Source organism: Phoxinus phoxinus, assembly GCF_949152265.1.
Source record: "Phoxinus phoxinus genome assembly, chromosome: 8".
NCBI classification, from domain to species: domain Eukaryota; kingdom Metazoa; phylum Chordata; class Actinopteri; order Cypriniformes; family Leuciscidae; genus Phoxinus; species Phoxinus phoxinus.
The window spans coordinates 27,539,693-27,649,658 of record NC_136883.1 but is presented as its reverse complement, the minus strand read 5'-3'; the positions used below and the strand labels follow the sequence as shown (position 1 = coordinate 27,649,658).

The 109,966-nt window shown below is 37.0% G+C and overlaps 8 protein-coding genes across 11 annotated transcripts; 2 read left to right on the top strand and 6 right to left on the bottom strand.

Annotated features, from left to right (window-relative positions):
- Nucleotides 1–16,933: 16,933 nt before the first annotated feature.
- uri1 (URI1 prefoldin like chaperone) lies at nt 16,934–26,247 on the bottom strand. The gene is made up of 11 exons (XM_079621274.1): nt 25,466–26,247; nt 24,013–24,047; nt 23,618–23,696; nt 23,029–23,164; nt 22,853–22,944; nt 22,675–22,735; nt 22,398–22,584; nt 21,467–21,722; nt 20,493–20,644; nt 20,162–20,405; nt 16,934–17,738 (listed from the first exon to the last, which is right to left on the bottom strand). Exons 1-11 carry the CDS (start codon nt 25,547–25,549, stop codon nt 17,556–17,558), a joined length of 1,509 nt encoding a protein of 502 aa, XP_079477400.1. The 5' UTR covers nt 25,550–26,247; the 3' UTR covers nt 16,934–17,555.
- Nucleotides 26,248–26,433: 186 nt separating this feature from the next.
- On the top strand, nt 26,434–28,560 carry pdf (peptide deformylase, mitochondrial). Its single transcript, XM_079621273.1, has 3 exons — nt 26,434–26,683; nt 26,921–27,540; nt 27,696–28,560. Exons 2-3 carry the CDS (start codon nt 26,955–26,957, stop codon nt 27,851–27,853), a joined length of 744 nt encoding a protein of 247 aa, XP_079477399.1. The 5' UTR covers nt 26,434–26,683; nt 26,921–26,954; the 3' UTR covers nt 27,854–28,560.
- spata2l (spermatogenesis associated 2-like) lies at nt 27,402–31,891 on the bottom strand. 2 transcript variants are annotated; one of them, XM_079621272.1, is made up of 4 exons: nt 31,714–31,798; nt 30,094–30,433; nt 29,138–30,007; nt 27,402–27,554 (listed from the first exon to the last, which is right to left on the bottom strand). In XM_079621272.1, the coding sequence occupies exons 2-4, from the start codon at nt 30,430–30,432 to the stop codon at nt 27,537–27,539; spliced, it is 1,227 nt and encodes a 408-aa protein (XP_079477398.1). In that variant the 5' UTR covers nt 30,433; nt 31,714–31,798; the 3' UTR covers nt 27,402–27,536. The 2 variants fall into 2 exon arrangements, with proteins under 2 accessions (XP_079477398.1, XP_079477397.1); XM_079621271.1 differs by lacking the exon at nt 27,402–27,554 and having other exon boundaries at nt 28,128–30,007; nt 31,714–31,891.
- A 526-nt stretch (nt 31,892–32,417) lies between these two features.
- LOC307003426 (peroxisomal trans-2-enoyl-CoA reductase) lies at nt 32,418–36,221 on the top strand. The gene is made up of 6 exons (XM_079621789.1): nt 32,418–32,593; nt 33,252–33,359; nt 33,471–33,610; nt 33,800–33,896; nt 34,697–34,821; nt 34,988–36,221. The coding sequence occupies exons 1-6, from the start codon at nt 32,509–32,511 to the stop codon at nt 35,162–35,164; spliced, it is 732 nt and encodes a 243-aa protein (XP_079477915.1). The 5' UTR covers nt 32,418–32,508; the 3' UTR covers nt 35,165–36,221.
- Nucleotides 36,222–37,198: 977 nt separating this feature from the next.
- On the bottom strand, nt 37,199–57,430 carry vps9d1 (VPS9 domain containing 1). Of its 2 annotated transcripts, none has more exons than XM_079621270.1 (16): nt 57,278–57,430; nt 56,619–56,691; nt 55,792–55,980; nt 54,230–54,392; nt 52,452–52,563; nt 50,160–50,222; nt 49,403–49,455; nt 49,090–49,177; nt 48,600–48,685; nt 47,987–48,510; nt 47,593–47,722; nt 46,384–46,589; nt 45,362–45,446; nt 42,753–42,857; nt 41,248–41,360; nt 37,199–38,260 (listed from the first exon to the last, which is right to left on the bottom strand). In XM_079621270.1, exons 1-15 carry the CDS (start codon nt 57,401–57,403, stop codon nt 41,249–41,251), a joined length of 2,115 nt encoding a protein of 704 aa, XP_079477396.1. In that variant the 5' UTR covers nt 57,404–57,430; the 3' UTR covers nt 37,199–38,260; nt 41,248. The 2 variants fall into 2 exon arrangements, with proteins under 2 accessions (XP_079477396.1, XP_079477395.1); XM_079621269.1 differs by having other exon boundaries at nt 37,200–38,260; nt 41,244–41,360.
- Nucleotides 57,431–57,970: 540 nt separating this feature from the next.
- On the bottom strand, nt 57,971–70,082 carry utp4 (UTP4 small subunit processome component). The gene is made up of 17 exons (XM_079621138.1): nt 69,935–70,082; nt 69,432–69,597; nt 69,098–69,286; nt 67,686–67,770; nt 67,514–67,603; nt 67,197–67,402; nt 65,672–65,843; nt 65,474–65,565; nt 65,285–65,381; nt 64,262–64,326; nt 63,936–64,058; nt 63,623–63,776; nt 61,657–61,763; nt 59,683–59,778; nt 59,388–59,573; nt 58,958–59,068; nt 57,971–58,864 (listed from the first exon to the last, which is right to left on the bottom strand). Exons 2-17 carry the CDS (start codon nt 69,588–69,590, stop codon nt 58,748–58,750), a joined length of 2,049 nt encoding a protein of 682 aa, XP_079477264.1. The 5' UTR covers nt 69,591–69,597; nt 69,935–70,082; the 3' UTR covers nt 57,971–58,747.
- Nucleotides 70,083–71,231: 1,149 nt separating this feature from the next.
- Nucleotides 71,232–81,343, bottom strand: wfdc1 (WAP four-disulfide core domain 1). The gene is made up of 7 exons (XM_079620846.1): nt 80,858–81,343; nt 74,055–74,250; nt 73,769–73,852; nt 72,359–72,499; nt 72,121–72,171; nt 71,953–72,016; nt 71,232–71,849 (listed from the first exon to the last, which is right to left on the bottom strand). Exons 1-6 carry the CDS (start codon nt 80,975–80,977, stop codon nt 71,958–71,960), a joined length of 651 nt encoding a protein of 216 aa, XP_079476972.1. The 5' UTR covers nt 80,978–81,343; the 3' UTR covers nt 71,232–71,849; nt 71,953–71,957.
- A 5,159-nt stretch (nt 81,344–86,502) lies between these two features.
- LOC307003076 (monocarboxylate transporter 2) lies at nt 86,503–96,209 on the bottom strand. 2 transcript variants are annotated; one of them, XM_079621192.1, is made up of 6 exons: nt 96,061–96,209; nt 95,875–95,965; nt 92,566–92,822; nt 91,988–92,131; nt 90,268–91,113; nt 86,503–87,524 (listed from the first exon to the last, which is right to left on the bottom strand). In XM_079621192.1, exons 3-6 carry the CDS (start codon nt 92,813–92,815, stop codon nt 87,364–87,366), a joined length of 1,401 nt encoding a protein of 466 aa, XP_079477318.1. In that variant the 5' UTR covers nt 92,816–92,822; nt 95,875–95,965; nt 96,061–96,209; the 3' UTR covers nt 86,503–87,363. The 2 variants fall into 2 exon arrangements, with proteins under 2 accessions (XP_079477318.1, XP_079477317.1); XM_079621191.1 differs by lacking the exons at nt 95,875–95,965; nt 96,061–96,209 and having other exon boundaries at nt 92,566–92,905.
- Between the last annotated feature and the right edge of the window lie 13,757 nt (nt 96,210–109,966).

Here is a 109,966-nt window from a genome sequence, read left to right as displayed (position 1 = left end):
TCACATCAGCCTATGTCATCGCTCTAATGAATATCATCTAAATTGCTTTGTATATCTGAACAGTTTGGATGTCAATCTAATTTGAGCGCATGCACTGATGGGAAGGGGCCCAGACTAATGAGAAGAGAGCTACGTTTGACAGTGCAATAAGCTTCAACCTGATCAGACAAGTTTGAACAGGAATTCTGACACATGTGCCAATCGAGAAAAAAAAGTTGATGTGAAAACAGTATTTTGAATTTGATGTGAAATGCTGTACAGATTGTACTAGCGTCATGCTTATCTCTTGTCTGACATCTTGTTTGAAGTTAGCTGTTATAAAACTATAGCATGTGGGCCAGCACCGGAAAAAAAAGTGATAAATTATTTCAAACATAAATTTTCAAAACATGTTACTTCTATAGTGTGGATCTCTGTTCTGGTGTAATTAGCAAAACATTTCATTAACCTGAAATAAATTGATCACTGAGCTAGAACAATCTTCATCTTATCATGGCCTCTTGGAAATCCTGTTCACCCGCTTCTTGAGTGTCAGTTCATATTGTGACCAGACCTGAGTTGATGTGACAGTTTATGACAGCTCCAGAGCACTCATGGGACAGAATCGAGGCAGCTGCCCACAGAGTCCACACTGACTGAATTATTCTCAGCACAAGGGTACGGGTTAAGGTCATTTTCCTTTTCTTAAAGAATGGGAAAATTGAACTACTGAAGTACAGTCAGTTTAAATTAAGTTGGACATCATTTATGCAGAAGTGCTTTAAAATATGATTTGAATGTGTTATTGGTTCAGTCATGGAAGATCATGAGTTAAAAACTAAGCAGTATGAAGAACTATGGTGCATTACACCCTATTCAATCTGCCCAATAAACAAACTTAAGAAAGTTGTTGTACGTCCAAAATATTTAACAGCTGGACAGGGAATATTTTGAGCAGCTGAATTGCTATTCTCTAGCATTTCCCCAGACAGCTGTCAAGAGCATTTTGGCATGATATCTGACAGATTTGCAAAAGACACTCGTTTCAGGGCATTACACCATACATTGTTAATTTAATGCATGATGACACGACCAATTATAGTGAGCTACATGCTCAAATAGCATGTCAAAAGCTGTGTATCAATCCTTTTGATCCTGTTTTCCAACACCTTAAGTGATACCTTAAGCAACATTTCTGACTGCGAGTGAAGTGCTGACCAAGTAAAACGCTTGAGAGGAACACACTGGCTGATCTTGCTATATTTGCAAGAAAAGGAAGGTCTAAAACAAGATGTGTTGGTGTATAAATAAAAGCATATATTTCAGAGTGTACCAAACAACCCCCAAGAGAACTGTGATATCTCTCTGAGAACTATAGTTTTGGTTTTGCTCAATTTATTATTGTATTCCCTGCCTCTCTTGACAGAATTAAGAAACAAAAATCTTTTTTGAACATGTTGGCTCTACCGCCCTACAGAATCGTATAGTTATCACAGAAAGAAATCAAATAAATACATTTCAAATATTTACAAAGAAAGACTATTGGAACACCAGTGCAAACGCCTTATGTAGATTGCATATCTATAAGATGTGTTCTGCAACCAGTATTTCTGGTTAGATTTACTTTGTCCATTTATGTAGCGCTTATAATGGGGGCAAAAAATCTGAGAGCTGATCATTTGGGATTTAAAAAATATATATTGAACATTTTAAAATAAAGAAAAGAATGACAGAAAAAGAATATTCCAATTTCGTTGCGTGATTTTTAATTTCACAAGTTCATTGCCCATATAACCTTTTTGGCTTGCTGTCTGCAATGGAGGGGCTCGAGGAAGGAGCTTCAACTCGAGCTGAGATATACCCCCTACTGCTTGGAAGATGAGTATGGAAGCAAGATGCATAAATTATGTTGGTGTAGTTGGGGAGGAGGTGGGATACCGAAACGGCTGATGCCAGAGCATGGTAAGTATCTGTTTATGTGCTCCGGCAGTTAATTGAAAGATTAGATGGGTTCATTCCTCCCGAAATTACGCCTAGGAACTTCAAAAAACCACAAAAACATCTTACCTTAAACCTGGAAATAACAAAAAAATAAAAATAATTATATATATACCGTATATGTATATATATTGTTTTGAATTAGAAAATAATGCAAAATATAGTAATCATTAAATGTTTTTGCCTATCTTGTTTCATTTGAAATGACCTCATTTTGAGCAGAAAAATGTCACATGTCAAGATTTCAAAAAAGAAGCTGAACATTGTAGCATGCTAGCTCTCTACCATCTCCAGAGTTGTCTGACATGGTGGCAAGACTTCTGACATTGTGTATTCAGAATGATCTGACAAGGCATCCACTCATGTTCTGTCAAGCCTCATTCGAAATGTGGTAATGGTCTCATCCCTGTCCATCGTCCCTCTCCGCACGCCTCAGCCGTATGCATAGGTGGCGTTTAGATGCAACGTCCCAGAAATGCATGAGCTGAGCGCTTCACGCGACCTCCTGGGCCGCGCTAGCCGTCCGGAGATGGCAGGGGACGCGATTCAGTGTGACACTCCTGGTTGGAGCTGCCAAACTGCCACTTCCTGTCCCCTTTATTCACACATTGAGGGAGTTGAAATACAGTGTTTGGAAAATCACTGATAAGACATCTGTCTGCTTGTCTGGCCTTTCTGTTTGACTGTCATGATCATGTTTGGCCACCTCTCATTCAAAGTCAATGCCAGCTCTAATCTGCATTACAGAGGAGCAGATAGTGCTGCTATGGCATTTAATGGTCAGTTCAGTTATTTCTAACCTAATTAAGAAAGTTTTACAGATAAAAAGTTTAAAATAAATAAAATCTTAATACACTGTATAATGAAAAGATCCTGGAGGAACCTTTTGGATTTGCTAATTCATGCTAGCAATGTGCAAAAACATGCTAATTCATGCTAGCATTGAGCAAATCCATGTTAGCAATGTGTTTAAACATGCTAACAATGTGCTAATTTATGCGTACCAGTTAAAACATGGTAGCAATGTGCAAAAACGTGCATTCATGCTATCATTGTGATAATTCATGCAAGTAATGTGCAAAAACATGTAAATTCATGCTATCATTGTGCTTATCTATCCATCTATCTATCTATCTTCTGATAGACTGTAGGCTATTACTTCTAACTTTCTGGTCAGGCTTTCTCATGCCAACTTCAAAGTTTGTCTCGACAAACTAGATTTTTATCTAGTTTATTTATATTTCTTGTTGGTAGGCTACTATGGTTGCTATTAACTTCAATTATAATAAACAAACAAAAAAACTGAGCCAAAAACATAAGAATTTTTTATTGCATATTGTAGATAATTTTTTAAATGCATACACTTGCATGTACATGGAAAAAAGCTAGTAATAGACTAAATAACAATACATAGAAAAAAATATTATAATACATAAGCAAAATTCATACACAATAGAGAAGGCTATTCAAGGCATCTAAAAAAAATGCATGTAAATACAAATATATTGCATGTAATAAATGTAAAAATACATATTACATATTGACAACACTAATTAAAAGTGCAAAAAATATTTTTGCATACTTAACTTTAAAACATTTATATGTGTCTCAATCCGCTTGGTCAGACATCACTGTTTTCAGGTCCAAAAGCTCTATGTGATTCCAATAGCAAACAACGGCTAATATACACTCACAGTTTGTTGTAATACTACCCAAAAATCACGATCCTAACCCTTTTCTCATACCAAAATCTCAGATGGTCACATTTATTCAGCTTTTATGAATCGCTAAAATATTGAAGTCCAGGGCAGGATGCTGTGAGGTTGGAGAATGTCAACAGTGAATCAACAGTTTACTACTCATAAACGGCTGTTGAGTATTCTCACTAAAAACGAGTAGAGGCTTGGACCCGGAAACAGTATTCCTTACATCATGACTTAACATTTTTATCTCATAACAGAGTTAGTCATAACATTTTCTGGTGTTCTGTGAATGTTCCCAGGTGAATTCCAGTCATTTCAATAGGATTCCACACAATCAGGAATTTCTTGTGAAGTCAAAATGTTTTAGTATGGGTCCAAGTTGGTCACTCGAATTGGCCGCATTGATTGATAGACAGAAAGCGGCTTAAAAAAGATTTATGTGAGTTGTTCTTCATACATTATACATCGCTGCACCTTTGACATTGGACAATAGACCTTTTTGCCAACAAAATTTCACAGAAATTTAAACAATGTGCAGTAACTGCACCTTTACTCTGTTGCAACAAAAAATACTATCAACTAAATATTCAAAAGGGACGTTTGAGGTTATTAACGAGTCAGAAAAGTGAAAAGGTGCAGCAGCTTCGTTTTGCCTCTTTTCAGGGTGATGGTCCTGGCACTTGATTTTCCGGTCTACAAGAGGTTTTCATTCCTGTTCAAACGTGTACAGAATACTATGTCAAATATGGACAACCCCAAACGTTGGGTTAAAAAATGTATTTAAAAATGTAACCCAACGGCTGGGTTTGTCCATATTTTACCCAAAATTGGGTTGAAACAACCCAGCATTTTTTTAGAGTGTATATTAACGTGATAGTTATGAAAATAAAAATCATTTCCCTATCCTTGTGACATTTCAAACCTGTTTGACTTTCTGTTTGTAGAACAAAAGCATGTCTCAGACATAATGCAACCCCATCACAGTTCACTTTCATATCATGAAAATCCATTCTTACATGAACTCATCTCATTCAATGCAATGCAACAATTTATGTAAAAATGATGTGTTAAATTTTTTTTTTAATTATGTAAAAAAAACTTATAATTTTATTGAGCTACAAAAATGTTCAAGAAAAGGTCAAAAGTATCATGTGAATCCACAATTCATGTGTTATGAGTTGTAAGTCTTATGAAGACTCACCACATTACAGCACATTGTCTAACATTATCAGCGAATACCTCCCAAACTATCATTGCAATCATATTTACAGATAGGTAAAGAGGATAAATAAATTAATATCAACACATTAAAAACACAAGCACAGTCAAACAACAGCTACAATTCCACACAGAAAAGGTCATAGAAATATACTTACATGTGGTGCAGGTACTGAAATTCAATGTAGCCTGACATTTTTTAATTATTTCAGAAATGTGCTGGTTGTTCTGGGGAAACAAAAGAACAAAGCTGATACACAACATAAAAAATAGTTGAGGGAATGGGGACGCCTGTAAGTAACGTTAAATAAACAAATTATATTAACTTAACATCCTGTAGCCTAAGCCTTTAGGCATATAAAGAAATGGCAATGATGGCACTTGTCTGCTAAAATGTCGCCTAAATGAAAACCCAGTTGTACAATAGGCTGAATGAAAACACATAAAAAAACGAATAAATGGCATTAAGTTGATTTTGTAGCACAATGTTCAGATTCGTTAGCAGCGCGGCTAAATCATAGGCCTACCCGATACTGTGCAATAGCCTAAACGAGTGGTAAACACCAAAACATTTTATATATAATAATAAATTACGCATATGTATGTGTGAACATAATATTGAGTAGACTGTGTATTTATCTATTTGGCGCGTGCACAAACCTTAATGGAAAAAAACGCCTCCTTGATGAGAGGAGCCGTTACTTTCCAAAGATGAGCTGAGATTTTTTGCGTGCAAGCAGCGCGAGGATCCATAGCAGCAGTTTCGAGACAGCAAACATTTTCTTCTACTCTTTCTTTTTCTTAATGTTGTTTAGGATTTAAATGACTATAAATATACTGAATAATAATCAAACGTAAGTATAATAATACAGTTATTAACATTATTATTCATAGTAAATGTGCTCGAAGTTGACCGTTATTATCGGATAAATAGTTTTGAGGCACTTGAAACATCCCTTGAGTAGCTATATGCTATCACAGGATATGCTATTTGAAGCACCTACAGTGTGTCAATAACTGACACTGGATTCGATTGAATAGCCTATGCTTGTGTTTATGTATTTGTGTTAAATGTTGTGTTATGATTCTACACAGTGGCGGCTGTTGGTCTTTCAAAGAGGGGAGGCTCATTTTTTTTCTTTTTTTCTTTTTCTTTTTTTTTTTGTGGTTACTATCCCTTTACTACAGGATTAACTCTTTAATTATTATTAAACATGATTTTCTAGCTTCACTCTGCTTACACTGTTTAAAACTGTCCAAACAGGAAACATTGAAAAACAATAGCAAGGACGGCCACATCATCATTACTTCTTCCAATCAGTCATATTAAGCCGTTTCAGTTTTTCAGTAATTTAGTTGTAGCCTTGTAATATTGTTCAGACAGCACAAACATGAACACAAACACACCCACAGTCTCTCATGCTGCGTTCCCCATACCTTCAACATGTCAGTTCAGCACAGAAGAATGACAGAGACGTGATAACGTGTTGGAGAACACACGCACGTATAACTTCGCATACAGACATCAAAGAGGTGCAGAATCTTGTCAAAGCTGTGAACATCAGCCTGTGTGCTTGGCAGGGTGAGTCCTTCCCTCATGAAAAAATGCCCCAATAATAACATGAGCTGTGAGACAGAGGTGTCAACTCTGTCCATCAGCTTGGTGTAAGGATATTACATTTTGCTTAAAGAATTCACAAAAGAAACATCTGTTTTTTTTTAGAGAACAACTCATCATGCAGTTATAAATGGTTAGACTTAACATTTCAGATTAATAAAACAATATGCTATTGCTAACCTGAATAAAACTGTTTTTCCAGATAAAATATGCAACTCGAGCACATATAACTTAAATGTGGAAAATGCATGAAATTCTTAACTTTCTTAAAAATGTATATTTAAACTATTTGAAAAATAGGATAATTGGATAATTCCAACATTGGTCATCATTGTTCATTTCCCACATATTTCCAAGCCATCACGTAATTTAATGCATTCACTTACCTTAAGAATACTAACACAAAAACAAGAAGATATATGTAATCATTTAATGTTCTAAAAGTAAAAATTTTCTACTTATTAATGTAACTATTTATATAATTAATAATCATCATCCCATGTAAGCATCTATAAGCAGCTATATATAAAAGCTCAAAAAATGAAATGATGCATTGTATAAAAAGGATTACAATTGTAGAAAATACTGTAGTCGCATTTAGAGTAAAATACCATGTTGCAATGCATATATTGTATGATTTCTGTAATCAATGTATGATTACATTTTCTGTTTATTATAAAATATAGTTAATGAATCTGAAAATACATTTTATTTAATTCCCTGTTGCCAGTTACTAAACAAATGTATCCTGAAATAAACACAAACACAGGCACCGAGCGCAACATGCTTGACTCTGCCAATGTGATCTGACTTGACCCTGTGACAGGTGTACTTGTCAAGACGAGCCTGTCCCTTCCGATTCCACTTCATGTAAATGCACAAGAGACACGAGTTTTCGTGTTTTTTTTGCGTGGCAGGAATCAAATCTTATTTTTGTTTAAGTGAAACACTGTAAATACAAACTCTTTGAGTGATTAGACAACAATTCGACAGCAAATATCATAGATCATGATTAATAATCCACTGCAGAGGAAACATGAAATGCAGACATCATTAGCATTGACTCTAACTGTTGCAAAACCCATTCTGACACTCTTCTGATTAATGTGAGTTGGCAGACATCAGCGTCAGCTTTAATCTGAAGGCGATGATAGGCTTTGAAATATGGCCAGGATATTGTAAACTCTTTAAAACCGTGAATGCCTCATCCAGACAGATTTAATAGAACCTTCCTCCCCTGCACTGACCCAATCATGGGATTTCAAATGTGATATATAACAAAATGCAAGACACTCATTAAATTGCATATGTCAATTTTCTGAGCATACTTTAATAGGCTATTTGATTTAATCCTCATGTTCTGTTGAGATTAACTTTATTGTTGTCATATTTGGAGTCCAAGTGTAAAAACAATAATAGCAAAATCGAAATTAACGGCTTATTCTCCTGTCAGTATTTTTATAAGTTCCTCGATGCCCAGTAGGCATATATGTCTCTTTTAAACAAATGTACTTTAAAAAAATGTGATTGGCATCCAAGAAACATCGTTTCTTTTTGGGGCAAATTTGACTGACAAAAAAAAAGAAGAAATCTCTAAAGTCAGTCAAGCAGCAGTCCTACAACAAGGGTCCGGGACCCACCTGCCTCAGCAAACTTCCAAAGGGGCCTCAAGATGACTCAAAATAAGGCAAAACAAGCATTAAAATAAGTAGAAACTAAAAAGAAAGATTTATTTTTACATTTGAATTTATCACCTCAACAAGAGGCTAAAGAGATACAAATAACCACTTTAAGAAGGTACTTCAATAACTTCTGGATTATCAGAACACAGTGAATACATAAAAAAACCCTGCATTTCACTGGGTACGTGGGTAGTTCTAAATGAAGTAAAGTCCTATAAAAAGTACATTGTTAACAGACAGCTTTGAAGTTCTGAAGCCCGGAGAACATAAACCGTGCTTGGTCTGGAGTAGGGGGGTGACTGTTTATGCAAAGTTAGCCCCCAACCCACCACTGTCTCTCACATCATCATTCACAAGAAGTGTTGCTATGACAGCGGGATATTGACAGGTGTGACAGAACTTTGATTGCAGCGTCAGCCACCGAGCTGGGGCTTGTCATCTGTCAGGTGTGAGCAAAGCTCTGCTGGGCTGATGACACTTACAAATATGGACGGCAGAAAGAGGGAATGTTTTAAAACACTTAGATAATGATTTAACTGATGGTCCTGCTCCTCTATGGACATCATACCTTTACATCTCGGCAAACTGCACCAATGACACTTCTGACATTTCAGAAATGAACTTGACATAGAATTCATAAGCCAGTCTATAAAACTTCAATCACCCCATTGTGTTTTAAATTCTATTGTGCTCTTCATTCTAATTACGTACGTTATTGAATGCGGGATTGCGACTCGATGCCTGCTAAAAGGCCTCAGCAGGACCAGTCTCAATGGCCACTAGGTACAAATAAAACATTTGATTGGCCGGAGAATCTGTCATTTGGACAGATTGGCATCCACCCCCTTTTTATTTTTTTCTTTGGGATTTTTTAAAATTCTTTGTTAAAGCATTATAAGCCATGAAAGCCAACCAGCAATGAGGTGAATCACAACACAAACTTTGATTTGAAGCAAAAACTATTTGAAAATTGGACAAAAATACAAAGGTTTAAAACTGTGTACAAGAATACAAAGGTTCAAGTCAAGACTGTGTACACGAATACAAAGGTTCAAGTCAAGACTGTGTACAAGAACACAAAGGTTTAAGACTGCTGATCGCAATGCTTAATGGGATTGAAGTTATTTCCCTAACTAAAGCCATTAAGGCCTTAATTAGGGAAATAACTTCAATCCCATTAACCATTGCGAACAACATAATCAGATAAACAAATTTCTCATTTAAAATGTTTATATGTAACAACAATAGATTTTAAGTTTATTGCAAAATATGCATATACAAACGTATAAGTATTTTGAGAGTGAAAAGAGATTGACTCGATATTCATCATATGTTGTAGAATTAAAACACTTTATACCCAGATGTCAAAAAAATTACTTGAATCAACAGCATTAATCAAGCCCCAGTCTTACAGATCATCAACTACAAAAAGTTGTTTTAGGGTTTAGTTAGTTACCTTTTAATGGCACGTGAGACCAACTAAACAATTAAATTACACTTCAAATATCTTTTTCCCAAGATTGTTTCTGTCATTTACTGTACTTTTTATCACGCTGATGTAAGTTCAAGTGTTTGTACTCTTAGAAGAAAAGGTTCTATATAGAACCTTAAAAGGTTCTATAGGCGCTTCGTATTTGGAACCCCTAAAAGGTTCTACACTCTTAGAAAAAAAGGGTTCATTGGGGTTCTATATAGAACCATAGGGTTCTTTACTCAACTCCAAAGAACCTTTTATGCTAAAAAGGTTCTATAATGACAAGAAAGAACCCTTTCTTGGGTTCTGTATAGAACCTTTTAGGGGTTCCAAATACGAAGCGCCTATAGAACCTTAAAAGAACCTTTTCTTCTAAGAGTTTGTTTTTAGTTATTTGATGCGGTGGTGTGACGTCATGATTGTAATTGTGATTGACAGGTTCTCTGAGCGAAGTAGTCACTGAAGCACCAACATACTTTTTTTTCCGGGATCTTCGGAGGACTGAGGAGATTGGAGCTTTAAATTTAATATCAAAATTTCTATAATTAATTAAAAAAAGAGCAGGAGCGTGTGCTTGCGATTGATTCTGCGAGAGTGAGGGCGAGGCCTTGATTTCGCGGCTTTACTTCCTGCTCACCAGACTCAGGTCCCGAGATCGCTACTGCGCAGACTCAGGTCCCAAGATCTCTACTGCGAAGACTCAGGTCCCGAGATCTCTACTGCGCAGACTCAGGTCCCGAGATCTCTAATGCGCAGACTCAGGTCCCGAGATCGCTACTGCGCAGACTCAGGTCCCAAGATCTCTACTGCGAAGACTCAGGTCCCGAGATCTCTACTGCGCAGACTCAGGTCCCGAGATCTCTAATGCGCAGACTCAGGTCCCGAGATCGCTACTGCGCAGACTCAGGTCCTGAGATCGCTACTGCGCAGACTTAGGTCCCGAGATCGCTACTGCGCAGACTCAGGTCCCAAGATCTCTACTGCGCAGACTCAGGTCCCGAGATCTCTACTGCGCAGACTCAGGTCCCGAGATCGCTACTGCGCAGACTCAGGTCCCAAGATCTCTACTGCGCAGACTCAGGTCCCGAGATCTCTACTGCGCAGACTCAGGTCCCGAGATCGCTACTGCGCAGACTCAGGTCCCGAGATCGCTACTGCGCAGACTCAGGTCCCGAGATCTCTACTGCGCAGACTCAGGTCCCGAGATCTCTACTGCGCAGACTCAGGTCCCAAGATCTCTACTGCGCAGACTCAGGTCCCGAGATCGCTACTGCGCAGACTCAGGTCCCGAGATCGCTACTGCGCAGACTCAGGTCCCGAGATCTCTACTGCGCAGACTCAGGTCCCGAGATCGCTACTGCGCAGACTTAGGTCCCGAGATCGCTACTGCGCAGACTCAGGTCCCGGATCACTACTGCGCAGACTCAGGTCCCGAGATCACTACTGCGCAGACTCAGGTCCCGAGATCACTACTGCGCGGACTCAGGTCCCAAGATGTCAGCGCCATATCATCGGGACACTGGCGGCTTCACTTCTCACCAATGGAAAAGAGCGAAGGGGCGTCGTCCATCTTTTTCTACAGTCTATGTTTGACACATGTTGCTATTTTTGACTTTCTGATTGATGTCATTTTTGGTACAGCATCATGGGTAATGTAGTTTTTCAACTCGAATTCTGCTGTTAAATAGCCTATGATTATTTCAAAACTAAGTTGAAATAATGCAGAACAGAACAACAGAAGCAAATATCAATTAACAACCTCGTAGCTCACAGTAGCCATGTCTGTCTTTAAAGGTTTATAACTTATTAAAAATCAGTTTTTTCATCCAGAACCCGACTGGCGCACTTATTCTTCCGCTTCTGCAGCGCGGTCTAGAAGTGGTGGATTGGATGAACTTTGCGCTGTTAGTGATGCATCAGTTCTTTTAACCACAAGTATCCTCATTGACTATTCCAGTACTAAATTGCTCCCTAAATTATTTGTTTCTTGAATTATTCAACATGATGTCCAATGTATTTTATTAAGCACTCTGTAGTAACAGTTATATATATATATATATATACAAGGCTATATAAAATTAATACTGTTTCTGTTTACTTGGTATAGCCTAACTATTTATTTCAAGGGAGGACCTGATTTGTCACGAATTGTTCAATGTAAATCCGCTCGGATAGATTCAATGCAATTCGAGAACGAATCTTTCAGACTGTATTAGAACTGGTTTAACTTATTCACTGCCAGTAGAGAGTTTTCTGGACTTGAGATTGTCATTGTTTTAGTGAGAACAGTAAAGATACAGTCAATCCTATTTTATGACCATAAAATGTTCTATATATTTATGTCAAATAAATGAAAGCTTTAGCGTAAGTTCTGCTGGGAAGACTCAATTGTTGCGTCACTCATTATCTTCTCATCTATCCAATCACGGTTAATACTAGAAGTATAAAAGACCCGTACTTACACTTGTCTGAGTTCGCAGATGCTGACGCTTCACTCACCTCCATCCACCCCACCACCACCAAGATGATTTCTCCCCTCCATCAACGAGATGGGTTCCTCCGTCCATCCTCCCTATCACCATAGGATTTCCCCTTCAACCTCCCCACCACCACCAGGATGGTCCCTTCCAATACCGCATTGGGGGTCGGCTGCGCCCCCGCCATCTTCAGGCGGGAAATGCTGAATCCGTACCCTCGGATTGCGAGTTACGGACGGGGCCTACGCCAAAGAACTTATTGCATGTGGCTTGCTGGGCTGTTAATAAATGCATACTTATCGAGTATCTATTCTCCGAGTCTTTCTGGTAGAACTGATGTTACAGGAATATTTTGGAAACTTTGAGTCAACTATTAACTCATACAGCTCCATAACACTGCTGAAAAAGAGCATTCAAACACTGAGAAACAGATCGCAAAAAAAAGAAGAAGAATGTTCTCCATTAAATAACATTTCTCACTTTGCTAACAAAAAAAACGGTGTGCATGGCATATCAATGTGAATGTATATGTAAATCTAAAGGGACAGCTCAAATTTTTGTTTAAGAAGGCAAGAAAAGGCAATGTGAACGGAGGAAAAAGATGTTTCCCTGCCACCACAAGTGTTTGGAAGCTTTGACAGGCACATCTCACACAGGCTGACAGCTCTGTCAATAGCCCCAGGATGGCAGGTCTGATTGACAGCAAGCAGGTGGTGGCTGAATGGAGTTGTCAGGGCAACTGTCAATCAGCAGCATTGCCATGGAAACAAGGGAGGTAACACAGCTGCCCGTGGTGATCTATTGTTTTACCAGTCAAGCACACGCATAGTAGAACACTTTCACTGCAAATCTCCAAAATGAATGTAATTGCTTCACATGTTTTGTCTCTGAAAATTGCAATAGGCTATATAAAATCAGACCAAAAGATGCATAACATGCATAGTAAAATCAGGAACAAGAATCCATCTCAAGCATGCAATAAAAACACAGCTCTCTATCTCTTCAGCTTCATTCATACTGCTAATTGCACTCAAGCTAAATCCAGGGCAGGTTTGTCATTCAAGCATAAATTGATACTCCCCATCTGGCTCCATTAGATGTGTTAACTACACAACTAATTGGTGTGTAATTGCCTTTAATAACTGTTGCTTTGAGATGAGAATCAGATGTTTCAATTATGGGGTGAAATGGCCACTCTGAGGCACTATGGTTTGGTATAGGCTATAGCTGATATGTTGAGTCTAATGATGACTTATCCAGACTGAGCTCAGTCACCTCGGAGAGACTCTGACCCCTAAAATGGTGGATCAGCATGAGAGACCAGCTGGACGTTATAGAGCTCATTGGCCCAGAAGCGGTTATTAGTGCGATCCTTATCAGTGACAGTTTCAGTAACACAGATGCCCCCCCCCCCCCCCAAGCCCCTGAGACAGTGGCATAAAATAGAAGTCACCACAGTGGCTCTACATTCATTATTTACTGACACACCAAACAATCTGAAAACACTGACCTATGAGTGAGAATTAAAGTGATAAAAAATGAACATTTTGTCAGCATTTACTGTCACGTTGATTTAAACTTTTTCGTATTTATTCTGTGGAACACAAGAGAAGTTTAGCAGAAAGTTCATGCTGTTATTTTCAGTAAAATGGAAGTGAATGGTGACTAGAGGTTGTCAAAAATGACCAATGATAATTAGTATGTGTTCAATAAAAGAACTGAAAACATAGGCTTGGAACGTAATTGTAACGCTAATATCCACATAAGATGATGATGATAATAATAATCCAAGGTTTATTAAATAATAACTAATAAGAGAACACTAACAATTCTGGACAATGAACAGAACGAAGGGAGGAACTTAAATACACAGTGATGAATAACTAAAAGACAAACAGCTGTGATGATTAGTGTCCATGGTGAGTGACTGACGAGTGGCAAGAACTAGAACAAAGGAACACATGTGATGTATGAAAACAAACTAAAAGTCCATGAAAACAAACTAATTAAAAATAACTGTGACAGTCATGAGGGCGAGTAAATGGTGACAGATTTTTGTTTTTTTCAAACTAATTTTAGAAAGTTTTTATTTGAAACCTAGCTTTAAGTCCAGCTAAATTACATAAAAAAATCAACTCCAAGTCATTTTAAGCATGGCTTGAGATCATGCTTGAAAAAAATTTGATTCGAGTTGATCATTCAGTCTTTCTAGACAGAAATTAATTGAATGGACTATGCTTCATTCAGCCCAGCTGCTGACTCAGAATCTGTCCACATCCAAATGTCAATGTGCTGATGGATAAGTCTGCAGTCAAACACAAGTGACTGATACCGGTGCAAACAAAGGCATTGATGGAGGCAGTCCTACTCAGAAGTACTCAGTCCTTGCCTTTAAATGCCAAAAGTAATAATGGAGCACTCTCTGGACTATTCTGGATGTTTCCAAGAAGGCGAATGCTGTGCAAATCTTATAAATGACTCTGAAGATGTGCCTGTGATTTATTATGCCATATCACATCATTCAACACAAATACATAATCTAACATGACTAACAGGCCTACAAGCTTGAGTTGCCTCAATAAAGTTAGTGACAAAAAGCTGCCACACACATTGGCTGAATTTATATTTGCATTACTATGTATTTATATACATATATGTCATACAGTATATCATCACATGGCTAAAGTGGCGGTCGCTGGTCACACACATTTTGTTTACATTGACTTCCATTCATACGCATGCGAATGCGTCAGACTGTTATGGAAAGCCAATGGGGCCAAAACGTGTGAAACTGAAGTGTAAACGTATAATTACGCATTAATAACACTTTAGTTTCACACGTTTTGGCCCCATTGGCCTCCAATAGACTGCAAACGAATGTACACATGCAAAAAGTTTCTCATTTCGTTGCGTGAAGTCTGAGCTGCGAATTCGCATCACGTGCAAACGTGTTTAGAAGATCGATATGTCACATCGTGACCTCTTAGCTGAATTAGGAGAACGATATTTTTGCAGTAAAGTTGAGTAGGTTGTATATTTTTTACTATCTGTTATGCTATTAAAAAAAGACGCTGCAGAGTGTGACGTCATATCATGAGCATTGCAGTGTCCAAATACATTTTGCACGCACAAAGTCTAGTGTGACGGCGGCTTAATCAAGGGCTAGCTCACACTGGTCAGTGGTCACACTAAAAAACAAGGTTTCTTGTCATCTGTCGTCATCTTGTCATATAACACAAAGCAGACTAGGTGTACAAACTTCAAGACATTTGATAGAGGCAGTCCCGACCAACAGCAGGAAAAAAAAGTTTTGTTACATAAATTCACGCAAAAGATTATTTAATTTTTCTGCACTGTGATTGGTTGATTTAATTCTATGGAATGCCAGGTCTGCTAAAATAATAAACAAATACAATACATACATATACAAAGAAATGTAAAATAAATAAATACCTTATTTAAGAATTTGACATACATGATGATGCAAACAATTAGGCTAATAAGGTTAGAAAAAATGGAAATAAATGTAAGGGGCGAAATATTACAGCTTAATGTTACATTGTGTAGTACTAAGTACTTTCTTATATAATTACGTTGTACCAAGTTGGTAACACATATGTAACTGACCCGGCTTGTTACATGTAACAGTAGCTGCCTATTACATGTGTGTAATTACAATGTGTAAGTACAGGCTGTTCCATAACTTAATTACATGTTAAGTACATGTAGTTACATGTTATCACAACATCTACTACTAAGTACTTAATTATGTAATTACTCTGTATCACGGGCACCGTAAAATAAAGTGTTACCAAAATGTTTTTGGTAAAGTAAAATTAAAAATGCATTTGCCTTTAAAACTCTGAGGGAGATGTGTGTTTCACTGCATTTACATGAACACCTTTTGTTTGATTTAATCCTGAATAATTTCAATTCATGATTAAGACATGTAGCCTAATTATCAGCATCTAGAGCAGCATCTTTGAAATATGCTTTATATTTGAAGCACTTAAATCTGCACGTTGTATGCACAATTGAGAAACATGAATGTAAACTGAATTTGCAGTCACGTTGATCATTATCCTTGCATATACTTCCATGTAATGTTCTTCTATGCATTCTGAGCTGGTGCGTGAGTCTCATCAGCAATAAACGCAAGCTCTTATCAGCCCCATAAGGTGTTTGCGGCCTCAAAGCGTTGCACTTGCCACTCTGAGCTCGATTGCTATGTCTGAGGTAAAACATATTTATTATTTTGGCAGACGTGGCATTCCATACCTCGGAAATCAATCTGTGACAGCAAAATCCAGCCAGAAGTTGTGTAGTGTGAGCTTGCATCAAGTTGCATGTGTTTGCTCGACATTTATATATTCAAATAGATTTAATTTTAAGTTCTTAGTTATCTAGATTCTGTATAGCCTACTGTTTACTTAAACCTGGGAATAACATTAAAAAAATGCTTACTTAAAAATAAAAATAAATAAAAACACCAAATATGAGCATCATCAACAGTCTTCGCTGGGAACACGTAACCTTTGGAGAATTTCAGTTGCTAAATGTCAATAGTTTTTTCCCCATAAAATGCAGCAGCTTGTTTTAGCTTTGAGGTAGGATAAAAAAAATGCAACGCTTTGGCGCCCTCCAATGGATCTGACTGAGCAACACCACGATGACAAAGGAGTTGCTTCATCATTAGAATTAAGACATTTCATGTCCAGAAACGAATGGAAAAATGTATGCTCCGAAACAAGAATAAATCATGTTCTGACCAGTTAAAAAGCATGTATAGTCAAAATCATTTATTTTGTTCTTTTTCAGTTACATCATTTTTCTGGCAGTCACACTGATGTACATTAGGTCAGAAACAAAGCCAAAACTCTGTAAACAATACAAAAGAAGATAAAGGAGAGTCAGAGTTCAGAAGGGATAAAACATTACAGAAATTGACAGCTGATTCATTGCCAATATTGGTCAAAGTTGCACGTATATTTTATGAATTAACAGAAGTTTATTCTTTTGATAAAGCATTTCCCAAGAATCCACATCATAGACCACGTCACAACAATGACAGCAGTCCTGATGTCCCTAACATTTGAATATTTTTACTTCTTCGATTCTATTTTAATTATTAGTTAACTAATAAATGTAAAAAGATACCAAAATGTGCAGCTTGTCCATATTTAAACTATTAGGCCTTAAAAAAAGCAAACTGTTCAGAAAAATCATGTAACTTCTCTATTTCTCTTATAGAGCAAATAAAATGTCCAGCGTGCATGTCACGAAACGAAACATGAGACAGATGACAGTATAGAAGCAGTGTGGAGGACAGAGGCAGAGGACAACTGAGACATCAGTCTTGTAGCTATATAACCGAATTCAAACGCTGGGCCCTGATGAGATGAACTCTTATTTCTGATGCAACCGTGTAGCTTTGAATTTTGACATCCTTTTGGGTGGCTCCTGAGGTGCTTCTTGGCCCACCTCCTCCAGCTTTCTCTCCGGGATTGTGGGTAAGGCAGGAGGGGCGATGGTCAGGTGTGGGATAGAGCCAGGCAGGGGGTCCTTTTCAATCACTGTGCCTGTAAAAGCCTAAAAAACAAAAATATATTTAAATATTTACTGTGGTTATTTTTGCTTGAGCAAGACATAAAAAACAACAACTTTACATTTAATATAAATACTGGACTGAAAAGAAAATCAAACTTCTTCCATGATGCTAGGGCGGTTGTGACTGGAGTTGTGCATAATACGTCCTTTAGGATCATTATACAGTGCTTGCCATTGTAAAGACTTAGTCTATCTGTCACAGCCTCATTTTCATCTGCAAAAAATTTAATATGGCATCTAACCAGAGTTAAGTCTATGTTCTGGGTGGTTGCTTACTGGCCCAAATCAAGAGACTTTGTGGGACAACTTGCACGCATTACTTTAATAGACATGTACAGGCTTACACAAACCTTAAAGGTGCAGTAAGTGATTTTTGAAAGATGCTGTTGAAAGTGCATTGGACCGAGCATCACACCAAACTTGTAGCCAATCAGCATCAGGGGGCATATATACTCATGATGGGGGAGAGAGAGTGAGCAAGAGCGAGATTTGAAGAAAAGAGAGATGGCTGAGAGAGACATTACAAAAGAGAAAGTCTCAGAGGAATATTACTTGAAAAAGAATGGTTATGATCAGGCAATAGCTTTAGGACCCAGCGTTAATTTATGAAAAACTTTTCAGTGTGGAAGAAACCCAAGCGGGATGGACTGAAAATTAATGCATAGGTTGTCCATACATGCGCATACGCACATTAATCCATACATGAGTAACATGATTTTGATTGTGTGCTGCTGGCAACTAACAACGAACTCTTGCTTGTACTTATGTACTGTGTGTTTATTTTTTGTTCTTCCTTATCGTTCGTTCGTCATCTTCACTTTATTTTTTTACAAAGCATGATTTTGCTTTGCTTCTGTTATGATAAAAGAGACACTCTTGCATTAAATGTTCATGCATTTTGGGGGCGGAGCAATGAAGGGAGGGGTGTGATTGTTTGGTTGATTTTCAAATATCAACAATTTTGAAAAATCGCATACTGCACCTAATAAAACTGAAGTAGTGACAAATTGTTTTTTCCCCCCAGTATTGTGACATGCATCAGAATAAAACGGATAACTGAAGAAGAAAATAAAAAGTAGGGCAGAGGAGGGACTTGGTTCAGTCAGTCAGTTGTTGATTAGATGGAGGCAGATCTGTTTGCAAGGCTGCAAAGGGATTGTTTGATTTTGGTTCATTCACACTGACAGTAATTTTCCGGAATATGTGCGCGTTCACACACAACCCGTAAAGATCCCATAAACACACGTGATATCGATATGACATGTAATGTTTCCAGTGTCTTAAGTTTGCTTATGGACTGCGACATCTCTCTCGCTAGTGCATTTTTTTTCTGATTCGATCATAAACTAGCGCATTACGCACAGTTTCACTAGCTGGCGAACGATCCCAGCTTCAGCGTCATCACTACGACACACACCTTACAGCATTGATTACAGCTTTTGATCACACAGAGCACGTTCCGGGACTGATACCGGCAATGTTACTAGGTCCCCAACCCGGGATCGATCCCGGCATCAATCCCGGGACGTGTTTGCATTCACACAGAAGGCACTCTGGCAATTTCGCAGGATCAACACGCTGTGTGAAAGGGGCTTTAAAATGATTGGAGAAGTCTAGCATTTATCATCAGAGAGAATTCTGTCTATTTACTGTAAAATCAAGTCATGACTTTTTTTTAAAATGACGAGCTTTAACTAATTGTTCACATTAACATTAATAGCATGCAATTACAATAGAATACACATTTTATTTCTACAGCACATTTAAAACAACTGCAGCTGACCAAAGTCCTTTCCAGCAAAAACAAATACACTACACAAACAAATCCTGTTTAGTCTAATCAGATCTAAAAACCATACTAAAAAGATTTGTCTTCAAACTAGACTTAAAAGCATCCACAGATGGGGAATACATTGGAAGAGAGAGCAGCTACAGAAAAGGACCTACCACCCTTTGATTTTAATCAAATTTTAGGAACATAAGAGAACCATCTGGTTAGATCTCATATGCCGGGTGTTTAATAGAAAAAAACAAGAGGTCAGCAATATATTTCGGTGCAGCCTAGAACCAGCCTGGTTCTAGGCTGCCAGCCTCTATCTCGATAAGACCGGTGTCCAATCCTGCTCCTGGAGGGCCACTGTCCTGCAAAGCTTAGCTCCAACCCCAATTAAACACACCTGAATCAGCTAATCAAGGTCTTAATAGGCATACTAGAAACTTCCAGGCAGGTGTGTTGAGGCAAGTTGGAGTGAAATTCTTCAGGACAGTGGCCTTACAGGACCGAGTTTGGAAACCCTTGCGATAAGAGTTTCAGATCAGGTTAAGATTTTTACAGGATTGGGAGAGAGATGGGGTGAATTTTCATTCCATGCCAAATTTAACCAACAGCAGCAAACATTCTGTACCTCAAAACGTCCGTTAGTGCGGGGACTCGTCCCAGTAGGGCTCTCCTCCTCTGTAATGCCATCGCTGGCATCACTGTGCATGGCATCATCATGGCTCCATGAACGTCCAAAAGCCGCACGGCGCTCTTCAAAGTCAGCTGTGCTGCTCTCGCTGGTGTCACTGCACACGCTGTTCTCGCGGCTCCTAGACTTCAAAATGGACTTCCGTGGTATTGGCTCTCCATTCACCAAGTCCACAAACACCCTAAAAACATAGACTGTTTAAACTGAAGAGCTCAAAAAAAAAACACAAGCAGTGGAAGACGTGAATTAAAATAGATTAGGCTGTTACCTATAAATGTCTGCTGGACTTGTGATCTTGTAACTTTCGAGAGGAGAATGGCCGTTACTTTTGCCATTTTTCTTTTTTCGTTTGGCTTGCTCCTTTTGTTCTTTTCTTTCGCTGAACTTTAGAGTGGTGTTCTTTCCTGTATTTATCCTGACCTTCAAAGGGAAAAAGGGAAGATTGAAAGAAAGAATTATGCCAAATGTTTTATTTCCAAGACAGACAGGAGAAAGTCATTCAATGCAAAACATAAGATGTCAATATACACTACTGTTCAAAAGTTTGGGTTTGGTAAGATTTTTTTATGTTTTTGCAAGAAGCTCATGTACTCAAGTCTGCATTAATTTGATCAAAACAAATTAAGTAATATAATAAGTAAGTAATATTGTGCTAAATTTTCAGCAGCCATTACTCCAGGCTTCGGTGTCGTATGATCACATTACCTTTTCTTTCTAAAATTCTAGAGAAAGTTGTCTTAACTTTTGACTAGAAATTCTGTTCATTAAAATAACAATCCAGTTTTAAATCCTGTCACAGTACGGAGTATGATATCATGTCATCCACTGACTCTGGGCAGTCTATGGTTCTGTTAGACCTCAGTTTTGCCTTTGATTTAGTCAACCATGATACTTTTACATCACGTCTTGGTCTTCGTGGCACAGTATTACAGTGGTTTCGGTCATATCTCAGTGACAGGAGGCATTCCTCCTCTGAAATACACAAGTTCTGGTGTTCCCCAGGGTTCAATTCTTGGCCCGGTACGGTTTCCCTTTGGGTTCCTTTTATGCTTCCTCTATGGTCTATCTTTAACAAGTATGGTATCTCTTTTCATTTGTATGCAGATGAATTGGTTGCATTGGTTGCCGGTCAAATATAGAACTGATTTTGATTTTAAAATGTAAAAAGTTCTAAAGAACAGCATTTATTTGAAATATAAATATTTTGTAATATCTAAAAGAGTTGTGTAGCAATCGACTAACCTTTTTGAATTCCACAGTGTGAGAAAAGTAGATAGTTGGAAGCCCATTGTCGGTTTCCTCCTCACAATCTTCCTCCTCCTCCTCATCCGCAGGGTGCGAGCCATTAGTGCCGTTCATCTGACTTGTGAGAGATGATGATACCCAGCCATTTTCCTTCTGATGGCCATTAACCTGGACACCGCTGCCACCATCTGCTTCCTTCTCTTCCTCTGAGGAGGAAGTGGTGTCTTCTCCATTAGTGTCTGTGCTGTCCAATCTGGTATAATGGGGAAGAAAATAGACCAAATCTATGAGTATCCTCTTAAATGGTTGGTGTAACAGCAACTTTCTCTGTACTGTATGTGCATTGCATTTTCATACTACTTAAAAATATATGCATACATGGTATGAAAAGCAAGGTTTCTACACTTTTTGACCACTAAATCTCCATGACCTTTCTGTGAAGTTTATGATAACTGAATAAGGATTTATTTTCAAAAACCATTTAACTCCATTTGTATGCTCGGAACCAATACTTGATTGATTTAAAGAGAAAGACCATTTTGTGTCCCACAGGACACAATTACTAGCTAGTATCATTTGACCCCATTTAAACTACCATTCATAAGTGTTTTTTCTTTCTTAATACATGTTTTTAAATAAGTCTCTTATGCTCACCAAAGCTGCATTTATTTGATCTGAAATACAGTAAAAACAGTAATATTGTGAAATATTATTTCAATCTAAATTAACTATTTTATATTATCATATATTTTAAAATGTAATTTATTCCTGTGATGGCAAAGCTGAATTTTCAGCATCATTACTTCAGTCTTCAGTGTCACATGATCTTTTAATATGCTGGTTTGGTGCTCAATAAACATTTCATGTTATTATTAATGTTAAAAACAGTTGTGCTGCAAAATATTGAACAATATTGAATTTTTTTTACCGGTATCTCGCATCCTGCAGTTCCTCCTGATGCTCTAGATCATCAAGTCGAGCCCACAGCTCTTCCTCTGACAGCACTCCTGTCATTCGCTCTTCATCACCTTCTTCCTTTTCTTTGTCCTCTTTCAGGTCCAACAAATACTCCTGCTTAGGTTTAGAGTTGGGTTTGTGGGCCAAACGATGTTTTCCTGGGGAAGCACAATAGAGTGTAAACGTAATGAACAATAGAAGTAGAAACAGCCTGATAGCATGACAGATTGCCTGAAGACTAGATTTACCTTTGGTAACTTCGTCTTCATTTATTACCTCTTCTCTAATGTCTACAAAATCTCCAGTACGCTGTTGAGAAAGAGTGGACGTGATTTTAGTCGTGTGCTGAAGTTTCTTCCAGAAATGAAAACATCAGTATAAGGTTTCCAAATAATGTCTCATCGAGGTAATAGTTAGGACACTTACGCCAGTCAATTTTTCAAGATCATTTGTAAAATCAGCCCTGTTCTGAAAGTTCTTCATCACTTTTTGTAAGTCATCTAGAGCATTTTTGACATCTGGAAAAATATTACATAAATCAGGTCAAGCTGTACGCATTATTCAAAACTAGTCAATGAGAAATATTAGTAGAAATAACTCACGTTTCTTTCTGTGTTCCACAAGAGTGTCGGCTTGTTTGGCAGAACACTTTGCAAACCAGTTATCCCCGAGGAGCACCGTTAACTCATTAGTGTGAACTAGCTTTCCCGGCATGAAAGCCAAGGGACCAAATGGTACCTATCATGTAAAAAAAATAAAAAATGAGCAAAATCAGGGCTTCCAGTAAAAGTGTCACTTTCAAATCTGACAAAAGCTCCATTCACACCTAGATCAATAATGATAAAGATAACTATATTGGTATCCACACCAACACCGTTAACGTTATGTACTATGTCATCTTCTGCTTTAAATGCTCAAGCTCTGATAGGCTTGCAATGGTTTTATCCTTCATCAGCTGGAACAAATTGTTCTGAAAGGGATTCCAATGTTCCTCTATGGCACTACAGACCTTATTAAAACGTATTAAATATTAAAACTTTATTGTACTTGGTATAAATGCGTCTTAAAACCGACTAAAAGGAGTGAATAAACCTCTGATGATAATTAAACATTTTGTTGCTCAGGCATACAAAATATTTTGTGTGTGAAGATTAAGTTGGATGCATTGGTAATTGAAAAGTGATGCCATACCATAATATCATAAGACAACTTGTCAGGCAAGGTCCTGAGGCGGTCCTGAAGAGATTCATAGTCTTTTTCCACTTTTTCCCTGTCAATCACAGAGAAAAATGAATCACTTAGAAGGTTATTACTGGTTTGTTGACATACAAACTCTATTTTTGTCCTACCTACAGAATGTCTTTTTAAAATACTGAAAAGGAATATAACAAAAGCCTGTCAAATCTTTTGTTATAACCATCAAACATCTACATGGTGATTCACAGTATAAACAGCATTTCCATTCCAAATATAAACATGCAAAAAAACAAGACAAGCTAATGTGCAGCTAGTATGAACAGTTATTGACATTGATAAGAATGTTTTGCATGTCTGAGAGACCTGTTAAACTGCACGAGGACACTCACCAATGCTCAATTTGACTTCTGCAATCTTTCACCACCTGTTGTGGAAGACAATTGGTCATTTCACAACCACTGATATTCCCAAAATGCCACCGTGACAATCACTGCTAAACTGTCTGCAATATTCTGGTAATGTGAATTGACCATTATAGAGAGGGTGAATCATAGTCCTGAAAGTTTCTTGTTGTGAGAAGTTGAGACAAGGTACCATGTAAGGATGTTTTGGCAATGCATTGTTAAAAACAATAGCTATACATAACTAAAACGAGTCTGTAGACTCAAAATAGCTCAGTACTATTGCTCAAAGAAAATTAAGCCCATTAGAATTGTTTGCACTGTGACATTAATTTCATAATATGTACCCTTTATTTCACATACTGTAATGCTCACTTCTAGCACAGTTTTTCTATTACTGTATAATTCCATTTCATCTCACACTCTTACTATTGTAATTGAGTAATAAAAATGCCTCCTGACCGGACATAAAAAAAAGTGTTTTTATTAAAAAGTAAAGTGTATTCTCTAGATTGTTTGTTTTTTTCTATTAAAAAGTAATGAGAAAGAGATTTTAGCATAATGACACTGAAAATTTCAGTCTTATTTGTCATGGAAATGATGTCACGGTGCAAATCATCTTAATTTTCCTACTGCAAAATATCATTTTCACGGTAAAGTTGATTATTTTTATGTTGGAGAGAAATATAACCCAGGTATGTTCTTTTCTTTACAGGCTTTAGGAGATTCACCCACCAATAGAACAACATAAAGCATGTACTGTAGGCTAAGTGTTGCTGAGGCTAATGCAACAGAAGTTTCCAGATTTTTTAAAGAAAAATAATCGTCTTGCTGACGTTAAACGAAGCAGCCCAAATGTAGCTTTCAGATCCAGCCAGCTGAGGTTTATCCTCCAATGTCAACACATGGGTAAAATACAATTTTTGCCTTTCACCTACTCATGTTACTCAAAATACCATGCAAATATAAATAGGCCAGTTAAACCTTAACTTCACACGGAGTCATTTCACAGCATGTGTACTATCTACTGTAACAGTACTGTAAGCTTTTGCTTGCTGTATGCAGTTTGGCAACGTGGACAACTTTATGCGATTAAACTTGAGTTTACATTGTTTGCTAGCTACCATACATTACATGTACGATAATTTACTGTTAACATTATTGAGATAAATTGCATGTACATATAATATACTGTACATACATTTTATTGCGAAGTTTAAAAAAAAAACACACACACAACAAAGCAATCAGCTAACCAACACGTGATACTCTAAGGAACTTTCTAGAAAATGATACGCGTCTATGCGACTATACTGCAAAAACAACATAAATAGATAGCAAATAAATTGGTGGTGCTGATGATAAATCCCGTGCATGAACATTGAGTTTTAATATCTGCAGGAATGCATCGGTGGTATATGAAATAAACATTACTCCTGACCTTTCTGTGCTCCTCTTTCAACCTCTCAACACCTTGAGGCAAATCATTAACGTTACTCCGTTTGACTTTTCCAGTTGCAGCCATTTGGTCGTGAAGGATATCATCCACAATAAAACAAGGTTTGTTTTCAATATCCCAAACAATGAATGCTCAGGGGTTTGAAGTCCTATAGAAATGTTTATGAATGCAATTCGATGCGTTGCACTCAATCTGTCGCCTCGTAGTCATCAATGAAGCAGAACAAACGGTCCAGTATATCGAGATTGAGACCATTTCACACGTGCATGGTACGATGTCGATCTTATCCCAAAATTTCCTCTTGTTTACAGTCCACGAACGGCCTGTTTCCCCTGCGCCATGTTCATCTAATCACGGATGTAGTAACGTTACGTCCTCTAGATATCGCTCTCCCTACTACTACGGTGCAAACACGTGATCGCCTACTTCACTTAATTAATTTCACTTTCACTTTTAAATTACAAATAAAAATGTTACGATAAAGTAAATTTATTACGATGAAATAACTATACATGGACTGAAAATAATTATCTGCATGAAGCTACATAAATTCTACTATGGCCACAATGACATAAATAATTACTTAGAATTAAAGACGTGTATATTATTTTAATAATCATTAAATGTGGTACTATTAATGGTAAGATTTGTTTGATTGAAAGTGTTCATTCCTTGATTTGAAAGGGAGGACTGTCCTTTAACGTAACGTGTAAACAATCCTCACGCCGACTATATCACGTGATGTTTTGAAACAGGACGTTAGCTTTTTGAAAAGGATTTTACCAAAATAAAAGCCTTCAACTCGATGCATTTCCCTCTGTGGTGGTTAAGTTAAGACTGTTTTAATTTAATTTAATTTAATTTGAAAAAACATTTTTTAAATTACATTTTTTAATAATTTAATTTATTATTATTTTTTTTTTTTATCCAGACTTTTATTTTAAAGAAACGGTGTCATAGGTCTCAGTAATTCCGTTTTCCGGAATGGTCTCTCTGGCTGTCCTCCTCACATTGAAATGCTTTTAAGAGGATAAAACATTTTTGTTGGTTTTGGTTTGGTTTATTTTTAGACAGACAACTTAGTTTCAACACAGTTGAGCTGACAAACAACATCATATTTACAGCAGTCTGAAACAGGTGTAGGCTGAAGCTCATTTCTGATTTGAAATTCTTATTATTACAGGAATTATTACAGGACTGGTGAGTACTGACACTTGCTAAAAAAACTAAAAAAAAAACTGTATCCTACATTTATTTCACCCCTTCTATATAATTAATGTAGCTATTTTAAGTTATTACTGCTTACTTATGTAAATGTTGATTTAAATATGCATTCAGCTTTGAGCTAAAATAAAACAGACTGGTCCACATTCAAATTTATTGCATTAATAATTATTTTGTCTTTGTTGACATGGCATTTTTTCTTCCTTTCTCCAGTGGTCAAGAGAGAAGCTTTCCACTGCAGCCAGTCATGATCAGGCACTGGAGGACATTTTCACATTGTGTCTTAAGAAGTCAGACAAATTATGTACTTCCAAAACCAGTTAGAATACTTTTACCCTTGTCACCACTCACATGTACTGCACCCCCACGTACTCATTCTACCAACATCAAGATGCGCTCCTACTTACAGTACATGAAAAGAAAAGTCAAAGGTGCACCGGCTCCTCCATACAATCACGTGTGCCAGGTTGGAGATCCTGTGTTACGTTCACAGGCTGTGGCAGTGGAACCTGGAGCCATCCAGGGACCAGAAGTGCAGAAGGTCATAAAGAACCTGGTCAAGGTGATGAGAACGCTTGAGTGTGTCGGCCTGAGCGCACCCCAGATTGGTGTTCCTCTACGGATATTAGCCTTGGAGTTTCCCAAAAAAATGCTGGAGGAAAGCTCAATCACTTCCATTGAAGCTCGGGGTCTGGTGGCAGTGCCCCTGATGATTTTTGTAAACCCACAGTTGCGTGTACTAGATGGACACACCGTCATCTTCCAAGAGGCATGTGAGAGCATCTGTGGGTATTCAGCGTCCGTTCCACGCTATGTGTCTGTAGAAGTCTCAGGTAAAAGTATCATCCTGTAAAATGTCAAAAAAGAAAAAGACTCAACCTATATTAAGTGACCCATAGCTATGAGGCTAGACTTAAAATCATTGTGGCAACCATAAATATTTACTTCATGATGTTATCAAATAAAAACTGTTGTCTTCTTTCCAAAGGTCTCAATGAGAAAGCAGAGCCCGTCAGCTGGCGAGCGAGTGGGTGGCCGGCCAGAATACTGCAGCATGAAATGGATCACCTCAATGGAGTTTTATATATCGATCGCATGGACAGTAAAACCTTCATTAATGTAAAATGGGAAGAGTACAATGAATAAAGCTTTGGGAACTTTATTGCAACCTTACCTTTGGATTTCAGAGATGGACATTCAATTCAATCCTTTTATCTGAAACAAGCCTTTTTTTTTATCACATTTCACTCCCAGATATGACCTCAAGTTGAGCATTTACAATCAAGTTTCCACATTTCCTTTGCGGATACTACTATATGACGGATACATTGATATTACAACACCATCTTCAATAGTAGGACATTTTTTATAAAAAATTATGTTTAGGATTTTGATCTTTTAAATAAGAGTACAAGCAGAATTCTCTTGCATTCCCTTTATTTTTAGATTAATTCCATGAAATAATAAACATGTGCATTATATTGAATAATTATATGGTGGCATATCACATCACTCTAAACAACATAATAACTGGCTAGAAAGGTTGCTAAGACCCAAAACCATAATTTCCCCAAATATTGGACTGGCCATCGCACAATCTCAACCAATAATATACAGTTATGAGGTGAGCTGTGTTATTGTATGACATAAATTTGTAAGTGATAATTAACTCTACTGTGAATTTTGTAACTTTTTTTGTAATATATATGGCTCATCTCTAGATGTTGCTGATATCAAAAATCAAAAGTGTAACAGATTGTCATGTATTTAACCCCAACTATTACAGATCTACTGTGCAATTAGCAAAATAATATCAGGCTTAATGTGCAGATTAAAAACAGTCTTCAACCACACATGGTCAACACTGACGCATAGATGTTATACAGGAGAAGAGGAGATGAAAGACATTCCACACTTACATACCATGGTATTTTTAAAGCAACATCGTTTGCAATACAGGGCACCACAATACCTGCAGTAGGTGTTAAGTTCAGAACTTGTGCAAGTGATGCATTTAGTTCCGATATCTTGTATTTTGTGTTTCTGAGAGCAATGCCATCCATCAGGACACCCAGAGAAATGAAAGGCTTTACAAGTGAGGCATATCATTTCAGGCAAAGGCTGTTTACCTGTCAAACAAAGATAGTGAAATGGTATTGGTGCAGGAGGTGTTTCTGAAGCACCTGTTTCCTGGGGGTACTGAATACAATGTGCATGCTTAACACAATTTTGCCAATCTTGACATAATAAATCATGGGAGTTATTACAGTTGTGACAGATTACATATACTGGAGCTTCAGAAGAAAGACATGTGTGCCTCTTTTGAGCATTCACTCTTTCTCCTTGAGGGGGCTGTACTTTTCCTGTGGGCAGTACGTTGTGATTTAATTTGCACTTTTGAATATTATTACAGTTGTGCTCATGGATTACCTGGCAGGTGTAGCAAACCAAAAATGTATCAGAAGTAGAATTGGCCATGCAATTATGTGTCTTCAGGGAATCTTTTTCCTTGGCCAGTTGATCTGGTGCCAAATAAAGGTCTTCAGCTGTGTATGGGCACAGTGATAAAGTATGCTCCTTTAAAAAGCACTCTTTATAACGGCTACACGCTAGACTGTGAACATCTTTGCACTTCTCACACTGGTATATATATAATAAATCTGGTGTGATACAGCTGCACATCACATTTACTGCTGCTTGTCTCTGGGCACCACCTTTCGATTGATCTCCCCCAAAGCTTTCCATTGGACTTGGATTGTTGATTGATCTTCCCAGCCTTGCAACGTCATTATTCCTCATGTCTGAGTCTGACTGTAAGGGCTCTTTCTGTAAAGGCTTGCTTTGAACGATCTCTTTAGGTTGCTTATAAGAGGAGTGTGGAGGTGAGAGAGGAGTGGGTGTCACGTCTGTCTCCTCTGTGTACAGATCAAGCTCAGTGTCCATGCCGCTTGTCAGGATGCCGTCCGAAGCACTAGCAACCCCTGACTTTCTCTTGGTGTTCTCTAATGCTACCTGAAGACTGTGGCCTGCCTGTCTCTCTTTAACCAGCTGAAGAACCCACTCCACACCTCTGTGCGCTGAGCCCAAGGAGGAAAGTAGCAACTGGCACTCCATCCGGGCAGTGAAGAAACCACATGCTAGACCGAGTATGAAATCAGAAGGAGCTGGTTTGGAGTTCAGCGCCAACTCCTCGTCTTCATTAGGGATTGAAGGCTGGTACCCAAGCAATCCAAACAGCTCTTTAGCTTGCTGAAGGGTCAGTGCAGGTTTGATCAAATGGGTGAACATACCTGAAAACATCTGGTGAGATGGAAGAGAATATTTTTAAGGAGGTGACAAACAAAATGTCATTCAGACAATTGAAAAATCTAGAAAAAACCACATACCTTAACCAGTCTGTACTCTCTTCTCCAGGGGAAGACGTAGAGGTTTAACGCAGCGAGCTCCAACACTTCAAAGGCCTTGGAAAGTTTGTCAAGCCCCATTTGGCCAGTTTTAGAAGGAAACACATGGAGAGATTTTTCCATCACTGTCAGTGAATCTAATCCATGTAGATTATGTATCTTCTGGGCATTGTTTTTGCTAAGGAGCAACTCTACTTCCTTACACAGCCCCTCATCCCTGCATACTAAACTTTGATCCCCCTTCTCAATTCGTCTCTCCAAGTTAGTCTGGTACCTATTTATAAGACCATTCTCTGTCTTTTTATTAGCAAAAGAATTCATCCTGTAATGAAGACACAATAAAAGAAGTTTGTTATAGGCAAATAAAATTAGATCAATTCAATAAATATCTCAATAATCACTAACATATCAAAATTTTGTATAATACATGAAAAGATATAGGCTAGAGCATCAATAAGAAGTTTCTTTTCAGAGTTAATCTGATGACTGCATGAATACAGTGGATGACGTTTTATATACACTGCCATTAAAAAGTTTGAGATCTGTACGATTTTTAACGTTTTTAAAATAATTATTTTATGCTCACCAAGGCTGCATTTATTTGATTAAAAATGCAAAACAAAAAAACAGTAGTATTGTGAAATATTATTACAATTTAAAATAATAGTTTTCTATTTGAATATATTTTAAGATATAATTTCAATAATCAATTATTCAATAAAAGAAATCAATACTTTTATTCAGCAAGGATGCATTACATTGATCATTAGTTACAGTAAAGACATTTATAATGATAAAAAGTATGAAATATAACTTTCTATTCATCAAAGAATCCTGAATGTATTTACTTTTTTACACAGGTGTTTTCAACATTACTAACAATAATGAATGCTTTTTTGAGCATCAAATTAGCATATTAGAAGGATTTTTGTGACACTGAAGACTGGAGTAATGATGCTGAAAATTCAGCTTTGCATCACATGAATAAATTACATTTAAAAATATATTCAAATAGAATAGTTATTTTAAAATGTCATAATATTTAACAATATTAGTTGTTTTTTTGTATTTTTAACCAAATAAAGGCAGCCATTAGATACTTTTTTTTTAAAAACATAAAAAATCTTACCGATCCCAAACTGTTGAACAACAGTGTAGGCCTATATATAAATATATACAAACATGTTATTATCTAAAGATTAAAATATGCACTTCAAATTAAATCCAATCAGACCGCCGACTGCTGAAAACATGGGAACTAAACTATTAAAAACGTATTAACGTTATACCACTCCTAAATAAATACCACAGGCTAAAGTGAAAGTGAAGATGGAAAATAAAGTTCCGTCATCGTTCTACATAGTACTGTAGTCATTAAATTCAGATTTTTAAAAGTAGACTTAATGTATAGCGCATTGTTATTAGCATAAACAACGCTAAAACGGTTAAAGATTGTGTAATCTTGCTACCTTTCCATACCAAAACAGGTATGGAAACATACCTTTTTTCAACTAACTTCTGAAAACCAAATCATCAAAGCTCATGACACATTAACGCTGTTCACATTAGACAGTTACGAATGAAAAAAAATAGATTTGTTACCTGATCGACGCTCAGCACCCAGAACAAACCACTTTGAAAAGCGTCAGTGCTTCTCGGTGGAGAAACTTTTTTTTTCTTCTTCTTCTTCTTCTTTTTTTTTTTTTTTTTTTTTTACATCACTTCCGTATTCGGCTCACGTGAAAGTCGCAGTGTCTTCGGATTAAATAAAAGTAAATACAACTGTATAAACATTAAAACTGTAATTTAATAACAATTACAGTAATTTAAAATAATTTAAATAAAAACAGTGCACATTTTTTTTCATATATTAAAGTATTCAATTTTCATGGAATTCCATCCCTATTCCAAATTTAATAAACAGGCTCTTCTCATTTTTTTTTAATTAAATACCACACACACTTCACTTCACAAAAAAATCACACTTTGAATTTAGTTTAAAAAAAATATATATATATATATATATACCAGTGATTGTTCACAAGAGGGCGCTATAATCTAAGATGGAAACTGTTGGTAATATTAGTTCTGACTTTTTCACACTTTTAAAAGTTAACTATTGTAACCTTGCTGTCTACTGATATGATATCACTGTTATTGACCATAGTGTTTTTTTTTTTCAGTCGTAAAATGTATAATCTTCATAAAAAAAAACGTTACTTTGAAACTAATAAGATAAAGATAAAAGAATGCATAATTTTGTGGGAGTGTCATTCTTAAAGGGGCGTGTCATTCATGCTGCGGTTAGATTTAAAGATCTTGAGCAGCAGGAGACATGAACCCCATAAACCATAATCAATCTCAGACGTCTGCACTGCTGCAGAAGTTGTGTGCGCGATGTCAAACGAGGACAGGGTGGTTTTAGCGCTCGGTGGAGCAGGAACCGTCGGCTCCGGCATTGTGAAAGCTCTCCTGGACAGAGGTAAGAGCACATTAAACTTAACAAAGTAATAAGCATTATCTTTATAAGAAAAAGAGGAAAAAAATATGAAATATTACCGGTATTTATAATTATTTATAGCAAAAACAACAATCATTAGGCCTATAATATATTATATTATGCTATATTATATTATGCTTTATTATATTATATTATGCTATAGCCTATTATACTAATTATATTATATTAATTCTATACTATTTAATTATATTATATTACATTTATACATGACTGCCTGTAATATTGGAAGTGAATACGAATGATTTGTAGATCAGTTATTAATTTTAAAAGGCTTATAAAGGATCAGGTTTACTACAACATGACTTTATAAACATACACATACACGAGACAACGTGTAACTGTCATTTGACCACACTGCTTTCCTCTTTCTTAATTTATTCTCTTTTTTTATTTTTGTTTACAATTTTATTCAGTGCGGTTATGATTAGGAAAATACTTATACATCCAATACGCACAATCCTATGCGATTATTAGAGGTTAAAGCAAGGAATTATTTTCAATTCTGATTGTGTAATTTAAGTCTAAGCCGATTAAAATTTTTTCTTTCTTTTACTTTAAATTGTAAAAATACATTTCGTTGCACAAATAGAATTCTTCTTACATTGAATGTGTGGTTTAGGTTTCAAAGTTGCTGTGATCTCCAGAGACAACAGCAAGTTGGAGAAACTCAAAGGGTTTGTTTCACCCAACACGAAAAGTAACCTGACCACTTTAGTGGGGAATGTTGGTCAGTATCTTCTCCGTTTGTAGTTTTTTTTTTTTTATGTTATCTTTGCAACTCTAGTCATTTTGAGGTGTCATTGATTTGGGATTGTTTGTGACTCTCCTAATCAATAAGGCTCAGTGGAAGGAGTGGAGGAGGTGAAACAGGCCTTGCTGAAGTCTGTGGGAAAGATCACAGACGTGGTGTCCTCTCTGGGCTTCAGCTGGTGGCAGGGCGGTCCACCACACACTCAACCCCTCAAAGAACTGCAATGGGTGAGATTCAAATCAAGAGAGCAGCATTTACTTCCAGTGATATCCTTCCACTCTTTATACCTGCTCATATGACATACAACATTTCACCATCCACATTTTGCTTTCTAACTCTCATCCTTGAGTCTGCTTCTCCGATTATTCAATCCACCATCATTTCATTGCTCAAAACTCATCTTCTCTGATCACCAGGTTATTGAGACTCTGCTTTTCAGCACCTTTGTGTCTTGGAAAGCGTTCTTCCCCCTGGTGAGAGATGATCCTAACTGCACCTACACATTTATCACAGGTAGGTTATCATTTGCCCTCCAAAACATTTAGTGAAAGCTATTTAGTTGTATGTGGAAAATAATTTTGAGTTTATTAGTAAATCTATTTGAAGTGCACATTTTGAACTATTTGAACAGCGTCAGTTCATAGCAGCTGCTACAGTACACACACACACACACACACACACACACACACACACACACACACACACACACACACACACACACACACACACACACACACACACACACACACACACACACACACACACACACACACACACACACACACACACACACACACACACACACACACACACACACACACACACACACACACTCACAAAAATAAGAAAAAAATAATAATTTAAAGAGTTCACCCAAAAATGAATTTCTTTATTCTGCTGAACACAAAAGAAGATATTTTAAAGATTTTAAGTGAATGTTGGTTGCCGAAGAACCAGACAGTTGACAGCACCCATTGACTTCCATAGTAGGTAAAAAAAATTTTTTTTACTATGGAAGTCAATGGGTGCCGTCAACTGCGCAGCCATAAACAAATATTATTTAAAATATCTTCTTTTGTGTTCAACAGAAGAAAGAAACTCATACATGTTTGGAACAACATGAGGGTGAGTAAATTACAACATTTTCACTTTTAGGTGAACTATCCCTTTAAGAGCTGTTAACTAATAAGATGTTCAAAAAGCCCTTTGGAATCTTTTTTTAGGAACCACATTTAGTAAAAAACCATCAGGCAGATAAATGAAAAGTAAATTGTGCATGCACTGCTTATCTAGATGTAATCTCTGTCGTACAGGAGGTGCTGGAGAGAAAGTGTTGATGCCTGGCACAGGGTTCCTGACCGTAGGGGCAGCAAGCGCTCTGGCGTTCTGTCAGGTTCTGCGTGAGGAGTACCCAGAGGTGCCATGCAAACTCAACCAGGTGTGTTTGCCATGTGCTGTCTAAAAGTCTCATCAAACTCCCAAACACGACGAGTTCATGGGGTTATATTCCGGCCATGACATGTAGACGCGTTTAATTAAATGTCATGACAGCATTTCCTCATATCTGTTCCTCTATGATGCCTGTCTTTATAATCTTCCAACAGGTGAAAATCAATACGGGCGTGGCGGCCCCAGACCGAATGGCCCCCGGGTACCTGAATCACCTGGATTTAGGGGAGGCTGTGGCTGCGCTGGTGGAGCGCCGCAACACGTCCCACACAGTCTTCTCCGTGAGCGGTCCTGCCGATCTAAAAACTGTTATCTTGGGGGGCAATCTGTAAGCCTCAGACTCGTCTTCAGATTTTCCTCTGTATTCCCTTTATCCTGTTAGTATGCGTGCATTGTTTTAATTGCATGTAAACAAAACATTCCTGTATTGCAAATAGCCAGCTTTGTCATAGTACAGTCATAGCCTTGACATACTCATTGTGCTCAAAACAAATCAATATAATAGGCAATGGAATGGTACGGATGCTTTGGAGTGCAGCAGAGCATAAACTCGGCCCCAGATATGCAAGCGGATGTGAAAACTAACTCGGTGTTTTCCTCAGTTAGAGTAAGATAAAAAAAAACATGGCAGGTTGTTGGCACACTTGCATCCCCATAGCGTGACTCCCTGCCCTTGTTCACTCAAAAGTTATCTTGCTGTTACTTCCAGGGCTCCAATTATTCCCAGCCGTGTGGTCCATAATAAGCGTGTGAGTAGGCGAGGGATTCAGAAATGGCCGGCCTCCAAAGTGGAGGACATTGTCTTTGTTTACGGTTATCATATTTGCATAAATGCTTTAGCGACATGAATGTGAATTTGCCATTAAACAAATCTGGATTAAGTGACGCGTCTAATTAAAGATTGGGAAGAAGGTTAGAAGACTTTGTCAATTTATCGTCTGTGGTTTTGCTTTGCATCAGCTTATTAAAGTGATACAAAAAAGTTACAATTCTCTTATTTTCTCATCCTCATGTTGTTCCAAGCAATAATATTGGATGATGTGACGATCGGTTTCAGCATATGAAAATCTTATATAGGTGTAAAATGACATGGGGGTGAGTAAATAAATGTTTTGGGTGAACTATGCCTTTAAATCTGAATCATGTTCCGTATAAAGGAAAATCTTATATGGGTGTAAAATGACATGAGGGTGAGTACATTTATTTTTTGGTGAACTATGACTTAAAATCTGAATTACAGACCAAAAAGTGTGCCATTCTCTTCACATCACCTAATCATATAGTCTCTGTTACTCAGTTTAGTGTTTGTCTGAGTGAAAACAATTCATGACTTGGCGCATTTATCTTGTGTGTCTGAGGAAATTAAAATAATAATAAAAGAAAATCTCCGAGACTCCTAGTTTCTTTGAAGTAGCAACCCTTCGTGACATGAGCCACAAAAGCTGAGGGTGTGATTCGATCAATGCTGGATGTCATTAAAATCTGGCTTGGAGTCCTTATCTTAAAAAAAGTTTGGGATTCGAAATATTTAAAACAATGGAAAACAAAGAATACAGTTTGCCAAACAAAGATGTCCCTTTTCTGGTATGGGATGCTATAGTGCCAAAAAAACAAAAAAAACCCTCATCAATATTTCCTAATTTATACGATATTTTGAATGACATGAGGTTGAGTAATTGGCAATTTTCATTTTGTTTAGGGCAAACTCTTTAAATGGCATGAACAGTTAGGTTAGGTTAGGATATATCAGGGATGCAACATTTCAGACCAACAGTGACAACTAGAAACCACAAAACGGTTATGATGAGCAACCTACTGGCTTTTTAATGCAATTTTACACAACTCAGTCACAAATACAGCCAATTTTTTTGTCAATGACAAGAAGAATCGATCTAATCACATCCATTTCTATAGATCAAATTAAACTGAGATCACTGTTTGCAAACTTTCCCTAATAACTCTTGCTGTGTTTTGGTGTTTAACCCCAAGGCTTGTCTCAAGCTATTTTGGGTGCCACAGACAGGAATTGGGGCATTTATGTAGAGGGACAGGACAAGTGGACTGGAAGGGATTTAAAATGCTGCCCATAGACAAAGAGTCACACAGTGAAGCCGTTAGAGTAATCGTCATCCACACAGAGGGTATTCTAGGACAGAGGTTAAGCCTCCTGATGTAGAGTGGCATGTTTTCTCCTTCGGCCCGGAAACTTTCGGAACAATCCAGCCATCAACAATTCAACAATCTGGCGGCTTGGCCTCCCTCTGCGCAATTGCTTCTCACAGCGTTTTCCTTCCCCTTCAGATTAGAACTAATCAATTAGAAGAATAGGGGGGAGAAAAGGGAAAAACACGAGGTACACTAAAAAAAAAAAGTTTACATTTGTCTTTATTGTTAGAAAATTCACATGTCATGCATTTTCAAATCATGCCCATGTGCATTATCCAATCCCAAAAGATCGAACACAAACTGGCAAGGCTTTGTAAAAAATACATGGTTGCAGTCTCTCAGACAAAGAGATTCAAGCTATATTCACATTCTTTACAGATCCTTAGCAACAAACAAAACATATAAATATATTTATTTATGCCTTTGTGCGCACACACACACACACACACGCGCACACACACACACACACTATTAAATCTCCTCAACATCAGTAACGTCAGACTGAAGACAGTCATTCTAGCAGCATTAGTGTTTCTTGCACATCCAAGCTTTTTTTCACATCGATTTAATTTCTTTAACTATTAGTGAAAAGCATTTAAATAACAAATTAAGATATCTTTTTTAAAAAAATACATAAAACCTGTACAGCTTAACATGTCTGCTTAGTGGTTTATTTACTTGAAAGAGAAATGCACAGACCAGCGTATAAAAATCTTTAAGACCAAACTTGAAAATTTTGCTCTATTTTCTCCTACTCAGGCTAAAATTCTGAGCTCCAAAACAACAAAAAAACAATTTAACATATTAAACAATGCCGCTCATTGTTTAATAAATAGGGTGTAACAATGATAAATGCAAGTAGTGCTTTAGTCTCATTTATATTTCATAAAATTTTGTGGGAATACCATTTTAACAAAAAACTAAAACAAGTCAATGGGATTAGAATATATAGTAATAAATAAAAAAAACTAACCTTTTCACAAGTCCCTTCTTAACATCTGGCTCATTTCATCCCATGTAGTCTCAAACTATTTTTTTTTTTTTTTTTTGCTTTGGCTACAACACTGATCTCATTTCGAACCACATTCGGATGAACGTGCCCTGTAGCGCCCAAACCCAGTATAGCCTTCTCCAGTCCCTTCAAAGCGGCAGGTGGGGAAGATTCGAACAGAACTGAAGCCTGGCATGATTTGGGGCTAAACAGGCTGAGTAGAGGAGATACAGCAACTCCTGAAGACCGTCAAAACCGCTGGCTACGGCACCTAGAATCAAAACACAAAGGGTTCTAATTAAATTGGATGAACAAGAACAATGTGAGCCAGCCAGCTACTTTAAGAGCAGAGTCTGTAACAGAAGTAAAAGTGAATGAATGTGTTCTCCCATCACTCTCGCAGGGGTTGAAAGTTTGTTTGACGTTTTGGTATGTTTAACAGTCTCAATTAGGTAATCTAATTAGAACTTAAGCCACCGTAGACTATCATTATTTCAGTAACGCAACCTTAAATCCTGTGGCCAACAACAAACTGCACCATTTCACTTGAAATCAAGTTGAAAGTTCAGCAAGGTCAATGTAATCCATCCATCAAGGTAAAAGAGCAGCATTACCCTGTGATCAGGAGAACCGCCCATCCCTCCCCTTCCAATTGTTTCATTTAAGCTGTGGTGGATGATGACGACAGAGGAGTGCGTTTCAATGTGGGACACCATAGTGCAAGTGACAGCAGTACAGACATTGCGCCGTCCGAAGTTAAACACTTGGATAAAATGGGATAAGGCGGACTGACATTGTCGAGTAGGATTAGTGGTTTAGTTTATCTTTCCCCGACCCACCATATGACTTAAAGTTCGAACTTCTTACTCAACTGAAAGATAATATCTGAAAGGAATAAACGCCCCAAAAAAATAGATAATTAAGTATATATAAAACAATCATCATCTTCCACACACAACCGTTTGAATGTTTGTGGTCCGTATTTAAAAAACGCTTACGCTCACCTACTGCTCTGGCTACTTTGACGCGTGTATGGTGTGGCAGTGGCATAGGTTAGTTGTTTCAACAAACTTAGTTGTTCAAAGGTTAACATGGGAGCACGCTAAATCTCAAACCTCCAGGGAATCGGCAAAAAAAAGAAAAAAAAGAAGCCAAACAGAGGACAGTCTGCTGGCAAAAAGAACGCAACAGAGCTTATAATTGATCTACATTGGCTAGGGTTTTGGGAGATGGTGAATACTTAGAGATTTGAAATGTTGTGAAAGTGAAATGGAGATGGTGTTTTTATTACTCAGGTGAGCAAGGTCATTTATTGAACAGATAAATTGCAATATGTAACTCTCTAACAGAGAGCATTATCCATCGTGAAGGGTCATATTCATCCTCAGTCACGCAGAGCCGAAGCACAACCAAAATAATATTATTCTGTAAAATGTATGCTTTTTTTTTTTTTTAAACTGCTAGAGGGTCAAAAATTACAGTGTACCTTTAAAATACCTTTTTTCTTCTTTTAATATATTTTCAAATGTAATTAAATCCCGTGACAGAAAATGCTCATTTTCAGCAGTTATTACTTTAGACATGATCTTTCAGAATTGTTTTTGTAGCAACTTGCAAACATATCTAAGATAGATAGATTTTAATTTGTCCAGATAGATTTTAATTTGACCTCGAGAGGAAATTTGTTTCCACTGTAGATGCGTACATAACACAAACACCCATAACATGTTAAATGATCGACATGTCAGTTATTTATTTATTTTTATTGTATTATGATATCACAAAAAACAACAACAAAGAGAGCATAAGTGAAGTATCAACGGCTGATTTCCTATGTATTTAGAGCTCGTATAGATATAGGAACAAAACTTACTATACCTGGCTTTTACACATCGGTAACCTATACCTACAGCCAGAAGGATGATTCTTTTTTGCCTTTCGCAACATGAATGTATAGACAATATCCGATAAATTAGGAGTAGGGAGGGATACCAATAATTTTACTTGCTAAATAAGTTATCTTTAAGAATTTTTTCTTGTTGGTAACTGTTAGCATATTAAAAAAAAGAAACAATATAAACTAAAACGGCACCATAAATAAGGACTGGCTCAAAAATACTGCGATACAAAAGACGACGACGACGAGGCTGAACAGACAAGTGTCTAAGTTTACGAATAGCTGTCAGTCTTTGTTGACCGCACTTGTAAACCTCTAGAGCAGGGGTGCCCAATCCTGCTCCTGGCGATCGACTGTCCAGCACAGTTCATCTCCAACCCTAATCAAACACACCTGCCTTTAATTTTCAAGTGATCCTGACGTGCTCTGAAGACCTTAATTGGTTGCTTCAGGTGTGTTTGATTAGGGTTGGAGATGAACTGTGCAGGACAGTCGATCGCCAGGAGCAGGATTGGGCACCCCTGCTCTAGAGTATGCCGGTTTAAGTTGAGATTTTGATCCAAAGTAATGCTGAGATATTTGAAATACTCCACCCTTTCAACTATCTCTCCATTAATAGTAATGCTAGTTTTTGGGGAGCTAAAGACCAGTTCCTAGTCTTTATCCTCACATCACACACTAAAATGTGCTATAGAACGTTGATAGTCCAAAAAAAAAAAGTAATTGTCCTTCTTAAGCAGAGAAAGAATGGCTGTGTCATCTGCATATTTAAAGTAATGAGCAGTAGTAAATGGACTCTGACAGTAATTTGTATATAGAATATAAAGAAATGGGCTAAGTACGCACCCCTGGGGGGTGCCAGTATTAAGAACAATGGTTGGTGATAATGCATTGTCCACCTATACCACTTGCGGTCTATTAGAAAGAAAATTATGGATCCAACATATTAGAGATGATGGAACTTGCAGACTCTGTAGTTTCTTTATCACCCGATGATGCGGAATTGAGTTGAAAGCGGAGCTAAAGTCAATAAAAAGAAGTCTGGTATAATTCCCAGAGATGTCCAGGTGTTGAAGAGACAAGCCACTGCATCATCTGTACCTCTCTTCTGCTTATATGCAAATTGTAGACAATCTAGAGATGTTGTAAAATATGGAAGCATACTGTTTCATTACAAAGTAATGTCTTAACTGTTACATTTGATCAACTTAATGTGTTCTTGCGGAATAAGTATTAATTTGTTAAAAAAACTAAAAACTTAAATTCATTACCTATATAGGCAGCTCACTAGGTTTTGGAACACAGATGCGGGAGTTTGTCAGATAGGATGAACCTGAAATTATATAATTGGCTTTACCTACGTCAGGTGGGTTTGGGAGTTGGGGTTGGAGCCCCACCCAAGAACAGTGACTCGACATAGGTCAGCGCGCTCTGCATTGACGTCAGGCAGTACCCCTCCTCTCCAATCAGATACCTGTAGACATAAATAAACACTTCATTAGCGCTTCTCCTCACAAGGGAAAACAAGATCTCTTCCACTGGGGGTCAACTTCAAGTGAACCCGTCTGCTAATGAGACTAAGACATGAGATCAAGCTGAAGCCGGAGAGTATGAGAGACCATTCTGTTCTCTAAGTAACCATAAAGTAAAAAAACATAACAAAAACAATCGAGTTCATAAGGAATATTCCCACTCTTTTTGATTTATTCGGTATAAAAAGTTTTGGAACTACATATAATGTTTTTTTTTTTGGTGAACTATCCTTTTAAATCAGTCTTAGACATGTATATAGACCTATTTAAATGAAATCTGTGAACTGTGCCTGAGAACGAGAACACTTCCTATCAGAACTTCCCTCACACACACTGCAGAGAGTTCCACCCTCAGTTCCAAACCACCGAGCTGCATAAACTTCTGAAGATATTTTATTTGTATTTTTATAGGGAGAGAAAAACCCAAACTAGAATATATACCCAACATTCCTTGTTAAGTGCCAATCTAACCAGCCAGTAAAAATGTCCAGATTTATACTGATAAACAGAGCCCAGGGCTGTGGTCGGAGTAGACACGCGAGAGTACAGCACAGGAGGGGTGCAATGAATCCCCACAACACCACTCAGGAAACAGGTTAAACGGCCACCTATACAAACTGAGATCTCACAGTTGTGATTTCTATCGCTCAATATATATATATTTTTTAATATAAAGTTGTCAAAGTTAGACTCATATTACCAAAAATAACTGTTTGAGTTTATTCCAACATTTTTAGACTGGAGGGTATTTTTCTAGCTGAAATATTTATGCAAACATCTGAGACTGTGCAATAGATGACACTTCGATTATTGGTAGCGAGTGAGGTCGTGTTCTGTTGACACTTGATACATGCCTAAAGGACAGAGAGACTGGCACTTAAAAGGATGTGATAAGCCAAATTTCCAAAACAGCGTCATCTAACCCACTATCATCAAGTGATGCCAAACATTTGACAGATTGTCAATCGGTTTTGGAGATTTTCCATTGCATAATATTTAGTCAGGCTGTAAATGTAGATTTAAAGTGCACCTATTATGTTATTTTAAAGGCTCCAAATTTTGTTTTGGAGGTCTCCTACAATAGTTTTTTTTTTTTTCACCTTTGATGCATATAAACCTAATTTTCTCATAACATACATTACCTCAAGACTCTGAAAATTACTTGTTTGAAGATTCATTCACTGTAAGCCCTGCCTTTGAGAGATACTCTGCTCGGATTGGTCAAATGGCCTAGCCAGCGATTGGTCGACCGTTTGGTCGAAACGTCCATTACTTTTATTTGTAATAACAAAACACTGTAAGAAAGTATATAGCATTTGATATTGAGGACGCACCCCTCGTGGATGAACTCTTCCAACGCAGCACATTCAGACACCAGCTGAGGCGTTTCACTGCGTAATGCCACGAACGCCAGGATGGGCAATAGGTCATCTGCACCTCTGAGAGAGACAAAATGGAAGAAATTAACATGACATGAAGTAGTAAACAAACAAACCCAATGACATTTCTTTGCAGGATAAACTATTCTCAGAAAGAACATTAACAGAACACATAAACCCCATGATTCATGTGATGAAGGGATGCTTGCGTGAGAAAGTAGCTGGGTGTCCCCTTTCCTGCCGGACTGCAGGACACCCGATACGTTTTATACAGGTGAGAATAGCTCTGCATACCATCCGTTTCAACATTGGTTCTGCTGCAAATCAAAAGAACGCTCATGCACCAAAAAGGTGTGCTGGGATGACGCTGCCATTTTCCTGTTCAAGCCTGTTTGTTAAATGATGGCACGATCTGAGCATATGTTGAACAGCTAAAGAGTTTGGTGATGCGAACTTCAGAATAAATGCAAAACCAAAATATAGGGGCAATTGAAATGAAACAGTTAGCCAATGCATGAACTGCATGAAAGATATAATGAATACTAATATGCCCCCTCTTGTCCCAAAAAGACAAAGCAAGACAAAGGATAGACAGAGGAAATGACTGATGTGCAGAAGGAAACGGCAATATAAATTCAAGTGTGAGTGAATGTAATCCAGAAAGGAGGAGAAGAAAGAATGAGTGAGCAAGGAGAGACAATGGAACAAAACAACCGAAAAAATAGTGAGAATGGCTAAATTGTTCATGTTCATGCATGCATGCGAGGACATTCATTCTCCCTCACAACCAAACAAACTTAAAAGCAAAACAAAGGCAGAATGCGCCTTGGCTGTGCTACCGGGGCAAAATCAGGGCAAGTCTCACAATGACACGCTCCCAAACAAATCGCGGATGCCTTTATAGCATAATCATTATTAAACCGATGTACAACCACAGAATGGAAAACACCCGAATAGTGCTTAAGAACCAAAGCCTTTGGGTTCAGAAATTAACGGTCCATTGTTCTGTCAAGAACAAACAAACATACAAATATCAGGGGTGGGCAGTGTGACCAAAATCACAATTATAAACAATAGTCGTTCAAAAAAATAAATCCTTTAAATAATCCAGTCAATTAAAGATGTGTAACATTTTAAAATGTTTAAATATCAACAACAGAAAATAGTAAATGAAGCAAAACAAATACAAAACAATAATATAAAATAAATATTCAAATACATAAAACAGAAAATAACAAATTTATATATATATATATATATATATATATATATATATATATATAAACCTATAGGTATTTAACAATTATTAATTTAACATTTACATTTTTATTTTAGAAATTATATACATTTATGATTCAGAGCCTACATCCCATCTATACGAGACACAGTGTCTGCATGTCAACACTTGTGCATGATTCTTACGTTTTTATTAGCCACCACGGATATATTGCACAGTATAAAAAGTTTAACAGAATCTGCACCAGTTGCTACATTTTCTACAAATTACACATGAGCTAAATGTGCATCCTTAATAGAAAAACAAAACTGGATGTCATGTCATTGTATGAGATGCAGACAGCGCTCTAAAAACAAGCATCTACATCAGTCGTTGTCATGGGGTGCCAAACCGCTGAGCATGTGCGTCACCAGCGAGCCTCTGCTCGGCAAGCTGTGATGCAAAGAGACACATGTAGATATGACGCAAGTGTTCATTCTACCCACATTTCCTAGTAGAAAGCAAGCAAGAGACAGATGAACAGGCATATTTTTTTTTAATGGGTGTGGCGGGGCCGAGAGGTTACAAACATCATAACGGCCCACATAACTTCCCAGTACAGTTTCTCCCATGCAGGATGCTGGCGTGAGCACACACTTTAACTGTCGAGATCGCAGCTGAGACAGGAAGAAATTTAAGATGTTTTTCAAGAGAGTGGAGCAGACGCTGAGGTCTGTGGGAGATTTTCCACAGAGAATCTGAGCCAAGTACACTCACTCTGATAAACCTGAATAAATACACACATTCAAGAAAATGTGTGTCATCAGGATGATATTACTCTGGTTGAACACACCCGTTTCATGCTGTGAACCCAGAATTCAAGACTTTGAGTAAAAAGAGGCGACAGTGTAATCTCGGCGGCATCAATTCATTTGCTAGCATCACATTAGAACATACACAGAGCCCACAAGTATCTATCTGCAAAAGAAAAAGCTCCTTTTTGTAAGAATAACGATCAATTTGATTTGACCTAAGCAGTTCTATATTCAGACTCTCAAAGTGCATTAAGGCCAAAGTCTGCTCCAGACAGGGCGACCCACTTAGAGAGGAAGTCAGCTCCGAGCGCCCCGCGGGGGCCAGAGGGTCAAGACGGGACCCCTGCTGAGCTTTGGCCTCTATGAGGTCTGATGAAGTCTGACACAAGGCCAGCTGACAAGCAAGAGATTGTGCTAAAACAACTCTGAACTCCAACTTAATAAAATAGCTTCTTGATCATTTTTTTAAAAGGACAGCGAAAGGGACAAAGCGTCACAGCAACACAACATGTTATCACCTTGTGTATACTCACATTGCTGCTGATTTAGGGTGAGGGTCGTTTTCTTGCAGGAGGCGGTACTCTTCAGCACAGCCACAGATCATTCGTAAAGTTCTCACTGCAATGAAAAACAACTGCAGTCAGAAAAATACTGGTATTGTACCCAAATGGTGCATATTAATACCATAAGGGTACATATTAGCATTAATATACACCCTTTAGGTGTAGAAATATACTTTTATATTACATAAATGATGTGGAAAACATGTACAATTTAAAAACAAAAGTATGAAAGCCCATTTCTGGCACATGAAAAAAAAAACAGCTTTGGTAAATCAATTCTGAGTGTCATAAGTCGAAATTACCATTTTTATTTCTTATGTTAAGATTTACTTTTTTTTAATTAATTATGAGTCAAATTAAGACATCTCGATTTTGACTGTCAACTATAACTCAACTTCAAAATTATGACTCAATTTCGACTGAAATAATTTAGATTTTTAAATTTGTTTATGACATTAAATGTCATTATGACATTAAGTAATTTATGATAAATTCACAATTATGACATAGCAAATCATATAAAAAAATAAAGTAAAATATAAGATGTAGAAATTATGACAAACTATTCATCTCATTAATATGTAAATTCTGACTTATGAGACATCAATTATGAGACGTCAATTATAAGTTGAAGTCAAAATTATTACATACCAAGATATATTTATGAAAGTGAAAATTACATAAAAAGTCAAATAGAAGATGAAGTAGAAATTATGACATTACTTCATCTTCACTTCATGTTAAAATTCTTTCTCCTATCCCAGCTTAACATACAGAGATAGCTAGAAGCCAGCAATCTGTAGTCTTAATTAGAAGTAATTTCTTCCTCTAAAAAAAAAAAGGTGGGACTATCTGTCTGTCAGATCAGATGGGGAGTGTGTTTGTTAAACACTTTTGAATTATTATTTTTTTATTCTGTTTAGGCATTGAAATGACACAGTAGAACAAAGAAAGGGTTTGTGGTTTCATTTTAAGCATCTCAGAGATCTTACCAATACAGTCAAGTTTCTTTTGAGGACAATAGTCTCTACACAAAAGCTTCAACTCCTGTACTGCCGACTCATATGGGTAGGAACCGTGCAGCACAGCTGTGTCTCTAGGGAACAATTTGGATGCTACACCAAGATCACCAGGTGAAACATTACGATGAAGACGCATGCTGTTCTCAACAGCCAGCTCCCGTTCTTGATTCACCTCCCTAAAGAGTCAAAAGAAACACATAAGATAATTATACACAATTAACTAAACCATAAAGCAGCTATCAAAGTGTTTTAATGATTAAATGCTTTTTTTGGGAGCAGTTGTAAGGGAAAATGGTTATTTTCAGCCATGCTGTAACTAAAGAACAAATGTATAAGATACAAATTGACAAGCAGTGCCATCTACTGCTCAATATCTAGATAAATCATGGAATGACTCAATCTCTGCCAGCCAAAGGAAAGGCTGCCCACTGAAGAGCCAGTGAGTGGAGCTTGATGTCCAATTCCCCCTCTCTGAACCTAATCGTTGGAGCTAGGCTGTGTTTAACTCCACTTTTAGATACAAACTTCCCTAAGCACTTCCTCTCTGGGAATCCCCACTGCCATTGTGAAGTAGGTAAGAAAGTTAAGACAAAACCGAACATAAGACAAAAACTTCTACCTATAACTAACTGCACACATCACGCAGCGAAAGCACGAGTGACAAGTGCAATGTCAGCTCGCAGTGACTTACACAGCGTTAAAACAATAATCACAATATCAGACAATACATATCGCACACCCCTAATGCCATAAAGAATGAACTTACAATAGAACTGACATATACCCATTTTCTTCTCCTTCTCTCCTCCTGCTTTGCGTTCAGGAGACAGACGTAATGCTGCCGTAAATGACGTGAATTGTCACGTGAACAAGTAAATACACAAAAATAGAATAAATAAATATGTACGCTAATTAGAAAGTTTTAATTTGGTAAAGCATTCAGATATGTCCAAGTCAAAGTGTCATCCAAAATGTAAGACCTCTCATAAGTAAAAATAAAACTTATGGCCTTAAATTTTATAAATCTAATTTAAGAATTTTTAAAGATCCGCAGGAACCCTGTTAACTGATACTCGCCAAGAAGGGCATTTTGACATAACTTTGGTGTGAGCGCTCACACGACCCCAAACTTTTGAAAGGTTATGTACATTTGTGAAAAACACTTAATTTGTGACCTACCTAAAGAGTGCCAACAGAGGGCGCCAAATAGGGGTGAAGAAGACTTCCTCTATGCTGGCCACACATTGGTCCTTAGAGATGGCAGTGTTGAGACATTCAAAAGACAGAAGACACAGAGACAGCAGGCGATCTGTTTCACACAAAGACAAATCCATTTACCATAGAGAATCAGCCAACTAGTACATTTCATAAAAGGATCTTTGACAAAAACATTTATGGTGGATTATGGCACTCTGCCGTTGTTTACACCCTGACGCAGTATAAACGCATGATACAACCCTACAGATCCCACTGGCTATAAGAGGGGATTTCCATGAATGTTGAACTCACATGTTGCACATATCTAGGGTCACAACTAAGGCCTCAGTCACACAACAAACAAACATTTATTTACCGATAGCATTGTGAATATCTTTGACAATGGCCTTCAAATGTCCCTTCAGAGCACGCTCCTCAAGATTATGAATGTGAGACTCTAGGTCCATGTGTGTTGTGTCAAAGGTCACATCAGAGTCTGTATCATCTCCACTGTGAGAAGGAACCCAGTCCAGCTGAGTAAGAAACTTCTCCAGATCCTCAAAAGAGTTCTCCCTATCTGTGGAGATCAGAGTTGATGACTCGTGCGGTTCGGTTTCGGACTTCGTGTCGCTTGAGTTGAGGTCGTGGGATGGGGAAAGGGAGATGGAGGCATCAGATAAGCTGTGTGTCAGAGCAGATTTGAGTGGGCTCTGCTGCTGTAGCGGAGAGATATGACTGTCGAACACGAGCAGGCTCTGGGCGCTGCGGGACGGCTTTAATGGTAGCGAGCCACCAGGAACTGTGTCCATGGGAACACATTGGCTCACTATAGGATACAGTCTGTTATACACACGATACTGAAGCTTCTTCAGCAACTTCATGACTGGGTGATCTGGGTAGCTGGGATCAAGAAAGACAAAAACAGGTGTCATTAGATACAGAAGAAACACTCATTTATTTTTACAGATGATCGGACACCACGAACCTACCTGAGAAGACAGGAGATAAGACCTATAACCAGTGTCGGATCATTTGGACTCATTTTCAGATTAGCTTTCCAAATTTTTGGCCATTCCTATGATTAAACCAATGAAACCATTATTTATACATACTCAATTAAGAAGAAATGTCAAAATTTGGATGCTGTTCTTTGATTAACTTCCTATTACCTATTTAAACATTTCTTCAGCATGTTTATATTTACATGAAGGATCATGTGAGACTGTGGACTGGAGTGATGGCTGCTGAAATTTTTTCTTGGCAATCATGAATAAATTACATTTTAAAATAGAAAATAGTTCTTTTAAATTGTAAAAATATTTTACATTTAATGTTTTTACTGTAAATGCAGCCTTGCTGAGCATAAGAGACAAAGTTCTTACAAATACGAACATTAGTGTAGGTTTACTAGTTTAATGAACAGATGCACAAATTCATGCACAAAGTCTAAAATCAATGCTGCAATATAAATATACTTACATGATCATGCTCATATTCAAGCACACTTGCGTACAGAACTCGCTGCTCTTGTTCCTCAGGTGTAATGATCCCACAGGTTGCAAACCTCCTGCAAAAATGATATTTCATGCACACAAATTAACACAAATTCTAGAAAACCATTGAGCATTAAATGGCTTAAAGGTGCTCAGATTATTAACATAACTTTGTCATTCTAAGGTATTATGTGATGCACAACAACACTGCATGAAACATATGGAAAACTCATAACACTCCATGTGCAACTTGCAACGTTATGAATGTCCATTTGGCCCATGGGTCAAAAACTGCTCACCTGTTGGCTTCTTCCTGCAGCCGGAGTCTCCTCTCCTCCATTTTCCTTTGAAGCTGCAAGCGCTCAGGAAAACTCCCAACAGTTTGAAAAATAACCACATTCAGAAAAATCAGAAGCACCTAACTTTGCTTACAGCACATTGATTAAAGTGATATGTCACCCAAAAATGAAAAATCTGTCATTATTCCTCACCCTCATTATGCAGCATGTTTGCGCTTCCAGTTCAGTTGAGCTTCGGTTTATGTTCGCTGACACACGAGAACAAACCTCATTGGTTCTCGCACGTCAAGTGAACATGCTTGAGCTTCCATTTACCACAACTGATTTGTTTTTATGTGAATAAAAGGATAAATTCAATCTTTTCATCATATAAAATGATTGTGTCTCTTCAGACAATTTGGACTAAACCACTTGATTTCATCAAGAAGATCTTCAATTGTTTTCCGAAGATAAACGAAAGTCTTACGGGTTTGGAACGACATGAGGGTGAGACATTAATGACAATTTTCATTATTGTATAACTGTATACATTATTGTTTAAATGAACACATTCTTGTATAAATGTGGTAGTGCATTAAGCTTTCAGTAAATTGTTCAAATTATGTTACATTTTGAAAAGAACATTTTTAATTACTCGCAAGCAGTATGTTTCAATTTTAAAACTTATACAGAGCTTTGACAGTTTGTGAACATGAATCCATTGTGAATTCATGGGGATTTTAATAAAAGCCACGGCCCAGGAAACCATAAAGGATACTGCATCTTGTCTTGCTTTGGCTATTATTAGATTCTCCATCATTTGCCTCTGAAGTGAGAGAGTCTGTATTAAAAAAAGAAAGACCATCATTATACACATTTACTCATTAGTAGAAAAAAAGTTGAAGAAAGTTACATGACTATAGTGCAGCATCCCTGTAGATTTAACAGATGGAGTTAAAACACTCACAGCAAACACTGATCATTCAGTTTGAAGGGACATCCACTATACAGTAGCTGTTAACAAGAACTAAACTATTTCTGTCCTGTAACTGGTCAACAGTTTGTACCCATTTATCACACTTTTACCTAATAGATTTTTTGCCAAATTAACTATTAATTGGCAATCCTTTTGGTATTTTTTAAAGTAAACTAATGAAGTGAAGGGAATCAATAATGAACTTTTAAAAGCAGAATTAGCTAAATGCAGTCAGTTAAAATGTTTTAGATGGACCATGTCACAGCAAGACATGTCAACTTTCAGTAACACTTTACAGTTAGGTCTGATTTGCTAGCATTAGTTAATGTTTTAACTAACCATGAGAAATACATTTGTTACTGTATTTGTTCATCTTTGTTGATGTTCATTTTATATATATATATATATATATATATATATATATATATATATTTTTTTTTTTTTACAGCCGTTCATTGTTTGACTTTAGGTTTAAATAATGTATTAGTAAATGTTGAAATTAACATGAACAAATGTTGACAACTGTAGATAACTAATATTATGAAACCTTATTTTAAAGTGGTACCTAACTTTCAAAACTTACAATATTTTAAAATGTCATTTTACGCACCGATTTTCATATGGCAAAGATTCAGGATATTTGCATACTTACATACCAAATACGCATTTAAATATACGACTTTCCCTCCAAACCATTAAAGGATTTAAAATGCAAGCCGGTTTTTTTTAACAGCACCAGTTAAGTTAACTTTTTCTCTCGCCACGTAACGTTAAATTAATAAATAATGTCAAAACGAACCTTCCAGAATGCCTTGAGTTTTTTCCAGTATAAACGAAGATCCATTGGTGTTTCTCTGTGTCTCCGGATCATTCTTGATAACTGGACAGCACACAATGTTTGCGTTCTGCTGAACAACATAAACGTTTGTTTGACCCGCCACCAAAACTTTTGCGCAAGAACTTACCGTGCAACTAACAGCGCTATTGCTAATTAAAACTACGAAAGCGACCGGAAATGAAATATGAAATGGCTTTGTCTGTGTGCGGCCAATCTATCGCCCTGAACACCTGGATCCCACATTCACTGCAGGCGTCACACAGCAACAGCACATGTGAGCTCAGTGAATCCTGAGTGAATCGCGCAAAGCCATTTAAAACAAGAGGTGTGGCGTCAGATGTGTTATACGCATGCGCACAATAAAGTCATGGTGCGTAAACATCCTAAATAAGGTCAAATAAATAATACGTTTATTGGGTAACACTTAACAATAAGGTTCTTTAGTTAACATTAGTTAATGTATTAACTAACATGAACTAGCAATAAGAAGTACATTTGTTACAGTATTTAATCAATCTTTGTAAATCCAGCTGCTTGTTTGTTCAAAGTGCATACAACCGTTGATTTTAATATAATGTATTAGTAACTGTTGAAATTAATATTAAGTAAAATTAATAAATGCTGTAGAAGTATTGTTCATTCATAGTTCATGTTAACAAAGGTAGCTAACTAATATTAACTAACCTTATTGTAAAGTGTACTGTTTATTGTTTACAGTTTCCCCCCCACATAAGCAATTTGATGTATTATGAATGCGTTGCACCACAAGGTTGGAAAAAAATCACAAGGTGGAACATTTTGTCCTTGCCTTCCTGGGCCTATTTCATTCATCATTTCATTTTTCTTCTCTATTATATATATATATATATATATATATATATATATATATATATATATATATATATATATATATATTTTTTTTTTTTTTTTTTTTTTTTTTTTTGCCAATTCCTTTTTTTCTTCATAATTTGTTTAGATATGTATAATGGTGGTGAAAAATACAAACAAAAAATATGGATATAAATATTTACCCCCAAAAAATATAATACAGCAGGAATGAAAGAAACAGACTCAAGAAGGCACTAAAGCACTTTATTTTAGGGCTTTTGTATATATATATATATGTATGTATACATATATGTATTAATTTATTAATTTTCTAGAGTAGAACATACACAAGCATAGTATTTTTTTATAGTCATTTTCCGAAGTTTTTTTATTTTTTTAATACAATCTCACATTTTTTCTAGACTTACCAATGAGGTTTTTTGTGTGGCCTGACCAGGGGTAAGTCTTGCCAGTCGTGCTTCATAATTAGCCTTAAGTTTCTGGTTCAGACGCGACGCTTCTTCAATAGGCGTTAATTCCCTGTCATACACATACAAAAACTGAACATTCTGTGCATTAGGGGCAGCTCTTAGTGAGACTAAAAGAACGTGATGTACTATTAACTTTCTTTATATGGATGCAGAATAGATTTGTTCTCTATCACAGAACTGATAACCTTGAAAGATCAATTGTTGGGGCTTGGGGCCAGAAGAAGTGCACATAATTAATGTGAACCATGTGAACCATGATTTAAAAAAATAACAGTGATGAATAACCTAAATATTAAATGTTGTGGATAGCAGATACAAATAATGATACTCTTTTGTAATATATTACTTATAATAATAATTTAGATATTAAGGAAAGTTTATGTGTTGGGCTCTTTCTCTTACAGAGGCATAATCCATATTATTAGAACAATTATTGGTTTCTTTAAGGGTTATTAGTTATCCAAAAATGAAAATTAGCCCCTTGATTTACTCACCCTAAAGTCATCCTAGGTATATATGACATTCTTCTTTCAGACGAATACATTCGGAGTTATATATAAAAAAATGTCCTGGCTCTCACAAGCTTTATAATGGCAGTGAATAACCGTATATTTTTGTCATAAAAGTCCATCAAAGCATACATGATAAAAGTGCTCTGGGGCGTTATTAAAGGCCTTCTGAAGTGAAGCGATGTGTTCGTGTAAGAAAAATATCCATATTTAAAACTTAATTGACTAAAATAACTAGCTTCCGGCAGACGGCCTACGCAAGTCGACTTGATGTGTGACGTAGGACGTAGGAGTAGCGTAAGCTCTGGTTCAAACAAACAGAGCTGGGCAACAAACTCAAGTTCCTCCGACATTTCTCTTTAAAAATTCTCGTTTTAGACTTCTAATTCGTGACCAGTGTTTTGTTTTGCTCTATCCTCTGCCCTTCCGCGTTCGTCAATGCGTCATGCGTCAGGTCAAGGGTTACTCTTTCGCCGTAAATCGATGCGTACGGCCGTCTGCCGCAAGCTTGTTATTTTAGTTGATACATTTTTAAATATGGATATTTTTCTTACACAAACGCATTGCTTCACTTCAGAAGGCCTTTATTAACCTCCCGTAGCCGTGTGGAGCACTTTTATCATAAATGGATACACTTTGATGGACTTCAAAACAGAAACGGCCATTCACTGCCATTATAAAACATGGAAGAGCCAGGATATTTTCATATATATCTCCCATTCATCTGTAAGAAGAATGAATAAATCATGGGGTAATTTTCATTTTTGGGTGAACTATCCCTTTAAATAACTTTGTTTAAATGCCTTTAAAGAATTTTACAGAGGCTATTCTGCCTCTTGTAAAACCAGGCATAATGTTCTTGGACAATCAAATTTATTAAAACAGGTCTGTTCATTATGGAGAAATTTTAAAGTGAATAGTAACACTATTATTAAATGTAGAGCTATGGTGTGGTGAGACAATTTATTATATTAACACTATTTATAATGTTATATAATACTAATGCATATGTTTCTGTGTTACGTATATCTTGTTTTTGTTTGTTATCTTGAATGTATTAGATGTCGTACTATATCTTTGGGAACAAGATGTGAACTCAACGATCAATGGATATTGGGACTCTGTACCCATCGTTACATAAGTTCCTCCACATTCTGCAGGTATGTATGCAGTGCTTATGAAAATGTCAATGGATTAGTGACTCACTTTCGGTTGTCTTGTGACTCAACTGTCTGAAACTTTTGGAAGACTTCAGGTGGCAGAAAGGGGGAGCCTGCCACCCCTCCCTCAGAGAGGACTCTGCGATGTCTGGTGGTGGGCTGTTCCTTACTTTGTGTCACAGAAACCAACGCCGGCTCATTAGGCATTTCTACAAAGAGAGGAGTTTGGAATATTAGGTAAGTATATATGTATATATACAGTATATAAACACAGTGCCGTTCAAAAGTTTGGAAACATTATTAATTTTTAATGTTTTTAAAATAAGTCTCTTATGCTCATCAAGCCTGCATTTATCTGATAAAAAATACAGAAAAAAACAGCAATTTTGTAAAGAATTATTACAATTAAAATAATGTTTTTTCTATCTTAACATACTTTAAAATATGATTTATTTCTGTGATGCAAAACTGAATTTTTATTAGCCATTACTCCAGTCTTCAGTGTCAAATGATCCTTCACAAACCATTCTAATATGCTGATTTGATACTCACTCATCATCAAATGTTGGAAACAGTTGTGCTGCTTACTATTTTTTTGCAACCTGCGATACTTTTTTCCGGATTTATTGTTAAAAATTACAGCATTTATTCAAAATAGGAATCACTTTTTATCAATTTAACACATACTTGCTGAATAAAATAATTAATTTCTTTCACACAGAAAAAAGAAGTACTGACCCCAACGAAAGGGAACGGAAGTTGTTAGGAAGTGCTGTTCTTTTTTAAACTTTTTATTCATCAAAGAATCCTAAAACAAAGTATCACAGGTTATAAAGAAATATTACCAGCACAACTGTTTCCAACACTGATAATAAATCAGTAGGCTTATATTAGAATGATTTCTTAAGGATCATGTGACACTAAAGACCGGAGTAATTTTGCATCACAAAAATAAATTCTATTTTAAAGTACATTCAAATAGAAAATCATTATTTTAAATTGTAATAATATTCAATATTGCATTTTTTTCTGTATTTTTGATCAAATAAATGCTTTTTCAAATAAATGGCATGATGAGCATAAGAGACTTCTTTCAAAAACATTAAAAATAGTAATATTTCCAAACTTTTGACCAGTACTATTTTTTAATATTTTTGAGCTTTTTTTTATTAATCAAAGAATCCTAAAAAAAAAAAAAAATGTATCACAGTTTCTACAAAAACATTAAGCATTAAAAACTTGAATGCTTAAAAAAATGATTATTAATAATTACTCTTATTAATAATTGAGCACAAATCAGCATATTAGAGTGATTTCTGAAGGATCATGAACTGAAGACTAATGCCTGCTGAAAATTCAGCTTTGCTATCACAGGATTAAATTACATTTTTAAATATATTAAATTACAAAACAGTTATTTCAGGTTGTAATAATATTTCACAATATTACATTTTTAACTGAATTTTTGATCAAATAAATGCAGCCTTGGTAAGCATAAGAGACTTCTTTAGAAAACATTCAAAAATCGTAATTATTCTAAACTTAAATTTTATTTTAATTTTTTAAACAAATGACCTCCTGATTGAAAACCAGGAAAAATAGTCTCACCTGATATTTTGAGATCACTTAATGCATTAATAGCTGGAATGGTGGTCTGTTTGGGATCGGACAGAGAAGTGGAGGAGGTGGCAGGTGTAGGGGACTCTTGCTTCCTTATTATACATTTGACCCTCTCCAAACATTGCTCAACCAGTTTCACCATCTTCTCTAATTCCACCGACTCCATCTCTCCTTCCTCTGCAAGAGGAAGTGCATAAGAGTCATAAGCCTCTTTATATTTACACTTTAAAGTGAAAAACAGCACTTTAAAGGTACGATTTAAAGGTTTGAAGTTCTAACGGTCAATTCGCACTGCACCAACAGAGGCAGACCAATGCCGACAGTCACCAGATTACAGCACGGAACTTCTCAGACATTCAAAGACTCCAGTTGGTGCGGTGTGAACTGGCCTTAAACAACCAGGTTAACTCTGCATGAACCTGAAAAACTAATCATGAACAAAGGTGAGAAGATCTAGCCTTATCTTAATAGAGCTTTAGGAATCATTTAATGCAATCTTTTCCACACGAGTTAAGATACAGAACATTTTAACCCACAAAAAGGTCAATCAAATTCACTGATGTCATGATGATGAAGCACATAACATTGTGTGACACATAAAATCTCTTCCTTTAAAGTCCTCCTGTTTTCTCTTGAAGTAGGAAGCCAGGTCACAGCACATGACAATGACTGTCATAGAGGAAATACAATGTATTGTGAAATGACAATTGAAGCCTAAACGCTCATCACTTCTGAGTAGAAGAGTTGGAGGATGTGTAATAGGAAAACTCATTTATGAACTCTCATAACGCAGGTCTGAAGTGTGAATGACTTACGTTTAGATGCGGCATCTTCAAGCAGAGCATGAGAGATGTAGTTGATACTTCTTAAGTATTCACAGTATGCCTCCTATAAAGAGAAATAAATAACCACAGTGGGCGAGGAAGGAAGATTTTATTGAATCTATTCTGCAACACAGTGCCATATTGTTAAGTTTAAGATTTGTTGCTAGATGTCCTTTTGAACTTCTGGGGTATCTCGAGTTGCCACATCTAACGTTACCCCTCAAAAGAGAGAAGGACAACATCATGTATTATCTAAATGTTTTTGTTTTTTAATCTAAATCAATGTGTCTGTGTTTTCACAGTCACTAGCTCAAACCAGCTCTGATTAATCGTTAAACACTCTGAGATCAGGTGATTCGGAAACAGGTAATTAGATTTAGTTAATATCAAAAAGTAAACTATGCGAAATCAATATTGATATGATTTTATCCTAAGAAAGTATCAGTACTTTTAAATATTGTATCAGTACTTTATTGAATAAAGTTCACATTTTGGGCACTATCGACTGGACTAGCATTAGGGTTCTCATGATCATCAGCTTCTATCAATGTTTACGCTGATAAATGACGTCGCTGTCGCATGCACTTATTGGCTAAATATGACCATATCTGGACCAAACAAGGCTGGTTTAAAGATTTAAACATATCTACCTTGTGTCTGTTGGTGGTGTCCAGCTGAATGGCCACTTTTACAAGCTTCATGGCATTCTGCAGTGGTCTCTGATTGCTGTCAAGGGCGGCCATCCTGCCAAAACAATCGCGCGAGTCTGACAGCATTACCGCAACAACCTCTAGTGACGTAATTACTGTGTTTCAAAATAAAAGGCCGACTTTATTACTGTGATAATAGCTTTAAATAAACAAAGAAGATTCTACGTATATTATATTTCGTATATTATAACAATATATTATAATATTTGTTTGACATTTACTTGCATTGAACTGACACTTGAGGCATGTGTGGATAACACTAAAACAAACCGTCTGTTCAAGTAATGTTATTCACAGTCATTATTTACTCAATCCAAAATTGCTATTCTAAAAACATCTTATAAAAAAACCTACAAAACTTAAATAAAAAATAACAAAAGCGCAATGTATTCAAAGACTGAGATCAAATTAAAATAAAGTGCCTATATTTGTAATACATATTAAATTGCAACACAAATATAAAATAAAAGGTTATATATATAATTATTATGACCTGTAATACTTATTTCCATGAGTGAAAACGCCATCGTATTCTTTGAAATACCTAGAAGTAACCTATTTAAATACAATGATTAAGGTAATGTGGTATTACCTTTTTGAAAGTGGTAAAATGAATGAAGTGCAAAAAACATATGAAAAATATACTTTATGTAATAATGCAATTTAGTACTTATATACTAGTATAGTACATATTTTGAATTAACTTTTATTTTTACATTTCATCTGGTGATTGTCATTTTTAATAGGTTATTATTTTGAGTCATTTTAGTAATTCAAGCACTGATATATTATATAAATTTAAATCTCTTTCAACACTTCTAATTTTCATCTACTACAATTACAGAAGTATTTGAGTTTATTGCCAAATCAGCATCACCGGCTATTGCATGGCAGATACATATTAAACATTTAACAACATATCAAAAGTACAACAAACTTGAAAACAAAATGAGTACAATTCTATAATAGATTATTTAAATGTAAAAATTAAATGTAAAATCTGGATCCATAAATAAGTCCTTCAAAGTTTGTTCTGATAAAAAGTGCACTCATAACATTAAAGATTGGCCAGTTCAAAAGAATATGTTTTACAGACAAGTTGGTACTACAGTATGGGCATTTTGGTGTTTCTTCAACCTTCAATAAATGCCCATGAGTCAGTCTAGTATTTGTTCCAATTACAGAAAACTACTTTAATAGGTTTAGTTACTAATAACAACATTGATGTCAGAACAACCCAAAGATGTCAAATCTAAAATTTCTAGACAAAAGACCAACACAGAAGGTATGGTAAATTTCTTTTTAATACGGTCTCAGCAGTTTTTACAATGGGGGAAGAGGGGAAAATGTGCAGTCTCTAAATGAAACACTTCCTTACTGAGGCCACACACATACAGGGGAGGTTTACTCTTAAGTGGCAAATTTCTTTTGTTTGATGGGTGCAGGCAACTGAGTGGATATGTCCACTAGAGGGCGCTCAACCACCACCAGAGACTGATCTGACATCAGCTCAACATGCAACATCTCCTAAAAGACAGAAAGAGAATCAAAATTAATTAATTTTCCATCCAAAATTTCAGGAAAAGGAAAAAACGCCATGTACATGTTGATCCCACACACCCTGAAGGTCTTGCAGACTTTGAAAGCATGGCTTTCAGATTTCCTCTTTTCCTTTGGGAGGCTCTTCAGAGTCAGCTGATTGAGGAATTGTGTCTTGACATCAGGCAGTGGCTAGAACAAACATGAATTTTTTTTCATAAATTCATAAAAAATGTCAAAATAATAGAGGACCATAAACTACCAGCATTAAACACATTCAGTTCACAACCATATAAAGATACATGATTCCAACAAATTGAAGATTCTAATAATACAAAAAAGAAAAATGTTGAAGAAAATTGAAGAATGAAAATGTTTAGTGAAAGGCTTCAAAATAATACCACTTGGTTTGATATATAGTTTAGACAATTACAGATATTAATTCTAAGCGTGGCAAATGCTTTCTGAAGTCACTAAATGTAATGACAGAGCATGACTAAGTCGGTCTCACCAGGCTTTTATCAATGATGCAGAACATGTAGGTATCATGCAGGATGACATGGGAAGGATTTTGGGGATTAAACATCACGTTGAGGCACGGTGTGTCTCTTTCCAGCCAGATATAATGAAGGCCATTCCTCTGCACCGATCTGCTCCAGTCCGAGTATTGTTTCTGCTCTATGGAAAACTCAAACATCTGTGGTGAACAAAAAAAAACCCGCATAAGAACAAGAAAAGCAATCTAAGCCACTTCAAATCACAGTTATGCAATTCAATGAAGGTCGCCATAAAAGCTCACTAATTACCCGTTGATCTGCATGCATCATGAATAGACAGTTTGTTTCTGGGTGGATGGCCATGGCGCTGACAGCAGAACTGTATATAGGGACTGTGCAATGAAGCTGAAACATGAGGTCATCGTTAACCATATATATATATATACATATATACACAAGCTTTATTAATAAAACACTTTATACAATACAGATTATTTCAAAGCAACTTTAGTGTGACAAACGATAATAATGATTCAATGACGCAAACATAATTCAATTCTGCTGTAAAGCAGTCATTATTCAGTTGAAATCAGTTCAGTGTTTATTCTGTTTGGTTCAATAACTGTATAAAGTAAAGTTAAATTCCTCTATAAAGTAGCTTCAGAGAAAAAAAGAGGTGCAATCTTCCAGCTCAGTTCAGCTGTAAGCAAAGTGACATGTCTGATGCAATAAAGTCACTCCCCCAGATTCTTTTGCTCCACATTAAAGGTAACTAGAGATTTTTAAAAGACAAAATTGTCTGGCTTTAGCAATTACTTATTATAATTAATATGATATATATTATTATACCCATAATCCATTAACAATTTAAGTTGAACAATTAAGAATTTAGTTTAAATGTATATAAATAGATAATATAAATACACTTTAGAATGAATAGATAAAGCTTTAAAAAAAGACAACGTGGGAGCTTACATGTTCAAATCTCTGTATACTTAACTATATAAAGTCACGTCACAATTTTCACTACCTCTAATATAGCAACATATTTCAAGTAGCTATGACAGTAATGCATATCTTTTAAAATTACAAGAAAATATCTGAATTACTCTTTCAAACAAGAAACACAAGTTACTTTATTTTCTAATTTATTGCCCGACACCTCTCCTGTCATGAGGCGTAGTGTGCTGTGTAAACTTGATGGTTATTGTAGTTCTAGACTAAATGTGAGGATTCAGTATTCCTCAAGATGAATAAAAACAGTGTAATGCGAACTCAGAATATTACACAAACCTGCAATTATTTAATATGTTAAAGAACACAAATAATTTATTTTATTTATTTATAACAATGTCTTTGCTACTGACCTTAGATGATTCAATTCAACCATACTAATAAGCAAAAATTACTTTAGATAAACATTGTTTTTATTGCTGAAGTGTGTTGAACTTTCTTCTGTGTGCTATTCTTCTGCAATTCAGAATGGCAGCACAGCTGAAAGGTTAGTTTGAGCTGCGCCCCCTAGTGTACACACGTGAACTTGCATTTTCTTAAAGCTGCCGTCGGCAAGATGTTTTTTGATCATATTCACTGAAACCGAAGCTATGCTCCGACAGAACAACATAAATCAGCCAGTTTTAGCAGAAATCCACGGCTCCCGATTCTTCTGGTCCAGTCAGCACAGGGGGTGTGAGATATGACTGTCAATCACAGTTCGTGCAAACGCCACAGATCCCCCCTCCCCCCTCGCACACGTTATAATTTCACATGCATACGCCTGAAGTTCGCAGGTGTGTTGGATTGTGCGAAGCGTGATGGCGGAGAGAAAATCTACTAACAAGCTTCCAATTCCTCGGTTAACAACCAGAGCTAGGAGGTCCAAAACAACCAAGGAAAAGAAAACATGGTAAGTACTCCATGGTGTTGATCGATGCTGAAGAGACGGGCGCGCGTTCACAGAAAATCGGGTGCACACGCACTGACGAGCACAAACTCGATGGGAGGGTGCTCGGTGGTAGTGGGGGAGGGGCATGAGAGTTGTAAACATTCAAAACTTTGGCTAAGTCCACTCAATCTGCCAGACCTGCCGACTGCAGCTTTAAGCCTATGAAAGGGTCTTTACATTTGCCGAAAACAGAACTTTTTTGTTATTATAAAACAAACAATCAAGCCCAGACCAGGTGAGTTTCAAAAGTTTCCATAACTTTTTTTAAGGGAGTAACACAATATTGTAAAGCATTTCTTTTAAAATTAATTTTCCCCAACACTGGACATAAAACACACCTCTTTTTTTTGCAGGTTGTAGACGTGAACCTCGTGGTCACTGTTCGCGGAAGCCAACCATTTGCCATCCTCGCTGGCTGCCAATAAGTGAATGGCCTGATGGGAACCTGTTAGAGGAGGATCATCTTGTTACATACATGGAGTCTTTAAAAAAAGTTGTTAAAAGAGGTATCTTTTGCTCACCAAGGCTGCATTTATTTGATCAAAAATACAGTTAAACAATAATATTATTGTAATTTAAAGGAACACTCCGACTTTTTGGGACTTTAGCCTATTCACCTTATCCCCCAGAGTTAGATAAGTCCATACATACCTTTTTCATCTCCGTGCGTGCTATAAGTCTGTTTGACGCACCCACCGCTAGCCTAGCTTAGCACAAAGACTGGATGTAAATGGTTGCAGCTAGCATACCAATCCAAATAAGTGACAAAATAAAACAAACATTTTCCTATTTACATGTTGTGATTTGTATAGTCACAGAGTGTACAAAAAACAAAGTCACATGAGACACAGACATATTTTAACTGTATAAATACTGGGAACTATATTCTCTGAAGGCGAAGCACTGCTACTTGGGCGGATTGATAACCGCAGCACCTGAGACGCGCCGTGGTGAGGAACAGAGAGTTCGTTCAGAGTTTGGGTAACAGAGTCAGCAATTTATAAATAGTAAAAGCGTAGTTTACAATCATGGATTTTCGCTGTATTGTAAAGAACTGTGACAATAAACAGGGGAGACCAGGTGTTTCATAGAATTCCAACTAAAAACGCTGACCGGATGAAGAAATGGCTACTTGCTCTGGATATTGATCAAAACACACCTAATGAGATTATCAAGGGACATTATGTTTGCTCGGTACATTTCACTGAGGACGACTATTTTCAAAAAATGGAATACAGCCATCCCATCGATATCACATACAGGACAAAGTGGAGCGGCTGCGGTAAGTGTTCCGTTATATTTTTAAATGTTTAGCCTAACGTTACTGTAACAGTGCTTAGATCTAATGTAACGTTAGTGACACTATTATATGAATAGGGTGGTAACTACTATTGCAGTTGTTTACGGGCTCCATGTATCCCCTGTAATGTTAGTATTGTTGCCTCGAACGCGCTCTGTCGTCCCAGTAAACACTTGAGCGGAGCTAGAGGTCACGTTGGTTTTGTTGACAGAAGAAACAACTGCGCGTCTCAGGTGCTGCGGTTATCACTCCGCCCAAGTAGCAGTGCTTCGCCTTCAGAGAATATAGTTCCCAGTATTTATACGGTTAAAATATGTCTGTGTCTCATGTGACTTTGTTTTTTGTACACTCTGTGACTATACAAATCACAACATGTAAATAGGAAAATGTTTGTTTTATTTTGTCACTTATTTGGATTAGTATGCTAGCTGCAACCATTCACATCCAGTCTTTGTGCTAAGCTAGGCTAGCGGTGGGTGCGTCAAACAGACTTATAGCACGCACGGAGATGAAAAAGGTATGTATGGACTTATCTAACTCTGGGGGATAAGGTGAATAGGCTAAAGTCCCAAAAAGTCGGAGTGTTCCTTTAAGGAAACAGTAAAAAAAAAAAAAAAACTTAATATACCAGTACTTTAAAATGCCATTTATTCCTGTGATGGCAAAGCTAAATTTTCAGCATCATTATTTCAGTTTTCATTGTCACATGATCCTTCAGAAATCATTTTAATTTGTGATTTGATGCTCAATAAATATTTCTTGATATATCAACAATGTTGAAAACAGTTGTGCTGCTTAATATTTTTGAGGAAACCATAATGCATTTTCAGGATCCTTTGATAAATATAAAGTTGAAAAGAAAAGCATTTATTTGAAATATAATATTTTGTAACATTATAAATGTCTTTACTGTTACTTTTGAATTTGTGTGAATTTGCATTAATTTGTGAATCTGTGAAATTCATTTTCACAGCGGCCTAACGATAAATCTGTATAGTCCTCACCTGACTTAGGTTTAAGGGTGCCCACAAGCTTGCAACCTGATTGGCTGAGCGAGACCACATGCACTGACGACTGTGTGGAGGCGGAAAACAAATGGGAGGAGTCTGAGGAGAAGCAAAGCTTGGCTGAGCTGAGTACCTTTGGAATTTTGGATATCTGATTGAAGAAGAAAGAACACCTTTTTAATCAGTTTTCATGAGACCTTTATCAAAGGCCATCAGACACTTCAAAATTCAAGGAGAGTCTATGCATTCTTTACCATGCTTCAAAGTTATGTAACGTGTTTTCATGCAGTTGTGTGGAAATCTACAGTACCTTGGTGATGCTGATGTTGTTATTGTCGCAGTGTAGCCTGTAGAGCCCTAAACTGCTGGCCGTGGAATATGCAATCCATTCTCCACAGGGAGATACGGCACTGCAGCGGATGTGATCCTCTCCCTGCAGACAAACATCAGTTCAATCACTTCATTCATTTCAGCAGCACTATGGAGGTCACAACTCTCACCACATACTGCAGAAAGTTATACAGATGACTATTCAATATGGAGATTTTAATTTAAACCAATTGTAATGTTTAAAAAAATATTCACGTCATGCTTTAAAGACAAAAACAACATTGATTTTCAAAGCAATAATGGTACCTTCACTTTCAAATGAAGCAATTTCTCTGGATTTGTTTTTACAAGTAAACTGCTTCCTGGTATGCCTGAAAACAATAGACAAATAGATAATAAAACCAAGGAAAGTTAAAGTCAAATAGAAATTATTTCATACACTATCAGTCAAAAGTCTGGAGACACTCGACTGAACTGGTTTCTCATTATTATAAATGTCTTTTCATCTAAAGGCTTAAGCTTACCTGCTTGATTAGTTTTATAAAACGTGCCGACATTCAGTATACATGGGGAACTCCTTCAATACTGTATAAAAGTATGTCTGAATGCACCTCATGAAAGCATGAGCTTTAGACGGATGGCTACTTTGCAGCAGCAAAAATGTATGATTTTTTATGTTTAACATTACAGTCACTACACACTACCTTCCAAAGGTTGGCATAATGTTATTTAATGTTTTTGATTAAAGTCTCTAATGCTCATCAAGGCTGCGTTTACTTGATCAAATTACAGTAAAACAGTAATAATGTGAAACAGTATTACAATTTAAAAATAACTTTTCTATTTTAATATACTTTAAAATGTCATTTATTCCTGTGATGGGAAAGCTGAATTTTTAGCATCATTACTCCAGTTTTCAGTGTCACATGATTCTTCAGAAATCATACTAATATGCTGATTTGGTGCACAAATATTGAAAACAGTTGTGCTATTAATCTTTTTGTGCAAGCCATTTCTTTTCAGGATTCTGTGATAAATAGAATGTTCAAAAGAATTTTCAGCATTTGTAAGAAAGGGGAAAACTTTTGTAACATTATACATGTTTTACTGTCACTTTTAATCATTGAATCCTTGCTAAATAAATGTAAAAAAATAAATAAAAATAAATGTTAGTGTAATTCCCACACTTCTATTTACGCCGCTTCATAGCTTTTGATGACTTTACTATCATTCTAAAATGTGGGAAATAGTAATTGTAAAGAATGATTAGGTGTGTCCAAACATCTAACTGGTAGTCAATATGAATATCACATTGAGTAACATCTTCACCTTGTCCTTCACTCTCTCCTAGTCTCCAGAGCTCCAGATGACCAGGGTACTGGAAAAGCATCAGGCCTGCCTTTCTTGCACAGGACACCAGACTCCTCTTCAATGAAAAAGAGCAGAACAAGTCCCTCCCATTAAGAGTCAATTACAAACATGTTTTCTATGTGCATGTCACAATTTCACAATACTCACATGAGGAAAGATAATCTTCTGCAAGGCACTAGCCGATGAATTCACTTCAATCTTGTCTAATAAAGGTCTCACAACCAGCTGTGTGTCCATACCTGAGACGAGAAGGCTCTTTTAAACAAAAATACTTCAGTCATGTGATGGATTGTGTGACGAAGGCAGCTCTGTTCGAATCATCTAAGAAAAAGAAAAAAGCCTCACCTCCCGAAACCACAGCCGTTGTGATCTCCGCCACAGCTCTGACATCATGAGTGTGGTTCCTAAATGTTCTGGTTCTGACCCATTCTTTGTCATTCTTTTCCAGAACCAAAGAGATGAACTGGAACTGTACCACAAATCCTTCTGATGTCCCGGCCACAATGCTGTCCTCATTCTGTCATTCAAGAGGGTACAATAAGAATTTTCCTATCTGTATTCTTGTAGTAAGTCATGTACTCTATATGTACACTAACCATTCAAAAGATTGGGGTGAGTAAAATTTTCATTCTTTCTTTGAAACAAATTAATTTAGCAAGGATGCATTAAAATGATCAAAGTGACAGTAAATACATTAATAATATTACAAAATATTTATATTTTAATACTGTTCTTTTGAACTTTAAATTCACCAAATAATCCTGAAAAAATGCATCATGGTTTCTACAAAAATATTAAACAGCATAATTGTTTTCAACATTAATAATAATAAAGGAATGTTAGTCCAGGCGTTTTAAGCCAAATTGGGGGGTCAACCGTGAACAAATTGCAACAGAATCAAACTCAACTGATTTTGAGTTCAGAAAAAGACCCAATTATTATTGCAGAGATGGGGTTTGGGGCTGGGTCCATGGGACTGTTTCTGGAGGTTCACTTTTTATTTTACCTACCTTTTGTCTTCTGCATTCTGCTTTCTCTTGATCTTCCCTCAGACTCATCCCCCAGAAACCCACTGACCCAGCCCCAAACCCCATCTCTGCAATAATAATTAATAAAGGCTGTTTTAAAGTACTTCTTCCTGCCTCTTTGTATTTATGCTCATGGGTTGCCTAATTGGGTTCCATTCAGACCTTAACATTTAGTCTTTTACTGTAATATGTCAACAAGGTTTAACAAGACATTTTCTCCTGGCTGTACCCAATGTTTAGATCTGCTGTGGTATTTATGCAAATTAGCACATCTGTAATTAGATTATGCAACGTTTGACCATGTTAACAAACAATTAAAAAAACTTGTAATACATTTTTTGTTTGTCTTGAAGTAATCAACTCAGTAATTTTTTATGGTGATATCTAAAGGTTAATTTTTTTACCCTATTCATGTGAGAAAAATAATGAATAGGATATATTTGGGTCTTTTTCTTAACTTTCCCCTAATGGAATTCTTCGGGGCTTTTTCCCCCTTACTCAGGACATAGAGGATATAAAATCAGTTGAGTTTGATTCTGTTGCAATTTTTTCACCCGTTTTTCCTAAAATGCCTGGACTATGTCTCTTGAGCACCAAATCAGAATATTAATTATATTATACAATGTTATATTATACAATTATACAAAATATTAATAAATGTTGTAAATTCAGCTTTGCCATCACAGGAATTGTATTTTAAAATGTCGGGAAAAAAACCCTGTTGTATTAAATGTTATTTTTAAATTAATATTCGGTAAACATAAGAGACTTCTATAAAACTATTTTAAAAGCTAGTCTATAAAGTCATAAATGTGACTGCAAATTCGCAGCAATCTTCTCACCCGAGAGACTGATAAAGCCAGCACGTCACATGTGGAGACATTATGGCTTTTGATTAGTGTACCAGTGTGATCATTCCACATTTTGACCATTCCCCCAGAGTCTCCACTGATGATGGTCCCATCCGAGAGGTAGACCACACACCACACCATGCACTCCTTACTGCGGGATGTCCCTCTGTCAGTCAGCATTCTGTGAATAGACTGGCCTAAAAAACAAAACAAATTACACACATGACTACATTAAAGTTCTCCAGCTCATGTACTCATTCTACATGACTGCAATAAGGGGTTTTGGAAGAAAGACAAATTCTGTTTACCTGTCTCCACATTGAAAATCTGGATCATATCTATCATTCCAGCAGCTATTTTGGAGCCTGATGGGTGCCAGGACAAAGAGACGATGCGGCCTATGGAATTAGGTCGACAGATGTTCAGACGTTTTCTATTTTCTAATAAAATAACCATTCAAGACATGCATCTGAAACTCACCTTTCTGCCTGTCCAGATTTCTCTCAAACTGTATTTTGTCTTCATTCACCGCAAATAATTTCACAGTTCCGTCTTCACAACCAACCTACAAACGTTAAACCACAAAATCTGAACAAACTTCTTTATGAAATGGCTTGCGTATCTTTTCTTAAAGTCACTATGAAATCAAAATAGACAATTCTTATTTATGGAATATAATATTTATTGTAAATGTATGTTTCATGTGCCCTCGTAGTCTTTAATAATAAAAAAAAACCTCTTGCACCAACATCTCTGATATGTTTACAAGCATGAGGGCAGGGCAGTCTGTCACTCACATGAGATCACAGCCATTGCAATCCACAACCAATACAATCAATTCAATGGGCAAACTCAAGTCCCATCCTCAATTTTTTCTTGTTTGAGAAGCCGTTTCACTCGGATATACGTCATAATAGGGAAGCAAAGATTATCGCAACTTCTACTTCATGCTGATTTTAATCACGTGCTATCGGAATTATCGTAAATACGAGTTACCTAGCCTAGTTAAAAATAGGACATAAACACCCTCTCATGTCATATTTACCACTGGGAATCTCTGGGATAATTTTGATACCCAAGTTCCCAACATGGGCATTCCACAAACTTCAAACATGGACAAGGGGAAACCGATTGCTGATGTGACTGCTATTCTTTTAGTTTTTTCCCACAACAGATACATTTCCTTGTATTGTTGTTAAAGTAGTGCATATTTAAATATAAGAATAATCATTTGAAGCATGTTTTATACACAGCGAAAATAACCTGTATTTGACATCAATTACAGAATTGTCAGCAAGCTGATTATCTTGATAGCACAGTGAATGTTCTTATGATTCAGTGAAGGGGACACTAAATATAATTTTGGCTTTAATACGATTTCCCCAATAAATAGGCAGGAATTAACCTTGTGTCCTCCATGACTCTTGTTCTTTCCGACAACTAAGCACTTGAATGCAACGAGTGGGAAGTAGGAAAGTTCCTATAGTACATGAAGGCAGCATAAAATAAATGGGACTTGTTTTGATAGTGAAATACAATGGCATTCATACATTAGGTGTGGGTGGTTTTTGGGTCACTGTATAAATGAAATACCACAATTTTACCCTCAATGATATTTTCAAAGAATATTTTTCTTAGAAAAAGCAAATGGCTTCAGAAGGCATTTATTACCCCCCTGAACCTTTTTGGGGGATTCAAAATCTCAGTTACAATTCACTCCCATATTATAAAGCTTGGAAGAGCCAGGATATTTTTTTTTTAAATATATACTTCTAATTGTGTATGGCTGAAAGGAGTAAGTCAAACCTAGGAGGAGGATGGCTTGAGGGTGAGTAAATTATGGGATATTTTCATTTTTGGGTGAACAAACCCTTTAAGGAAAGCAAACCTACCGCTAAGTGTGTTCCTTGTTGATTGCCTGTAATGGCCCAGATTGGCCCTCCATACGCATCTATGGTGTATTTCACTCTCTGGTTTTTCAGGTCATACTCAGTTATTTGACCGTTTAGTCCTGCACTGAACAGACGCTCACCAACCCATGTCAGGCCTTCAATCCCACACTGATCTCTGCCAGGGATGATCTGTGGACATAGGAAACATAGTTAAGCATCTTTAACACACTGTTTGCTGGTCAAAAAACATTGTAGCTCTGGTACCCAAACCTAAGATAAAGATGTCTATGATTACTGATTTGATAAATATGAAAAAGTATTACTAAACGTGTACCTTTCCTTGGAAAAATTTGTCTGAAACGAGGAAAATCTCCACAGCTCCGTCCATCCTCGCCACTGCCATCGTTTCGTTAGGCTGGTTGAAAGCCAGGGCTCTGATTGCTGAAGGCATGTAATCAAAGAACCTAACCCGGTGAACTTTAAACTCCCCCATCGCTGATCTGAAATACATGGACATCATAAGAACATTGTTTTGGTCTAAGAAGAGCTCATATTTTGCTCTCAAGTAACGTTAGTTGACTCAGTGTGGACTGGTCAGTCGTGATCAAAAACTATACGAGGAGCCTATTAATATAACTATAAAGTACCTGTTTAAATATACATATTTGAAAAAGTGGCCAACCGTATCATGTTATGGCTTGTTTCTGAAATTGTCTTTCTGAAGTGACTTAGGTTAACCAACTTTTCTTCTTATTTAGGTGACACAGCCTTAATACCGTTACCGTATGATCCGAGAAGAACGGAATACAATAACGAAATGACAGTCTCTTTTCTTACCCTGTTTTCGTATGTATTTTATTCTCTTTCAGATGTTTTTCCACTCAGAAGTAGTGCACACGTTGTGCAGCAGGATCCACCACGTTGGTTCCTCCTGACCCCGGAACGGAAGCCCTTGTCTACACAAACTAATTTCAAAATAAAGGTCCCTAAACAACATGAAACAAAATATAATAATTACAATACAGGTTAATTCTATAATAAGAATATAATTACATGCATTAGATTATTAATGTTACATGTTTAAAATATGTATTATATAATCTGATCATTCAAGATTTAAGGGAGCTTACAGCATGTATTCTTCAAGAAACATTAACATCACACTCTTTCATTCACTTGCAAATATTAAACATTATACAAACAAGTATGTATTAACCACTCATAAAACAGTAAAATAAAGAAATAAAGTAAGAACATTTTGAAATATAACTACAAAAACTAAAAACTAAAACATAGCCAGATGTAGACAAAAGACCCAAGGGAGGACGGGAGTCGGGAGAAATAGGCTAATATAGTTATGCAAATATTTATGGCTTCACACATTTTTGTGATCTTTATAGCTTTCTTAGTCTCTTACTGTTACGTGTACAACAGGGATGGACAACTCCAGCCACTTAACTGTTAAGCTCGAGTTAAGCTAAACTCTGCAGGACAGTGGCCCTCAGTTGCCCATCTCTGTAGCCTACACTCCAGTCAACAAAACCACAAAGTCTTATAAAATTGCCTTTATGAATGTGTATAAGTAAATTAATTAATTAATTAATTAAAAGCACCTTTCATCTTTGTCATTATAATTAGTGAGGTAGGACTTTATTTTACAGTCCTGTTCCCCATGTACATATATATGTACTTATTATAGTTATTAATAACTGGTAAGGTATACTGATCCTGAACCTGACCCTAAACCTAACCTATGTAGACATTTACCGTATATTAACCAGTACTTTCTTAGGTAAGTACACTGTAAATACACGTAAGTGCACCTATACTTTAAAATAAAGTGCAACCATTAGTGAAGGTAAAGTATATTTTCCCAAAAAATTGAGAGAGGAATATATGTATTTTACACCACAATATAACCAAATAAGTTCAACGGCAAAATAAATGCAAAATGGTTTCATTATAGTTATTACAGAACATACTGTTAATATTTATAGCTACCTTTTAAATTTTCTAAAAAAAAGATTTGCTGGATATAATCTGTGAATACAAATTGAAGAGGACATTTTTCTATGTTACATTCAAATCACGCTAGCAGCATGTATAAAAACATAACACAACACAGATATATTTTGTCAACTGTTTTATTTAGAATTACAATGGAGTAATATGCAGCACCAGTTTCAAATGATTTGATTTATTAAAAGTTGGTGGTTTGTCCCACTTGTCAGACTCTTATAGCTTATCAGAAAGAAGTGGAGAAAACACAGACCTGGACAATGAGTCACAGGCTCAGTAAACAACAATGACCTTATAGTTTGAAGCACCATATGAAAAACAAATATTTTGCAGTGATGGAGCACAGCTAGAATTTAACTGTTGTTTGGTTATGTTGAGTTGAGACTCAGCAGCATAAAAACCACACAAAGTATTATTCTCAAAACTCTCAAATATATTTAATTGTGAGGGAATGCGCTTTTTACCCGAAGTACATATAAGACAGATATTATTGTATAAGCTCTTTCATAATCTCTGTGTTCTGTTTTTGGCTTTTGTAAGAGGTAGGAAATTTTAGCTTTCCATTTCTGTCTCCATATTAAGCACCCAAGAAAAATAGCACCAGATATGAACTGATCTCTGGTTTAAGCTGAAGGAGAAAGGCTTGTCCAGTTATGTTGGATTTGATGGGTGTGGTTCAAGTGTCAGTGGTTACTGGTTACCGTCCTCTAAAATGGAACCCACATTCAGTCACCTAAATGAGAAAAAAGATAATGCCTCTTGACAAAATGACAAAAATTAGGATTTAAATGCTGGGATTCATATGCAATGGTAAAACTCAACTAAACCCAACTCACCTGTCTCAACCCAAGTGCTTGTGCGGATGTTTCTCATAGCTCACTGCATTGTTGGAGTTACTTCCTGATGAATAAAGATAAACTCATTGTCAGTCTATTATTAATGGCTGCTTTTATTCTCCCCCTCCCTACCGCTGAAACACAAAATAAATTGGTGGTCATACTAACCTAAATAATCCTTGTAATCTTTGAAGGACTTGTGTCTCAGGCTACGTCCATCTAGAGGGAGAACAGTTAAATATGTTGTATGAATATTTGATTTAAATTTATTAATTCAATCTGCTGTTGTATTTTGAATGCAATCTTGCTTTGAAACAATGTTTATAACCACCATACTATAATGTAAAACACATGTTTGAGTGATGGATGTATGAATCAACAATAGGATGGAGGAGCCCTTTCAGACCTGAGTTTCCACGCTGTTTGATGCACTGGCCTCGGTTTGGGATCCCAGCAGAGGGGTTTCCTGGGTTGATGATGTGGCACTCGTAACCAGTTGGGCAGAGTAAAGGCTCATCTCCATCCTCTGTGGTGCTGCAGGCCTCAGCTACACATAAACATAGTCAAGCAAGTCACTGGTTTGTGCATATCTGTATTCAAACGAGTTACCAATGCATTTATGCTGCATAATAGGTCATTTGTATTATTATTGGAATATTGCTTTGAGCACCAGAATGTTTTATCGCAGGCAAAGTGTGCGCAAGGTAACCCTTGTTCTTTAATTCGTGATTTGGGACCAGTAAACCACCTGCAGGTGGCAGTGTCACTGCTAAGGATGTATATGTTGAGGGGTCAAGGTTTGGCTGGTTAGTATGGGCCAGTTAGACCATGGAGAGTTTTCAACAGGTATTATAGCCTATATATTCCTCAAAAAAATAAATAAATAAATAAAAAGTTAGCCAAAGCCCTTTGACCCCCTATATATTTTACATAACACAGTCACGTGATCAGGGTTCCAATGTTGGTTAATGGTCACATGACATGCAGATAAGCAAATAATTTTTTTTTCTAAAATAATAATCTAAATTTTTTACAAATAAATTAAAGAATAAAGTATAAAATCATTTTATATAAAATGTATATAGATATGTCTATAATATAAAATAAAATATATTATAAATTATATTATATGTGTGTTTTTATATGTATTTGTTTTTATTTGTAAGTTGTTTATTTTATTTTAATATTTTGATGATTTAATTACTTATTAGCCTTCCATCAACTCACGAACGTCCTGCAGCTCGATTTTCAAAATGTTCTTATTTTTGGGTAGCACTTTATTTTACAGCCCCGTTACGCATGTTCCAAACATACTTATTATAGTAATTATAATAACTGGGTAATAACAAGGTACTAACCTCATGAACTTACCCCTAAACCTAACCTTAACCCGTTACCTTGTATTGCCAACTACTTTCTTAGGTAAGTACACTAGATAACTACAAAAATGCCTACATGTAAGTGCACGTACTGTAAAATAAAGTGCAACCGATTTTTGGATATGAATAGACCTTATATTTCATTGTTGACAAGAATAAAAATGAGGCTGTAAGGTAGAAGTGTTCAGCTGATGAAACATCTTTCCAAACAAACTTTAAGTACACAAAAACTCCATAAAACAGGGTTGAAAGTTGTGAGTTGTGAAAATTGCATGTGATCTAGGACCTTTGCAGCACATGTACCTCGGTTTCATTCACGTTAAATTCAATACCATTCAGTACTCTAATAAAATTTCTTAATACTGTTCCAAACACCAAATAATGGTGAGTCAGTCGATCAGTGCGCTGTCACTAATTCATTGATTATCGATACTCACCCTGCAGAACCTCCTCTGGTCCATCTAAAAGCCAGCCGTTCCCTCCTAACCACCGCGGCTTGGGCTGCACCAACCAGTCCAGCACTGACCAAAAAGAAATCAATACACATTATAAGTATGGCCAAAATTACTCATGATTTACCTTACACACACCCTGCAGTAACTCACACCTCATGAGAGGATCAATTCATTGTAAAATCCATTTGCTCTGCTAAAGCAAATGTGTGTGTCTGTGGGGTTGCTTGTAGTGATTATTGAGCATGCAGATCACAGTGTGTTTCCTCACCGGGTGGAGGTTGCACTGACTCCAGGCAGGCGTAGATGCAGCCGTTGTAACAGCACCGTTTGTGTCTCTCACACTCAGAATCTGACCGGCAACCCGGCACCTCACAGGCCCGCTCGGGCAGCATCTGTGGCGGCGGGGGACAGCGGTCGTTCTTCTGGTGCTGAGTGGTCTGGGGATGGTTGGGGTACTCGTAGTCCTGAGAGATAGACAACATATGTAAGAGATAATATGGAAAAAATAATCAGGATCCGTAAGTGATTTCTGAGAAGTGCTGTTGAAAGTGGATCGGACTGAGCACCACAACACACTTGTAGCCAATCAGCAGTAGGGGGCGTGTCCACTCATGATGGGGGAGGAGAGAGAGTGAGCAAGAGGGAGATTTGAAGAAAGACTGTAGAAAAAGAAATGGCTAAAAGACATTACAATAGAGAAAAGGTCAGAGGAATATCACTGGAAAAATAAGATCAGACGAGAGCTTTAGGACCCACGTTAATATAAAAGCTTTCAAGCGCTGGAGAGACCAAAGCGGGAAGGCCTGAAATGGACACAGAGTTTGCTTTGTTTCTGCTTCATGACATTGGTTTTGCTATGTTTCACAGAACCAAAATATGCTGTTGTCGTGTAATGTTAGCTATACAGGACAGTTTTGAGCGTCATTGTCTGTCCGGAGCTGGTGTGCTGCTGCCAAATAACGACAAACTCTTGCTTATACTCTTATGTACTGTGTGTTCGTTTTTTTTGTTCTTCCTTGTCGTTCGTTAGGCATCTTTGCTTTATTTTTTTGCAAAGCATTATTCTGCTTCTCTTCAGCTAAGGAAACATCCACTCTTGCATTGCGTGTTTGTGCATTTCGGGGGCGGAGCAATGAAGAGAGGGCTGTGTTTGTTTGGGTTGATTTCAAATATTAGCAGTGTTTCTCAGAAATCGCTTACTGCACCTGTAATGTGCAGTATCACATTAATGAGAAATGCCGAAATAAAAAAAAAGGTTTTTGTGTATTTTATTTTATTTTAGTTAATGTTTTTTTATTTATGGTTTTAGTTTTAGATAATATCTAATAAGAAAAAATTCAAAACTAAGCGGTGTGCTATGAGAGACTCAAAAGTAGCACTTGTTTTAGTTCCCTGGAAGAGCTGTCAGAAATAGGCTACAGTGTTTCCAAGGACAAAGTTTTATGTCTCTTATAGCCCGTTACACTGCTTTCTCTGATGCAGCACTGTTAATATAACGGGAACACTGTTCAGGAACATAATACCTCTCATACAGATGCTGGGTAAGAAAAAAGGCTTTTCATCCAAGTCTGGGCCTTTCTACTCTATAGTTTTCTTCCTCCCATGGGTTCTTCAATGGGCTAATAGATCTGCCTGAGCCAGGTTTCAGTTTGCACTAGAGGTACTCTTTAGGGGTGAACTCTATTCTGAGAGTCCTCCTCCATTCTCTCTTGCTTTTCTTTGTACACCCTTTCTTACCCTGGCCAAGTATTTCCTAAAATGCTGCTGAAAATCCAGCCCAGAGCTGTTTAGAATGCAGACTTGTATGAGCTGGCGTTCAGAGCTTCATTCTTCTCCACAGAGTCTTTTATTACAGCCCAAGTCGAAATGTGGCTGTGATTTTGTTTGCTAATTAAATTATGGGTTTGTGAACTGCATGCATCTTAAAAACTCAGCATGTTCACTTGGCAAGTTTGGAGCTTTGCTATCGAACAGACTTTTAAAATAAAAGCAAATGTCTGGCATGAGCCCATTGCGGTTGTTTTTGCAATTAGGTTAGATTGTCTTTTTACAGAGTATAAGAGCAATTACACGGTGTCAGTAAGACTTAATATTTTTGAAAGAAGTCTCTTACACTCACCAAGACTGCATTTGTTTGAGCTGAATTATCAGCATCATTACTCATCACATGATTACATCATCACATGATCATTCATTTATTCTAATATGCTGAATTGGTGCTCAATTCTTATCATCAATGATAAAAAAACAAACAGTTGTGCTTATATTTAGCAGACACATTTATTTGAATAAAAGTCTTTACTCTCAGATTTGATTTAGTTGCATCCTGGTTAGAATCAGTCTGCCTTTGCTTATTTAACGTACAGATTATATTTCCTCAAGTGTCTCGGGATCAGGCAGAGAGGAAGTGGTAGTGTGCTCTTCCTGTCTGGAATAGGTCCCCCGATGCTATACTGTATATGTCTTTCTGCTTATCTCTCCCAAATATCTCTCTGTTCCTGCTTATGAGATATCACAACAGTTTGTTCCGGTCCTCTGATTTGCTCGGACAACAATGCTGATATTTCAATTAACAACACAGGATCTTTTTACCATTTAATGTTGCTTTTGCTGGTGTTTTAACACAAATGCAAGCAAAATATTGTATAAGAGGCGTGTCTTAAATGTGTTGACCCATACCAGATTTGACCTATTTTTTCTTCCTTGTCTGCATGGTGAAAAATGTGTACACTATTAACTAAGAGCAGACTATTATTTTAATGTCACCAATCTTGGGTTAAGCACTGCAAAATTACTCTCCCTCATCCCTCCAGAGGCCACAAAACTTCCCATTTAAATTGTAACTCCACCCTGTTACTGCTCGACATCCTTCAGGTTCACTGATTTGAGGCCCCTATTAGTATGGACAATAAGATTTTAACTAAATACATGTTGACATACTTAGCACTCTGTAGTGTGGCCTTATAAGCAATCATTAAGATAATTACGAGAGGAAAACTAAATAGCTCCCTTTCCTCTCTCTCCAAGTTCCTCCAATGTTATGTGATTTAAGTCTAGACGTCTGCATGTTAATTTCCTGCTGAGTTCTGGGTATTTTACAGCTTCTTAGGTGCTTCGGAGGCTTGGCTCGGTCTTAGTTGAGCTGAGTGGAGTGAGTAGGTTGGGGTCGGTATGATTGGCAGATCTGAAGATGGGAACCGAAAGCTTGATGAGAGAAAGGGTTAAGGTCACTTGTTTCAGTGTTTCAACTCTTTTCCTGATAAACTCTTTCCCGATTATGGTTATCCCTAAGCTCTTTGAAAAAGTGTAGCAGTCCCTTTGTGATGTAGACTATTTTGGACTATCGACATGCCATGAGGTTAGTTGAGGTAAATTGTACACTAGCAAGATTATTTTCCCTTCCCCTTTAAGGAACACTCCACTTTTTTTGGAAATAGGCTCATTTTCTAACTCCCCTAGAGTTAAACAGTTGAGTTTTACCGTTTTCAAATCTATTTAGCCGATCTCCGGGTCTGGCGGTAGCACTTGCATAGCTTAGCATATATCTGTCTCGACACACACAATGGAGAGACAGCAGATCCAAGTGCAGTTAGATATTTATTTGGGGCAATCCATAAAGCGTAATCCAGTCCAGGCAAGGGTCAAATACCATGTAAGCAATCCAACCAGAAACCAACCAGGACGTGTGAGGACATCTTACAAGGACTCGACAACTAACACAGAAACAGCCAGGGTACGGGTATATATACACACACAGATCTAACAATGTGATGGGAAACAGCTGAGTGTAATGAACTGATGAGTGACAGACAGAATGCTGGGAATTGAAGTCAAATGTGAAAGACACCGTGAGAACGAGGACCTCTAGTGACAACCCATGGAAACACAACCAGACACTGTGACAATATCATTGAATTTGATTAGACTGTTAGCATCTCTATCAAAAAAATTACCAAAGAGTTTCAATATTTTTCCTATTTAAAACTTGACTCTTCTGTAGTTACATCGTGTACTAAGACCGACAGAAAATAAAAAGTTGCGATTTTCTAGGCCAATATGAACTATACTCTCATTCCTGCGCAATAATCAAGGAACTGTACTGCCATACCAGCAGGCACAATGATATTACTGTATATTTTACAGTGTAATGGGTATAGAAATAAGTTATTAATGAAAATTTCACATAGGCTATTAACATCACAGAAATATTTTTTGGGTATTCAAATGTTTTTTTACAAAGCCTCTGCATCTGTAGATTATTATTTTTTGACCGTTAAACATGTTTATGTTTCATTTTCCGGCGAAACTGCTCTTTCTATCTCAGCTGACTGGGATTACTGTTGAACGCCCTCTGCATCAGAACACATGACTGCTGTACAACTGCTTTAGCTTGAACTCATGTTGGGTATTAGCTGGAGTTGAAACACCACACCAGTCGAATTCTTCTTCAATAACTTGTATACTTATAAAGATAATGATTCCCTAACGCAGTTAGCTTCTTTAACACTGGACAATGAGAAGCTTCCAACAAGTGTTAACCAACAGGACGTTAATCAAATAATTTAAGGTCCAAATGAATGATTAATATCTTGCAAAAACTAAAAATGTACTCTTGCAAATGCTATTTATGGTCCAAAACATTAACAGCTCCATCAAGTTTGAAATAACTTGCCATGCAAGCAGATCCTGCACTGTTGATTTAGAGTCTACAATGAGCAAATAGAACCTGAAAGAGGAAGACAGACATTTCACATCGCCTCAGGACGTTGTTGACAGGTTGCTCTAAAACATCTGTCATCATCTCTGTCAGCTTTTGAACCGTTCGCCCTTGGCTTGTTTTTCGTCACTGTGGACCTCAGATATTGATGGGGTTGTGAGGATACAGCAGAGTTGAGATGACCACTCACATGCCTTTACATGTCCTACAGAGACACAGACTGAGCTGTTATGCTGTAAAAAGCTTTGATTCCACATTAGTTTTTTTGTGATATCTTTACCAAGATGAATGGGAAATGTTCAGCTTTATAATCATGCCATTTTACTTTGGAAATCCAAACCCTACAAATCAAGCTCATGGATTGATTACATTCTGATTCAGAGTAAAACAGCCACAAGCATTTTTAAGGACACAAATGCTTTGAAAGGATAACTAGCCCATGGTTGTTCGCAGTCACGAGTGAGCTGGGAGCCAGCTGGACAAGGATGGCGTTTGGACTGCTTCTGGCCCACCCAGAAAATACAGAATGCTGGCTCAAACCCACTTTCTCTCTACTTAAAAAATAAAAAACTTTTCTGACTCCTGTTATTGCTGTGTTTTATTTATTAAGAGAGGTCACATCAGTGGAATGATCTCAAATTCCCTCATTGTGAACCTAATTAGGATTCATTGAACACTGTGCTGTGTCCATACCCATACTTCATCAGTTCACACCAAGAAAGAGAAAGAGAGGACAGCTAGGGAAGATAGCAGATGTTACTTGTCATAATGCCTAGTGGAAAGATAAATTAACAAATAAAAATGAATGAGAGAAAAAATCTGAAAGAAGACAGCTCATGCACATCACATGATACAAATATGAATTACAAGAAGGTTACTTTGGGCACGCTCCATTTCCTGTGGCATGTGAACGGATCCGTTTGTAAGTCTTGTCAATCTTGAATTCCACAGAGGAGCCGTAATGAGAATAACTCTGGAATGCAGTCAGTTGGGAAGGGGTATCCATCCGGTGCAAATTCCATCTTGCCATCCCTTGTTAATTGTTATCAATCAAACCTACACTTATCGGGACTAATGAGCAGAGGGCCAGAAACCTGCTGCCTAAAGTCCTTATGTGCTTCTTTTGCAGACACAACAGATATACTGTCTGTGTATTCGACCGCAAGCACAGCAACTCCACTGAGTCACAGAAACACAGTGTATTCATTACTCCCCCCCACTGTATGGACCTAAAAGTCTCACAGATGCCAACCTCCGCCAACACTGCCTTCCCTAACAACAAAGGGCCAAAGAGTACCATGGTATCCTGATCAAACGTACATCAGATATCATACAGAGCAAATTTGCATACTACTACTTTTTTTAAGTCTATGGTAATCTGAAAATAAAGTCTTGAAAATATAGGTAGGTAAATAGTTATATTTTCCTACCCAGATCAAAATATAACCATAAACCATTACAAAATAATAAAAAAGACAAGTGACATGGAACTATGGTAATTCCATGATCAACATGTGAATATATGGTATACATATATATGACTGACATGGTACCATGGTACAAGAATACAAAGAATTTTTGGACATGTACCATTGTAGTATGAAAATGGTATATTATTATGGTCTGTACCAATCACTAACCTTGGTATCAAAATACTATGGTACATGAACATGGCAATCTGCAGTTATCAAATTAGATTGCATATTTGCATATGTATTTGAATAAATAATAGAACATATATAGATAAATACAAATATAAAAGATAGTATAATTATAAATGGATCTTTTTCCTGCTTAGCACAAAATATGTTTTACATTCCATTCAAAAAGTATAAAAAAAATTACACTTTTGTAATGTCTCTGTAATGTACTTTTTTGTAATAGTAAAACCATGTTTTTTTTTGTTTACCATAGTACCATGCACATATCATAATAAATATGGTGAGTGAATAATGTCATTCAGCACCAGTATACACAATTCAAATGTTGGTAAAAGACATTTATATTGTTACAAATGGTTTCTAATTTAAAATAAATGCTGCTATTTGGAACTTTCTATTCATCAAAAATTCTGAAGCAAAATGTAGCACAATTTCAACAAAAATTATTTCACAATATTACAGTTTTTTTCTTCTGTATTTAGATCAAATAAACGCAGCCTTGTTCAGTATAACAGACTTCTTTCAAAAATATAAAAACAATTCTTAATAACAGACTTCTTTTAAAAACATAAAAAAAATCTTAGTGTACATTAGTGTATATTTCATACACTCACAGGAATCGATTTTAATTTCAAAAAGCTTATCAAATAAATGCTGCCTTGATGTGCATAGGAGGCCTCTGTCCAACCTCACCTTTTGGTTGAGTCCCCTCTTCCTGATCATGCGTGCATTCCCTGAATCAGATGCCAACAGCAGAAAGAAAAAGAACAGCACAACCGGCACAAACCCAGTCCGGATCTGACAGCCCGGCATGGTCCCGTTCTTTCAGCCTGACGCTCCTTCTTCTTCTCTCCCAGTAATCCTCAGACTTTTGAAGTTGCTCCCGCCGTTCAAAACTTTCTTGTTGAACGTGTTTATGTTGTGACTTCCTCCAGCGTTTATGTGTGTTTAAGGTCTCTGTCCTGTTGTGGTTACATAAAATCTTCTACTGGAGAGTGTTTAGTGCCATGAAGAGGAAAAAAAAACTGCAGAGAATGAACACAAAGAACACCACAGCAGGAGTGAGTGAAGGAGAAGTCAAAGAAAAAAGAACGAGAAAAAGAGACAGCTGTCTGTGCATCGGTTATTCTGAGGAGAGGGTTAAATGTGTCTACTGACACGAAAAGCACATGGTTACTCTGAGAGAGGGAGGGAACGTGAAAGAGAGGGAGGGCGAAAAGACAAAGTTGAGAGAAGAGTTTTTCTTAGACTTTTCCTTTGGCCAGGCATCTTTATTAATGTCATTTTGTGACAGTTTTCAGGACTGATGCACAAACTTGCGTCTTCATCTGGAAAATACATCTGTAAAATATTCAACAAAGCAAAGTATGAAGTATGAGAAAGAAAATCTCATACTTCATATTTGCTTTTGTCTTTGGAAATTTTATTTCAGTATAATGAGGTTTCTCGTGATCTGTGAGTGTGTGTGTGTGTTCATTTCCATGGGATAAAACTGACTGGGCAAAAGCAGAAAGAATGAAAGCATGTGGTGAATTCTGAGGAAGGGGCCACTAGTCTTTGAAATTTCACGTTCCCTCCTAAAGTAGGACATCCCGCCTCCTGCCCCACACTCTCTGTACGTGTGTGTACCCCTGCTACAGGGGCTGGGGGGGAAAAACGAAGGAATGCCAAGTCCATTTTAACCTTTAGCACCACTGCTTTTACTGGACGCAGACACTTGTGATTATTTTAGGGTTTAGAAGACATATATGCTTACAGAATACTGTGGAAGAAAATTATTCCAGAAATGTCATTATATCACAGGTAATCTGTTAAAAACAACAACAAAACTATTTTTGCTATTTTAAAGGAATGCAACAGTTTTAGTACAAGTTGTTATTAAGAAGTTATTACAAGTGTTATTAGACTAGACAAGTTTATGAACTTTACACAATGTACATTGTTTCATGTGCAGTTTTTTTCAGTCCTTTTATATTTTTTTCCATACACAAATGAGTTATTAAGCTAAAAATACTTAGTTTGAACTTTCATTCATGTAAATGCATTAATGTAAAAATCACTAAAACAATATTAGTTGCCTGCTGACAACATTTTTGTTGTTAGCTTATGTTTGTGTGTTATTAATTGTGGTTTGTATATGTCTGTATGTTACTATATTTTATTCTACATGTTTGTTTTGGTAGGTGTGTAGCCTAATCTGTTGGTTTGAATAATGGTCTGAATACTTTATTTTATATGTGAAATTTGTGATAACATTTTAGATCGCATTTTTAATGAACTGTAGATAGATGAAAATTAGTCTTGCTTCTGTTAAATTAATTAATGAACGAATGCATCCCCCCCCCCCCCCCAACAAAATCATAAAAAAGTTATCTGATGTAATTAACAGCATGTCAAATTTTTTTTAATAAATGTTAATAAATGTCCAATTCACAATTATTTGCTATGGTCCAGTCCTTTTTCACTCAAATTCATTTAAACTTGAAGGATTAATGAATAACAAACGTAAGAAAGAATGACTCGTGAAAAAAAGAATCTGCATAAAAACACCTGCGTGGCATGGCTACAATAATTGATGTGAATGCACATGTGTCATCTGATGCGCAGCTGTTCTGATTCTTTTGATCTGTGATTTTTGTAAAGCTTTGATACAATCAGTCTCCAACCACTATACGATCAGCAAAGATCAGTCCAGGAACACAGCATGTTTATAATGATCATAGACTATAGATCTGAACTGCCCAACATCTTTCTCAGCATCTGTCGAGTAAACAAGAACCACGTGACAGTAAAATTCAAGCTGTTGTGTGAGAAAGCAGTTTTCTGTGCTTTAATGTTGCTCGTACTGAAAACTTCCAATGTTGGTGGGGTTGTTGCTCCTGTACAACATGATTGGTGTATTGTGGAGATAAACGTTTATGATTTACGTGTGGATGAAAGAAAATAGGGGCCTGACCTCACTGTGCTCCGGAAAGAAAGAAGATAAATCTGGAAGACTACATGTTTCTTTTTCTCTCTTTTTACGTCCCTCCCTTTGAAACAAATACCTTTGATTCTTGCATGTAGGTGCATGTAAGTGATGTGGGCTTGAGTGTGTGTGTTGTCAGGCACTTGTAGACACTTGAGTGTTACACAACTCTCTATATTTTCTCAAATGCATCAAAAACTGTATTTCCTTTCATATCTCCATTAGGGCCACATCAGTCTATTGTTTCTCATAGGAGTTCATACCAAACTTTCTACAGCTGTTCCTTTCACTCTAGGACAGCCCCTCTCATTTGTCCCCATTATAGGCCCATCCAACAACCGAGAACGACAGAAAATGAGAGAAAGGGAGCGTAAGAGAGAGGTAAAGGAAAGAACTACACCTCTTGGGTATTATCTTGTATAATCCCTCAAGCTTTCCCGATTTTTCTTCTCCAACTTTGATTTCTTGCTGCTTTGAAGTTCGCTCTCTCCTTTGTCTCCCTTTGTCTGGCCTCACTGCATAGTACAACTGTTTCATTCATAATACATATAATATAACTTTCTATGAAACTTCAACTTCAAACGCTAAGGGTTCATAAAAATTAGACACAGTGGCCTCAAACAACTTAAAGGATAGTTCACCCAAAAAAATCTTTCCTCATTCACTCACCCTCATGTATGACATTCTCTCCTCTATGGAATATAAAAGAAGGCACTTGGGAAATGTAATTTTTTTTTCCACATAATTGAATTCAATGGTTGCCAAAATTGTTATACCAACATTTTTTTAATCTGTTTTTTTTTTAATGTTCTACAGAATAAATTTATATAGGTATTCAACAGCATGAGGTTGAGTAAATGAAAGACTTTTCATTCGCAACCTATCACTTTAAAATGTATGAATGCCTTTGGATTAGATACAAAACACACTGAATTCATTACCCTTACTTAATTTAATTGAAGTTTTTGCACACAATTTAACTTAGTTCATTAAAAATAAATCAGTTTAGTTGGGTCAACAATTTAGTTATAATTTAGTAATAATAACTTAACTTTATTACATTTATCAAAACAATTTATTTTAATGTTGGTCCAACCTAAAAAAATAAATATTACAGAGGTTTAACTAATTTTCTCACGTCAATTTTGTTCCTCATTATACACAATAATATATACAATGAACAAATAAGAAAAGACTGCCATAACATTACTATCAGTAAGAGTGACCACTAACATGTCCTTCCCTTTACTGAAACAAACAAGCAAACAAACAAACAAACAAACATAAAATAACACTTAATCCTAAAATCCTTTCATAATGCAGTCCCTTGCAAGGTATGCTGGGAACTACAGATCCACACCCCAGTATGATGTCAACAAATTATTCATGTAGTTTTGACACATGAATGAAGTAAACTTCAACTTAAATTTTTAGGTGTATTGAACACATTGAAATTAAGTTCATGCACCTTTAAGTAATTTAACTGAACAAGCAGGACTAATTTCACAATTGCAAGAAAAGTCAGTTTAGGGCCGTGTCTTGTGTATTTTATTCTGTGGTGGAAAAAAGTTTTTTTTCATAGTGCGTGCAGAAAGAGCACAGCATGTCCCTCTTAGTGCAGTAATTTTGTAAAAGTATTGTAAGCTAAGTTGATCTTAAAAACCATTGGCTTACGTTGCTTTTGGGAAATGCAGCCCAGGTCTGTCTGTGTTTGAAAGGTTGTGTTTGCTCAGTCTGTACACAGTCTTTGCCTTTCTAGCTTCTTACTTTTCAAAGAGTTGGTCACATAAATCAGGTGTTCTGCCACTTTGCATTTTCTGTTCAGAGACAGGCAGAATTCCAATTTGTTGTAATTTCTGTCCAATTTCTCAGCTATTTTCCTTTTGTCTTTGATATTAGATTCAGTCTAATTCAGTTTTCATCCTGAGGCTTCACTGAACGTTTCCATCAAGCAAGGTCACAAGCGTCATTCTAAACGGCTGTTTCTGGGGTTCCTGCCTAACCTGGACTATATGAAGGTCAAAGTGAAGAGGCCGGGATTTACGGGAGAGAGATATGTCTGGAGAAGCGGATCTGGGATCTGTTATTCCACTTTACTCCATCAACTGTTTCCAATTACAGACTTCAAAGGACTCATCGCCTCAACTGTGTTTAAAAGAAAGGATTGCTCAGGTCACAGGAAAACAGCAAGAGTCCTATTTTCTCTCATTACATTATTTCTTCCTCTTGTTGGGATTTACTGATGGGATCAAGTGTCAAAAACTACAGCATAACGGCCTATTTCTATTTGAAGTAATACATCCACAGTGAATTTACAGTGAAATGTCAATATTATAAAGAAAGATAAAATGATTTGTTGATTAAAAATATAAAAAAATATTATTTGGTATTTGAAATAAAGACTAAATAAAATAAAATATAAATATTAGATGAAAAACATCCACACAAAGGAAATCACTAAAACAGAAAATATTAAAACAAAAGCTCGTTCAACATACTATATTACTCAATTTGACGATTATGATAAAAATATGAACTTATTTTATGAATATCAGAATACACAGCTTATACATTCATTATTAAAACTAAAATGAAGTCCACTGAGTGGCCTCTTTCTTTGTGTGCATGTATTTGGTTTACTGTCGGTACTCATGTATTAAATTAAAGGGAAATGAGGGAAAATAAAATAACACAAAATAATTGAATATAAGGGAAAGTGCGTGTGAACAGACTAAAACATCAAGAACGTTTTTCATTTGTATGCCGTTGAAGGCTCATTTTGTTTATAGCACAGTGTTTGCTTTCTCAGATTCTTGGTAACAAGCATATTGAAATTTATTTCTGTTATATAAAAAACAAAAAGAAAGCCACTTATCTGTGATACACACAGACCAGCATGCAGAAAACACATCAAAGTGCAGATGTTAGGAATAGATTATTGTGAAGAAAAGCATATGCTTTGATATGTTGTAAAGATGGTTTAGCTTTGAACGGTTGCCGTTTCATCACACTGTATAAACAGAAAAGATCTAGACAGTACTGTCTATCGTGTGGTTTTCTTCAGCAGGATGTGCCTCTGTTTTAGTCCTTCATATGTATCCCATATAGATTCAAGATTAAGGTATTTTAAAGCTTTTGCAAAACAAAACACACTTTACTATATTGTTTTCCCCCGCTTTATGCTCCATTAAACAGCTTTTAATGGGCCGTTTTAATTCCATGTGAGTCTAAGCATTTATTCAATGCATTATTTATTTATAATGGTTTAAAAAATGTAATGAGGAAAACATGCATTTAATAGAATTTCACTGTCAATCCTGCATTTCCCTTTTTCACTGTTAGAGGGCGCTCTATGAGAATGTTTTCTGAAACTGTTGCACGTCCTGATTTTCCAGAGTTAGACGGGTTCCTGGGTCTTGTTGATCCCGACACAAAATTCCTGCCTGAAAATGTAATCCTAACCCACTCATAATCTATCCCTATCCTAAACCTAACCCTAACCCACAAGTTATCCCTAAAATCAGTGGGAAATGATGAATAACACTGACGTAGAAGCACCTAACCCTGGTTCTAAGCCTAAACTTGACATGAACTGTAAATTTGTCCCTCATATCTGATTGGTTTATTGGAATGTTGTTCCAGGATCAACAGAGATGATGATCCAGAAGAAAGTTGAACTTGGTGAAATCTGCGATGAAAACTGTGGGACGTATTTGACATCCAGACCAGTGGATGGAACTTCAACCTACATAAAATCCACGTTTCAAACCCAGATTTTAATTTGTGCAATCGTAAGCATACATTTTTCATATTATTATACACAAGAAATTGTAGATATTGTTCTTGACTGTGATCATCTTTGGCTGTAGCTAAACCATGAGTCAGCTTCCATTAGTCCATTAAGGCAGTGTCCATTTTCCAGACTTACTGGAGCAATAGATCTGATGAAATATTGCTTGCAATGGCATCATTATGACGAAGACTTCCCGGAATGTTTCACTTAGGTGAGAAAGGTCTGTTCACTTTTCCTTCATAGAATGGATCAGATCAGTTTACACAATCACTTACAGATCTCTAATCATAATCTCTGCTTGACCATGACATGTGTGGTGGAACATGAATGCATCATATTTGTCCACACAGTGACACTGCACAATAAATATGTGACCAAATGCTCATTCCACTAGAGCCTCATCTTACTAACTTCTTCCAAAAGTTGGAATTCTTGTTTTCAAATCAGATCCTCGCATTTTGTCCCGTTGTCCAAGTTGATATCTTTTCCTTTTTTGTTCATCTGATGTAATACAAGCAAAAACAAGGCAGAGACAAGAAGAGCAACGCCTGCCATCAGGAAACCAGCACCATAGTCACTCATTTTGTCTATGAAGATTCCTGTAGAAACAGTAGGAGAAATTATTTCATCATTGTCAATTGAGTTTCACTAGTACAAGGAGTAAATTAATGCACAAAATATAGCTTAAAAAATAATAATAAAAAAAGGAAAAGGAAATATAAAATTATAAAAAATTTAAACCTAGATATGTAATATCTAATGTTTTCTTTTTTGTAAAGAGGAAAAGGTGCACTCAGAACTATCATCCATCCATCATTTGCCCTTTCTTGCCATTAAAGGCAGATCGGAGTTCAGGAAGATTTTCTGAAACTGTGGAACGTATTTGACATCAAGACCAAACCCAAGTTTCAATTTGTGTATACATTATTATTAAAAAATCTCAAATACAATTAAAAATGATAACAAAAACATGTTATCTCTCACGGCTTTCTTTTATCAAATTTTCTATGCACTCATAAAAGTGATATCTTATAATAATGTCAAATCACATTTTGTTTTCCTGTAATGCTGTGATCAAAGCTATTAGCTTGCAATTAAAACACATACTTGCCCATACAAAACTCACCACGGCCAATTCTGGGCTGCTGTAGGTGGTTGCAAGGGCATTTGAATGCGGTTTCTAGGGTATTCGGGGTGGTTGCTTGGGCACAATAGTGACGCTTGCCTAAGCACCGCTAATTAGCCTGCAGTTGTTCGTTCATCATCCCACCTCCCGTTTTTATGCCCAACCTGCTTCCTGAATGCACATTTCCCTGTACATTATTTTAAACGATCAATCAATTAAAGCACCAAGGAACAGAGCCCCTATGAAGTCAGTGATGCAGTGATTATTTGAGTCATCTTTTATAATGCCACAGTAAAGGAGTTTTCCAACCCGATTAAAAGTCACTGAGAACAACTGCAGGAGAGCTAATTTATGGTGTAATTACACCGCTGGTTATGGAGCCCAACAGACTACACTTCTAACCTGGGTGCCTAAAAAAAGCGTTCCTCTCCTCCCAACCATTAGTCTGTGCTCTATTTAATGGACTAAAAAACCCAAGAGATTCATATAAGGTACATTAGTCTTCCAGTATACAGATATGGACATGGTTTTGGCAGTTGATGCCTCTAAAAGGACAGATGAGGCTTTTCTGGATGATTTAGTGTTGAACTGCCGATAGCGTGAGAGGTTTTTGGCTGCACGGGGGAGAACTCTTCCAACTTGTGCCATGTTTTGGCAGATGTTCTGAAGTGAAAAACTGTTAGGTAAGGGGAAAATGTCATCATCTCCACATTAAAATACCATCTATTTGAAGTTGCCCTATCAGAGGTCATCATCTGGTAATCAATTACAGCTTTTTATATGTATTGTTGTTCTTGGCTGGTAGATTGTTTGTTGATTCTTTGGCCACTTTTGTAGCTCCGCTGATGTATTGTTGCACTACCGTTTGTGATGTGCTCTGAGCAGTGGGCACAGAAAAATTACAGCCAATGAAACCAAATGAATTTAAGATTTGGTCCGGGCAGTCAAAGCGTGGCTCGCTATTGAAAGCGGAAAAGCCATTTATGTAGAGACCAATAATCCATGAAATTAACACAATAGCCGAGTGCATTTCTTTGAAAGGCGATGCTTTATGAGAAGATAGCACAGTATTACTGTAAACTGAATCCTGTCAGGCATTAATGAGAAACCTCATCAAAGAAATATGATGAGGGAAGGGAATGCATTAGGATGACTGATATGCTTTCTAAACAATAAAACAGGACTAACGTTGTGTTTGGACAATGTTAGACTATATAGAGTAACTTCAGCAAGCCATTTCTTGGTAGATGTCATAATAACCTACTCAACATATAAATAAAGATACAAATAAATCACACATTTATCAGAAATATAATATATATATATATATATATATATATATATAACAAAACATAATTATTATATATATATGTATGTGTGTGTGTGTGTGTGTGTGTGTGTTTGTTGATTGTTTGTTTATAAATCACAATTATATATAACAATAACTAATGAAATTATTAATAATAATAATTTTAGGGCTGTGAAACGATTAATCACGATTAATCGCATCCAAAATAAAAGTTTGTGTTTACATAATATATGTGTGTGTACTGTGTATAATTATGTTGTCTATATAAATACACACACATGCATGTATATATTTAAGAAAAATTTGTTATTTATATATAAAATATTAAAATTATATAAAAATATATATGCAATATATACTTGCAAATATTTCTCAAAATATATACATGCATGTGTGTATTATTATTATATACAAAATAATTATACACAGTACACACACATATATTATGTAAACACAAACTTTTATTTTGGATGCGATTAATCGCAAATAATCGTTTCACAGCCCCAATAATTATGAATAACAATTATTAATTACACATAAATGTAATTATATATTACATTATATTTGTGATTTATTTAAATGACACAATCAACTAATAAAAGAATCACAGATATAATATAATAAAATAACATTATACAATATAAAAAATACTATTATATTTTTGTTCTAAATATATTATGTGACATATATATATATATACAGTATATTCGGTTTATAAATATTTAAATTATTTAAAAAAAAACTCAGACTTTATTAAATAATATGTCTCTGCTCAGGATAGTCACTATTGATAAAAAAAAAAAATCTGATCAAGTAAGAGTGTGATGTTTTAACGAGTAATGAATTTGAACAATAATAATCTGGGGCAGTCAGCGATCTTTGACGAGTAAGGGGTTAAACATCTCACCTGCCAAAGGTGGTCCAAGAAGGCCACCACTGCTGCGGATGAGCATGAAGAAACCCAGAGCACTCCCTAGCCTCTGCACCCCCACCACTTCCGCCAGTACCGTGATGTGAATGGCCACGGTCGCGCCGAACACCAGTCCGTAACCCGCACTGAACAGCGCTAGCTGGGTGAAAGTGGTAGCTAGTGGGCAGAGCAACAGAACAATGCCCAACAGAATCACCGTGACAGTCAGCTGATGGATTGTCTGTACCAGCCGCAGATTAGCCACCCAGCCGAAGAGCAGCCGTCCTAGCAGGTCCAGCACCGCCGAGATGGACATCAGAGCGGCTGCCTGGTACTCCTCCACTCCTTGACTGCGGGCGTACGGTACCAGAAAGAGAGCTGGAGCGAAGAAGCCAAGAGCAGCAAAGACACCAAACATTGAGTAGACCATGAAGCGAGCGTTAACAATAAGCGTGTAGTCCATGTAACTTATGATTTTGACCTTCAGTGGATCTGATTTTTTCGAGTCTGAACTTTTCTTTGAACTTCTAAAGTCTGTGTGAGTTTGCGATAACAGCTCCAGCTCATGATCGTCCTTCTCTACCAGCTCTTTAGAAGGAACGTGTGTGTTGAGTGGTCTTAGAAGAGCTCCGCACAAACACAAGTTGAGCTGCAGAGCTCCCAGGATCAGCATCGCTCCCCTCCAGGAATACTGATCCACCATGAACTGGAAGGATGGGGTCAGGACGAAAGTGAGGATGCACTCTCCTGCGCTGGCCAGAGCATTGGCCACTGGCCGCCGCTTTTCAAAGTACCAGCCCAGCATGGTGACAGTTGGGGTCCAGGTCAGGGCGTAGCCGAAACCTGCAGAGGACAAAACAAAAAGGACATTCAGAGCAAGCATTTATTTCTTTGACAAGTCATTCATTTTGTAGGGTAAAACGTTGCTTAAATGTCATTGGCTAAATGGACAGCAGTATTAAGGTTATGTGTATGAACATCTAGCAACACTTACAGGGTAGGTCATTCGTACGAATTAACACGAATTGGGAAACTCGTAAAATATGTACGATTTAGCAAAAATCTTATGAATTCGTACGAGTGAGGTCATATGAATTCGTATGAATTAGCCACCTCGTAAAATACACTGTTTTGGTATGACGCTAATTTTCCCTGTTTAGTAAATCTGGCCCTTAGTGTTTTATTAATCTGACAAAGCCAGTACATTTTTAGAGTTTAGAGCTTAGATTCTTTTGTAAATTGTGCAAAATAATATAAGTGCATAATTAGTGCACACATAGTAATTAAGATTTAATTTAACTGATTAATAAATAAGAATAAAGCAAACCAAAATCTAAATAATTATGCATAAAATATACATTAATACTAAACTAAGAAAGTGGCAATTAATGAATTTAACAAAATGAATAACATACTTAAGCAAGTAGTAAAGAATGATAAATTAAAGATAAATAATTATACAACATGTGCCAATAGTGATAATGAACTAAACAAATTTTCATCGTTTTTAACTCTAAAGCCTTTAGTGGGCAAAATGTTCTTTCTTTCTTTTCTCCAACAACTTTCCTGTCTCATCATATGCTTTTCCCTCTCCCATACAGCCGCTATAATTGGCTTATGACCTTTTCAAAATGTGAATCAGCGATGAAACACGGGAAGCGTGAATGTGTGTGTGCAGGAGCACAGCCATATGCTCTACTGCTGGCTGTGCTTTTACCTGTAAGGAACCCCACAGTGATGTACAGCTGTAGCAGATCCTGGGCATACGACCCGGCCACCATCCCAATGCTGCTCAGCAGACCCCCCGCCATTACCACTGGCCGATGGCCGAAGTACGCGCTCAATGCAGAGCCTACAGGGGCTGAATCACAGACAAGCACACAGTTATGACATACTGTACCGCCAGTAGCCAAGTGCTCCGTCAGCCCGTCAAGCTATCATACTGGGATACAGAGAAATGGAGGGTAACACAAACTCATATTTCTAGTCTCCTGCTCTGTTAAATAAATTTCAGCCTCACAATGTTTAAAGGTCTGATGGTGCCGGAGAACATGAATGTGGCTCTAACAAATATTAAAAGATTACAGTGAGCTTGTGTGTTGGCATGCATCTTAATCACAAATTAGATCAACAGTAAAGATCAAGTGTGACAAAGAGTTTTTGACCACATCTTCCTTTTGACATTTACAAACAAATAAACTTCAGTCAGTACATGTTAGGAATTCAAAGGAAAAGGTTACTGAGAGTGTAAGTGAAGGGAGCCCCCTGCTGGTTAAAACTGAACGTGGTACATACCCCCAAAATGTACAGTTGCCACAGAGATGGATGTGATCCATGAGCTTGCAGTCGCTGTGGTCGCAAAGTAGGACTGGATTTCTACGAAGAACACACCAAAGGACTTGATTACACCGAATGTCAGCCCAAAGACAAGGAATGTGGAAAGCACAATGAACCAGCCATAGCCTCCATCCGGTGGACCTGCAGGCCGATCTATTCTTCTCTTCCCTTGCAGTTCCATTGGAAGCTCAGAAGATAAGTTCATCATCTGCCATCTAAAAAAAGAAAAACACGTTTTCATAAAAATGGAAACGCATAAATCCACACTGCCCAGTCAGCACTGATGTTCTCTGAGCCCAGTAACACGAGACGAAAGTGATATAGTTCATCAATTATTATCTCTGTGTCAAAACAGCTGAAGAATGATTAACTACAACATGCCATAATCACATTGCACCAAACTGAACTAATGTTGTGTGCACATGTTTTTTTTTTGTATGAGGCAATGAATATGTAACCTCTGTCAATACCCCTACAAGAATTGTGAACACACTGTAAACTTGTTTTACTTGGCTGACCTGTACCCACAAACAGTGAGATAACTAGTTTTTCAGTTCATTTTTTTTTTACTGCCAGAAGAAATGGTTAACATTCAGCCTTTATCATCGGAATTATCAGGGCACCTGACTTATTTGTCCTGTTTAATAACCAATGCATATATTGCAGTATGGTAGTTATCAGCAGTATTGTGTAAGTTACAAAAAGTAATTAATTACTAGCCACAAATTACACCTTCAACAGTTACTGTACTAATTACTCAAAGTATTGCAATACATATTACTAATTACTTTCTAAATCAACCATGACCAGTTGAACAATGCAAGAATAGACAGGAAACTGCTCTTTTCATTCTCTCAAATAAATAATAAAAAATTGCATCAATTATTCTTGAACTGATTAACGTATTTAAAAGGAGAACGTTTTTTGTGACGGAGCATGTAAAAGACATCAATCAGCTCTACCCGACACCCCACGAATCCACTGTAACATCCCTGCCACCTCTGGTGATATTGCCACAACACAGGAAGTTCCTGAGGTTTGCTTTTGGAGGCGAAGCATACCAATATCAGGTTCTTCCATTCAACCTAGCCTTGTTACCCTGCATATACACAAAATGAATGGTTGCACATCTGGCTCCGCTGCGACTCCAGGGCCATCCACATTTTGAATTGCATAGCTGATTATCTGATACTGGCCCAGTCTCAAGAGCTTGCTCTTCGACATCGAGATCTCTTTTCTCTCGGGGGCTGAGGCGCAATGGCAAGAAAAGCATTCTCTCTCCCGCTCAGAGGGTAACGTGCTTGGGGGTTAAATGTACCACCATCAGGGGCATAACTGTCTCCCGTTCGTGTCAAGAACATTTTAAACACCCTAAGCAAAATCAGGCTAGGTCAGGACATTACATAGGTCTCTTGGCAGCTGCCTCCACAGTGATCCCTATGGGCCTTTTGCACATGTAAGCGCTTCAGTGCTCAAAGACAGGGCATTTAATCCGTACATTCCCCAAAGGCAAATACAGTTAAGGGCACACACAGTGCTTCGTGCCCTTTCTAAAAATCCATGTTTATGGTAAGGGTTACGCGCTGCAGTTTTGTTCACTTTCTCTGTGGCCCAGACCCCGGTTCCCCACCGTGGGTCCCACTCAAAGTGTGTTGATGTCACAAGATGCAAACAACAGAAACTTCCCGTACAGGCTGGGGAGCGGTCTTAGGTGGCCATCCAGCCCAAGGGATATGGTGAGGTCATCATCTCGATTGGCACTTCAATTGCCTCAAATTGATGCCTGTATTTCTGGCCCTGAAGTACTTCCTCCACCAGTTAAGAGGTTACCATGTCCCAGTGCGGATGGACAACACTGCGGAAGCCTCCTATATACTGCGTTGGCCAAACAGAATTTGGTACAAGATGATATATCTCCTCGACGGTTCACCCTGGGCAACACCGGAAAGGAGAGGGACCTTCTGTCTCAAGTGCGGGGGACAATATTACATCCCCGGCCTGAGCTGTGGAACCTTCATGTTTTGCCCCTGAAGGGTACTAACTGAGGAACACTGGGCTTATGCCCGGTTTAGACACCTGAAGTTATAGAGACCATTGTCAGTGATGGGGCTCCCTACACTTGAAGTTATGCCAATAAATGGGGTGTCTTTGAAAGGTAGTGCACGGCACGTAATGCAGATCCTGTTAACTGCCAGATTGCTTCCATTTTTGGAGTTCCTGCAGGAAAAATTATCAGCAGGCACATGCCCCGCCACTCTCAGGGTTTATGTGGCCGCTTTATCGCCTTGCCACACCTTGATTGACAGGGTACCACTCTGGAAGCATCCTCTGCTCGCCAGCTTCGTTTGTGGGGGCAGGCGACTGAGGCCACCCGCTAGGACCAATATCCCTTCATGGGACTTAGCTATAGTCCTTGAGGGTCTGGCTGATACTCCCTTCGAACCTCTAGAGTCAACGCCTGACAAGCTTCTCACTCTAAAGATCTTTTTTCTTATAGCTATCACTTCTTTGAAAAGAATTTGGGATTTGCAGTATCTGTCTGTCTCACCATCCTGCTTAGACTTTGCCTCAGGAATTGAGAAGCAATTGCCTTTTGCCAATTGCTACCTGCCTAAGGTTCCTTCCTAACGTCCTCCACCGTTCACAATGCCGGATCAGGAGAAACTTCAGGGCCGAATAGGGGGACGGCCGCCACCAAACAGACAATTTCACATTGGGTGAGGGATGCTATTGCCCTTGCCCATGATGAGGCGCACGGTCAAGCTTCACCAGTAGGCATCAGGGCTCATTCTACCAGTGGGGTTGCTTCTTCCTGAGCCTTGGCGGAAGGCTCAGGAAGAGCCCCCCCCTGTAGCATGTTTGTGATGCGACAGGCTGGTCCTCTCCACACACATTCATAAGGTTTTACAGTTTTGATGTTCATGCCACTCTGGGCTCACACGTCCTTAAATCAATATCTCAAGCACATGTCTGAGACCTTTTGAGCTCACACTACACAACGTGAGGGGTCCAGACACCCCCAGTGTGGCGGCATGGGTATTCTCATTCCCATAGTGCTGAATCAAGCGTAGCATTAAAGCTTTTGAAAGGGAACGTCTCAGGTTACTTGACAGGGTTACAGTAAAGTAACCCGAGACGATTTTTTACATAATATTTTTTATCATGTTTCAACCAATTAAAATACAATAAGGCACTTTATTCTGAATCACAGCTGAAGGAGTTGCAGTGGTTCTTGTTATTATATTCACAATACAAATGTGATCTTACCTCTCATAATATCTGTTGGCTGAAAAGACTCCTCATTCCCATTTCCAAGTTCTGTCTGGCTCATCTTCATTGACAATGCGTATCCAGACTACTGTACACAGAAATGCAAAGGTCAACACAGGGAAGACGTAGGAAGTGGGAGGTAACCTGCTTGGTTGTATAGCATTTTCATATGCATTATCATACAATGCTTCCAGCATGTGAGTCAATATTTTCTCTTTCTGCTGAAGGAGATACACAGCTGTGGCCGAGCTTCACAGGTCCTCACTTGGATGATCTCTGGACCTGAATATAAACAAGCTGTTTAGTAAATGGATTACCCTGGACAGAAATGTGTGTAGCACATCATTCTCTAGAGTGCATAATAACAAGATGTGCAGAAATGAACAATTCATTATAGACTAAATCACCTTCTTGTCATACCCTACTTTTTAGATAGGATAGTAAAATACATTTCACTAAAGTAACCACTCTAAGCAGAGAACCACAGCTTCTTTACTTTCCTTATGATAAATATGATGAGCCTTCGGGTGCATTCAGCATTGTAAAACATGTTTTGTTAGACACATGGAAAATGTACTTCATGTGATAGCATCTAAATTAACTGGTTTATGCAAGTCAAACATATTATTTATGACTGAAAAATCCTGAATATATTAGCCAACAACAAAAAAAAGTAATTTCTAAGGATCAGAAAAAATATAAACAGGTAAAAACTGCACAATAACTGGAAGAGAAAAGAAAAGGTTTTGTACAGACATCAGCTTTTTTTTTATATATTCCAATAGGATGTCACATCTTCTCATTTTAAGACCCCAGAGTTCCTTTAGTATAAAATAATAGGATTTTGAAGATGAGATGGTCAAATAAACATTTGACCTCCAAGAAGTTGTGCTGCATGTAAGTTAAATACTCAGTAAACAAATCTATAATATTATGCTGCCTAAATGTGTTTTGAAATAGCATTGTCCAAGGTCATCATATAGGATTGAAACTTTCTTTTGGGGAATTTTTTTTATTTAAACAGTCTTTTTTTATTTATCAAGATGCACACCTGTAATCTTGGGCTTGAACTACTGACACTCAACTAAAATTGAGGCATAAACAGTATTTTACCCTGAGAACCAAAAACAGTTCAGTAATAGCCTGAATCTCATCTCAGTTCATTGATTAGCGGAGGTCATTTAAGCTTCCTCTGATGTTTGATCTTCACTGCTTGGAGTGTTTTGAAAAACAAATTAAAAGGAAGGAAAATTAAATATGCTCAGGGGCCAATAAAAAACTTGTTTCATTTGATGTCCTCTCTCCCTTTATGCATGTAAAGTAGGAAGAGTTTCCTAAAAGGAAGGTTAAACTGTCAAATGTGCATAAAAACGGCCAACTTCAAATTCATTCAGCTGTAATTTTTGGCTCCTGGACAGGCACTTAAACACTATTAATTATAAAATAGATGGCGAAAAGTATTACAGAAATACTATAAAATACAGTGTGCATAAAAAAACAGGATGTGGATAATAAAAACTAGACCAGACATGCATTATGCTCATAAGCATTTTAAAAAATCAAATTAACATTGTTTGCACTATACCTGTTAAACATGTTAATGTGACACATAATGTAGATGATAATCAGGGCTTGACATTAACTTTTTTGCTCACCACCGTGTCTAGTGGTTTTTCAAAGTTACTAGCCAATCCGCATTTTCACTGGCCACAATTTTGACATATAGAACTGCCATATAGGTATTTTTAATATTATCTCAAAATTTGGCAGCAGGTATATTAAGCTGCTGTCACTTTAATACCTGACTCAGATTCATTACACTGTTATTGTCTCAACTGTAACATAACTGTTTACGTGAATACTCGCCAAGACAAGACTACACAAGTATTTTGACATTATTTTGTGTGTATTTGTTGACTGTTTAAGTGCAACTTAACAGAAGTGCAAAAGAACTCAATTTAGAACTGAGGGTGCCTTTGTGCGCGAATCTGCGGGAATTAGTAAGATTATGCCCAATGCGCGCAATCCCAAATTAGTTGACATGTAGTTGCAAAGTTACTTAGAGTTAGAATGTCTAAAGTTGACCATCGAAATAAAGAATTACCGATCCTGATTAACTGTCTAGACTGGCAGTACATTGGGAAAAAAGATGAGATCTCAGTTATTCTGACATTGAAACTAACATAATTGATTTCTACTAATGGTTAGAATTGAATTTATAATAGAATACTGAAAAGAATGCATGCAGTGTAAAAGCATGAAAGCTTGATAATGTGAGTTATGAGTGAAAGTAATATTTATCTTGCATAGATACAATTACATATTGGCTTGCATCCCTTTACTTTACAATGCTTTTATCTACCAGAGCTAAACCTGATTTCAGCATTGAAAGTCTCAAAACACTGCATACGAAATTGAATCGTCATAATAATCTGCAATTCGAAAGTATCCTAATAATCAATTTTACACACTAATTATTTTAGATACTGCAGAATTAGTAACGTCTGACATTATAATGATGACATAAGTCACTTATGTCACTGACTCTTAAAATGAAAATCTGCAAAAGTCAATAGTTGGTAAGAATTTGTAATGTATTAGAGGTCTCTTACTGCACCCACACACCGGACGCGAATAGCGCGTCAGGCGCGAGTGATTTCAATGTTAAGTCAATGAAAAGACGCGTTACACGCGTTTTACGTGCGTAACGCGTCTTTGCATTGACTTAACATTGAAATGACTCGCGCCTGACGCGCTATTCGCGTCCAGTGTGAACGCACCATTATGCTCACCAAGGCTGCATTTATTTGATCAATATACAGCAAAAAATGTACTAAAATTTTAAAATGTAACTTTTTGCTGTGATGACAAAGCTGAAGTTTAAGTAGCCATTACTCCAGTCGTCAGTGTCACATGATCCTTCAGAAATAATATGCTGATTTGGTGCTCAAGAAACATTTCGTATCAATGTTGAAAACAGTTGTGCTGCTTAATATTTGTGTGCAAACCATAATATATATTTTTTAGGATTATAAGAACAGCATGTATATGAAATATTTTGTAACATCATACATTTCTTTACTCTCCCTTCTGATCAATTGAATGCGTTTTTTCTGAAAAGAGATTTAGATTTAATTTCTTTAAAAACAATTTTTACTGACCCCAAACTTTTGAATGGTAATGTATTTCTATAACTATAACTAGAAAAACTGATCATTTTGGTTGAACGGCACTGAAAGGTTAAAATAACATACATCAGCTTTGGGGTTAAATGTTGCATGTCCTGTTTAAAGCTTCATTGGTTGCATGTTCTCCAGTCTTGGATGAAATCCAATTAAAAAGGACCAACTGTCAGATAGTTAGTTATCAAATATTGTGCAGTGCCTGATTAGCTGTGATCTTTTACTCTCTGGAAACGCATCAGACTATCCATGGTCAACAGACCTTGGCATCTTGTTTAATGATTTCATATCCCAGACATGAATCTGGACGTGTCCCATAATATAAAAAACTGCAAGTATCTTAATCAGAATGATTTTCAACTTACTGGATATCACAGCAGGGGTGAAATAATGCAGATTAATCTCTGTTTGGGTGCTGTGACCTGCAAGGTGTTAAACAGAAGGTTAGCATTAGCCGAGCAGAGGATCGTTCATCATAATGAGGTCTTTATGTTCAGGATCCCTCTGATAGGATGAAAATGTGAAGACACACACTACATGAAACCAATTAGACAATGTGGACAGGATTAGATAGGTATTAATCCTCTGAATAGTTCAGACCAGTTGAGTTCTATGTTTTTACATTGTCATTGATAGAAGGGCATCCTCTTCTGGCAGTCCTTCCACTCCAGTGGCTTTCACCCAAAAAGCACAGGTGTCTTTGCACTTACCCAGATGGCTTTGCTGTTGATTGCAAAACCTGAGTACCATAAAAAGACGAGAAGCCAGCCACACAGGACATCTTTGGAACATAAAGATCATCTAAATCACAATTTTACTGAAATTGCTTTGTTAGATTACTATCTCAGAAGCTCACGTTACAAGGCATATTCTTCCAGAATGAAGACAGAATCTACATCCTTTTTTTTTCTTGGATACAAAGTTGCTGGGCAATTTTGGATATAAATCAACGTAATGTAAATTAAATTGAGGTGTTATTCTTCCAAGCAATCCTTCTTCCTTTATTTTTGGATTAGCTGTCCTACCAGAGAGGAGCGAGCTTATCTTAAAATTAGTATGGAACACATGATAGCTTGGAAAAACCTGACCAGTCTATTCAATCTAAGAAAAACTGGTTTAGAATAGTGTAAAACTGGTTTAGATATACATGCATGCTCTTTTTTTGCCAATTCAAATCAGTCAAAATTATTTCTGTTTGTTAGAGTATGTTAGCTTTGATTTCAGAATTACTTTTAAATTGAATTCAACTCCTTAATTCAAATGGAATAGCATTCAAGTAACTAACACAATATTTTAAAAGTAACTTTCCCCAACACGGCTCATACACTGTTACTGTTTGAAATCGACGTTGTGTCATTCAAAGTAAAGTAATTCAAGTTGTCTTCTAAAAAATTATCAAATTAAAAAGAGATCTGAAGACTGTTGAGCATGTCCTAATAATTGCTATTGCATATGTGTGTATGCTTCTAACACCGATTCTGTTATGTTGTTTTCATCAGTATAAGGTGTGACCCCTCTGTTATCCTCATGGTTATGTTTTGGTGTCCATGGTGACCATCCGTGCTCCTCAAGAGGATTTGGTGTCACAGCACCAAAAACATCCCTTCCCCCTTATCTTAACAAAGCTAGCATTACACACGGATGGAAAAAATAACAGACTTAAAGACTGAGCAATGTTCTGGGCTAACATGTCATATATGCAGTAGGAAAAAAAGATCTTACCTGTAGCCATCAGGTGTGTTGTAGCACTAAGCCTCTGGTCTGCTGTGAGGATGTCAAAACTCCATAAGTTAAACAAGATGATGAGAAAAGGGTGGAGCTTATGTAAATGAGACGGAACACAAAAGTTTGTGGGTTATTATATGGCTGTATATTCAGAATACTGAGTGATGTAAGTGTTTGTTTTGCATGCAAGTTACTTCTGGGTTTTTCGATGTCTCAAAGAGACCAACAAAATTAACAAACCAAAAATCAATCTTGGTGCCCTCCATCAGACCTGTGTTTGTCAAACCTTTCTTTCATATTCAAATACATTCTCAAAAGAATGCAATTGAAAACATCTCAGCCTCAAAACAAGACAATTGTGTCCAATTCTATACTGTAGTCACAAAAATCTTTAAATTGAGCAATGATTTGACCCATGCTCTCAACGGCTTGCAGTTCATTGAACGTTCACAACATCAAAGTCTATAAGTGGTTTCCAGTTTGGCTTGTTGCTGTGGACACAATGCACATGCCAGCTCAGCTGTAGCTGTAGGGCCAACTGCCTTCTAAAAGATCAGTAAGATAATAACAAGTCAGTCTGGACAAATTACTCAGTAGAGACCCTCCCGAGACAAGCAAATACAAATATTTGGAATGTATACTATTTTAATAGAATGTAATATAATATATATTATAACCATGTTGTAATTATATTATAATGGCCAGGGATGGCCATTATCTCATGATTATTCAGAATTGGTTTAGAAGAGAAAAGGATTAATTAATAAAAATAATTAATAAAAATATTAACCAGAATGTAGAAAGAAAGGTATGTGCATGTATGGAGCAAGAAGGCCGAAACACTACTATTGCTGAAATGGAGGGAAGGAGATGGTTAGAAAAATAACTTTTACGAAATAAAACTGAATGGAAAAATGAATGAGAAAGAACTGCTTTACCTTCAATTATGAAATACTCCTGATGTTCATATCTTGAGTATCCATCCAAAGCCATAGGATGATTTAAAAAAAAATCTCATTGATCTGCAACCCAGTGACAAGGGAAGGTACAAGTTTTAATTTTCCCTTGAAACAAAACCAACGCAAGTGTTATCAAACTTATGTGAAAATTATTCCATCTGACGGAAAACCAAACCGTCTGCTTGAAGGTGACCGAGGACTTCTCAAAAGCTCAGTTAAACATCCTGGACACAGATGTTTCCGCGAAGAGTAACGACACTTTCCACTGACACTTTCTGCTCATGCTGACCAACACAACAGACTTGGTACAACAAGTCATTCAACAAACTGAATACTCAAGCAGTGAAAGCAAACCCGACCAAGCGGATCACAGACATCATGTCCCGCTGCTGCAGCATCCACTCAGTACGCCTACCCCTAAAGAGACTGTGTGTCACAGAGGTGCATTTTGCAGTGCTTTCATCTTCAATGTTCAACCTGTCTTAATGCTGTTAGTTCAGGTGAGTACTTGACTCATGCACCCATCGACTAGCCCTATGAACACTGTGAAAATAACATCCAAAATGTGGAAACCAGAAATGTCCAAAAACCCCCCTCAGGAACTGATCTGAATTTGTCCCAAGAGGCTAGGGGAGGCCTGTAAGACTTGATTTTCCTGCTAAGAAAAAAAATGAGATCAAACCCCCTACAATAAAACAATAAAACGCACATCTGGAGAGAAGAACTCAAAGAAAGAGCACAGGACAGCACCTTGCCCAAACTTCTCTTTGTTTATATATGCATCCCCCATCTCCCTTCCCTCTGATTCAAGTCACTAAACGTTCACTGAGAATGTCTATAATATAACATATATGATGTATCTTGTGAATCTATTGTTTTTTCCTTTTCATGTTTGGTGTCATTTTAAACGTCCCAGTGTGATTGGTAAAGGTCTCAATTTCATTGCAGTCATTGGTATTATGAGAAAGATTGAAAACGTAGGATAATTCTGATAATTATCTCCTCTCCCCCAAAAACAGGTGTAACCTGTTATTTCTGAATTGACTTCTAATTGTTTACTTGTGTAATTGGCATGACACATTTTCACCTGACAAATAAAATGTTATGTTATATTTAAAATGTGTGTTTTTTTTATCTAAAGGTTATAATCAGTTGATAGTAAATTAGAATTTGATATTCGTTTGAGCACCAAATTAGATGTTATTAAGGGTGTTACTTTCACCACAGTCTGTGAGTTTCACTGATCTAAATTTGAAACCCTTGATTCATTACTCTGGAGTTCAACCTCACCATCTGCCTAGCGTCACAGATAGCACTCAAAGCCCCAAGCTTTCTAATTTACATGAGCAGAGAGATTTAGTCAACAAAAAACAAAAAAAACGTATACTATCTGTCCAATCAAAATGTCAGAGTGTGGACGTGCACACGGCGTGCATATATGCGTGCTCTGGGAGACTAACACAAGATGATGGTTTTCTGTGCATTTCCACCCATGCGAAATGAAGGGCTCATCAGGGGCTTATTCACAGTCTGTGCTGATAGTTGATGATTAAGACTCAATCCAGCCCTGTCACAGCTGAGAGGACACAAAGTGTCTTCTTCTACCGCTTTTCCCTATCTCAGGACTGATCAAGAATTACACTGTATGTCTAATATAGGCATTTGGAAGGAGGAAGGAGGGAGGAGGGAATTTCAATCCAATTGGACTACTTTCTTTTGTCCAACCATTGATATGTTTGAATATAAATAGGGCAGTCATACTGGTGGCTTGATTGATTCTGTGACACATGGAGATCCCTGTGGACAAGTTTTCTTGTTTTTTTTGTTTGTGTTTCTTGAATGTGGCGTTCGATTTCTTGATTTTAGGCAAGCTAACATCTGGCAGTGATCCAGAGTGAGACTGATGATAGTGATGATATCTCTGCTGGAGCTGCGCAGGAGAGATGAGAGAAAGGAAATGAAAGCCAGTTCTGCAAGTATGATATCAGACTAGTGACTAAAATTGAATGGAATGACAAGATAGCATGATGTATTATTAAAATTTATGTTAAAGCATTGTACAAACAGTTCCCAGACGCTATGATGATACAACTCCACTCAAACATGTCTGACATAGGGCATATAAACTCATTAGAAAGAAATAATAATAATAGTGTTGTTAAACAGTTAAAAATAATATTATTTATTAATTATTCTAATATTTTAAATCATAATAAAGAAAGAAATACAGTTTTTTAGTACAAAAACCCACAGTAATAAAATATTTTCTAGTTTGCCTCTAACCATATCTTTTTAAACTAAAATGTCTTCTTATTGCAGCCATTTTGCACATTGAAGTTTCTCACATTCTCTTTTCTACGTATGATTGACTTTTCTCCCAGTGCACCTGCTGAAAATAAAAGGTAGGGAACTAGTGCGGAGTGTACAAACCCTTAGGCAGGGTGATTATAAATCATGAATGAAATCATCAGTCCATTTTCTCTGGACATTTTATGGATTCACCACCATCCTTCATGAGGTCTCACGAAGCTCATTAATACATTACTGTCTCATAACTGATTCGGGGACATTTCTACATTCCCTGACATCACATCATTCTGGTCACCATGACCACTAGAATAGCTCATCCCTGTCTGTGGGCTATTTAGAGTGGGCTTTGATCTATTGGTTCTAGGATGTTAGAAGTTGGGACTAATTACGCCATGGTGATGAGATGATTAACGCGGTCCTTTAATCTGCCCTTAAAGGCAATAATCATCAGTGTCCTGTGTTTTCTTACAATCTCTAGATATCTGCTTCATCCCGTACCTCCACCTGTCTGTCTGATCTTGTTCATCCCGGGCCTCTGTAGAACATCAGAACAAGTTTGTTATAGCAATTACAGAATGTCAATGCACTTCCACATACACCAGAAAAGCTATAATTTATGAAGTATACACCTGTACTACTTTAGCTTAAATGTGCAGTTTACAATGTAATGCACTCAACCTAACCTTCCATTTCCAGGATGACGAATGACCTATAATTAATATCTTATTTAGAGATGATTTTAACATCTCTTTAAAAATTTACATTTAAATTAAAATAGCAAAACAACCATATTTATGTCAAGGGTCAAGAATTGTGAGGATTCATAGAGCTTTGAAGGGCTTTATTTAATCAAAAAATAAACAAAACACAACTTAAACCTCCCCAATGGGGGAAAAACACAGTCCAGGGCAGCAGGCAGCAGAACTGGAGCAAGGCACGACAAACAGAAAAGGCCTCCACATGAGGAACATAGATGACGATCTGGCACAGGACAGCGAACAACAAAAGAATAAGGCTACGTTTACACATGGCCGGCTATTTTCATAAACGGACATTTCACCCCTCTCCGTTTTCAAAAATAACATCGTGCACACCTGTCTGTTCTCAGAAAAGTGTTTGTTTACACGGACCCGTGTATATGCCTTCAAGAGTATGCCAAACCTGTAGGTGGCAGTGTAGCGAGAAGCTCAAGCCCACGTCAAGCCAATCAGAACATACTGTGACGTCGGCTGCCTAAAACTCAGTTTTTCTCAGTTTATATGCAAACGTGCAAACGAAGTTTTCCAAAATCTCCACTCTGGCCGGAGTTTTTTTTAGAAATAATCGTTTTCAGAGGCGAATTCTCCATTTGCGTGTAAACGAAGGGAAATGTCTCAGTTACTCAAAATAACCATGTACGTGTAAACGGGGCCTAAAAAGAGAAGAAAATCAGAAGGGTAACAAGAGAGAGCAGGTGAGGCAAATTAACCAATAATCAGGTAACAAGAGGGCGGGGCCAAGTCTAGAGACTGACAAAAGAGCACATGGCACACAGAAACAAACAAAAATAATTTGGATCATTTGACCGCAAAACAAACATGACAGAAGCAAAGTGTGCTCGCACAAACCCACAGGACAGAAGAGAACATGGCAGACAAACACAGTCGTCCTCAATGTGCCCAAACTACGGTGGCCCAGAGAGAAAACAAGACACAAGACAGACAGAAGAGCACGGAGCATGGATGTCAGGACCCGAACACTGAAACCGAACCAAGACTAGACCGAAGTGTCAGGATCCAGACACCACGCCCCGAACATGCAAGACACAGACATAATGGTAGAGAAGGATTCGGTCAGGATTCGGTCACCAAACTAAAAACAAGACCAATTAAGGTGACAGGACCCTGACAGTTTATTTATGAGAAGTCCACTACCCGAATTAAACATGCAACTTGGTGAGGTCATGTGACAACAATGTAGTATATTATAGTTTAAAAGAATCATTTTATAATGCATAATGTTTCACATATGTTGTGGTGTTTTCAGTATATACTGTGCAGTAGGTCTATGCAGTAAGCTTTTATTTCAATCTGAACATAGGCTTTGACATTCAATCTGTTTATGGGATAATATACTGAAATTCAATATCATAAATCACCCAGTTTATCTATTTCAAGCACCAGAGTTGAGAATCAAAGCCTGCTATCAATGGTGCAATGCAGTGAAATTGTGACTTTGCAGTAATTATAGTCTCTATTCTAGTCTGTTCATTTCATTGACTTTATATTAGTATTTACTAGCATTATTCATTGACTCTCTTCAACCTATTTCAGTCTCAAATGTCAAAATACTTTTTTCTTAAAGGGTAATGTAGAACAACAGATTTAGTTTTTTCATCACCTAAAAGCAGTTCAGTATATTACATTACAATAGACAAAACCACACATTTTTCACCAGAAATTACAAAAAAGTCCAACAGTTTGTTGTTGATCTCTGATGGACACAAACATACACTTTGTACCGGAGCAGAACATCAAGCAGAACACCCGCTACACAAGTGGATCATTTGATGACACAGCCACTATGCCCGAACACCTGCTTAAAAGAATAAGAAACCTTATAAAGAAAGAAAATGCACAAAGCATCATCAGCCTCTATATAAATAGTAAATAAACAGTACTTTGCAGTCCCTTATGTGTACAGTGCGAAAGTTACCAGGTTTATGTACATGTCCAGTAAAGTCAAATTTATTTGTATAGCGCTTTTCACGATACACATTGTTTCAAAGCAAATCATGATGTTAATGTTCATAATATAAACTTCATGCCTTATGGTTGCAGATTAGAGCTGGGCGATATATATTCACATTTTGCAAGGATACAAGCAATCAAGCATTTCAGATATGCAAAATATTATATATCACCCTATATGAGTGTACTGTATGTATTCGGACACACTTATATATCCAACTTTTATAAAGTGCTAGGTGATAATATAGATACATTTTTCAGTTAAGATTTGCTATATAGAATATAATGCTTTGCGTGAATGTACTGTATGTCCACAAATAAAGTTGCAAACTGTATGATATAGCCTACATCCATCTTTATAAAGCTGTGCGATAATGACATCACAAAATTGCAATCCAGCGAGTTTATTAACCGATAGCACATCATAGCACTCTTTACATGAACTTGACTTATTCTGCATATGAATGATCATAGCATATGAATGCAGTGCTCAAACTGCCCTTCCTGCTCTTTCACTCAGGTTTGTGTGGTATATAAATAATACATGGATACTCACTGTGAAGTAAGCCTAGGAAAAAAAATGCTGAAAAGGCCTCCTCCTAGAGTCTTTGATTCATTTTTAAAACTTTGCCTTTATAGAAAAACTAGGAATCAATCACAGCTGTCTGTCAAAGACACTGAAATCTCTGATGTTCAGTGAAACATCCACCTGCAACTACTGCAATGATGATGCTTGTGATACAGAGAAGAGGAATGCTTTAACTTTCCAAGCGAGACCCTTTACAGAATTTCATCGCCACACTGCACTACATCTATGGTCAAGTTGTCAGCTAAGATTAATGGGAAGCTCACTGCCCCATTGAGGCTCTTACCATCATGACAGACAGAGGGGGAATAAATTACACCGCATCGTAGCCAGGAGCGATGCAATACGTCTGTCTACAGTGAAAGCAAAAAGAGCTATTTGAGGTCAATGAGGCTAAGTTTAGTTACATGACCATCGACCCTTTCTTTAATCTATACTATACCGACTGTATTTGAAAAAGCAGGGTTTATGTTAAAACCGGTGTACTGCTTAAGATGAGATTAGACCGTGCTATCTGGGTTATTCAGTAGCTGATGTATATCTAGATTACTATAATGTCGGCCAAAGTTCACGAGATCAAACCTATTTACAAACAAACAAGTCGGACAGACTGACTGACAAGCCAATGCACAATTATAACCTCACTGACATCAGATAAAAAAAGAACTGAATAGTGAGAACACGAACATCTGTTCACTTCTAGCATCTCGCCAACAGGCAGCTAAGTGCAGTGATAAAGCTAAATGTGATAAAGTGATACAAAGTCACATTTAAGCCTGAAATATAGTACGATGACGACATCACAGATATGCTAACAGAAGCATCCAGACAGCACCGCAGAACTCGTGCCACTCATGAATAGTTAAAAGGGATGTAATAGGAAACAATACTTTTCTTGATCCGTTGAAACTAGTATGTAAACATATTGGAACTTCAAGAACTGAAAACAGTTCAAAACATCTTCAAAAAAAATGTCTTGTTCCAAAAACGTAAAATGTCTGAGATCAGAAACCCACATTTATTAACATACAACCACCGGCATTTTTGATAAAGTAATGAGGGGGAAGTAGGCTAATAAAAAAATAAAATATGACATTCCAAACACCATAAGAACTAATGTATGAGTACATTGTGCTGTTTCGGGCTTTCACTTTGCATATTATAACGTTAAAAACAAGTAACTGATTCTGAGTTAATTGATCATTTTAGTCTGACCTTCAACAGTTTATGTGTCATATTTCAGTGTGGATTTCAAGTGGCTGTTATTAAAAGATTTGCTGTGCATAAGCACAGAAAAGTGCTGTTACCGACTGCTGACATGCTCTGAAGTGTCAAAACACACACAAACACATGCACCATTGACCTATTGCTAAAATTGCACTGTAAATGGGTTTACTTGATGAGAGAATTAAATCTTAAATCTACCACAATTTGGAATCTAAAAAGCAACTTATTTATCGAATAGGAATCAATCTTACCATCAAGTATATCTGAGGGATGGCCTCTTAAACCCTTCTTGATGCTTTCTACATCAATCACTGGTGCCAGCAGAAGACACTTGCCATCTAGATATGGCCTTCCTTGACAAATAATGGCATATGATACATCATTCAAGCCATCCTTCAACAAGATTTCTCAATAAGCACTGCGGCTAAAAGCATCTTTATAGCTGAGCTGATGGCATATCTCACAACGCTTTCCCCCATCTAATGCTGTTAAATGGTGCAAATGTTATTAAGTTCATATGAATTGTTATTGCAATAGAATACGTTCCATCAAAATAGTTAAGAATATGGTTTTCTCTTCCAGGATTTTACATAACAGTTTAAGATCAGTATAACGTGAACAGAAATTTAAGCACTAAACATTGGGACGCTGATGATCGACTCAGTGACCTACAACACAATTTCAATCATTCATTAAAATATAGCTGGCATTTATCATAAACATCGCTGTGAAGAATGCCATGGTATCATTTGTTGGCTTAGTTTGTCTTCATCGAAGCTCTTTACAAGTACAGTCCCATTATGAAATATATTCTCATCCTCCTTTTCTGATGACTTGAGAGATAGAAGAACATGATGACATTTCTAGTAAGTATTATAGTGATTTTAATAGAAATGGTTGACTATCTGGGTAATGTACTAACTACGTAACTTGAGAGTGGACTAAGGCCTGATCATGGCTCTGCTTGTGTCTATCATAAATGAAAAACAAGTGATAAACAGGTTTAACCTTTACATTACGAACAAGCTGATGTCCATTTAATGATTCAACCAGCTGGTAAATCCTGAGAAAAGCTACACATGTAATTTGATTGGTCCATCAAATTTGTTTCCTCTGTACCTTTTCAGATTCATGACTCAGCCATCTGGGGCTTTCGGCACAGTAGCAATGCCATTTATGGAACAAATTTGTGATTTGTTGACAAAGCAAAGTCCGTCACAGAGTCTGACTCCAGAAGGACATTTTTATCTCTGAGTATTTATTGCATGTTTAATCCCCAGCCTCATCAAGATCCCCCATCATCCTGGGACAATTTTGTGACCTTACAGAGAAGCTTTTCACCTGGAGGCATCAGACTTTCTTAGGGAGAAA

Bases quoted from the DNA above. Each gene is read 5' to 3' on its own strand.
- uri1 (XM_079621274.1), bottom strand. From the start codon at position 25,549: ATGGCTGCAACTGGAAAAGTCAAACGGAGTAACGTTAATGATTTGCCT. The intron at 20,406-20,492 runs GTAACAGCCTAA...CTATGTTTTTAG, and splicing joins AGTCCAGCAGACATTTATAG to GGTGTTTGTGGACTTGGTGA. The intron at 17,739-20,161 runs GTACAGAATGTT...TTTGTTTTTTAG, and splicing joins GCACTAACGGACGTTTTGAG to GCTTTTACAGGCACAGTGAT.
- spata2l (XM_079621271.1), bottom strand. From the start codon at position 30,432: ATGAATTCTTTTGCTAATAAAAAGACAGAGAATGGTCTTATAAATAGG. The intron at 30,008-30,093 runs GTATGTGGTTTT...CCATCTCACCAG, and splicing joins GAGAGTACAGACTGGTTAAG to ATGTTTTCAGGTATGTTCAC.
- vps9d1 (XM_079621270.1), bottom strand. From the start codon at position 57,403: ATGCTGTCAGACTCGCGCGATTGTTTTGGCAGGATGGCCGCCCTTGAC. The intron at 47,723-47,986 runs GTAAATAAATGT...TGTGTGAAACAG, and splicing joins AGATATTCACAATGCTATCG to ATCGCCTGCTGTCTCTGTGT. The intron at 46,590-47,592 runs GTAGGTCACAAA...TTGACTCTTTAG, and splicing joins CCTCTGTTGGCACTCTTTAG to GGAGGTGAATCAAGAACGGG.
- utp4 (XM_079621138.1), bottom strand. From the start codon at position 69,590: ATGGGGGAGTTTAAAGTTCACCGGGTTAGGTTCTTTGATTACATGCCT. The intron at 69,287-69,431 runs GTACACGTTTAG...CTATGTCCACAG, and splicing joins ACAAATTTTTCCAAGGAAAG to ATCATCCCTGGCAGAGATCA. The intron at 64,327-65,284 runs GTGAAGATGTTA...TATTGTTTTCAG, and splicing joins AGGAGAGAGTGAAGGACAAG to GCATACCAGGAAGCAGTTTA.
- wfdc1 (XM_079620846.1), bottom strand. From the start codon at position 80,977: ATGCCGGGCTGTCAGATCCGGACTGGGTTTGTGCCGGTTGTGCTGTTC. The intron at 72,500-73,768 runs GTGAGTATCGAT...GTTTATGTGTAG, and splicing joins ACCAGAGGAGGTTCTGCAGG to CTGAGGCCTGCAGCACCACA. The intron at 72,172-72,358 runs GTCTGAAAGGGC...TTCTCCCTCTAG, and splicing joins CAAACAGCGTGGAAACTCAG to ATGGACGTAGCCTGAGACAC.
- LOC307003076 (XM_079621191.1), bottom strand. From the start codon at position 92,848: ATGAAAACGTGTTTTTCTTTTTTTAGATGGCAGATGATGAACTTATCT. The intron at 91,114-91,987 runs GTAAAAGCACAG...TGTCCTCTGCAG, and splicing joins CACTGTGGGGTTCCTTACAG to GTTTCGGCTACGCCCTGACC. The intron at 87,525-90,267 runs GTGAGATGTTTA...CTGTTTCTACAG, and splicing joins TCTTGGACCACCTTTGGCAG to GAATCTTCATAGACAAAATG.
- pdf (XM_079621273.1), top strand. From the start codon at position 26,955: ATGATCAGGCACTGGAGGACATTTTCACATTGTGTCTTAAGAAGTCAG. The intron at 27,541-27,695 runs GTAAAAGTATCA...TTCTTTCCAAAG, and splicing joins TGTGTCTGTAGAAGTCTCAG to GTCTCAATGAGAAAGCAGAG.
- LOC307003426 (XM_079621789.1), top strand. From the start codon at position 32,509: ATGTCAAACGAGGACAGGGTGGTTTTAGCGCTCGGTGGAGCAGGAACC. The intron at 32,594-33,251 runs GTAAGAGCACAT...TGTGTGGTTTAG, and splicing joins GAAAGCTCTCCTGGACAGAG to GTTTCAAAGTTGCTGTGATC. The intron at 34,822-34,987 runs GTGTGTTTGCCA...ATCTTCCAACAG, and splicing joins TGCCATGCAAACTCAACCAG to GTGAAAATCAATACGGGCGT.